This window comes from Hippoglossus hippoglossus, chromosome 3, assembly GCF_009819705.1.
Source record: "Hippoglossus hippoglossus isolate fHipHip1 chromosome 3, fHipHip1.pri, whole genome shotgun sequence".
NCBI lineage: Eukaryota > Metazoa > Chordata > Actinopteri > Pleuronectiformes > Pleuronectidae > Hippoglossus > Hippoglossus hippoglossus.
In genome coordinates, this window is record NC_047153.1 from 3,517,497 (window position 1) to 3,661,675 (window position 144,179).

Below are 144,179 nucleotides of genomic sequence, written 5' to 3' on the forward strand. Positions count from 1 at the left end.
CTCTCCCACTTTCCTTCAATCTGTCCCTTGGGAGACGGATTTTGAATTGAAGTTGAATTTACTGTTTATATATCAACTTCCTGACTTGAGGACGGAAGCTAAAAACCACGACGACACCACATCGAGACGGGAAAGATGGGTAAAGTTCAACCAACTGGAGTTAGACACAAATACAATAACCCACAAACTACAGAACGGATTTCTGTGAAACTTGAAAGGTGGGAAATGGGCCAAAAAATAAGCCGAGTACATCTGGGCTAAAAATCTGACATATTTAGGGGACTGATATGTGAGTGTGTGCAATTTTGTGCTGCTTGATTGAATTTGACTGTTGGGCCTTGGCAGAGTGTGTGTGCTACTGAGTGTCCTTCCAGTTTGTGATGGTTTTTTATTTGAGTGTATGATGGCTGAGATTTGTCCTCTGGTGACTTTTGCAAAATTGACCATCTTGAATTAATTTCCTCAGTGAATTCTTCATGAATCCATCAAATAAAGAAGGAAGAAATGAATAATTTTGCAGCCTTTGTAAATATATATTCGTTTCCCCTTATTTGTTTAAAGTAATGGTTGCAACGCTGTTTAGCAGCAGATTTGGTCGTTACAGATTTTGGACTAAAGATCAAAAATCTTTAAATAAAATGCAAGAAATCTGAATTTCAGATCTGTGCCCGAAATCGAATCAGCTGATAATCAAGTTAACGACGATCTGTCCATCATATTTCGGCTAAATCTAATCATTCCATTTGTGAACGGAAAAACCCGACGTACAGATCTGTCTCTTCAGCCTCTACGAGAAAGGGGTCAAACGCTTCTGTACAAGTTAGTAGTGACACGTCCTATTAGCCAGGACCTGTTCCTCCATGTTCCCTGTGCCGAGCTGCTTTGCCTATCAAAGCCCCTTTTAGCCTGAGGAAGCCTGGGCCAGTTTGACACCCATATTCCCCCAGGGCCCCCTCAGATCTCCACCAAAGCACCCATTACTGGATCATAAGCTGCAGAGTCAGTCGACGCTGGACAGGAATCCCCAGTAGAGTCCCGTGGATCAGGCTGATTTGAAGCATAAGTCGCCCTGTGATTGCCCATTAGCTCCCGTCCCTACTGACACCGGCTAGCAGGGTAGCATGTGTAGCTCCCACCAGCGACCGCGCACCGCCATTGAAGGTTTGCGGCCATTACTTCCCCTAATTGGCTGTGAGGGGCATTAGGGGAGGTTGCGGGCTTCGGGGAATTGAAAGTGACATCTGATCTGATGTCCACTTAAAATGAAGACGATGTTGAGTCACAGCGTTCTGACAGAGGAGAATTCCCCTGGGACACGGCTTAAGATCTGATGATTGACGGGTTATTATAATACAAGATCCCTCTGTCAAGACCAATTTTACTTTGGACCCATTTTTCTGTGGTGCACAAGTTGAGATTTTCACAATTTTATGTTTGTTCGGACTAATTCAAATTGATGCCAGGGAACTGTAACGAATCGGGACCGATTCAGAATGAAGCGATGTGTTTGACAGCGTTTCTGGAAACCTGTCATCCTGTCACAATAGAGACAACAAATCTGATTCCAGCTCGTCCAGAAGAATAAAGGGTTAAAAGATGAGCTTTAGTCTGGACTATAATAATAATAATAATAATGTGTACGCTCGAAATATTATAAATATAAGAAAAACTTGAAATTTCATACATTTTTAATAACGTTTCTACTTTTAAATTGGATAATAAACTTTTAAAACTACACTTGAAGTCTCAGGATCTATCGCTCCAGCTTAAATATCACCGTTTTGTTCTTTCCCGACCAAATAAATCAAATGAAGAGAAGCAACACAATTATACTTTCACTTATGTGTCACTTTAACTTTGGCTCTAAAAGCAGACTGTCCGTTAACTCTTGACACATGTCATGTTATCCCTTGTTGCCTCCCATCATGCACAGTGGAGCTCTCTCGTACAGTGGCTACAGAAGGTGGTGACATGTCTCCTCTTCGATCAGTCTGAAAGGGCACATGTCACTCCAGCGCTCATCGACCCCCAACGGCTACACAATGGTGCCTGAATCAAACCAAAAAATCAATTCAATCCGATGCTCGCCTCCGCAGCGACTTCTGAGTCTTCACCCGTCCACTTGAACTCAATTGTTCGGGGCTTGTTCTCCATCGCTGTGTCGAGGGAGTCGAGCTCCCGAATGCTACAGGAGCAAAGAGCGTCACTCTCTCCATCTTCAAGAACCTCTCTAAGGGCGAGTTCACACCACAAAGTCCAGTTCCTGGTTCCTGGAACCAATTTGTTCACATCTGCAGAGCCACCACTTCGTTTTACCTTCACGCTGTTCAACAGTTCGCTGGGATCCAACTCTCCCTCATTTTCTCGCTAAATATTTTAAATACCTTTTTGTACCTTGTGCACATTCTGTAGTAATTGAGATATGTTCTCTTCAGCCCAAAGACGCAGGAGGCATCTCACTTCATCTTGTGTCCACGTTTGTCCCATCGCAGTTGAAATTTTGATCGCAAACGGTGCGGTAGCTCAACGGTCATCGAAACAGGAAGGGAAAACTTCTTTTAAACCAATGAAATGACAGTTATACTGGTAAGTGTCCTGTCGTTGGTTGGATAGGGGGTTCAGACCCGAAATGAACCGCTCCAGAGTTCACTCGACAGCGGTCAGAGAATCTGACTTTCTGCTTTGGAGGTTCTCACTCGGACATTTGCGTTCACACGTACACGTCCTCCGGAGAAACTGTGGAGGATCTCTGGAGAACCGTGCATGTCTGACAGGAGCTGGACAGACAAGAATAAAGTACATAAAGTCAAGGAGGAAGGATGCTTGTATCATGGGGCAGTAACTCTGCAGCACAAACCTTACTTCACTGTTGTGTGCAGTACTTTCTTAGACATGATGTAAACTGGGATGTTGACAGAAAGCTCAATGGTAATCATCTCTTTACGTGAACAAAGATTCACGAGAGACAAGCTGGTCACTTCTTTCGTCAATGTTTCGTTCAGTTTCATCCCAGAAGAGTCTCTGAAATTGACATGAAATTGATTTTATCAATCAAGAATTTGAAGTTGAAAATGTCATTTTCTGGTGTTTTTCTTTCCATTCCTGCATTTTCCACTAACTACTTTAACTCATCATAACTGCTTTGTTACAACCAGCCCTTTTGAGACTCAGAGAAAGAGAGACCCCTGATTTATCTTGTTTAAAACATTTTAGATCCACCAGAGACCACAACAGATCCAGTCAAAGCCTCTCCAACCGCCCACAATCAGCCGCGACACAGCAACGAATGAGCCAAGCTGCTCCCAAGTTGTCTGCATGTGGTCCGCAGATCAGAGAGCGCAGACACCGAGTGTGGTCCGTCAGCAGCTCTTCCTAATCAACCCCGGAGACCCCGGCCTTTTAGCCGTCAGCCCTCGACGCGTCTTGCGGTGTTTACACACGCTGATTAGTTTGGTAAGTGTACAGAATGTCCCAAGGACGGTGATCTCCGAATCAATGTGCCCCTCAGTCCCGTCCTTTATCTTCTCATCCCTCCGTCACAAAAGCCAGAGATCCTCTTGGAAGCGGTGAGAGAAATTAGGGGATCAGAGTCGGCCATCCTGAGCAAACAGACTGAGCTAATGGACCAGCCGCTGTCTCCTCCCCTCAAATTATAAGCAGAGCGAGGGAATGTAGCCAGTCCGGTCATAATGTTAATGCTAAAGCTCGCTAATCCCTTGTACACACACACTGGCCTCGCACTTGCCTTGATACGCACACGGCTGCTGGGTAATCACTGCACCACCCAGGCAGTGGGAGAGGATGGGAGAGCAAAGGAATGAGACTGAAAGTGAACACATGCACATGGCAGCGGTTCCCAGGGGCCTGGAGAGAGGACGCACGTTTTCTGCGAAAAAAGGACGAAAAAAGGTTCCAGGATATTAACACAAACACAATTTAACATTTGTCGAACACGTGTTGTCAGTTTGTGAGGAAGGTTTAAAACTGTTATTCCTCTTTCCATCACACCTGTTCTTTGCAATAACTTCTGTAAAGACACTAACACGATGAATTCCTTTTACATAAATAACCTCCGAGCTTTTGGGGGAGTCTGCAGACACACAGTCGACGTGCAGGTGACACAAACACAAAAGCAATACAATCTTCCTCATCCTCTCCATCACCGTGGAGTCCTGTATCCTCTGCTTTTAGGTGGGCAACAGCTGGCTTAAAGCAGAATATGCAAATGCCAGTTCTTGGGAGGAGTACTTTCAGCTTATGAGGGATTAGCACTTGTTGGCCAACCCTGATTCCCTGCTGAGCGAGCACGCTAATACAGGTGTTAGTAAACTGGCATTAGACTCCAGCTAATTAGCCTCCATTCACCCGGTGATTGTCCGGCCGGCTCTGCCATTTGTAGCGGTGTTTGCTTATCGGCAGGGAGGTCTCTGTGCTGTGGTGGGTCCGTCATGATCCGACATGATCTCCCTTCTCCCTCCTTTCACTCTCCTCGTCGGGCTGTGGACAGCCGGGCCCGTCGGAGGGACTCCACAGCCGAGACGGAGGAACAGAGGAGAGACAGTTTCCACCGAGAGGGTCCGTGATAAAGTACATGACAATGCATCTTTATTCTTATCAGTTTATTCCACTCACACTAAGCCAACACTTATAAAACAGCCGTGCATCTGATTATCATGTGATAAAACTTTCAAAAGGCAACTTTCACTCGCAGACGACCTCTGGGACGATCAACTTTGTGTGTCATTACAGACGATCACAAAAAAACGTTGTTGTCAATAAAGGACGATTCTGGTTTATTACAATATGGATCTTATTTTTTGCGGTTTTGTCTAACAATCAGTTAGACAAGCAAACACATTGTAAACGACCAACAGATTATGTTAACTACTATATAAAGATAAAAAGTTACCAAATCTAACACAAGAACATTTGATTGCTGAGTTGTTAATTGGGAATGGAATTATAATATATATATATATATTTATATAATACGGGAATGAGAATTGTTTACAGAGGAAAGTTTAGTTGATTATTTCTCTGTTTGCTTTTCTTGTCTTTTCCAAATACGTTAATTTAAACTGGAGGTTTGTTTACAATCTGTCTCACTCCACATGTTGCTACGTTCATGTTCACATTCACAGAGATCAGTGATTAACATGAATGAATATAAATCTCATAAATACAATATTTAAATCCAAGATTTGTTGAAAACTGCAGTGACTAAAAAGTAGAGGTAGACGTTACCACGATACACAGTTTTACCCTCATAAAACATTTAATATAGATATGCTCAGATATGGAAAATTACTTAAAATAATACATTACAATTCGGTCGGAAATAAATAGGATTTTTTTCAACCCTTATGTTATATCAGTCAAAATTCTATTTCTTGGTAACTTTTATTATTATTACTGAAAAAACTGTTTGACCCAACTCTTGCCTATAAGAGACCACTTGGGGTGTTCTCAGAGAATAAAGAGAATATTTAAAGCTATTTTTCTGTGATGAGAAAATATAATTGTATGCAAGAAAAGCATATGCAATTAGATTTTCTGGCAAATATTGTGTATTTTGGCAATCTGCACTGTTTTTCTTAAACGATTAAAAAGGACGTTTGAAACACGACCACTGTGATTTTTTAGTCGTTCTGAAGGTGTTTGCAAAAACTAAAAGAAGATCACTCCTACACTTACATGAAAAGTATAATAACTGTAGGTTATTATGAAATTCTCTTTTCGTCTTCTGGAGCTGCAAAGTTCTTTTATCGGCTTTGATTGATGCTAAGTTTTATGCTGCTCCTTGTTTGCATGTGCGATGGACGAAATGATTATGGATAACGGATAACGGATAATGGGCAGGACTTGAAAGATGTGTATTACTCGCCCTTAACCGTTGTTGGATGTGGGAAAGAGACTAAAGGTTAGTTGGTTGACATTCCCGAAGCCATTCTGCTGGAGATGACGGCGGTTCAAAGGAGTCATTAAGCTTCAGCCAGCCGACCACAAAGGGGAGATTTAAGACAGCAAATAGATCTGATAGTGAAAAACTCAAAGCCAAACACAAATATCTACTAAGAGGCTTTGGTGTATTATGCCATTATTACCACGTATAAGACCAAACAGATTTAACTGTCTCAAGTTTGATTTTCTCTTGGGAAAATGTCCTCGTCGCTGATCACTTGGTCTTTTCGGGCAGAGACAAATACAGAATAAAAACTGGTACACGACACGTGCATTTCTTCGGCAGCAATGTCTAAAATCCTGCAGAACAACGGTGATTACGTGGAATCAAAGATCATAGCAACTGAATAAACTTGTGAAATGTATTTAAAAACAGAGGAAAGGCCTTGGAAACCCGGGATAATATTAGCAACTCTAACTTCCAGCCCGGGAGAATAAAGAATCTCCTGTCACTCCGCTGATTGACTCCAACAAAGCCGTGTTGATAAGGACACACAGGCCAACATGCATCCGTTTGGACACGGGCTCGCAGCGGGACAAAGGCTCACTTGGTTCGGGAAAACAACTTTCAGCAGATGTGACACAAGGACATATCTGTGAGAAGAAAAAAAAAAAGCGTGACTTTGGTTTTCAGAGTTGCTGATCAAAGTACATGATGGCGTAGTCTGTAATAAGAGTCAGCAGACGCACACAGACGCACGGACAAACACACACAACAACATATTTGTCAATAAATTAAGCCTGAGATTAGTTTCAGTCCAGACGAGCTGGTCGTAGTACCTGATGGAGTGACGGACGGACATGTGGCTCCATGGGATCCACTCTCATGACATGTGAACGGTTCACAAGCTCAATTTGCTAAACTTGCTTGATGATTTATTTTCCTTACGTGAACCAACATCAAACACACAGCTTACACAACCGCCCGTCTTTTTCCGACTTTTTGAGCCACTCTCTATATTTACTCATCCTCTATCTTACCCAGGAAGCTCCCATTGGAATATAATAGATCTTATATCAGGGAGTCCTGGTGAAGATGAAATGAAAATTCAAAAATATTCTTATACAAATACAAACAGGGACAGACACCATGAGAAAATAAAAATAATAATAGACTGAACCCCAGCTCACATCTGGGGAATCAAAAGGAAAAAGAAAATATTCTAGAAAAAATAAAAGGCACATATTAAAAGTGATGATATTGTTCTACGAAAAACTGTAAAAGATTTAAAAATAAATGTCTTGTATAAGTATAAAATGTCTTGCAGCTCATTCCAATCATGTAGTGCATGAAAGCAAAAAAGGCAGATTCACGCAGCTCTGCTCAGGTTGTTTAGACTCTAAACTCTAAAAGTTAAAGTTTTGTGGTTTCTCTTTTGCGAATGTCTGCATTTCTTCTTTCTCTCAGATTCTTCCTCCTGAAGGTTACGTCAGAATGTAGGAAGTCGGACAACGGGGCAACAGTTCTGCTTCTAGTTCTCGGAGCGATTAAAGCTGCTGGAGTGAAACGCTGGCTGTCAGAGAGAGAGAGGGGGGGGGGGGGGGGGTACAGTGTCATCTATAACGGAGGGATAATAGCAGCAATTCTTTTCATGGTGTCTCGGAGATAACGTCCACGCGTGAAGTTGGTGTGAATGCCGCATTTGTCAGTTTTCATAATGTTACAGGAATCATCAGACAAACAGCGGTTGTTTCCTCTGTTTCTTGAGTCTCGCTCGGTTCTGCTCTCCATATCTCTCACAACTATCAATAATAATAATAAACTCTATTTATAAAGCGCTTTTTGGAAATCAAGTTCACAAAAGTGAGATGTATGAGAAATGACGGCTGGTCGGAAAAACAGGGTGGTGTTCAAATCGAATGAATAAAGAACGAGAATTCAATCCTTCAAAACATCTGCGTGTACAGATAACTGGAGCCGGACTGGAGCCAATTCCCATATTGATGTTAGAGATTAAAAAAAAAATGTTGAATACAGATATATCGCCCAATATATATACATAAATATAAATTAAAAAGGTTGCCTGATAAATGGGTATATAAGGCTCTGCAGCTTACAGTCAAAGAATGATTTGAATTTTTGCAGTATTGAAGAACTGATCCTTAATTGGTTATGGCAAAGTAATCAACCACATAAGTACAGCTGAGCTCTCAGAGCGGGGGGGGGGTTATGGGTCAGATGTTCTTCAACTGACATAAGCATAGACAGCAGATCTACTCATGATTAATCAACATTCACACATTTGTAAGCACAGATGGAGAAAGTGGAACTAAACATCCTAACTGCTTTAAGAACCCTTTTCGTCACTGACCTCAGGACAGTGACGGTTTAGCCGACTTGTCCAGCTTCCTCCAGCGTTGGCACGGTGCTCACATGTTGTGGCACCGGCAGCGCAGGACCACTGCACTTCAACACTCCCTCCTTTCTTCACTTGCCGGCGCAGATGCATAATATGTATTGAAGGCTTGGATTCCTACAAAACAAAAATACAAATGTTATTGTAGCTTCTGAAAAACCCATCACATCAAACATAAATCTGAATTATGACTGGTTGTCGATGTCCCCACAGGAGAATAATATTTAAAAAACGTGTCTCCTCACGAGCTTCTGTCACTTTGTTTACATCTTGAAGAGCAGTTTATTCTTGTGTTTTCCAAGTTGGGATAAATGTCGTAATGTGTATTATTTAAATCCCCAAATGAAGCATAACTCAATTGAGCACAGATTTGAGTTAAAGGAAGAGCAGTTACCAGCAGGTCGGCCAGATGTGCGAGTGTCAGTCTTATGTGGACCTGCTGGGAGCTGCCGGGTCTCCCAGACTCTCCTCAGGAGCCTCCATTGAAACACAGTGATAATCTGTTTGCTCCTTTAATGAGCGCATTGTTCCTCAGAGGAGGAGAAGCAGGTCTCATAGCTGCTGAGCTGCTGCTCTTTGAGCGCGAAAAGCTCCTCTGAGCACAGATGATACTCTGCTGCAAACATATTGTTTAGAGTCTGAGCCTCGAGTCTGAGCCTGGGACAAAGCCGAGTCGAGGGAAGAACCTCTGAACCTCCGTCCTACTGTGGAGCAACTTTATTCCACTGCTGTTTTCACAGCTCATAAGAGGATCTGGCAGCTGCTATGTTCTTTTGAACCCCTCAAACTTTTCATTTCCTCTTTTAATTTCTATGCTTCATTTAAATTGGGGAAAAACTGCATCCCCACTTTATATTATGTGCTGTATACATGGCAGCTGTTTGGCCACTGCACTTTATTCATGTACTTTCTCAACCATTATATCTGTCTGTAGTGAAATGTGTTTATTGTGTACATATCTGCATTTTTATATATTATTATTATTTTATTGCATTTAATTTAAATTTTGTTCTTGTTTGTCTTCATTTTGTCTTCAAGTGACATAACCTGGCATGGGATTAATTACGTTTATTAACCAGGACTTGATTTTATTATATCCAACTGTATAAGAAAAAGTGTGTTTAAATAGATAATATATATTTAAAAATAATAGAAAATCTACTTTAAAGAAAATAATAGAAATATTGGCTGAAAACATAAAGATAGAAAATGACTTAATTAAACTAAATTATCTATTTAGAGGGACTTTATTTACTTTCTAAGAACAGCAAATTCAATTAAATAGGATGTTGAGAACTTAATTCTTCAATTAATTTAATTAACAAATTAGTGAAAAGCAAGTTCAAGCCTCCACAGAACATTAATCTAGTTTTAACCCTAACAGCATATGAATATGTCGTCAATCTGCTGAAAACTCAAACCCATCTTTCGAAAAAAAAAAGGTCAAAATCAGTTTTGTGCCGTGCAAAATAAATCAAGAGATCCCGCTCATGAGAATTACCATCAAATCTTGACTTGGGTCACACTGAAAAATTCATGGATCTGTTATCATTTGAGCCATAAAACACATCCGAGTTTAATCACCATTGAAATGCATGACAAACAAATGGATATCTGAGCAGAAGGTCACGGGGAAGCAAAAGGTATCATCATTGACGTATTGTTCACACCAGCTGCATCAGCAGACACAGCAACAAATACTGGCAACAGTCGACTCTAATGATGTATAGACCCACACACACACACACACACGAATACACATACATCATAGGTACCATCGAACCCTGCATCTTGATCAGACAGTGCCTCCCTAATTGAGCTAATCCCCACTTCAGGATCAGTGCTGTCCCCCGAGGTCCGACCCTCCACCCAGCCGGTCTCCTGCTCTCAGCGCCTCGGCTTAAACCTCCCGGCCCCTCTGTGGCTCATGTGGACTGTAAAGCTGTTTATTGGGAGACAATGGGCAGCAGATTGTGCTGTCAGGCTCCATTAATTACCATCATTAGCATCACACTCAATGGTCTGTGGGACCGGGGTCCTAAACCTTAAGCTGTGTTTGTGCGTGTGGGTGTAGCCTGTGTGTGTTTATGTGTATGTGTGAGCAAATATGTACAAGCTTGTGTTTCATTCATGGAATATGCTTCCATTCAAAAGTGTTTTTTTCATTCTATTCACACAATATTGTTTTTACAGATTTCCAGCATTTGCTTCAAGGTAATAAAAATGTTTTCAGATATAATTTAGTTCAAACAATACAAAAATGTACCATAGAAATCAGAGATAAGTGATATAAATACCATCTGATTAGATAAATGTGTTTTATTTTTAATTACCAGAAGGTGCCATCAAATATCAGAGCTCTCCACTGCAAGTGAATCTAAGATTAAGATTAATATTAATCTAAATTTAAGATGATTGAATTTCACGTCCTGGCAAACTGAGGAGTTTTTGACTCTTCAGTTTAGTTCATGTAAAACCTGCTTCATCTGTTACACCTTTGATTTTGGTCACTTTAAAACCTTTGAGACAAATAATGATTACGACACATCTCAACCGTGGCTCAGCCGTGACTCCTCCTGGTATTCGGTTCAAATACGAATATCCTCAACTGCAGCAGATGCATGTGACATGTTTGACACAATGACACAGTCATACCATGTGATTTTAGAAATGAATACCAAGTCATGCAAACTCTCCATTAACACTAACAAATGACATAATACACAGATTTAGACCTGACATTAGCCAGGACCAACTTATTTTCCACCAGGTTTCATGAAAATCTGTTGAATAGTTATTTTGCGTGATCCTGCAAACGGACAAAACAAACAGCAATGAAAACATAACCTCCTTAGTGGGAGGTATAAATATTTCCCATCCACTGCTTGAACAGCTGATTATGTTATGATTATGAGTTTGGTGCGAATACAGTGAACAAATTGTGCCATGTTGAGTAAATGCAGGAAGGACTGTGACTGAACTATACAGAATCCGAACACGCCGATGAAAAACCAACTCTTTAGGATCCATTTGTCCTTTAGTGCAAGGCAATCAATGGTCAACCGTAATTGACCACTGGCCACCATTGGTATTTCCACCTCCAGCAGCGGAGCTCTAAAAGGAAATTGAACCACGTTTCTGCCACGCACCCACCGAGGCATAAGCCTTCTTACTCCGACTTCCTGCCTGATCAATGCGAGAGACAATGACTCAACAGGTGCGACAGACAGGAGCCCAGCGGCAGCTTCCCTCCCCGCCGCTAGGCCCAATTAGCACCCGTGGCTACAGAACAAAGAGGCGACATTTCATTTCAGCAGAGTGCCAGTTTAAGGCCTCTTCTCTCCACCTCAGCCTCTTTTCTTTCTGTCTTTTACTGCTGACATCTTTAAAGGATCATCCGTGGCTCCATCATATTCTATTAGATTGGGTCGATGCCTTGTGTTGGAAGTGGCAGGGGTGTTAAAAACATGGGGTGTTGATGAATTCATTGCATGTGACTGGACTTGCTGTCTTTGTGTGCAGGGTTTGGCTAATGAAAACCCCTGAAGGGCTGACAAAAGGGAACGACATTTTTCAGGGTTGGCTCGCACTCCGCAGGTCCAGGCTGGATCTTTCTTGACGACACTGCACACGAGTGCTGGCACAACTTTTATACTTATTTGGAGAGAAGAGATCCTATGTGTTTTCCAAATGTCTTTAAAAGCTTTTCATTGTTGTTTTTTTTACAAAGTGCCCGATGTGCAAATACTTTTCATGGTTGTAAGAATGTTATGTGAAGAACCTTTCTTTACCCGTCATGACTGTAACACCCTGTTTTCTGTGCAAGCTCTTCACTTTGCCATTTTAGCACGATATTCTATTCATCTGCTTTTCAGCCTCTTCATTTCTGATTTCAAACATCTATCACACGCACATACTTGAAAGTATAGTGCTCATCTTACAGAGGCTAGTTTTTTTTTTTTTTTTTTTTTTTGTATTACTGAGAGCACGGCTTGTTCAGTTGGCTTGTAACCACACTGGCTGAACAGCAGGTAGTCTACAGCTCAATTAGTATTTTAAACTAGTCGGATCAAACACAGGTCTGCTGGGTTGGGATCAGTCTAATGAGGCTGATGCAAATGGTGCGATGTCAAAACGACCAGTCTTTAAAAAGGCCGCGCATTAATAACCTTACAGTTTATACAACATACACCAAGTGGGTCAGTGGGTTAGTTGGATTCCCTTAGTTTAACTTTAGTTAGTAAACTGTAATTAGAAAAATGAAAAGTGTATTCCCATAATCAATCCCAACACTACAACTAAAGTTTTTTTTTGTAAACTTTGACTCAGGCAGGTTTATCTTTGTGTTTTAAGGCGATAAAGAGAGTTGGGGTGAAATGTCCTGTAGCTCTGTCTTTCTAATCTGGAATACATTTGATACATACTGTACATTGCTGAACTTCAATATTGAACATTTAATCTAGGTGTGACAGATAATTGGCATTACTACTTATGGATTATGAGATAATGACGGTGGGTATAAAACTCACAAATTACAACGTGAGTTACACATCACAATTATAATTATAATCACTTGACACTAATGAGGAATTAGTTTGATGTGATAAACGTATTAAAACTTTATTGTAGAAGCATATTCCTGATACACCAGGAAAACAGCAACTGATCAGTAGCACATTTTAACTTGTTGTGTTTTTCCGTATTGTAACAACATATTTTATACAATAACAAGATCTCCACATTATAAACAGGTAAATATTTCCTACACCAATTACAACACCAATGTCCACTGTGTTGCCAGGTTGAAGAAAATCTATCATGAGGCCTTGCGAGTCTTTTCAGTGCTTCAATTTATCAGGGTTATTATTAACAGTCAATTTCTTCTAATGGCCTGTTTGATCTGATCATCGTGTGTCGTGTAGAAAAGAGCTGCAGGGCACCTGGGCCAACAACCGATCACTTATTAACATTTACAACTGTAGACTTATTGTGGTATAACCTTTTATTAATTCATACATAGACTTTGACTGCTTGTTGATATGTGTCCAGAACTTAAAGTGGTACACGTGTGCTGAGACAAATACAGTAAATGTGACACGCTGGTACTAGATACTTTTGATAAGGTTAGAAAGCTCCCATTTTGTAGTTTTAATAAATGAACACTAATGAATCAGTGTAACCTGTTCGAATAAAATGTTTTATGAATAGCGTGACTGTTAATGCAGCTTGAAATGATGGTTAAGAAAAAGAAATTAATAAGAACTTTGGGTTTCATACTCTTTAATAAGGTTTGAGGTTCTTAATGTTAACAAAAGTTACTGGGAAAAATATTCAAGAAGATTATCGGGGTCGACGCTGCCTCCGGCACTTTGTTATTTGTGGTGTAAATATACCAGAAAAAGACTGAAGCTACTTATTGGAGAATTTCCTTACAAAGAAAATATTGAGTCCTCTTGTGAAAGGCGTCACCTCTGAGATTTAGAAAATACAGAGAGAGGGTTAAGATGGTGAATATGACGGAGAGAATCAGAGCAAGGCTTCAACTAAAGATGGAGATCGACACTTCTCGTGCAGGTTGTTTACCAGAACTATGGTATTTAAGATAATCATTTCATATCCTCATATTTATATCTATCACGATAAATGTCACATTATTATTTCCTTTAAGTTTAAAGACTGATTTGGGCCCCGAGTGGAGGCTTGGTTTAACCTCCTCACCGCTGACACGATGCAAAACAAACATTGATGTAACGTTGATATGCAGCTCTGCAAACAATTAACAGACTACTGCAAGATTATGGGTTTCTCTGGTTTTACTATTGACAATTATTTGTTAAATAAAAAGAAAATGTTTGTTCTATTCTCTAAACCACTGACAACAGACAATGGAATGAATTGGGGACCATGTGGGGATTCAGACGTGGATTTTAGACAAATCTGCTGTTGTCCCCTCCAGATCTCCAGATGTATATTTGACTTTTGCTATATTGCTATTGATGAAACTGATAATAACTTTGGGTTTCATACTCTTTAACAAGTCAGGTTTGAGGTTCTAAATTTAGATTAGTTCTTAATTTATGAATTTAGAGCAAATCAATCAACTAATCAATGATAATTGACGTCTAAAAGTCAACTTTATTGTCAATTCTGCTATGTACAGGGCATTGAGATGCTGTTTCTCTCTGATCCACGATGGGAACATATAAGTAGACAGAACATATAAGTATGCAACATGTTAACTACTCAAAAAATAGTACAAAGTGCAACACGGTAAGCAGTCAAAAGGCTGGAGTTCAAAAGTACTTAATCAAAAGTAATAATAACAACTTTACTTGTATAGCACTTATCTAAACAAGGTTAGAAAGGGCATCAAAAAATCCAGAGCAAAAAACCTATGAACTAAAATAAAAGGTGTTCGAATCAGTTCAATTCTAAGACCCAAATCATAACATATTAAGGTTGAGACCTTCAAATGTATAGAGAAACACCCGAGGGTACGCTGAGGCTGAAGGTAAATCCGACTGGCTCGTATGGCAGCACTGTGAAAGTAAAAAACATGGCGGCCTCCGTACAGAGGACCCGCTCCAGATGTATTTAAATATAAAGAGCTCATTCTACGGTAAAGAAAACAACAGTTCGTACAATTTAGATCTAACACACTATAGTGAAAACATCAGTAGGATTATGTTATATTCTATTTCTGCCGATAGATCCCTTTCACCTAAATCGTACACCCCGGACCTTTAGGAAACTACATGAAATATGGCTGCAATAAAAGAAAGATAAAAAGGAATAAGTCATAAGAAATGTAGTAAATAGCAGCAGCTGTAGAATCTAAACATATGTAAATCAGTTAAAATCATATTATACATCTTTTATGTAAAAATGTGGGTGAAGTTTTATGGGTAAATGTTTTAAGTAAATAATAAGAAGGGATATTGTGAGGGTCTCATTCAAAATGCGCATGCGCAGTCCACAGATAGTTATCAGTTTCCCGGAAGTGAGGATAAGGAAGTGTCTCTTCCTCCTTTTTCTGACAGTTTCAGGGTTCACCTCCGAACAAGCATCACACATCAAACACACAAAAATGAACCGACAAACTACTTTGTGACACTGTTGTGTTTGTGGCGCCTCGCGTGACCAATAGCGCCGATTTCCGTTTCCTCCGCCCCGGGCAGAGAGTCAGGAAGGCACGTGGAGCAACCAGGAAGTGATCCAGCTGTTTCCCACTCTGAGCGATGCGTGTCGGGGAACATCTGGTCTCCAGCCTGGGAAAAGCCGCCGGCCTCTTGTCAGTCTCTGTGCTCGTCCTCGCGGTGGTTCTCGGGTATTTCTTCCAAGACCCGGATCCGGTTCAGTTCTTCAGGTAAATGAAGGGGTGGGGGGGGGGGTTTCTGCGTGTAACGTGGGTTTCTGCGTGTAACGTGAATGGGGATTAAAACAAAGCTAATGTGTTTATATGATGGGAGTTATTGCTGATCCCAGACCCGCAGATCAACACTGTAAACACCGCAGAGAGGAGGGGATTTCACCGAGGAGCCGTCAAACCAGACTGCGTCAAACCGGACTCCGTTAAGAAATCCAGCAATTTAAAACTTCCTCTCTTATTGACAAACATATCCGACATTTAAAACACAATTGAGTCTGATTTCCTATTTGTCTGCATCGTCTTATTAATTCGTCTCAAACTGCAAACATCTACATACTAGTTTTCTTACTGGCTTTATTATTGATTTTTTTAATTACAAATATTTTAAATATTAGAAAAGTATATGTAAATACAACAAAACATTAAATATAATTAAGAAAACCTTGATTAATAAATGTATGCGTGCTTCACAAATTCCATGGCAAAAAAACAAATGAACTGAATTAAAAAGGTATTAAGTATAATCACCAAATCATAAAATATTATGGTCGACACCTTAACATTTATAGAGAAATAACAAAATACGTATTCATATATATATATATATATATATATTTATATATATTTGTTGGTGTTTGTTTGGTTATTGCACTTCATTGTTGTCTTCCACCCTGTTGGTAAATGTTTACAGAGCATATTTCACATATGCACACACTGCTCAGATTGAAACAACGGTTTGATTTTAGTATATAACCTACAGTGCTAACAGAGGAGTTGTATGTGTTGTGGTGCACAGTATGGCCGAGGACATGAAGACCCTGGAGGAGACCTTCCGGCAGCAGAACAGAAGCTGTTTCGTCCTCGGTGCGTCCGGGGAAACGGGCGGTTTGCTGCTTCGAGAGCTGCTGGAGCGAAACGTCTTCTCCAAGATCACGCTCATCGGCCGGAGGCAGCTCACCTTCGAGGGCAAAGCCTACGAGAACCTGGTCGGTCGGCTTCTCCTCTGGTCAGCTGACCGCTTCTCTTTTGAAATCGGAGACTCCCATCACCTGAGATCCCTCGTGTTGACGGTGGACATTTTGCTTCTTTGCCTCCAGGTACAAGAGGTGGTGGACTTTGAGAAGCTTGATGACTATGCCGCTGCCTTCCAGGGCCATGATGTGGGCTACTGCTGTCTGGGAACAACCCGGGCCAAAGCAGGGGCTGTGAGTTAGACTTCCTTAACCTCTACAAACAGATTCTGCGTAATCTTTGGGGCGTGGGACAAGACTTTGCACTCGGAGGCCTACTGGTTGCTTATCTAGTTTGACCAGTCATGTCTGAGCAGGCTTTGGTTGCCTTAAATCCACGTGTAGAGCAAAAGAGGTGGAACACGTTGATGCAAATTAATCGGCTGTCAGCGCTTTCACCCGTCTGCATTCATATAGTGTCGTCTGCACCTGGAACACTGACAAACAGTGTCACCGCTTGTGTTTTGTGCGGAGAAACCATTTGACCCGTGTGATAAAAGAAACTAGTTGTGTATCGTAAACAGTTTACGCCCTGGAATATTCGCAGCTGCCCCCCAGAGGCTAATCCCTGGTGAGTACTTCACACGTGAATTCATCGGGATTTTACAGTCGCACTTTTCTACTTCTTGGAATTTGATGGATTCATTCAGTCAGTAGGAATGACTTGGCAATTTCCAAGTAACTAATATTTCCACAAAAGCACCACAAAAATATATGTACGATCAAGTATATCAGAGTATTAGTGTATATGAAGTAACAAGAAATTGCTGGACAGAATACTTTGAAGTAATCTTGAAAACAACAAGGTAATTATTAAGTTTGTTCATGAGAGCACTAACAACTGTAAAATGTCCTGCTCCGGTCAGAGTCCTTCAAAAACAAACTTCATCTATCTTGTGTGTTTATGTGAAATTAATTTTTAAAAATAATGATCCCTCAAATATCAATATTGGTTTTACCCTCTAAACTCCGCTGGTCAGGCTGTAATCTCCTTCTTACATGACTCACTTACTCTGAGTCACGCACAGTTGTTTCATAAAAAGAAAAAATGTGCCTCGCAATGAACGAGCAAACTTTATTCTCAATCCATCAAAACAAAAGTACCAGTGTTTGGCTCTCAACTTTAGATTTGCAGATAAATATAGTAATAGCTTACTCTTTGTATACTTTGTAAAGCGTATACCGCTTTCAAGGCAAAGCGGGCAACTCCCTTTTAATACAATCAACCTGCACCGGACTGCACACACACCATAAATGTGCCTGATTTATCAAAACAAGATATTACAATATGATCGTTTTATTAAAATATTTGGAAATATAGTAAATAATACATCTGAATTACTGTCCGGCCATAATTATGACACATTTCTCACTCAAACGATGATTTAATTTGTACTTTCTTCTAATTAATTACTTTACTAATTATAATTTCAATTTGTGCTGTTGTCAAAATGCTGACAAAGTAAGATTTCTTTTCTTTCAGGACGGATTCATCCGTGTTGATCACGACTATGTTCTAAAATCAGCCGAGCTCGCCAAGGCAGGCGGCTGCTCCCAGTTCCACCTGGAGTCGTCCAGAGGAGCCGATAAAAACAGCAACTTCCTCTACCTCAAAGTCAAGGTATTTTATTTCCCCTTCTCTCCGCAGCATCGAACACAATGCAAGTCTTTTTAGTCGGCTTTAGTTTCCTGGTTTGAACAGAGATCGACATGAATGGATTCTTCTTTCAGGGCCAAGTGGAAGCAGATATTGAGGCGCTGGGTTTTGAGAGATGTGCCATTTACAGACCAGGGTGAGTGATTGCATTGACACAACACAGACTCACACTTTCATCATAATATACACAACAGAGGTATTGTGTAAGCAGACTTTTTTTCCACAGGGCCGATACCAAATATTTGCGCAGATATATGCATCCCTTATTTATTTTTTTTTACATATGAACATGATCTCGTCAGGAGGCGTACGGGTGGTTTTCAACGCACTGAGGAGTTTAAGAGATAAAGATAAAAGTAAACAGGCCACTTGTGACCCCATGTGACTTTTGTTTAAAATCACGGATGGACCATAATAGTGCGGTATGAAATTTTTAATGTACCAAATTCAAAAGGATAACAAAGTCAACTTTTTCAACGTGGTGCTGACCATACAAAACATGTGATCGCACCCTTTTGCGTCATACAAAGTGTTGATTGTACTTGATCGTACTCCTCTTCTCAAGTCGCCCTGTTCTAATATAACATCTGGTCTGTGAACGGGTTTGTTTACGATTAACGACCCGCTACGAATCTCGAAAATCATCAATACCTTTTGTGTGTTTTCGTCCTCCATCAGGGTTTTGTTGGTCGACAGGCAGGAGAGTCGGCCGAGCGAGTGGCTGGCCAGGAAGTTCTTCAGTGCCGTCTCTGCCGTGCTCTCTACGCCCATGTCCATCCCGATCCAAGAGGTGGCAAAAGCGATGGTATCGAACACTCTGCGTCAACCCGAGCAGAAGACGGAGATCCTGGAGAACAAAGCCATCGGCGAACTGGGAAAGAGTGCGGAAAAATAGGAGAGGAGCAGGGAAACCACACAGGTGAGAAAGATTTTTACCTATTTACACTGATCATTGCGTTTAGGCGTCAAGCTTCCTGACACGAGACGACTTGATGACACCAAATCTCATGACTGGGTCTTTGTTGAGCTGTTTACACTTGACACAAGACACTAGTGAGGCAGCGCATCACGCAAACCTCTCCACACAGAAAAAGTACTGTTTTTATAACCATTAAAGTACATTCATGTATTATTTTAGCCACGTTGAGGTTCGGGCACAAGTTCTTTCCGTCTATTAATGTTACTTTCTCTTTTCAGATCATTGCAGCAGATGTACGGGGACGACAACTGCTCAGAAAACACCATCAGGATTTTCTTTAGTTATATTGGATTGTAAATTGATTCATCTGTGAGTTCTGCCGCTCTCAGAAAAACCAAAAGATGTTCCTGCGAATGTACTCGGGTGTTTATCTATTTATCTGCTTCTTTATGGAGGAAACAACCTGTGAAGGTAGTAAATTATTTCATCGTGACAAATTGTATATGGGTTTCTTTTATCTTTATTAATACTGTAATGTTTTCATCAGGGAACTGTCGTCAGGCTTTTTGATGTCCTCCACTCGCGCTGTGGGACGACAGCTTGAATCACTGCCTTAACATAATCATCGTGTTTCTTCAACACCAGAGTAAAATTACACTAACATAAGGGAAATGTTTTCATAAAAGCTTCAGTATATCAATATAAACAGTATGTGATGTCTTAGATATTATATGTACCGTATATAAACAATATCTTGGCAATACTTCATTAAAGATAATATTACCACACAAATGCCATCCACTGAGTTTCTGTGATTCCAGCAATAGAACAAGTTTTGGATAGACTTTGCTTGTATTGAATTGTGTCTCCATGTTTGTGAAGCCAAATAACTTAACTGGTAAATAGCATGTTTTATTTTTGATGACGATAAACAACAATTTATGGGAAGGTAGGATTCCTTAATCTTTGTTGTTTTTCTTGTTCGTCTTTTTTAAAACAAAATCATCCCGGAATTTAGAAAGCTTTTCTTTAACCCTTTATTTAAAAGTCTTAAATGTTCTGTTTTTATTACATATATTTCTCTTTGCTTTTTATTTCTGTTAAATGTGATTATTTGAGACTGATTTCCTACTTAACATCGTTTTAAATGAGGGCAAACTCAGCAAACCTCAAGTATAAATAAAGACCTGAATGAATGTATTCCCCTACTTTAATTTAATTGTCCCATTACTGTGTTTTGCAGTTTCTCATTACTCCATTTAAAAGCACTTCACGTTGCTTTTGTGCTTGAGAGATAATATTCAAATAATTGGTTTGTTCTAGCAGCGCCCCCTTGTGGCTAAATGCGGCTAAACACGTTGTGCATGGATTCTTTCTCTTATCAGGTTCTCAAGAAACTGAGCAAAATAATAATAAAAAAAAAATTCTACGTACTTTATTTGCTGCAAAATGGAAAGAAAATATAATTCTGTAAATAAAGGACAATCTTTTTCTAAGTAAATGGAAAATAAAGCACGTGTATTGGTTGGTGACATCATGTCTGAGGTTAAATTCATTTAAAACAGATGATGGTTCTCTGGTAAAGTATGAAAACATGTTTAGAATTATAAAAATAAAGAACATTAAAGTTATTATTACTTACATTCTCATTCATTCTACTTAGTAATATATAGTATTTTTGTTTATAATTCATATTGTAGTTGTTTATTATTTAGTTTTATTTTATATATATTATTTTAGTTTTTATATTCTTTTTCTTTTTTTTGCTTGTGTGGTTTTCAAATATTTTTGAGCATGGCTAGAAATGAGCTATTAGTTATTAGTGATACCTGTACATTAACATAAAAGAATCAACAAAGTTTAAATTATCGTTAATGTAAAATTATGTATAAACTTTTCTAGTAGTTACTCTGGATATTAATTATCTTAAAAAAAACCTGAACTTTGAATCACAGAATAATGCAAAGTTCTACTAAGAAATTATTACAAAGAAATTATTACAAAAAATGGTAAACTACACAAAATGTATTATTTCTTCTTATTAATCTTTAACTGTATTTCCCAGATTGACCAGAGCTCCAGAGCAGAAAGTAGAACAAATATAAAATCCCCATAAAGTGACCGTGAGCAGGGTCGTTTACCTCCAACAGAATTAGTTTGCAGCTTCCTGTGGAGTTAAGGTAGTTCGCTACACGGGAAGCTAATTTACTACTGTTCTACCTTAGCTACACAGTTAGCTTGGGCTAATTAAGCTAGCTAATTTACCACAGTTAGCTTCATGTGTAGCTACCTGTGTAGCAGACATTTCCCGTAAACACGGAGCAACATCTGGGTGAATGATGTTTCTGGTGTCATGGTGAATCTCTCCACCTGCTCCTGGTAGAAAGGTCTGGTCACCTGGTTGCCTGGTTACCTGGTCGCCTGGTTGCCTGGTCACCTGGTCACCTGGTTGCCTGGTCGCCTGGTTGCCTGGTCACCTGGTTGCCTGGTCGCCTGGTTGCCTGGTCACCTGGTCGCCTGGTTGCCTGGTCGCCTGGTTGCCTGGTCACCTGGTCGCCTGGTTGCCTGGTCACCTGGTCACCTGGTCACCTGGTTGCCTGGTCACCTGATTGCCTGGTCACCTGATTGCCTGGTTGCCTGGTCACCTGGTTGCCTGGTCACCTGATTGCCTGGTCACCTGATTGCCTGGTTGCCTGGTCGCCTGGTCACCTGGTTGCCTGGTTGCCTGGTTGCCTGGTTGCCTGGTTGCCTGGTCACCTGATTGCCTGGTCACCTGATTGCCTGGTTGCCTGGTCGCCTGGTCACCTGGTTACCTGGTCACCTGGTTGCCTGGCCACCTGGTCACCTGGTTACCTGGTCACCTGGTTTTTAACTACTCAGTGAAACCTTCTCCGTCTGGACCATAGATCTGAACAATATCACACGTGTGTAGCTTAAAAAAGACTCATTAACACAACTGGACATGATGAGACTTCTGTCAATGAAATGATAGAAAATTGCAATTTCATGGATTTTCTTTATTATTATTATTATTTATTTTTTTAATTAACTACATACCACATGTAACCAGATCTATGACGTGAACCACCTTGGCCAAATTAACCAAGGAAAGATTTACTGTTTAAAATATTTTTTCCATTTGTGAAACGTTTAATAAATAATTAATTTGTGAAAACACAAACAATTGACCACTCAAATTAAATACCAATTTATGTTAATGTATTTTTGAATTGTTGTATTGTTACTTTTATCATTTACTATTTGTATGCCTTAATTTATTAATATATTTTAAATATATATATTTTTAATTGTTTTCTCTTATACATGTTTTGACTTATAAGCCATAATTTTAATAACCTGCGGTCGACTTGTCTTATATTTTTTGTTCAATACAGCTCAAACTAAATAAAACTGAATAAATAAATATATAAAATTAAAATAAATAATCTGGCGACATCTCGTGGCGTGTATGCGGAAGTGACTGTTTGATGAAGCCACTCCCACTTACCGTGTCACTCCTCTACGTCACCCGGCGTCACCAGGAAGTGCGCTGAATCCACGCAGGCAACATGGCGGAGTCCACAGACGCACGTGAGTGTTGTAAATATTAAACATAAACCTGTTCAGAAATGACATTGTTTCTGTGCAGCGACGCGTTTCTCGTGCGCGTGTGTTTTGCGGTTTGTTGCGTTTGCACGATGCGTCCGCGGCTTTTGCCTCAGACGTCATTCATCAGAGGAAACTGCTGCAGAGTCTGAGGTGTGAGTTTCCAGCTTCGTGACTTCCACAGGTTTTTATTCCCACAGGCGACGAAGAGATGCCTGAGCTCTCTGACGAAGAGGAGGATGAAGAACAGTGGCTGGAGGAGGAAGAGGAGGAGGAGGAGTCGGCGGTCAGCTGTCTGTTCTGTGACAGGTGAGGGGGATGCTGCACATCTGGAGGAGACACTGCAGATAACACAACTCACTACAGTTGTACACAAGTTTGTATACTGTATATTAAGTTGATTTTTGAAAGAAGAAGAAGCAACCAGACGTTATACGTAATAATGATAATAATGCATTTTTATTTATGGGCCCCGTCAAGATTCTCACGACTTACGACTTATCTTCTATGGTGGCCCTGAAGTGCAAATCCCAATTTCAAATCCCAAACCCCAACACAAAATAATAATAATTATAAACTTCTAACGGTAAAGCACCTTTCATACAGGACATGCAGCTCAAAGTGCTTCACATACAATACGGGTGAAAATAAAAAAACATGTTCAAGTGTAATTCAAATAAGAAGAGAACAGATTCTATAGAAACATAAGAACTTGTTAAAATATCATTTAACGAAAAAGGAAACATAAAAAGCAGAAAAGACAGTGATAGAAACGATGTGGGCAAGTGCAAGATCTAGTTAAAGGCTGAAGTGAAGAGAAACGTTTTCTTCTCCGATAACTAATACATTTTTGGTTTCAGCAGATAAATCAGCTGCTAATTATTGCTCTAATAGTTCAGACGTCGCAGCTTTCAAACGCTTGTTTCGTCGGTTTCCTCATCTTGACTGATGACCTTTGAACCATTGTTCCCTCAGATCAGAAGTTACATGTTTACACACCCACCTGCCCTCAGAGTGTCAGTGTTGTTCAGGTCAGTGGTGCTGGTGGTCGTACATGTTGGAGGTTTGTGTTCCTGCCTCAGTCCGTGCAGCGTTTCCTGTGCCGCTGCCCAAACAATAACATCTCCACCCCCGTGCTTAACAGCTGGCAAAGAGGGGCGGGCGGGGGGGGGCTTCATAAATCATCAGAATATGTAATTTAAGACCTGCTGCAGTGATTCTCTTTCCTGAGGTGAAACTGAACTGAAGAAATCCACAGGAAGTGTTTTCCAAGCTTGTTTTGTATTTTGCTAAATACACTTTCATTCATTCACGTCAGTCTCCTCAAGACATCGGAACTTTGACCCTGTTGTTACTTCATAGACCAAAAAAAAAAGTTTTTCACTTTTAGTTTCGATTTAAAAACTCAAAATCTTTCCAGGGAATATTTTAGTTTAATCTCGAGGGGAAAAAACAATTCAGACCTTGTTTCCGTTCTTCAAAAATACCACAGTGACATAAATCAGATATAAAATCTGCGAGTGTGGACTCAAGAAGAGTTTGTTATAATTTAATATATCATTACATATTCATTTGTTATTACCATGTATTCATACTGAGTATTCAGATTTTATTACTGCATATTTATCTTATGTCTTTTATCACTTCTCTACTTTTATATATGAACTTCTTTGTTATTCATCTTATGTGCTCTTATAACCGGTTTGATAAAAACATCTGGAAACTTGTAGTATTCTCAAACTTCAAGGTTTGATTTTATTAATGTTACATATACATGTGTAATAAATACAGGTATAATGCTTTAGACGCAGTTGTTTTACAGACCTTTTCCCTGCCGTGTCTTTGTCGTTCAGGTCTCTGAGCTCGGTCCCTGCCACCTTGCAGCACTGCACAGCCGAGCATCACATCAACCTTGTGGACGTGATCAGAAAACACAGTAAGTACACACTGACGCTCTGAGCCTCACTCGGGAATCAGGACGACACTTTTATGTTAAAATGACTCAAACCCCTTTTTTGTGCTCATCAGGTTTAGACGACTACGGATACATCAAGATGATCAACTTCATCCGGTCAAAAGTAAGTAACTTTAATCTCTCTGGTCTCTGATGTGATTCAACGACACGGTCCAGAGTTTAATGTCACTCCCTTCACATCGTATTAGATCAGAAAATAACTGCATAAAGATAGTTAAGTAAAAAAAAAAAATCGCTGTGTTTCTAGAAATGTGATGCATCCTGTTTGACGGGGCTGTCGGACGGCCCCTTGCCCTGGGAGAGTGAAGACTTCCTGCGGCCTGTCCTCCAGGACGACCCCCTGCTGCAGACAGGTACAGTGGCCTCTTCAAACTAAAACGATCTCCGTATCGTACTGTACACTTGGCATGTGCATGTTGGTGTAAACAGGAAGCAGCTTGCAGTTGCCTACTGTTGTCTGCCCCCTGTCTGTCTTTCTGCCAGATCCTGAGGAGCTCTGTGACAGTCAGGGGTCAGGTGTGTCGGCGTGCCCGTCGTCCGGGGCTGGGTCCCATGATGCACTGCTGCAGAGGGCCCAGGCCGCCGAGGAGAGAGCCCGTCAGTCGGAGGAGGCGTTGTCCCGCGCCATGGACGACCTGCACAAACTCAAGTCAGTGACGTTTCTGCAGATTCTTGTCTAACCACCGTGTCACCGTGTGAGAGGAGCAGGTTTTGCTTTTAGTTTATCCCCAGCATGTTGCTTCCCCATATGCACCACCCTGCGAGCGCCAGCAGGGGGCCACAGTGAACCCAGTATTGCAGGAACACCAGCTTGAATACCTTGTGGAAGAAGTTTGGAGGAAGGGGAAAGATAAAAAAAAAAAGGGTAGGGGAAAATTCCACTGCAGCATAGAGGTGAAAGTGAAGAGGGGAGGTAGGGAGGGAGGGGGGGGGGCAATAAGGGAAAATTACAGAAAGAGTGAGGTTGTGTGGTGGGGGGAGGGAGGGGGGAAGCTTTGGAAGGCAGTTAGAAAGATGAATGCCTCCCATCTCCTCCATCTACTGCTACGTCCTGCATGAAGGTTGTGTGTGTGCTCTCTGCTTCTGTGCCACGTTCCGATACGAGAAGTCAAATGCAGGATGTGCGCCGGGTTCTTTCAGGCTTCTGGCTCAGGGGCTGGTGCTGAATGCAGCAACGGGCCGAGCCGGTAACCTGGGCACCGTGGCCGAGCTCCGGGAGGACGAGGACGAGGCCTACTTCGGCTCCTACGGCCATTATGGCATCCACGAGGAGATGCTGAAGGTCTGAGTTCTGCAAACACACACACACACACAAACACACACATATAAAACGAGCAAAGCGACCGGGCCTGCAGGTCTTTTTACTGTCGAGTCGCGCAGCAGGATTTGCAGAAAAGAAAGTGGGCTCATCAGCGTACGTCTTGGCTGAAGGATTCCCATGTAGCGCTGAAATGGGAGATGATCATCATTTATGCAAACATTGATACTGAGGACGGGACATTTTTTCTCAAAAGTGACACATCAGCAATAAGCGCTCTGTGCCCCCATGTGAGACGCTGGCGTCGCTGCTGCACAGGAATACTCCAGATGTGGAAACGAATTTGTACACTGCATAAGTGTCAGCAAGCTCTGTGTGTGTGTGTGTGTGTGTGTGTGTGTGTGTGTGTGTGTGTGTGTGTGTGTGTGTGTGTGTGTGTGTGTGTGTGTGTGTGTGTGTGTGTGTGTGTGTGTGTGTGTGTGTGTGTGTGTGTGTGTGTCTACTTACCGCAGTGCTTAGATATATTCCCCCTGGCCGTCCTGATTGGTGCTAAGCGCTGTTAAGTTTTGCGTCGTGTGTGTGCGTCAGTCTCCAACGTAACCTCAGGAGGGGTCAGGGACACGTGATGTGAGGACGCTGCAGGAGACTGTGGTCAACTTCTCTACAATGTGGCGTCAAGTGCATCACCTATGACGCACTCTGAGAGAGAGAGAGAGAGAGAGAGAGAGAGAGAGAGAGAGAGGATTTTCCACCCCTGCTTTTAAATGCACATTTGGTGGATTTAAGGATTTTAAAAACTCACCTTGTCCTTAAAGATTTAATATGAAACAATTCTTCATTAAAAAATAAGTTTTTGTTGACTTGTACAGTGCTTATAGTGATTATTTTGGGCCCGGGACAAAGGTGATTGATTACTAAAAATGAATTGCGTAACTTCTGCATGCACCTCTCACACACACACACACAGACTCAGCTGACGTCTCTGAACACTAAGCGGACTCCCTGATCACTGTAACCAAATTTGTAGGGGAACAAATTCTGTCCCAAGCTTTTTGATCCATATAAACAGCTGATCACTATATGAGGTTTCCACTGTACTTACAATATCCAAAATGTTTCCAACATTGTTCAAATCCAGAGAAATCCCCCCAATTTTATACGAGGTAAGAGGACGTTTTATTTTTGTCGCCTTTTTACCCACGTAAAAAAATCTGCTTCATCCGTGGCTTTGTACGTCTCTAACTTCCGAACTACGCTCTCCTCGTAGGCCGTGATTATTTATTTTATTTATTGCTGCGTAACGTGAACAAACACCTCGTCCGTGATTATGATTTGTGCCCGAGTCACATCAGGTACGGAGTATGGAGGTGAAGACAACTACTCCCACGATCCCACGCTCACTACAAGCTCCTAAACCCAGTCATGTATTGAGCCCGGATTAGTTTGAAACCACGTATTGAATCGTTTCCTCGATCCCACTGTATCTCGCACTCAGGCATGTTCCTGTCATTTCAACTGACTGTGTAGCGTTTCCACCAGAGAGGCGGCGGCGCCGGGGCTTTCGTGGGGTCGATTTTGATTGGCAGGTTAATTAGCGAGCGCTGACCTGACCTGCTCTGGGAGAAAAAATCTCTTCCAGTTGCATTTATCAGATTGAATTTTCTCTTAAATGTCCCAGAACCCCACATAGTCTGTTTATGATCTGCACTTATCTGAGCCTTTGCATATGAAAGCCTTACATAGCATGCTTTTCCCTGAGGGGGGGGGGGGGCGATAAGGTCGGTGTGGATCCAGGCTTATATCTCAACATAAACACATGTACAACTTGTAAAAAAGCAAATGGTTTTCAAAAGGTCTGATTTATGGCCCTTTTCCTTTATTCCACCAGTGTGTGGAGTTTTTTTTATTTACGTGTTCTTATTTTTTTTCCAACATTTTCTCTCCACAGGACAAAGTGCGCACGGAGAGTTACCGAGACTTCATGTACCGCAACCCTGATGTGTTCAGAGACAAGGTGAGCTGGCTAAACAAATGCAAACAGATCTGTGTGTGTCTGTGTATGTGTGTGTGTATGTGTGTGTGTGTTAGCTGGCGGGACGTGCAGCAAAGCTCGCCAACAGCAATGACCGTGTGCATTTTGCAGGAAAGACATTAATAAGGCCGGTGATGGTGTCGGATTTAAAACACTGCGCGACTTTATTAGCACCTCGAACGTCAGCTGCAGAGAACTGATAACAGACACATGCAATACACCAGCAAACCCATAACACCCCCCCCCCCCCCCCCCCCCCCCACCGTCCAACTCACCCCCACCCACCCATCCTCCACCCTCCTCTTATCCATTGGCGTTAGTTGCAGGAAGCAGTGGCCTGTATCGTGGCCATCCATTATGTGGGCGGCTGCTGGTTAGTGCGGGGATGAGGCTGTGGAGGAGGGAGGCAGGTTGCGTTGATGGGAACGTACATTATCCCTGTCAGAGCGGGAAGGGAAGTGTCACCTACAGGACGCGGCAGATGAAGAACAAAACGGGAGGTTCGTGTTTCGGTGCTGTTGGGACGGGGGGGCGGGGGGGGGGGGGGGAGCAGAACGGGAGGGTGGAGAAAGGAGGGAGGAGTTGAGTGTTGTGTTTTGTCAGCAGTGTGTTGGTAAACCTCTGTGAACCCATAAAGGCAGCGGGGATGTTTACAGGGGAGTTAAAGCTGCCTCAAATAGAGACGCAGAGAGAAAGTGTTGCGTATAAATGGGTGTACAGTCACTGCAGCTGTGCAGCGGCCGTTTAACACCAGTCAGGGGCGAATATGAACAAATCGACTGTGACCTATGGGAACATGAAACGGAGGTGGTTAAAAAACTTCAGTGGCAGGAGTTGAAAAGTTTCCTGGGGGAACCACAGAGATTTGATTTGTTGAAGCGTTAACGTGGACGTCCTGACCTTGTGGAAACCAAAGCAAGCGAGACGTGCTAATCGAAGTATAAGTACAATCCTTCAAAAGAAACTTCCAACGTGCCGCGTCAGCTTCGGAAACACTTTTCTTCTTGTTTCGATTTTTTTCCCACGTTCATGTATATGATGTTATGATGAGTCCTGCATCATATGTCAACTTTCCAAACAGTGTGTGAATGCAGCCGAATGTTAAAGCACCAGAATTTAAAAGTAATAAAGACAGAGTTCATGTGCCTTTTTATATCTGAAGGTGTAAATGTTTTTGAAGTTATAAAACCATGCACAGTATTCTGTGGGTATACGTTTCCTTTTCTACAGAGCAAGCGTTGCAGCTCCTCTTAGATATAATATATATGAGAAAATATAAAAACTGCGAATCAACCTGAATCTGAATAACTTGGCCTTTTCAGTCAAAAGCCAATTTCCCAACACTTTTTAGCACAACCTGCTTTTAAAACTTTCTTTACCACCTGCCATTAAGTTATTCTTTAAATAATCCAATTTAACTTTTTTCACTTTCTGAAAATGCTGAACTATTGTCCCCCAGAAGGCTCCTTCTTTGTGTCATCATATCATTCACTCTTACTCCTAATTCTTCCGACATCAGACTGTGTGTTTATGTTTTATTGGACGTAATTGGTTCCATTCTCTCCCCCCTGCACACCACTGTCCAATCACAGACACCCTTCACTTAACTGTCCCACCCCCTCCCGTCCTGCAGGTGGTGCTAGACGTGGGCTGTGGCACTGGCATACTGGCCATGTTCGCTGCCAGAGCCGGGGCCAAGATGGTTATTGCAGTCGACCAATCAGAAATCATCTATCAAGCCATGGACATAGTGAGGTGAGACACCACAGATTCACTTACTCTCCGTCGCCCGCACCTGTCCGTCACGTGACCCTCGTCGCACACGTCATAGAAGTGTGGGGGGGGGTTGTCTTCCTCCCTTTGTGTGCAGCAGAGGATTGTGGGAGTAGAGGTCTGTGTGACCTCGAGGCACCTTTTATTTGTTGCAGCTGGTTGACTTCAATAGAGCTGCTGTCAGCTGCATGGCCATAACGCACGTAATTTACACCTGCGGTCGGACCGACTCATTCCCCCCCCCCCCTCGCCTCGTCTCCCTCCTGCAGGAGCTACAGTCCCAGGCCGGGCTCGCTCGCTCACTCGGGCGCCATCCACACTGCTACGTGTTCGTTGCATCAACTCCGCTACAGATTCCCCCCCCCCCCGGGCGTCCACACTTCTCCGGGGTTTTAGAGCCGCTGAGATGGAGAAGTTTGGAAACGCTGCTGGCTCCGCTTCTAACTCCCGGAAACGTAGACACTCACGACCTCTTGCTGACTGCGTCTTTTTCGGCCACGACGTAGCCTTCGCTGATTCGTCAGGCTGCGATCACATGACACATTTCCAACAACTGGCATCAGCTGCCAACAGTTTTTCAGTTAAATTCGGTATTTTACAGCGATACAACTGTTTACACGTGAAGGAGATTAAAATTGATCTGCGGCCAAAACACTTGTGAGGACAGAGATTGTTTAAAAAACGTCAAACACTCACCGACGACCCCCCTTTGCTGCTTTTTAATACATCTGTCGATTCCATTAGAGGTCCCGTGTGTTTCTGATTTTCCAGCAGCCGGTTCTCCACAGTGGCGTCCATTTACCTCCACCAGGGTCTCCACCGTCCCCACGTCTACCTGCAGCCACCTCCTCCATCCCTCCCCGGCCTCTATAATGCATTTTTGAGTTAGGAGCCATTATGACTGCCATTATTACCGTTATGTAAGAGTGTCGTATAAGCAAAACAACAGGGTTTGCTGAAGGAAAGGGACGTTTTAATTTTACAGCCCACTGACTCACTGTTGGGGTGTGTGTTGGCATGCAGGCAGCGTCGCAGGTTCGCCGGCGGTGAAGATTCAGCTAAAGAGAAGTGATGGTTGTAACCTCCTCGTCCTCCTCCTCGTCCTCCTCTTCCTCCCTGTCCTCCTCGTCCTCCTCTTCCTCCCTGTCCTCCTGGCGCCTTCACACTCCCACACACATGTAGACAAACACATAAAATGGAAATCGACTCTCCAGATCTAATGTTGTCTTGGGTTGTGATTTCAAAGCTTGTATTTCTTTGTGCGTGTGTGTGTGTTTGTGTTTTTGTGTGTGTGTGTGTGTTTGTGCGAGAGCCAGATCTTAATATCAGGATTGTAATTAAAGTGACTCCTGTTGGTTGGGCAGGAGCATCCATCTCCTGTCTCCACTCCGTCGCCGAAGTTTAAATGAAACGCTGAACGTGACTTTCTTCCTTCACAGTCACTTCCTTAATGGATAATGTCCAAATACTTTTCTTTTTTTTTTTCCCAAACGGCTGCGATTGATGGATTATCCGCTGAAATTCTGCGAATCGTGACAACGGAGCGGGAAAAAAACAGGCAATATTTTATGTGGATGAGTGAAATTTAACTTTTAATGGTGAAACGAAGTGAAGATTGACAGATCATCAGTCTGAGGATGTTTGTTTACTGTCGTTGGGCTTTTGTCATAGAATTCTGATCGTCCACCAGCCGGTCACAGTCGAGATAAAAACACGTAATACACGAGCAAAATAATGTTTTAAACAATAGAAGCAAGTTAAGATAATAAAAAGAACTATCAACACCTACATTTTAGGGAAATAGAATAGGATAAATGATAATAAAAATAAAATAGATATGAATAATTACTACATAAAAGCTGGACTCAATAGATGGTTTTTTTAATTTACATTTAAAAATATCAACATTCAACAATATCAACAAAGGATCTTTTATATTTTGGTGATTTCTTAGAAATTCTTAGAAATTAATTTACCTAGATTTTTAAACCTTGTTTTTTTTTAGTCCTTAACCAGAAAGAGAGAAAGTCAGTAAAATCTTAATAGACAATGGAAAAGTTATATCTTCATTATCTTTAGTAAGAATACAAATATCGAATGGGAAAGGCTTAAATCTACCATCAAATGACTGAGATGTTTTACAAAGACTCGTTTCCTATGATGAGCCTTATACACACACACACACACACACACACACACACACACACACACACACACACACACACACACACACACACACACACACACACACACACACACACACACACACACAAAGCCGCACAGATACTGACTCTCTCCCCAGAGTCCTGACATTGTCCTCTAAATTACCCCAATAATGAGATTACAGTGTTTCCCTCTCGTGAAAGGTGGAGGAGGTGGAGGGGTTGTGAGTGAGGGGTGTGTGTGCGTGTGCTTTTGTGTGTGTGTGTGTGTGTGTGGTGTGGGGTGGGGGGTGTTGGGTACTGGTAGAAGGTGATAGCAGCCATAGCGCTGCAGCAGGGGAGAGGGTAGAGACAGTTCAAGATAAGGATCGCTGCTACAGAAATGCACTCTGGGCCGCGGTGAGTAATTGTTCTGTCCTCAGTAACATTAGCTGTCATGATAATGGAATATTCACAGAGATTGATACCCGGACCGGCCGCTCTGAGAGGAAGGATCATTTAAACAGCAGCACTGCTCTTACTGTTCCTACCTGGGACTGACACCCCCGGCAGGCCCCACAGTTACAGCCCCCTCTCCTTCACACCGTCTGCACAGCTCAGGAAAGACGCGGAGCAAGAAATGTGCTGATTTACACATTTCAGTCGCTCTGAAGTCTGGACGGTTTTTCTGAGATTTACCAGAGTGGCTGTATGTGAGAAAGCAAACGTCCTGAGTCAGTCGCTGCGGATATTTTCCGGGTCTTCTCACACCGGCGGCAAATGTCTGAGTGAGTCCACGTGAGAATGCAGCCGGACGATGTCTAGACAATTCACAGCTAACAAGGGAGCGTGTTGAAGATGTTTCTCACAGAAGATGTTAACGAAGATGTCACCAGAAATGAAACCTCTTTTCCAGCCTCCTGCTGCTCCGGCTCTCACCTGAATGTTCTGGACGTTTTTTCTGTTGTGAACGTCAATCTCCTGCTTTATTCAAAGTTCGTGAACAGGCAAACTCCAGAAAATGGCCCAACCTAATTTTCCGGACATTTTCCAGAGTTTATGTCTGAACCGCTTCTGCCCGTGCTGTTCTTATACAGATTTTCAAACTTTTTGAACAGTGATTGTCAACCACAGCTGGAAAACTGGAAAGCACACTTTTGATCCGTTGGTTTGTTGGACGCTGATGGTTCTGTACGGCGGTGATGGAGAAGGTTGAATTCAGACACGATGATTCTCAGTTGAGGAACTTTAACACTGCTCAGCATCAATGTTTGTTCTCATCGTGCATTTGAGAAGAAATCGGTCCAATGAAATGCAGAGTTCATAGCTCTCTGACACAAACAACACCTAAGACACAGGGAAAGTGTTTGTGTCATTCTCACGTATGAATGTCCAGTGTCTGTCTCTTAACATGTCCCCTTATCTTCTCCCCTGGGGCAGAGCATGTCCGTATACATGTGTGTTTGACATATGGACACGACCAAGAAAATGTGCACACACACAGTCAATGCAAAGTCTCAATGATTTGTTGCTACATGATGTAAAACTGGTTTGACTCCTGCATGTTTCCCACAGGGCCAACCAGTTGGAGGACAAGATCACTCTGATTAAAGGACGCATAGAAGACATCAGCCTCCCAGTGGAGAAGGTGGACATCATCATCTCGGAGTGGATGGTCAGTCCTTGTTTACAGACGCACGCACATAAACATAATGTTGCAGTTTTGGGGAGGGGGGGGGGGGGGGTGCATGAGAGCCAATCAGGTTGAAGCCTCCTACTTCTAAAACGCCAAAAGTTGAGAGTTGAATGTTGAGTCAGGATGTTTAAATTTCAGGAGTTTGTCTCTTTTGCCCAAATTCTCCTGTTTTCACGAATTCAAACAAAAGGGGAGAAAACTTATGCTCGTTAAGTTTCTCTTCCTTTCTACGAGTATATAGCAGCTTAATGTTTAACCGAAGCTCAAAGCTGCAGCCGGAAAAAACCAAGGATCAGCAAATCATCACTTTAGAGACTCTTCAGTCGAAAGTTGAGCATTTTCTTCTGCAGAGTGAGTGCTCCTCACTTTCAATCTGCACACCTTATAAAATCCCTTTGACTCTATCACCCTGAACATCCCATTGAGCCACATTCCAATATCCAGCTGTTAAATGTTGCTCTATTGTTGGATCTTAAAATATATTTAAACATCGATGTACCTTTCGGCTTATTCTTAAGCCAAGAAGGGAAAAACACCCTGGAAACTTATTTTCCAGCCAACTTGAGAACATACTGTTTCTATGCACACACGACTGGAGCTCTGATGGCTCGTGAGTGGGCAGAATCCAAGGTTCCAGCAGCACTGATGCATGTTTGGAACACGGCTTAAAGAGGCCTAAACTCGACCATGAACTCCTCTGAATACCAAACCATTGAAGAGCAGTCTTCCTTCCCCTTGATGCCCATTTATCAGGGAGATCCTCTGTGGCGATACAGGCGGGACGGCCAAAGTTGAACGCACCGCTGAAGTCATCCCTAATTCATGAGCATCCCGTATCTGTCCCCCCTCCACCTCCCCCATCCATCGTGGAACCCCAGGGTCACGAGCAGGGGTCGCCAGCCAGAGCCTTCCCATCCTCTCGCCGGGGGAAATTGAAATTCGGTGGGTGACGTGCCGGTGGAACGGTGAAGGATAGGGGGCGTAATCTCTGATGACACTGGCTCACAGAGCGCTAATAAATCTAAGAATCCTCCAGTCACTTCTCATCACGGCAGAGATGGCAGACATTTCTCAGAGCGGCCGGGGCTTCAGAAGCTGCCCTCCGATCTGCCTGTGTAAAATGGAAAAATGACAGTTGTCAACAGGAGTGCACTTTCTCTCCGGTGTAAATGGCTTCCGAATGCATTCAACTTTAATGGCTTCGTCTTACAGCCAGGTAGCGTCTTATTATCTCGGGGAGAAACTGGAGATGTCATCGCTCCGGGATGTGATTTTCTTTTTTCGAGCATCAGATCTATTTTTCAGAGTTCGTCGCATGTTGTGGATCCAGGGTGTGTTTTCAGGGTTTGTTTAAAAGTTGTAATACTGATGTAATGTTAGTTAGCAAAACTCCATTTAGGCAGACTGAGCCCTAATTAACCATTAATTCATATTCATTATCCAATTTTGAACGTATCTTGCACAATATAATTTAACCTCTCTTGTTGATGCATTTTCAACTTAAATGTTTCCAAACATTAATTGGAATATTCCAATTTAACATTTCTACCAATAAAACCAACCATTAAATAGTTTAAAACAAGCAAAAGACATAATTTGACTTTCAAAACATTCAGCCATTCAATGCATTTCAATTTTGTAATGATCTTTCTCTTGGGTGATTTAAAAAAAAACACCAATAAAGCAAAATCACAGGAACCAGTGCTTGTGTATATAGACTTAAAATTGTATCTCATTCATATCTTATAGCTGCTTTAGATGCTGTGATATTCGTACAACTACATCTAGTCGTTTTTATATATTTTAATGAAGTACTACTACATAAGTCACTGCAGGTGCATGCATGTGAAACAGGCTCCTCCAGCTCTGCGCCCAGTCGCAGGAAACCCGATGTATTCGTCACTGAGACTGTGGCAGTAGATTACTGTGCGCTGCTGTTTGTTGGGTGGTGTCGTTATTTCTCACGACATGATGCTAAAAGGACCAATTCATTGTGAGTTTCTTTGGCTGCGCCGTTGTAATAAGGTACAGGAGTTTCTCCTCTGTTGCGTTTCTGACAGAATCACTGCGCAAAAAGAGTTTCCTGTCCCAAATTTAGTATAAAACCTAGAATGGAAACGTGAAGGATTATAACTTTTAGGTCACTTGTTTTACTCTTGGTTTAGTTGCTCTGTTCCCTTCCTGCATTATGACCAAACATCTTTGTCACTTGAATCTGTATAATTGTCAAATCACAGAAGTGAAACAGCATCAAAATGCTTTGTGACTTTCACTAATACCTTGGCCTGACTCTTCCCAAAATACACTCACACACACACACTCACTCACTCACACACACACACACACACACACACACACACACACACACACACACACACACACACACACACACACACACACACACACACACACACACACACACAGCAGGAGGCTTTGCAGAGAAAGGCCTAATTGGGTCAATGCAACGTAAGGGGTGTGCAGTGGGAGTAACTAAGAATAGATGAACATCTTCTGTGCATCGGAGTCCAAGTACATTTCTAGGAATACGGGATCGATTCGGTGATAAAAGAAACGGACAGAAGAGGAAAAACTCAATGGGAAGAGCAGAATGAGAAGCTTTTCAAACAGCTGCACGCAAATGAGTTGGTAGTTTAGAGTAGTAAGTAAAGTATGACAGACTCGTCAGTTATAAATCTGATATTTGTTCAAATGAATACCTACAAATCAATGCCTGGAGACGGAGAGGCCCTGGTTTTACTGGCAGAAGGAAAGAAAAACCAGAACGACATTCATCATCCATCATCGCATGTACAGTACAGTGATTGAACGTGTTGTGAAGAGGCACTCTGTGAAAAATGTTCAGGACTTTGAAGACGCATTCATTCTAGAGAGACAGTAAATCCCCCCCCCCCCCCCCCCCCCCCCCCCAAAAAAAAACCCAAACAGAAAATAGCTGAGGAACAGGATGGAAAATTTGTTGCTTCAACTTCGAAGTGTCAAGTTAAGCAATGTACACGATGTTGGTGTATTTTACTGAGCAGCTGTTTTACACAGTGAACGCAGCATTTTTGAAAATCCTGTCCTCGCTGGCGCAGATCCGGACGAGCGGGCGGATCCAGGAATGGCCCGAGATTTTATGATAATTGCACATTTTGATAATAAGGCGGGGCGGCACGGTGGGGCAGTGTTCAGCTGCACTAAACAGAACCCAGAACGTCATGGGTTCGAACCTGAAGGCCACTCGGTTTACTCTGGCTTCCTCCCGCAGTCCAAACACCAGCGGTGGAGGAAGTACTCAAACATTTTTTTAAAAGTACAAGTAAGAAGAAGTAAGTAAGTAAGTACTTGCTTTTAAATATACTTTAAGCACTAAAAGTAAAAGTACACATGTAGCCTATTCCCTTAATGCAATAGTCTACTACATCTTAATGGCCGAGTCTTAGCGAGTGGCCTCTTCTCTGACCCTTCAAGGATCAACAGTACAGATAATGGATGAATAGATGAGAACTAATTTGGTTGCAAGTAGCCGTATTATTCTTGTACTTTTAAACTACCCCCCCCCCCTCGACCTTAAGCGAGGCTGATGCCACAGAGCTGGTGTTACCCCCCCCTGGGCTCTTTGCATGGAGATGTGAACTCCAGCAATCAAGACGTTGATCTGCAGAACACGTATTGAACAGATGAGAAGCTTAACTGTCCGACACATTTAGTGGATTGATTGATTGATAATTCATCTTCCACCTCGTAATACAGGAAATAAGATAAAGTATTCCTTTAATTACATTTTAATCAATTTAACAGCCATTTTTTTTTTCAGATGCTGTTTTCCACTCGACGTTTTGTATGATTGTGCAATTATGGACAAGTGTTGACATCTGTATAATCAAGTGGAATGGTATCATAAACAGCAAATGTTCGAAATAATGAATATGAAGACTAAATACCAGCATGCTGTAGTTTTATAGCGATAACCTTAAAAGTATATTAGTTAACTGATGAGTTACTTACCTGATAATTAAAGGCTTTTTATGGTTCACAAACAAAGGATGATACGGCTGATGTTCAGCTGTCAGACTTGTTGGATTGAGCAGACACACGGTGGTTATGGCGCCGATAGACAGAGACGGGTGATGAATGTGGTGCATCTGTGGTGGTGGTGGTGGTGGAGGAGGAGCAGGGGGCAAATGAGTGTCTGCTGTGTGTTTGAGAGACTGCCTTCAGCTGAACCCCTGTCATTTCATAACTCACTGCATTGATCGGTCCGAAAAAACAAACAGTCCAGAGCAGATAAGAGAGAGTCTGGGGGCGCTGAGGAGGAGGAAGAGGAAGAGGAAGAGGAGGAGGAGGAGGAGGAGGAGGAGGAGAGCCGCGTTCTCCAAAGACTAAATAAAGATTGGCAGTCCAAGATCAATCACAGGTGGATGGGCCTGCTGGCTTGATGGTGTTTAATGGCACCGTCATACAAACATGAGGAGAGACGGTCACGGGAGAGTTGGTTCTTTACCAAACTATCGTTTCTTAAACTGGAGTCAGCACCCGACAAATGGATCCAACCACCAATCCCATCCCACGAGAAAATGTAGGGAACTTGATTTAAAAAAAGGAAAGCTTTAAATTAAGCTCTGAAAATTGCATGTTTGAGTGGATATTTACTTCTGTTTCATAAAAATGTTAAAAGGCACCATGAACATGCAAAACTCTGCTGCCCAGATGTTTTAAATTGAGTTGAATGTAGTTTGATCACAAAGCAAGTGTCACTGGCGCACAGAATATAGACGGGACAGACACACACACACACACACACACACACACACACACACACACACACACACACACACACACACACACACACACACACACACACACACACACACACACACACACACACACACACACACACACACACACACACACACACACACACACACTGTCAGAGTAGTGTGTGTGTGGTAGCGGTTTGAAGTCAAATTAATGGCAGCCCTTCCTCTTTAGCCTCATTATCAGTACTCGGAGCTTCACCTGCCCCAGAAGAAGGTGGTAGTCATCAGTCATTCTGTCCTTCGGTCTGACTGACTGTCACTCTCACTCTCACTCTCTCACACACACACACACACACACACACACACACACACACACACACTTTCAGATAGAGCCACACTGAAAGACAGAATGGAGCAGAAATTAAGCAAAAGAGATTCGTACGGGGGTTCACCCAGATTTTATACGTTCAGGCACCTAAATAAGTTTCGCCTTTGCTAGATTGAAGATTCCTCCATATTTCTATTCGTTTCATCCGTCATTCAGCTCACATCCAATATCCATATATTGTACACGTGCAAAATGCGTTGTTGCGTTTCTCCGACATGCTCAAAAAACAACCAGAGTAAACTTGTCTCTGGTTTGAAACGCGGAGCCTGACGACCTAATGTATTCCTCCGACTTCCTCGTAAAACCCAAACCAATAATCCTGCATCGCTCAGTCGACATTGTTCTTGTGGGGAGAACGATAACCTCCTCGTTCCCTCAAAATGATAAATTTAATAATGGCCTGTGAACAAGTACACCGGCAAATGTGTTTTGGGATTTTTTATAGTTTGTGTGAATTTACAGCTATAACTTTTTTTTTATTTCAAAGGCAAACAAAGGCAGGCATTGTTTTATTTTTATGCAGCTGTCTTTAGACTTTGACCTGAAAGCGGAATGAGTTTTCACGTGAAGGTGACATTTCCAACATCCAAACAGTAAATTCATGCTTTGGGGAAAAGATGTGTGCCTGTATTAAATATCCGGTTATCTGCTGGTGACATCTACTGCCATCTACCAGCTGCCTGTGAAACTATGTTGTCCTTTAATATATGTGTTCAATAGTATTCGGGTGAAAACCTTATGGATCAGAAAATGAGACGCTGAAGATGAAGAGTCACTTTCACGTCTACAAGCGGCAGAAATTAGTTTTTTCTCGAGGGTGGCTGGGCTCAGCCTTCCAGATAGGTTGAGGAGTTAGGACTAAATCCACCGCTCCTCCACATCCCAAGGGTCTACTCGAGGTTGTTTGGGCATCTTACCATCATGCATACTGGGCACCTTCCATTGGAGGGTTCCCAGTAGGGCTCAACTGGGAGGAGACCCCAGAGTAAACTCAGAACTCGCTGGAGGGACTACACATCCCATTTGGCCTGGGAACGCCTTGAGATCCCCCTGGAGGAGGCGAGCACGCTGACATTAGCTGTGGCTGCTGTGTTTCTTCGGGTTAGATGTGTTGTCCTTGCCTAAAAAATTGCAGCATCAACGTTTAAAAAGTTTATCCAACGTTCTCAGCTCGCCTTGATTCACTGTGTGGCCACGTCAGGTCTCACGGCCGTGCGGCGAACGTCTGTTTAGGACCATGCAATTAAAACAAAAGATGAAAATAATGGATACATGCACATATTTCAGTCCACAAAAATAATTGAATGTGTTAAATCCACTTTACCCAAAGAACAATTGTGCAATTATCATTAAAATCTTCCAAGTGTAAAGATCGTTAACATGAACACATACATACGAACATGCATTAATTGGATGATCTTTCACAGGTCATGGTTATCTCCAAAAATACACATGACATACTTATTGATTTCAAGAGAGCCACAGTTTTTAATAGCCTTGTGGCTATCGTGCAAATGACCTCACCGTTGCAATATCTTTTCCTGTTATCTTTTATTTGCATGGATTTAAATGGAAATTGAAACCTACGCCATGTTCACCCACCAAGCATTAACACTCTAAAATCTATCACAGGGTTCTGCATGATATGTTTATGCTAATTTGGTGTAATCTGACCATAGACTAATATAGAGGAGGCTTGTTGACGTAGCGGTGCTGCCTACAGCAGTCAGCCAAGCGTGGACGTACGCCCACACACACACATGATCATGCATGCACACCCTCCTTTATTTTGCCTTGGCCCCTTCCAGAACTGGAAGGGATGATGATCTGCAGTAATTGAGGAAGACGTGTGTTGAATGCAGAAGGAGAGAGGAGGTGCTGGAGGACGGAGGAAAGTGCTGATGCAGATTTTGTACCCAGAAGCCTCTTGGAGCTCGATGGACATGTGGTCATCATCAAACTCTTTTTCCTCCTGCTGCCTCTAAAACGTGCAGTAGTAATTACTTCTTAGAAGTTCTGTGTGTAGAGTTTTGTAAAAATACTCCCGTGCTAACACAGAAAGTCGCACAGCTGCAAAAGTACGTTTGCCATTTTTTTCCTTTGAGTGTGTTCTCGTGTGCGTTGTTGTATACGTGGCTGTGTCTGCGGGAGCCGACTCAGGGGAATGTGTTTTATATGCTAATTCTGTTAATGTGCATAAGCTGCTCCAGCCCATTCTCATTAGGTTTTCATTAGTCTCTTTTATGGAAATGCACAGTGACTATACTGCAGAGCCTCGGCCGCATCCAGCCCTCGCTGCCTGACAGTAAACTGTTCCTCACAGTTACACCTCCGCCTGTCTGTGTCGCTGACAGGCGGATCGATCGGCGGAAATGGTACAAAAGGAATTTTTTTTGTAAGTAAGTCTGGTGTGGAGATTAAATCTTGTTTTTCTTTGCACAAATCAATAAAGATAAGGTGACGTGAGATAAAAGGAGAAAGAGAAATCTTGGTACAGATTTCGGCCGACGAGCTTCAACAACTAACGTCTTAAACAGCTGCATCACTTCTTTGATTCACTGGTATTGATTAACCAACGTGTCAGCAGATACATTGAGGAGGTTCAGTGCAGTAAAACTGCCCTAACCTGTAAAGAACTACTTAAAATACTTTAGAAGTACGAGGAAAGCAACGTTAGCTGAGTCTTAGCTAAGCTGTGAAGGTGTATTATTTTGGTGTTTCAACAAATGGCGGTTTCCTCCCTGCTACAGTTTAAGCTCGGCTAAATATGTTTCTATCTAATCCTCTGTCCCTCTTTCTTATCTGTATCTTTCAGCATTTTGAACATTGTACAGTCTGAGTTTATGTCTGAGCTTCGACTAGAGTCCAAAGTCCAAGATAATGAACTTGAATACAAACTTAGTAATGCAAGTCTTTTAATTAAAAGTTTGGAAACAAAGAGGTATTGTTGATAAAGGTGTCGGGGATACAGATCAATACTAACTGCTTCTGCCATCAATAGTTCTTCTGCCTTGCAACACCATCCTGGTTGTGACTGAAACAACAGAACCTCCACATCAGCCTCAGTCCAGCTTTAGTTGTGGTCTTGGTTGTGGAACCAGGTCTTGGTTCTCCTCACATGCCAGAAGAACGTCTCAGGTTTGCTAATTAATACCGTAGAAGTATTATTTCTGCAGAAGCGTGGTCCGTGCTGCTGGTCAGGACACGGGAGGCAGTAACGATGTTGATGATGAAAGTTCGGTGGGACTCTGCTTTCGAGGGTCTCTCTCTCCACGCTCATATCTCCTTTTACTTCAAGTGAATCAGTGTCCTGTGAAATTGGGCTCTAAATTACTCAGTGTGAGGATTTTAAAAAACGACCTTCTCTGCCGCTTTAAGGACACGAACTGACCACGGCAGCAGTAGACGATCCGCCAGTCTGACTTTGGTTCTCAACCGGTCCAGGCGCCGATAGACGGAGAACGTTTCCCTTTATGGCCCCGTGGAGGGTGAGGTGGTCATATCGGCCTCATCGCTGTCATTATTATCAGCTGCAGGCGTATGACAGAGATGGTGACGATTTTGGAGCTGGAGTTATAAATCAGGGCTGTTCCCCCCCCGTTTGTCTGCCGCTCGCTCTCCTCTCCGCGCTCGCCGATAAAATGTTGTCATTATTTGAATAATAAGGCTCTTATCTCATTGAATTACTATTCAGCCGACCACTGCGTTCTCTCTACATCACTCTGCGCTCTCCGACTCCTCCTCTCCACCTCTAACTTCATCACACGCTCATTCACGCTTTATCTTCTGTCCTGGCCCTCACCTCTCCTTGTCCCTCGTTCCCCTCACTGAAGTGGAATCAGACCAATTCGATTGTTTTTTTTAAAACGCAACCCAGGTCATTGTGTTACCTCCACCAATGTTTGTCTGTTTGCAGAATGACACAGTAACTACTCAACTGACCGTCTTGAAACTTGGTGGAAGGGTCGGATATGGGCCAAGGACGGACACATTCACTTTTGGAGCAGATTCTACGAAGGGGGATGATCCAGGATTTTCTTTTACATCGCGACACAGGGTGTTTTTGGAACAAAATATATGCAGCGATCTTGATGGAAAAAAAGCAGGCATATGTAGAGCGCTAATTTCTAATCGGCCTTGGTGGTGATATATTCTTGTTTCTTGTTTTCTTATTTTTCCATCACACTCGGCACATTTCACCTGCTGCGTCGCTGTACAGCTGCATACATGCATACTTGGATACATCCACGTTTCCAAATGTAGGGCTGGAGAGACATTTCCCAAATATTCCCAATTTTAAAACAACCCAAAATGTTAGATACGCTCTTTGTTATCACATCCATTGCTCTTTCATTGCACTTATTGGAGTAATGCACGAATGAATTCATTTATTAGGAGGGAAAATGAGCTCCAGACTGAAAACTGAAAGTGTCACTCTTGCTTTGCTTCTAAAACACAGAACTGAAAGCATTGATTTTTTTTTCCCCCCCCTGAAGGAGCCAGTCAGTGTTAAAGCTGTGAAACGACTGATGTGGGTCAGAAGTTACAGTGAAATATCCATGTACTGGTTTTGCTCCTCCCTGTCCCTGATGGGGAATGTGCCCTCCCATAAATTTCAACCGGCCCCAAATGTTGTGCTCACAAATAACATATTGCTGCAGCTCAAGCTTCCCCCGGATTGGTGGAGGACCCAGCAGGTAGAAAAAGCCATTTGTCAGCAGTATCTGCCACTCAGGTCGAAGCCAACAAGATGTGGACAAAACTCAATTTCAGCATTAATGAAATAATACCACGGTTAATGTGCTGTCCACTGGAGCAGGACACGAGGTCAGCTCAGGGTCACACCTCTGGATGCTGGGCGGCAGACCACTCACGCACATCACTCCGTTCACAGTCATTGCAAATTTGGAATTTTTCCCAGTAGTGATGTTGGATTAAAAAATAATTTAATTATGTGGCAGATCTGCAGCCGTCTCCTGGCGCGCATTCATTACATGCTTTGAACTGTCAGATACCAGATGGTACTGAATGAAAGCTGTCCCCCCCCCCCCTTGTGTTTAATAAACTCTTTTCCATAAGATTTTGGAGTAATGGTGTTTATATCCTCTCTTCCAGGGTTACTTCTTGCTGTTTGAATCCATGCTGGACTCTGTGCTGTACGCCAGGGACCTCTACTTAGCTGACGGCGGCTCAGGTTGGTCTCTCAAGTTTTCTTTCTCTTTTTTATAACACACAAACAGCGTCAGACACATTATAGACTGATAAATACATTTCACATGGTATATAAGAGAAGATTAAAATGGAAAAGGTCCATTAATAATCCCAAATGCTTAATTATCAGTGGATAGCAATTCAACCTGAGACCTGCCACCTCATGTGTTGACTATACTTCATTTAAAGTGGCAGATCTGAAAGCTTTTCTTTTCAGCAGCCATTTCCAAAGTAGGAAAATTGTTTAATATTAGTTTTATACGCCAAAAGTAGCATTTTTGGATTGTTTTCGTTTTTACAAATTCCAAATTGTTTCCGCAGAGATTATAAAGTTGGAATAACTGAATAATAATGAGTGAGTACAGTAGTTTTTCTGTATTTCTTACCTGCTCGGTCAAATTCAACACAAGCAAGCTGCAGACCTTGACTCTTACATTTTGTAGAATCCAACAAAAGCCAGAAATTAATTCGAAGGTCACTCCACCAAGGCCCAACAGGCCCTTTAAATTCAATCGAGCCTAAAAAAAAATCTGAGATATTATTCCCCTTAATATGCCTGTTTAGTTTTCATCAATAATGAATTATTCCCAGGCCCATGTCCCATCCTTCCACCAGGTTTTTAAAAAATATGTAAAATCAGCTTTTTTGCTGGATCCTGCAGAAACAGAACCTCTTTGGCGAAGGTACTGAGTTTATATTTGTTACAAATGACTTGACAGTGGGAAGGACGGTTCCTCCTTCTATTCAGAGCGATGCTCCGAGGTGCTGTAACAAACAGCTGAGTGGGGACGGTCCAGCCTGTGGGGAGGCTCAGCAGCTCATCTTCAACTGACGCGCAGCTGTTGTAAAGACAACACGTCTCCTGTGTGGCTGGCCTGAAGGATGGGAGGAGAAACATGCGTGCACTCGTGACTTTTACATTTTGCCTCAGTAGCAGCTTGGCGATGACGGTTTAGCCTCATATCCTGCTTCTTTTTAACCATAAAAGAAATGGATAAGAGGCAAAGTATTACCAGCAACACAAAAAAGATGAATATCTGACATTTCAAAACCCTGTGGTGCAGTAAGAATACCGTTTAGGTGCATGTTTGTGTCTTTGAATGTGCATCTCAGTCTCCTGGGTCGTTCCATCTCTGCCACTGACCATATTTAATGGCTTGTGCCAAATGCAACCCAACTACGGAGCGGTTCCACCGCGCTGCCTTTAGTGGCTCCTGGGGACTCGTGAGAAAGGTCACCCTCACCTACAGAGACAGGTCTGTTAGCGAGGAAGACTGGACGAGCGAAGGTGCGACCCGAGCGAATGAGAAAGTGACAGGTCAGAGGACAACGTGTGGTTCGTCGTGAGCCTTTAACCCCGACGCCCCCGACCCGGGCTGCTCTCACTGGATCCAGTGGGAAACACTTGAAACCAGAAAGCACCGTCGACCTCTGCAAGTGGAACACTGGTGCAATACTTAGCTCGTTTATTTTTACTGAACCTTTTCACAATAAAAGTTCACAACTAACTTCCTCTCTATCAATCCAGCCAGTGTTTGTTTTGCTTTCACAACAAAACAAACGGAAAAGGCGCTTACACTTCTTATCACACTGACGTTTGTTAACGTGTTTGTGTTTCTGGTAAGTTTGGTTTTAATAAGTTATTTAGTGTTGTAAGAAAACGTCATGATTGACAGCGGAGATTGACTTGCGATTGGTCGAGTGCATATATGGGCGGGAACTTGACACCGTGGCTCCAGAGGTAAACACGCCCCCAGGCTGTGTTCCTGTGAGCGAATCCGTGAAGCAGATATTCCTGGATTTCAGCACAAAAACCAGGGTACACACCCCTTCACTTGTGTCACTCTACACACACTTCTACATTTATTCAGCGGTTGTGTGTGTCTGTGTGTGTTTGTGTGGACGTGGCTGCGCTGAGTTATTCGTCCGGCCCCGCAGCACTGCAGCTGTATGTGTGTTTAAGCTACATTAGAAGAGAGTTACAGCAGCTCCCTCATTCTCCGCACTACATTAACCTCCCCTTCATCCTTAAATGTGTCCCTGCATGCCTGGCACGGCACGGCACGGCACAGCACAGCATCCAGGGGAAAGGGATCTGTTTTGTCCCATGCAACCCCCCCCCCCTCTTTCACAGCCGACCAATGGGGGAGATAGAGAGAGCAAGGGTGGTAGTGGAGTGGAGTGGAGGGGGGGGGGATGACAAACAGGCTGTGACCAGCGAGTCGAGAAGGACGCAGATGTCAAAGCCATGAATCTGGGGACGCCCATGTACCCCCCCCTCCCCCCTCCTCTTCCCCTTTCTCCCCCTCCATCCTCACCACTGCCCCCCCCCCCCCCCCCCCCCCCCCCCTCCCATTCCTCTCTCTGTCTCTACTTCTTCTCCAGTGTGTCTCGCAGACGGGCCTGTCCAGATTCTGCCCAATCAGCAGCTTCCCCCTCCCTCCCTGCTCTCACCTGGCCCTCATAATTACTCGCTCGCTTCAGTAATCAGAGTAGAATGAAGTGACAAATCGGCTGTTTGCGTGCGTGTGTGTGTGTGTGTGTGTGTTTCTCTGTTTGTGTGTGTGTGTGTGTGTGTGCGTGTAAATATGTGTGTGTCACTCACAGGGTCACAAGCAGGCTTTGGCTAATAATGAGAGGCCGTGAGTTGCCCATCACTGAGCCGTCACCATCCATTCACATATTTTATGGCCCCGGCGTGTCGAAGGTTATTTGTGACTGTGCACATCAACACACACACATGCTGAGTCAAATATATTTAAAACAGTAGTGATTGGCAGGCTTGAGTAATAGTAAGAGTAATAAGTGGTTGTAAAAAAAAACAAAAAAACAAGTTAGTGGTTTGCTCCTTAATGGAGAATAAGGTCTGGTGCCACTTTGGTTTCACCGCAGTTACAATGATTGCAATTTTCTGGACCTTTTGTTTTCGCTTCTTCGTTCGTCCTCGATTTTGTTTTGAAAAGTCTGATAAAAGTGATGTTAGTTTAAAGGTTTTTATGAGGAATGCCTGCTGCTGAGAACATGGTAAGAACGGAGCCTGTTCATTGGTTCGCTGTTTGCTTGAAGAAGGTTTTCAGCCAGTTGTGTCTTTAGGAAATTTGAGACAGTAGAAAGAGTGACGATAAAGTAGAGTTTGTGGTGGATGACGGGTTCAAACATGGACTTTCTATTATTATGTTCAGTTTTCATTTACAGTTCGGTAGCTTTAGCCAACACAACGTTTTGGTTCGGATTCGCAAAAAAGGAAATCGGATGTGTCCCTCGATTATCAAGCAGGAAACAGAAACGTGGATGTAACGTGTGTCCAACAAATCACATTGTGATGGTAATTAGACTTAACGTGTTCTCGCCCTGATGCTCACATCTCAGGCCTCATTTCCTAACCTTAATTTTTGCTCTCTTAATTGTTCGGTAGATTATTTTTGCATTTTGTGTTAAAACATATTAGCTTTCGTCGCTATCTGCTGTTGTTGCTGCTGCAATTCCAGTGGTCGGTGTAGCTGTGGACTTTTACTCTCACTAGCAGCTGCCACTCATCTAATATACTGACCTTATATTCCAGTATTTGAACTATCTGATTTTTTTACTATGTGTCTGGATGGCCTGCGCTGGAAGTTATAATATTGCCACGGTAATATAATATCAAACTATAATGGGACTCAGTAAAGCACAGACCTCCACCAAGGCCTAATAGAAATTCATTCGAGCTGCACCAAATATCACAGTCTCGTAGATATCAGTGCTCTAAATATACCATTCATTATTCCATAGGAAAATTGGTAGAATAAAACGTGTCCTCCTCTTGAACCGGATCTGTGCCTAAAGGTCTTTGGTTCTTCCTCTGCCCACGTCCCATAGTTCAAACAAGTTTAGTGGAAATATGTTTGGTAGTTTATGCGCAGTTCCTGCCGACTGACATACAAACAAACCAGGTAACAAATGGACTCAGCAAAAACATACGTTGCTACTATCTGTGGTAAGTTGCATGTTAAAATACAAAGTTTGCCATATCTGTATGTGCAGTTTAAGCCTCAGGCCTCTATGCTGGCTAATGTTACTTCACAGTAGGAATAACCGAGGCTTCAAGCATCTCAGCTCTGGCTTAATCACCAAGCATATTAACCATACAAAGAAATGTATTCAGATGTGAAAACACAATGACAAGACATTAAGGCTCATGTTTAATGCTCATTTTAAGACGTGGATAATGTTCATTCAACAGACAGTGTCATATAATATGAGCAGCTGCCTCTGCTCAGTCCACAAAGATCCACCGTGACATCTTCCATCTTCTAAAAAATATTGGTTTTTCTGAGGTCACAGCCTCCGGTCAGGTCTAAAGAAATGTATGACCAAGATATAGCGGGTTGGGGGTGGGGGGGTGATGTCCAGCAGCAGTCATTTCTCTGAGGTGATAAAGATGATGTTGTCTGTTGTAAAACTCTGTGTTTCACTGTTCTGGCCACTGGCACAAGCTTCACAGTCCTCAAACTATTCCCAGGTCACACGAATCCCCAGCAATTCATACACGATTCCTCTTTCTGCACAGTAACGTGTGGTTGTCAGTGTTTCCAGATACAAGCAGGATGACAGTGTCATTGACGCTGTGCAGGTTCAATCGGCACAAGCACTTTAACTGATGAAGGGAATAATGGACAGAAGGACGCTGGTGGTTGTTTTTGTCTTCGTGTCAGTTTGAGGATGGAAATAAGGACTTTCCCTTCTTCTGTTAAAATGTAATCTGTGCGGCAGAGAAAAGCTTTTCTCTTTCAACTTCAGGCTCATAGTGTGCGTCCCATTAAAATGCACTAACGAGTTCTCACTGATCACAACCTCCGGAGGAAAGGAACAGTCGCTGCGCATATCTCCACCAAATATTACACTTATCGTATTTGGGGACATTTGAGTGCGACCAGTTGATTTCTGTCAACTTTGTACTTTATGGTGTTATCTACTGTATGGACAAAAGAGTGTGGACACATACTCCTGTGTACTTTGGTCCGCTTCAAACTATGTGGCAATGCTTTGGTTTTTATCTTGGAGATGCACAGGTACAACACAAGCTCTGTCACCTATGGTTTGAATCAAAGACTATTTACAAAGACGGATGACAAAAAAAAGTGAAGCCAAAATATCCTGCTAGCCTCCTGGTGGCTGGCTGCAGTATAGGTCGTAAATGATGAACCGAACTAAAAGTTTCCTTAAAAATGGTTTCCTTTCATTTTAGGTGGTTCTTATCACACTGACGTATGATCGTGTTCATGTTTCTGATAAGTTTGGTTTCAGTTACTTATTTGATGATATAAAAACGGGTTGAAACGTGATTGACAGCTGAGAGTGACGCATTGGTTTGTCAAGCATTTGCATCGAATGATGTCACCGGTGCAAGATGGTTCACCGGCATTCGAGAGATTTTGGCTTCATTTTCGCGTAGTGGACGTCCATCTTTATTTCCAGTCAACGGTTTGCATATTCACATCGAGTAACGTCGGGAATGTGGAGCAGCTTTTTTCCAGGTGTCCACATTTTCCAGCCATTTAGTGAACAAAGTGTGAAACTAGGACAAAATGGTCATCAGGCCCTGATTTGTGCGCACGTGATGGATACAGTCATTACAGCAGCCTCAGGAAATTGATGCCAGGCTCCACACCCACAAGGCCTCGTGATTAAAGTTGTTGTAAATGGTTTTTACAACATTAGTGGACATTAAGCGCGTCTCAGCACTGAGAATAGAAGTTTGTCCGCCGTTTCCTTTAGTTGTGATTGATGGTCTTTTGTTTGAGCACAATAACTTCCTGAATGGAATCACTCACAGGTGACCAGGCAGCCGTGTACTAGTTTATCACACTGACGCTGCATTTTGAGATGCAGTGACCTCCAAAATTATCCACTGTGACGCGTTTGTTTCAGTGCTTTTCATTCTTTCAGTTGTGGAGTGAATTGATCGGAGCTTTAAGCAACTTTCAGGTTCAGTGTAAGTCCCTCGTCAACAGATCAGTGGTCAAACGACAGACCGAAACGTTTCCTGCTCGGGGACCTGGTGTGTGTTTGGCACGCGAAAGAAGATCAAGTTGAAAAAGTTGACTCCCGTTTCCCCCCCCCCCCCTCTTGTTTCTCCACAGTCTATCCAGACCTTTGTAACATCAGCCTGGCAGCAGTGGGCGACACGCAGAGGCACCAAGACCGCATTGCATTCTGGGACGACGTGTACGGCTTCAACATGGCGTGCATGAAGAAAGCGGTGGTGCCCGAGGCCGTGGTCGAGGTGGTGAAAGCAGACTCCCTCATCTCTGAACCTGCAGTCATACAGGTATGAATGCAGGTGAAATTAAGTCCTGTAACAACACAGATATTTTAAAGTAGCTAATAAGGTTTGTAAAAATGAATTGTTTCTTAAATAATAATACAAATTCAAGAGGGTGTCTTCACTGGTTGCATTTCCAGGAAATAAAAGGAATAATCTAAATTATATTTCTGTAATTTTATAAGAATAAAATAAGTTAAACTTGCGTAACCAGGGATGTGTCGTGAATTTCAAATGTGCAATAAATAATGTTTAAATAATTCCCAGTTACTGCGTAATAGATTTTTTGCTTTAAATCCCCCTCCCTACTAAAAAGCTGGATTAGGAAATAAAAGGGATCAAAATGTAGCTGCGCAAAAATATTTATTTAGATGTTGGTTCTTTACAGAATATTGTGTACTTCAGGCTTTAAAATGTATTTAAATCATAAAGTCAAAGACATCAATAATTAATCAGAGACATGTAATTTCTTTTGGCTTTTTATTTTACTGGTGTAAAAGAATTGGAAAATGTTATAATTACCAATTTATACTGAGCAAATTTAGAAATCTACGAGAATCTTTTTTTTTTTTTACTTTTAAGCAGATAAAGCCGATCGTCTCCAAAGTAAAAACATGAGCCTCTTCTTAGTTCAAGCTCATATATGAATGCAATCGGCTCTTATGATAAACAATAGATAGTTTAGTATAGTTTAAAACTCATTTAATTAAGTTATTATCAGTTATTTCGTTGTGAATGACACAAACAACACAATATCTGATCATTTACACACGTATCAGACGTACATGTTGGTAAACCACCGTGTCAGTCAAATTCTCTGTGTGTGTGTGTGCGTGTGCGTGTGTGTGTGTGTGTGTGGTGCAGCAACAACACACAACACAAGAAGGAGGAATAGAGTTTGTGAGGGCCAAGCAGTTAGGACTTAGACAGAAAAGGAGAGGAGTCAGCTGTAGAGAGAGATAGGGCCCTAAGGGTTGTGTGTGTGTGTCCGTGCGTGCGTATGTGTGTGTGTGTGTGTGTGTGTGTTGCCGTAGCACTGGGTGATTGATCTATCTAATCCTTGTTTAAGTTCCTCTTAAGGAAACTTCATTACTCTCAGCCTCCTGTGGATTGAGCAGTTTTCACTGAGCTGATGGGAGTGCACACACATTACGCAAAGATAAAGCAAACACACACACACACACGCGCGCACACACACACACACACACACACATCTGAGAACGTGGACACCTCTGAATCTTTCTGTACAGCGATTCCCGTCCCCTCTCGTCTCTCGTTCCATTGCGTTACCACTTCTCTGGCCCTTTTTCCCGCTAAGCAGCATGTCCTCCACCCATGCGTGGAAGTGATGAATGAGGGGAGAACTTGATATAATGGAATTTGAATCTTGTAATCGATAGTTTCTCCCCTCCAGTGACAAATAGACAGCCCCTCTGCCCAAATTACATGGACTCTCATCTATTGCCTCCCGCTGATACGATCCAATAACATTCCATTAAGGCTGGCTGCTATTCCGTAAAATTGAGAGCCCTTTCGTGGAATTATAAATTCCTGCATAACAGATAGGGCTGTTTGGCTGCGTGCATCTTTTAACTGGCAACCAAGTGAAGCTGCCTTATTTAAAGTTCAGTCATAAATTAAACACTTTTGGGAGTAATTTTTCACGAGCGTTGCTTTCAATCAGTGGTGAGGAGCGTTTTTTTACCATCAATTACCATTTCAGTTTTTATCCTAAACTTCTTTCTGCCGAGTCATTCTTCACTGACCATATAAATTACTGCACATTTATATCTAATGCGATGGGGGTGGGACTGCTTCTCTCCGGTGAGGCGTCTGATGGCAGATGATAGTGTTGATGGTGGTGATTCTCAACAACTGGTTTCCGGGCTTAAGAACTTGCTCAACCATTCTCGGCTTAAATCTATGGCAGTCGCTGCTCAACTGACAGAAGCTGTTAGCCCACTGGATCTGAAGACAATTGCTTAGCCGTCCCATTTCAATGCCGCCTCAGAGAAATGTCCTTCCATTCCCGAACAACAAAGGATCCAATGGCTGTGTCCCTCTTGGACCAACTTGGCGGCTCAAAATAGTTAACGATGCAACGGTAAAGGCAGAACAAGTTAGCGATCCTCCATCGACCAGATCGGTCTTTTCTCGGTTCGACCTTTAAAGGACGCAGCCCCTGAACTATGCCACAGCCGGTTTTACCTCCCATCAGATGTGTGAGCTTACAAATATTGACAGACATATTTCATCTGGCCTTGTCGTAGCATTATCCTGTAGCTCCTCTTTTATCGCAGCTATTTTGTGATTGTCAATTTGGGATTTTAGCAGAATTTAGTTTTCCTTCGATTAGCTTGTTGCGAACCAAACTAGCTACGTAGTTGTCTGGAGCTAATCTGTTGCTAATGCAACATTAAGTAAATGGTAAATTACTTTTCGGATAGCTGTTGTCTATTTAACTGTTATTGCCTTTACTCTTGTGAAAGCTTGTGTTTGTGAGATTAATTACTGCGCCGCTGTAACTCCTCTCAGGGCTTAATGCTGATGTTTCTCTGGGGAAACTCACTCTCATCCTGCCATAAAGCACGACCTGCCTAATTTGACAGCAGCTCTGTTCTTTAGTGAATCCTATTGTCTTGTTACTGTACGGATCAATTTTTACAACACCCTCAGTCCGAGTAATGTTCGTGGAATCTCGTTGTTTTCAGATTTGCAATCACTGCCACTGAATTCTTTGTCCAGTAATGTTTCCACAGCTTCTTTCTCTGAAGGCACTTCGCAGCCTTGCACCTTTTTAGTGGAATTATGTTTAACTCGCTGCAAATCTGTGGACCTGAGGGCAAAAAGGAGACATGAATCTGCAGTGTGTCCTTTTTATGGTAAAGGGTAAAAGGAGCCTTTAAATAAACTGATCTTTTTTTATCTTGTTGATGTCAACCTGACACAATGTTTACCCTCGTCAGGTTAAGTAAATATTCTTAACAGAAGGTTGGAGAAGGTCGATTTCAGATGATACCAAAGTGAGAACAAACCACTTATAAGCTTATTTGGAAGAGGAAACAAAGATGAGCAGTTATCCTTCTTAATCCAGTGCTCAGTGTTGCTATGCTCCCTCTATTCAGGAACCATCAGTGTAAGTACAGGTGTACTCCCTGTTTGTATAATTATCTGACTGACTCAAACTTGTGTTCTTGATTCTTCCTCATGCATGTCTGTGCTCATTGTTCTGAAATTTATCACAATGTGTAGTTTGATCCGTGTTTTTGACTTTTGACTTTCAACAGACGCTTGACTGTAACAGAGTTTGCCTGTCTGAGCTGGAGTTTGCATCGGACTTCTGCTTAAAGATAACAAACACTACAGAATGCACTGTAAGTAACACACACACACACACGCGCACACACGCACACACACACACACACACACACACACACATACACACACACACACACACACTGAGTGGGTAGTGTAGGACCACAATATCCACATTGCTATGCAAAATTCAAAGACCATGTTAAGTTAATACATTTGTTCTTGGGCATCAAAATTCTAATAAAATATATTTCTGAGTATTTTAGCTTATAGCATTTAATATGTATGGTGCTAAATTGCATTTAGACATTTTCCAGACATCAATAAGATTTTTATTTTTGTACCTGAAACAAACATTTTAACATCCACTGTGTCCATCTGTCATTTATTCATCAACCTGTCATTTATGAGAGATATTTTGAGGAAGATAATGATCTAAAGACGTCAGTCGGGTCACGTTGATAGATCACGTCTCTGTATTCGAGAGGACGTCCGTCAGTTGAGTATTTAATGGAGTTTCAAATTGAATCAGAGCAGCCGGGGCTAATGTGACTTTGAATTACATGTCATACAACATGGTGGATGGTGACCGTCCTGTCGTTCTCTCACACACACCTGTTTACAGAGGGTTACCCAACACTTTGTCTGTTCATACAGAGCAGTTTGTTGAGTCGATTCATATCTAATCAACCATCTCACTGATGAGGTTAGAAATCGCTCCCATCAGATTATATATCTTTACTTTGCATGATTACATTTTTTGTAGTATTTAAAACATTAATACAAGCACTTCCACACATTTGTATTTTAATCATATTGTTAGTCTTGCAAATTATTGCATTCTGTTGTTATTTTCGTTTTAAACAGCATCCACATTTTTATTTAGAATTGAGGGTGTAAAACCAGCAGACTCATTTCATAATTAAAACTAAAGGGGAACCAGAGAGTGCTTTCCTCCGCCAAGGCCCAACAGCGCCTTTATGAAACCACATTTAAATTCATTAGATCCAGATCTTTCTGCACCAAATCTCACACATTTCTTTCATCAAGATTCCCTCAAGATTGAATGGGTTCTTCCCTGATTCCTACAGCATCATTCCACCAAGTTTCGGGTTAATCCCTCCGGTAGTTTTTGCGTAATCCTGCTATCAGACAAACAAATGTTGATAACTTACTACTTCACAACATAATTCCCCCCCCCCCCCCCCCCCCCCCCCAAGATCCCATGGACGAAGTCCCCTGACTCGTCTGAAACCCGGCTGAGCCTCCGAGTCGTGGTGTGTAGGTGCGCTTGTCCAATGACAACACAATTTTCTGTGGCATAAAATGGAAGTGGGTGTCCTCGGTAAGGGTCAGCTACAGGCAGCAAAGCATGGAGCATGGTTTATGAGTTTATTAGAGGTGATAGCAGCCACCATCAACCCCCACCACCCCCCCACCCAAAACTCTTCCCCACCAACCTCCCCTGAACTTGCTCCAGCGTCTCGGCCACATTTCTCTTTCTCCCAGTAGCGAGCTGCCGGCTTCACAGCGGCTGCAAGCGCCGACTCTCTGCGGCGTGAGAAGTGATGTGTCTGTACGAAAGGCCTTTGTGTTGTGGAGCAGCTTTGTGCTGCAGTGTTACTGCACTGTCTGGTGTATCGGTTTAATGGATAATCAATAGGTGGTTATTATCTGGCCTGTGCTCCCTGGGTAAGGCCGGTGGATTTAATGGGATTTGTAAACATCCTCTCATTTTTCCTGTCTTCTCTTTCGCCAGTAATTGAAAGCGACTACTTTCTATTTCTGGGATGTAAGTCCAGTCGTGAGCTCGGCTGCAGCGTAACAGATGATGGGGTCGTGCTCGTGTGGTACAGAGGTGTATTTCTTCAGGGTTTTTAAAAAAAAATCCATTTTTAGTTCCTGTCATATCAGCCTCAGTTAGCATAATTCAAATATGTAAAGGATTTATTCCTCAGTCTTTGCTATTACACAGATATCCTGTGGTTAAGGCATCACATACAGCATCCAGCCCGTTTGTCCCAGAATGTACAGATGGATCGTTGACGTGCAGGAGTCGGCCGAAGTTACCATAAAGATACTGATCTGTAGTCAGCATCGGCTACAGCTCCTCAGTAGTAGTTAAGGTTAGGATGTGTGAAGGGTAAATCGCTCCTGGACCAGTACTTTGGGGATCGGTGAGCGGCTGCTTCTCCCGTCTCGTGATGGAGCGCCTGCTTTTGTTCTCTCGCCGACAGTCCATTCATCAGCTCAGCCTGCCTAACCTTGCATTAAATGAACAGCACAACCCCTGCGTCTGCGCCGATCACGCACAAGACAAATCCTCTTGCTCCTGCTTTGTTTTATCCCTCCTCTCCTCGCCTCCCTTTTTACGTCTCACACGCCCGCTGCCTTGTTTACATCACGTCTGCCTGTGAAGCCAAACGCAGGACACCGTGCATTGGAAAGTGAAAACAGAATTTTTGGAAATGCTTGCAAATGCATTGAAAAAGGGAAAAACTGAAAAATCTAATTGACACAGATGTTTCTACACCTTGATTCGAGTCAAAGTGGTACATGATTTGGAAACACACACACACACTTGTCTATTTACACGTTTTCACAGCTGACGGAGCATAACGGAGCCAAAACCAAGCCACCAAACTGTCGGCAGAGCTCAATTGAGTCACGACACAGATTTGTGGAAGGTTGGGGGAAAAAGATCTGCTGCATCCAAGGTTCCCAGGAGCCACTGTGGCCCCAGTGGTTCTTAAATGTGAGAAGCTCGGAACAACCAGGACTCTTCCCAGTGCTGGCCTTCCAGCATAACTGAGCAATCAGCGCAGAAGGTCCTTGGTAACAGACACGGTCGATATAAAAGATGGACGACACATCTCCACTTCCACAAATTGTAACAAAAATGAAGCCAACGTTCGTGGATAAGGGTTCTGGCGTCTGGGGGCTTCTGGGGCCACGCTAATCAAGATGGAGAAACATCTCAAAGATGATCACGAGACATTGGAGGCACTTCAGTAAAACGTCATCGTAAAAATAACTGAATACTCAATGTTACTCAGATTTTTCCCTGTAAAAAAAGTTTGGAAATCCTGTTTTCACTCTATTATTATGGGGTATTTTGTGTAGATTGAAGATTTAAAACTTTCCTCATGAGGCTGCAACAAAACAAAATGTGAAAAAAGGGTGAAGGGGTGAGGTTACTTTCCAAATTCAAGGTTTTTCTTGCTGAAACTTTCCTTAAAACTTGGATCAGAACTTCTCTCTGTTCATCTGTATCCTTTGCTCTGTTCTTACCTGAACTGTAAAGCAGGAAGCACACAAGTGCCTCATCCCCCTCCTGGAGGCTGAAAATGATGTATGCTGATGGCGTGGCAGGAGAGAAGAAGTTTCTGTCTGTAATTAATTTTAACACCTCTGTCTCAGCTGCTGCTGACGTAGCTACTGTAGCGCTACAGAGAAAAAATGTCTCTGCAATCCATCTCCAAGCTACTTTCCATCAAATTTAAATTGTGTGTGGGGGGGGGGGGGGGGCGGCGGCCTTCTGGACTGACAGGGTAGGCACTCGTCAACTTCAAGGACAAGTTCAGCACATTAGGGAGGGAATTGTTAATGGAAAAGTACTCTCTCTGTATATCCTTACATAGGATTCAGAGGTGTGGTATCAGCCGACTGTCAATAAGAAATGCTTCTCTGGCTTTTTCCAGTTCACCGTATTAGTTCATTTCTGGTTTACTCCATCAGTTTAGTTTCACATCAGGTTTGCTCCCAAGTCTCTGCAACAAAGGTGCTGAGGAAAAGGTTGTCATGACAGAATAGAACAGGAAACTCGAATAGAGTGAACACCAAGGCCCAGCTGTCGGTGGCAGAGAGAGCTCAGCGAGCTGCAAATTAAGAAAACAACTTCATCAATTTGACGACGCGTGCGCTGCAAAATGTCACAACACGTGCGAATACAGGAACCCGAAGAAGAGCAGATCCTTTTAAATTGAATGGGTACTTCCTTCCACCGAGTTTCATGGTAATCTGCCGCGTCAAAGCAGCGTTTCCCATTAATTGTGGCATTCCGCCATTTTCCGCCATGAACGTTTTTTTAATTATTATTATTGTGCAGCTATATTTGCCACGTGTGTCCATAAAGTTGTTACTGTCCACGTGGTCAGACCTCATAGTGTCAGCTGAAGTTGTGCACATACCCATAATGCAGTTCTCTCATCAGTGAGACCTTGTCTTTCACTCTTTAGTCCGTGGACATGAAATCTGTACATGCACTTGCACCCCTGTTATCACCATAGATTGAATGATCTCCATGGGAATCTGCAGAGAAATCCTGCCAACTAACAGTCAAACAAAAACAAGAGAAACGGAAGCACCCAGGTGGATAAAATATGGAATTCCCCAGAAAGTTGTGAGCAAATGTTGTTTCAGTTTAGTATTATTCTTCATCCATCTCCCGACCTGAACTCCAGTGTGTTCAGTTTCTCTTTTCTCTCTATTACCTTGAACAAAGCTCAGCGATGCGGCTGATCTCAGGTAAGGTTTGACTCTGGACCTCTGGACCTTCTCCGACGGTTATTTGTCTGAGAGGCATCACCAGTGAGGAACACCGACGGGAGGTGGGCTGCAGCTGAGGTGGATTCGTGCTCCAGGGAGGAGTGATGCAGGAGATGGGGAGGGGGGGAGGGGGGGTGGATTCACACCAACCTTCCCGTGATGTGGTCGTGCTTGAAGCCTCCACGCCTGGATAAACCCCATCAAAAGTGCATTAGCCCTCTTTTCCCCCTGCCCCCACCCTCCCTTCCCCTCAGTGCCCCTCCCAAATTCCCTCCCCTTAACCACCCCCCCTCCTCCTCCTCCTCCTCCCCCCCCCCACACAGTCGTATAATAGTATCTGGCCCGGCCACGCGGCTCGCTGACACACAGCCAGGCAAAAGGGGAGCGATGATGAATTGCTCCCTGTTGGTGTTATCCATGATGATAATTATTAATTTTCCCGGCGCTCTTCCCGGAGAACGGGGGCCGGAGAGCGGCAGCGTTGCGGAGCCTCCTCCGTGGGCCGTCGAGAAGCCCACCGTCATCACTTATCACAGACAGAGCCGGGGCCCAAGGCTAAACGCTGATGAAAATGAAAAACGCTCACTCTAATTTGTCCTGTTTCTGGTTGTGTGGGTGTGTGTACGTGTCTCTGTGCGTTAAGTTTCCCCTTTCTTCTCCTTGTCCATGTCTCTCTATCTGTCTCTCTAACCCCCCCCCCCCACACGGGAACATACATTTTAAACATGACACATTCTTTAATTTGAGTTTTCTGATTATTCTAAAGTGAAAAAACAAGATTTAAATCAAGACTGCATTCCATAATACTTTTTGCAATCCACATTAAATCAAGACAAATGAGGAAATTATCAGCTCAGCAGCTTTTGTTTTTGGCCTGTTGTGGCTCATTTTTTTTGTTTTATAGCACATTTACTGTTGAGTTCAGCCTGTGTAAGAACTGTTATCAGCCTTATTTCAAAGAAGACAGGCAGCTGGGTGCTAGAAATGAGCCAATTAGCTTCTGAGAGTCACTACTTGGCAGCGAGATGGTGAAGGAAATACAACATGTAGCAGCTAACGAGAGGTTATGTTTCCCTCTGCGTTTGTTAGGTTGCAGGATTACACAAGAACCACTGGACCACGTAACTTGGTGGAAGGATATTTTATGGGTCAGAGAAGAGCCCATCAAATGTTGGTGTGTTTTTCCAACATTTTCGTTGATTTCTCAGAGAATAAATCATGGATCTTGTTGGGGAAAAAAACCCACAAATGTTTATTACTATATATAATAATATTCTGGATCTGGTGAATTTAAATGTGATTTCTTTGAGGGGACTATTGGGCCTTGGTGGTGGTCAACACTCGTTAGTAGTGCTGTGTGCTGTGGGACCCGAGGAATTAGCTTCATTGGTGGATCCAGGATTTGTATTTATTCATTTTTCGTAAATTTGGCGCGAGAGGGCGTCAGCCTTGGCGGAGGTGTCCTCTCTCCAAGGCGCTCTTCTACTTTAACGGTGTTTTAATCCTTAATGATCTGAGGATGAAACCTCCTTCACTGTTGAATAACAGTTTTCAATCCCCATCTGGACTGAAAGGTTCAGTCGTGCTGTGTCGTTTTATTCGAGTGAGTTAAAAAGTTTGACAAACTCTGCCCAGTTCCAACCATAAAAACCCTGTGGTCCACTATATATCATGTGTGAAGCATCAAGGTCTTTATTGTTTATCTGATCACTTTCACATCTTTTGTGTTTTATGTGTGAGGCCGTTACTTATTTTTTTCCTTTTTAAATGAGATTTTAATGGGGCAGCGAGGTGCTGAGCTTCTCCGCTGGTTTTTCTATTTGCAAGTTTCACTCTGTGGCCTAAATTTTAATTGCCCGTCTCACTGCGCCGTGAAAGTTGCACGACGCAAGAAGTGACAATCAATCTCGCTTACGAGGCGTTGTCATCGGCGGCGCGGGATGAGGGTGATCTCTGCCTCGCTGGCTGAGAGAGGTGAGTCCGCTCTTCCTGACGAGTAATTACGGCTAATTTCCTAATTACCTCGGCACCGAGCGTCTCTGTAACGTTCATTAAAAGCCATAATTGCATTGGGGTGACATGCTCTTTTATCCTCTTTGGGTTCTTTTCTGGTGGTTTAGCTGTGAGCTAGCGGTGCCGCCCCTGCCTGTCTGAGTCAATAAAGGTTGATTGAAGCCTCTGTGCGGGGGAGTGTGTTGAACACAGCTTCCTGATTCTACCAAGTCTGCATGTGTGTGTGTCTTTGTGTGTGAAGTGTGTGTGTGCAGATGCATCACGAAGACAAATATCTCTCTTAGGATAAAATATTAAAAGGCAATGTGGGACTTTTACAGAGGAACTGATTGTTTTTGTGTTTTTACTTCTCCAAGTGATACAAACCAATAACCCCCCCCCCCCCCCCCCCCCCTCAGCCCACCACCATCACCACCTTGGAGCCGCTAACCCTCCCCTGCCCCCTTCCATCCCTCCCTTTCAATTTCCTATGTTTTCATGTTTTTACTTCTCTTTCTCCTCCTCTCCTCTGTCCTTCTCTCTCTCTCTCTCTCTCTCTCTCTCTCTCTCTCTCTCCCCTGCATTGATTCGGCTCTTCTTTGTCTTGGAGAGCTGGCCTCCAAGTTGTCAGCTGCGTCAGGATTAAAAGCTATTAGTTCTGCATCATTGCCACTACAAGTGCGCTCCTGAGATTGATAGAGTGCCTCTCTTCCTCCAGTGGGGGGAGAGACGGGAGGAAAACAAGCCTGGGGGGTGGGTTTTATACCGGTCACCTACAGGCGCTCTGGCCCGAGACTCTCCCTCCGTTTGGTTTTTAGATGCGTGAATTGGTTTTCACTCACATGTGTTCACACCTCTGCAAATCCTTAAGAAAGAGCACATTTCCATGCACATTTTTTTAACCTGCATGAAGGAGAAGAAGCCCTGGTGTTAAAATCCGTTATTCGGGATCCTATCACACATCAGCACTAAGTTCAGGTCTGAACACGACCAAATGTGTCCTGAACGCGTCTTGAGATCACATTCAAGACGCATGAAGCCACATTCTCTTTGCTGTGTGAACGCAAAATCTGTCCTGGGACACGGAACGTATCCTTACGCTTCTCAGGGTCAATGTGTTAGTTTGTTTGTGGCCACGACTCTAACGCTAACCAACACATAATTTTTGATACTTTGCTTAGATGAGTAAAATCTTTCTTCAAAAGCTGCATGAGATTCATTCAGCAGCTCCTGACTGCTCTCTCTCTCTCTCTACCTCTCTCTCTCTCTACCTCTCTACCTCTCTCTCTCTCTACCTCTCTACCTCTCTCTCTCTCTAACTCTAACTCTCTACCTCTCTCTCTCTCTACCTCTCTACCTCTCTACCTCTCTCTCTCTCTAACTCTCCACCTCTCTCACTAACAAACAAATCCTTCAGAATACCTGCTTGTGTTTTCTTATTGTCCTGGTGTGTATTAGTCAGATGCCGGCAAATTCATATCCATTGGGATAAAACCACATTGTTTGTTTTCCTTTACTGACTCCTCTTGCAACACTGTCACCAGAAAAGCCAGCTTTGCTAATTTCATGTCCCAAGCTCCAAGATATATATATATATATATAAATATATATATTTATTATTAGTAGTATTGTCAGCAGAATTGCTTCAACGTTGTAGGCGGCTGCCTCATCATTTATTTCTTCTGTGTCCCAGATGAGGGGAGAGGGAGCACATGAGACACCGAGCTGGTTTTGAGAAGGAGGAGGAGGTTTGAAGGAGACAACAGTTTTTATACGAGTCGTATCGATACACATCTGTTCCAGGATGTTCTCCTACACTTCTCCTGACCACACACACACACAGTCTGAATTCTCCTGTGTCTCCTCTTGCACAATAGAGAAGCAGTTCTTATTTACTCCCTTGTTCCTAAACCCAGCAGCTCATTTAGCTCATTAACCCCCCCCCCCCCCCCCAGTCTGGTTCTGCCCTCTGCTTCTCTCCCAGCTCTGCATGTCACAGTTGCAGTGTAGCCAAACAAATCCAGGGGTTTATTGTGCTGTCACATTCTAACACACCCCTCATATTTCATTGCAGGCAGTTGTCGGCTACTTTGACATTTTCTTCGACAAAGGCTGCGGCAACAAGGTAAGCAGCGGCGGCAACAGCCCAAGCCATTTAACGGAAACTCAATTATGTTCACGCTTTAGCATGTTCCTCCTCCCCGAGGCGTTCGCTGGCAATCGACAGGCGTCCTAGCCGACTGCTGATATAAGCACTTACCCAGCAGAGCCAGCCGCCTGGAACAGCCGATGCCAAGCTCCGTGAGCAGCACAGACACCTGCCTTTTGATTGCACTTCCTCTTGTACCTGAGACTCGGGCTGCATGCTACGGATGATGCAGTAAATTACCATCTCCACCGGGAGCTAAGGAGGGAACAATGTAACAATGTAAATACAGTGGAGATAAGTGTTATTTATGATATAGACCCGAACTAATAATGATTCTATGAGCGCAGACGTGCAGCTTTATTTAAATCCTAACAAGACTCTGTCAGGTCCTTGAACTTTTAACTCTGGGCTCATTGCTTTGGGTTTTCAAATGTTTTCATTCCAAACCTTCCAAAGAAAATCATTTCAAACAGATCTTGTGTCCTTGAACATCCAGAAGTTGTGAATTTTGTTCTTTCTGCTCCAGGTGACGTTCTCCACGGGTCCTCAAGACACAAAGACGCACTGGAAACAGACTGTGTTCCTGCTGGAGAGGCCCATTTCTGTCCAAGCAGGTCAGTAACCACACAGATCCCCGTGAAGACAAGTTCAGTTCTGTGCTTAGATTTGTGTTTTCACATGATTTTATTAGGCCCCATTGGTTTGTCATAGCGAGCTGCGGCCTGGTAATCTGTCTGTGGGGGGAGACGCAGTCAGGCTGGCTGACGCCCGTTATCTGTCACCCGCAGAGACAGAGGGAGATCACAACCAATCACGCGCAGCCATCAGGGGACAGCATGTAAAACTCTATCTGATAGGCGGTGGCAGGCGTCTGAATCATGACACGTTACACGCCGAGCGCTTTGTAAATGACCGGCGAAAAAATATTTATAGAAAAGCTGTATCAGCAGATTAAAGTGTTATTAAGCGCCGCAGGTTACCGTGAGGCGCCGCTCTACGGATGTTCTCGGAAATAAGTTTCTGTCGCTTTCAAACTCGACATTCGCTTTTTGTGAAGTTCACCTCACCCGGTGTTGGTCGATAATTAAAATGTCATCATCAGCAGAATGTGAACATGTGGTAGGTTTTTTTTTTTTTAAACCGTAGTGATCAGAATATAAAGAACATCTCTCTCCTTAATGTGCATTTTTTTTATGCTTACACCACAATTCCAACTACAAGTGGTTATAATCTCTCTTATGTTTGATAATGAGATATCTGCACTGGTGTTTATTTGTTTGTGTTGATGTTTGTTGCTAAATGTTCAGTTTTAAGTAAAAGCAACATGTTACAAGCACTAAAGCTAAACTGTGCACGTACCAAAAATGTGAACACCACAATCCTGTTTAAATAAAAACACACAATATATCAACTTGTAAATTTGACTTATATTAAATGCAATTAGGCAAATCGCTGAGAACGCTCCTTCAGAGATGGCGAATACCAAAAAAAAGGAAACCCAACTGGCCTACCCTGAAAACATATGGGAAATAAATAACCTACGTGGATCATATCCTACTTTCTCCAGAGAGGAAAGGATAAAAACACGGGCATGGCTTCGCAGAAGAAACAACCATAACACAACATCAAGCTGTATCCGTTATAAACTGTGTTCTCCCAACCTATATCTCGTTTGAAACTATACTGGTTGAACTCATTCAGCAAAAGTTTCTGCCTCTTCATCGCAGACTAGTTTTCTCTTCTTCGTCTCTCGAGCTCCTTCACGTGTGCCGGAGTGTTTATCGCACAAAGCGACTTTTCATCAGCTTGCAAATGACCCTGATGTGGGACTGATACAGGATTGTTTTATCTCATCCGGCTTTGATGAACTAAATAAAGACAAATCTCCGTCGTTATTATATTTGTTGTGTGAAAGATCCTGTCCCTGCTGTAAGCACCGGCCGCTTGTTGGTGTTATCATAATAATCGTGGATGCTGATGTGGGGATGGATGATCCTCGCGGCCGCCTGTCCCCTCACTGACCACATATCAGATGGAGGCCACTGTAATAAACGACCTGCACGGGAACGAAGGCGCTTGATGTGAAGCCAAAGCTCCTGCTCAGCTCGCTGCCACGACAACCAGGACGATAAGAACCTCAAATCCTGTGACTCTGCTCAAACGCTATCTCAGGTTTTCGAGCTCCGCTGAGTCAGATAAACGCAGCAGGGTCTGAAAGCCCCAGGGCGACATTATGCTAACAGCGTGCGTAGGTACAAGAGACTGCGAAGCGGGGCAGAGATGGATTTGATTGGACGATCAGGTGCAGAATTTCACTTTGCATGCACATACAGGCTGCGTCTTCCTGGTCTTTAGTTCATGTTTATCCCTGGAAGTTTTGCAAAGAGGGAACCCGCTCTTCCTCGCTGTTGATGACGGGAAGCGTCGGATTCAGTTTCAGCGCAATCTCACGTCACGCGATTAAATCCCAAAACAAAACATTCAAACAATTTTACAATCGCACATTTCTAAAAATCACATTTACTCAAATTTAATGAAAACACAAATTACCGCATTGGCCTTTTTGTGTCGTTTGTGGTCATCCATCGTCGTTGATTGGTCAAGGGATGGCACACAGATACTGGAGAGAGGGATGGATTAGTATTAACTGGTATGTTCTTATTTCCTAACGTAATAAACACACACACACACACACACACACATTCACAGTCTGAGCTCATGAGCCACGTTTATCTAAAAGCTAATATCAAGTGTGTAAAGATCCATCACTCTGGCTCTGGGTACTGTATTTTTGAACCAAGCAGATTGAGCAGAGGAAGAGTTAAAAGAAGAAGAAGAAGAAGAAGAAGAATAAAAGGCAGCAGAGAGAGAGAGAGAGAGAGAGAGAGAGAGAGAGAGAGAGAGAGAGCAGTAGGTTATTGATGTGCTCGCTCTACCCCGGCACCCTGACGGTCCCCTGCCTCCTCCAGGGGCCGTAAACCAAAAATGGACTTTTTAAGAGCATTCACCGGCTGCCTGCTATGCTCCTATGGTGCACTTTACAACACACACACACACACACACACACACACACACACACACACACACACACACACCACTCCTTCACACACAAGAGCTCCTGCATACTTCAGTACTAAAAAACTTCCTAAAGTCACCTTGAAGATGACAAAACTCTCTCAAACACACACTCTTAAAGCGGCCTCCCCCCCCCCCCCCCCCCCCCCCCCGGGCGTGGACTGAGAACTACCTGCAGCTGTGATTGGCTGCAGACACGGGCCCCTGTATTAAACATCCAGCGGTTTGTTTTAATACAGACTCTGTCCGCGGTGATTTATCGTGGCGGAGAGCGAATCGTATTTGATGTGTTTGTACGAGTGCAGCAGTAATTAACTCTGTGGCTGTGCTTCTGTGGGAGGTGCCGGGGGAAGAGGGAGAGCGCACGCAGCAGGCTGGAACAAAACATCCCTGCGAATCCTCCTGCCTGGCAGCGTAATAAATTAAACAGCGAATCATTTGTCATGCTCCGGTGTGTTTGTGTAGCTCCAGTATTGTAGAGGAGGGTCCTCTTCCACAGTTCTACCTGCCTAATGTTCATCCCAGAAAGGAGGTCACACTTTCTTTTTTTTGTGTCCCCTGCTCCTCGGAGTGAGGCGGCGCCCTGGTTCTACCTGCGCAGAGCAGCTGCAACACGGGTTGTGCGTCCTTGTCGGGGCCGTCATTGGTCGGTCAGGTGGCCTTCCTCCCGCCCACTTTCGTGACTCGCCAACTCTTTTCCAGGCGGCGCTGTACACCTCTTCTTAAATCTTCCTCCTGCCCTCGTCTGTCCCGGCTCAGTTTAAACAGCTCCTCCCCCTCGTTTCTCCTCCTCCCCCCCCCACCCCCGGCTCATTTGAACTCCGAAGGTCCTTGAACTGTCGAACAGCAGCGGCGGAGCCAAGCTTCAAGTTTTTCAGGGCTATAATTCAACCCGTGGGTTGGTTATGTGCTTGCGGACCGTTGCCCGGAATATACAGCCCATCAGCTCGACTTCCTGGTTCTGCACTGAGCAGGAAAAGGCCTGGGGAGTAAAAACAGATTAAATGGAGGCAGATTGGAAAAAGAGGGAGGACGTCAAAGCGATGAGGCTGAAATGTGGCCACAAGCTTCACTGCAGCGTCGGGGAGGAGGTCAAATATGAATGTCTGCTGTTTTATATGAGAATAATCCACTTGTGTGGGGTCATTACCTCTGAGGTCGTCGGCTCAGCCCGGTCTGTCGGCTGGTTCGATTGTCAGCAGGATTACAATAAAAAAACAAATGAGTGGATTCCAACGAAATTTGGTGGAAGGATGTGACGTTGGCCGAGAAAAGAACTTGGCGTGGATCTGCTTAAGTGGGGAGAAGGGAGAAATGAAACATTTAGCCAAACCCTTGGGTCCTTTGTCAATTCAGGTGACAATTTTGTTTTCTAAAGACGTTCAGAATCTAGGCCAGTAAGGCTCAACCCCAAAGACACACTCTAAGTAGAATGGGCCATAGGTCAAGAAGGAACCAGGGTCCGTGACTTCATCGCTTTCTTTAACATTATGAGATATTTTCCCTGGAAAGACTGTGTGGATCTTGCTTTAGGGAACAGACATCTATTGTTGGGATGTGTGCGCACTACTTTCCATTGTAGTCATTCACTATATTTATGCCAATGATTAAGCATTAATATCTAAACTTCCACTAGTTCCTCTTTCTACGTCAAAGTAAATTTAAACCCAGATCTGATTTTTGGGGCGTTTTCTTGAAATGGAAAAGTGAAAACGAAAGAGAACTGCCGCTTGGTCTCTGTGTCACTGTGTGGAAATGCAGATATGTGGAGTATGAGCCAAACGGCTGCAATGTAGATGAAAACGCTTTAAACGAAATCGCTATAATGTGCGTATTCCCAGTGTAATTTCATGGAGTGAGACTGTGTTCGGCTGAGAGAGGCTGTTTCTGTGGGCCTGGTTGGGCTTAATGACACTGGCATGTTGATGTACGACGTCGTGGTGAAAGCTCCGCTCCATTCCCCGACTCATTTCCACACATGGTTAACTCTTTCTCCCAGCAACTGAGTGGCCAGTTTACTGAAGGCGCCGAGGACCCTCTCCCACGGGGAGTCTGGTCTGACTGATTACAGCAGAGCATCTACAGTCGCACCACGACTCAACACGCCAGAGGTTTCCATACTTTAATCGGAAGCTTCGGGGATCAGACGGACAGTTCGCTGCAAAGTTATTTAGCTCTTTTTGTCCCAATCCTCTTTCTTTCCGTCAGATTTGTTTTAACGAAATGTTACCAAAGGTCAAGCAATTATTCCTTTGACCTTTTTTGAGTCCTTTGCCAGCTTTGAGTTCGACTGCAGCCGCCCGCTGCCTCCCATGAGCACCGGGACCTACCAGTCTGCAGCTGACACCGGACTGAGGCCACCTAGTGTCACCTCCTTCAAAATAAGAGAAAGCAAAGCAAAGACAGTTGTGTTTTTGAGTTTTTTAATTCACTAGATGTGGATCAGACGCTCCTCATCCAGTCAGACAAAGGATCTGCCAGCAAAAATAGGACGAATGGCTGAAATCCACGTGTGCAAAAGCTTGTAGAGTTTCCCCAGGAAAACCCGAGGCTTCACTACTACAAAGTGTTGAGTTAAGCTTCTGAAATAATTACGTGTTATTGAGTGTAGACCACCGGTTAAATATGTCAAGTTGATCAATGAGTGAGGATCTGCGTGAAGTTAAAGACCTGAAAGGAGGAAAGAGGAGCTTTGTTCAGGATCACACGTTAACTCTGATACTGACACCAGCAGTGTTAGAAACCAGACGTGTGTTGCTCCAGTTCACTCGCCCTGCGTCCACGGTGTTGACCACTCGCCCGGTTCATTAAGTTTGTGATGGAGTGAGGACAGTGTCTTACTGTCTTACAACAGGACGCATCTTTTTCCAACCGGGCAACATTTATTCCCGTTAACTACGGTGAAACGCGGCAGGTCGAGAGAGAGACATCTGAATGTTGTGTTTGACGAGGTCGATAACTCCTGAAAGCGTCGTCCATCTTTACGTACTTCAAACGAGGAAGTGTATCAAACTTTTTAACATTACTTTGACGTCAACGTTATGAATTTTAAAGTTTAATATGCTCTTTGTAAAGTTTCCTCATATTCTTTGTTTTGCAGCAAACTCACCAACACAGAGACTTTATATTTATTAGTTTTTTATCCATATTAGGTTTGTTTTGCACAGCACAATGACAATGAAGGCTTTCTCTTCTATTCAATTCTATTCTATAGAGACTTCATATCGAGCAATCAGATCTGAAATCTGCTCCATTAAGATCTGAGCTCTTGTTCATTTCTTTCTACTCTTGAAAAAGCTTGCGTGGCGTAAACGCCTCAGCCGTGTTCTGCCCACTCTGCAGCGGAGCGCGGCGCCAGCCGTCGGACTCTGTGACAGCGGCGTTGCCATGGTAACGAGTGAGATGTGACAAGCGGCGGTGATGGCGGACGTTTTTTTCCCCCGAGTAAAGCGCCACAGTCAGCATTTTTTTTCCCCTCCTCGTCCTCCTCTAACCTCCAGCAACGGGGAGCGCGTGGCACACAGAGGGGGGGGAGGTGTGGGGGGGGGGGGGGGGGGGGGGGGGGGGGGGGGGGGGGTGAGAGGATGCTTGTTTGCCGTTTGGATAAACATTCATTTACCTCCAGCAGTCAAACGTGAAGATAATCAGAGTGATTATGCATCATAATCATCGGCGTCTTCTCCCGGCCTCCCGTTCGCCCGTCGTACTGTAACCGCTCTCCCCTCCTCTCAACGCCATCTGGAGGTTGTGGCGGATGTGTTCGCACACGCACACATCCTTGCTTATTAACATACATTAAACCACATTCCCTTTACACACATCATCATTTCTATAAGCGCCGGTGCGTCTCGGTTCATGCTGCAGAGGCCTGAGCTCAGCAGCACTGTACTGCTGCAGGGTGTCAGGAAGAGTTCTCTCTATGTGCAGTTATTCGTTTCCCCTTTTTCTTTATGAACACGCTAATCGAGTTCTGACTCGGGGAAACTGCTCGGTGCCTTTTCGTGCTTTGGATATAAAGACACAGTTTGGGTGGTTTTCAGGTGGAAGTCCAATTGACAGTTGCATTTACTTACACTTCCTTCAAGGGGAATGAAAACAAAAGAAAAGTGTGCGAATCACCTCACGTGCTTGGATCCTTTTTATTTGTTATGGGTGACATGTATATGGACACTGGTTTTATTTTGAGTCAAGCTGACATGAACCAAATATGGATTAATCCGCTGCTGAAAATAGTTCCCCAACAAATTCTCTACTCATTTGAGTAAAATTTTCGTTTGCAGTTATTTTAGTAAATTACTGATGTTTTTAAAATCTTTTCAGAAGTGGACAAAGTATTGGGACCTGAAGTATCACAGTAGAAACTTAGCTTCGCCTTTTTAACCGGTTTTGTGTTTGTCTTTGTTGTTGCTTTCTTTATTTTATTGTGCTCTCGATATTTATTCTTTAATTTCATTATTTGTCCATTTGTCGTATGGTTTTATTGTGCCAGAGATCTGACGTGTCTCCGTCTCTCTGTCCCTGCTGTTTTCATCAGGGGAGGAGCTCCAGGGAAAGATCAACGTGCGTAAGAACAAGAAGGATCCTCGCGCGCTGCTCGTCACCCTTGAACTCGGAGACAGGAAGCAGACCTACAGCCTTCAGTGACATCGACCTTCACGTAGCTCAGCTAATATAGACCTTTTTTTTAAATTGACCCTTCACAACATATGACAGTAGGGGAGTAAAATACTCTATTCTTATGTTTTAAATGTAAGAAATGTTTCTGTACCTTAATAACAATAAAAAACATGAGATTTCCTCCTTGTGAGTGTATTTTATTTCACATAACATGATTGGACCGCTTATTTAAATTATTGAATGATATAATTAAATATTTTTGATTTATGAATCCTTGTTTCAAAGGTGTCGAACTTTAAATTCCAGTTTAACCTTAGATGCCTTTCGACGTGCTCAGAGAAGCTGAGACCACTCTCATCATGCACCATTACTCACGTGTCCCCCTCCTGATTAAAATGTCGTATAAAATTAAAACTAAAACACACTAACACAAACTGGCTTTCAGCTCTTTTGTTAGAGAGATTTTGTGTTTTCCTCGTGTTTCTCTTCATTTCCCACCACGTTTTCCTCCTTCCTGTGCGACTGGGAGCTGCCTGGGATCGCACCGCCGGCCTCATCCATCTTCCGTGAGTTTACTGGGACGGTGCAAAATGAATTTAAGTCTTTAAAAGGCTCTGACTGAAGCCTCTTTACATACTTCATTGAGCAACTCTGCTTACAATTAAAGATTTGTCCCTTCTTCCTCCGCCTGAGATGATGAATCCTGGACTGTGTGAACGTGTAGTTGTCTGTGAGGAAGAGGAGGAGGAGGAGGAGGAGCTGGTCGTCTCGCTTACAGGGGATTTGATTTGTCTCCTTGTGATGTATTTCTACGGCTCCTGTGAACATCAATACATCGCCTCAGCTACAGTCCACTGGAATTTTCACTGTTCATTTTCTGCCTGAGATGAATCACGGACCTTTTATAAAAACCCAACATGCTGAATTCCTTCAGCTCCAGGTGACATTTTCTCATTTATTCCTAAACAAACCAGCAAATAGCAAGAAACTGAGTGAGTTTGTCGTGTTGAATATGAATTGTCTCTCCATGTTTTCAGTTCTCAGGTGATATTCATTAGGAAAACTAAACTGGCTCAATATAGAAAACGTACTGTACGTCCACCAAGGCCCAAAGGTTCCTCAAATTCTGCACCAAATCCATCACGTTTGTTCAGACATATTTCTAAAACTATTTAAGATACATCTGATCTGTTGATTCCCAACTAAACCCACAGTATCTCAGCTCGCATTAGTGGTATTACTGGTTTGCAGCCATATTTATTACCACATCTAAATCCACTAGACCCACTCCTGATCCCCATCCCCTTAATGTACCTGATCGAACTTACCAGTGTCATTAAGCAGAACCAGGCCCTGCACAGAAACAGCCTAACACAGTTCACTCTCTGTGAAATTAAACAGGAAACACTCGGCTCACATTAAAGTTTCATTTAAACTGGAGCCATCTGCGTTTTAACCAGGTGGTTCTCGTACCTGCAGCTTTACCCAGACTCCACAGTCCCGTGGAAGAGGACGTTATGAAATTAATAAAGAGTTTTAATAATCAGCATAAATACAGATACACTGATAAAAGGTTTGAAGCTAGATTAACTAGAATAGCACTTGGATCTCAAACCAAGGCCCAACCTTGGATTCAACCAAGCTGCACTCACACACGCCAGATTTGTTTTTATTAAGATTCTTAAATTGTTCTCTGCAATGTCACAAAAAAACGTCCAATCTCACAATATTCAAGAGCGGGATTCTTTCTTGGCCCATTTTCCATCCTTCCACAAATATAGTTATTTGGTCCCTGCATCCTGAACACCTTTAGAAAACCACATGGTTGCCTGAATTATGAAAAAAGATTTAGAAAAATGTCCTTTTTTGGAATTAAAATAGAATTGCTGTGGTAAGTAAAACACAAGAGCCAGGTTTTTGCTGCTTTTTCTGAGGCAGCGCGAAGCCTCTGACAGACAGAACTGATGAAGATGATGGTGATGATGATGATGATGATGATGATGATGACGATGAAGGGGGAGCCCAGGGCCTCTGGTTGACCTCCTCCGCTGAATCGCTGCTCTCCAGGCGGCTGAAGCCTCAGATGGATGCGGCTTCTTATCGCTCAGGCGACAGTGGGAGTGAACGATCAATTAATTACACGCGCTCGCGTAATTAACGAGCGCGAGGAGACACCCGGAAAAGTCCCTCCTGCGCGTGCGTGCCGTGCGTCGGCCCTGCTCCTCCATCAGGACTTCAGTCTGGGCCAGAAATTAAAAAAAGAAAGAGATGATGGAGCTGAATCCAACACAGGCCGTTGTGACGGTGGTTCCCTGATGTGTGGATGTTATTGGGAGATGAAAACCAGGAACCATGTGGGAAATCTGCCTCGACCGGTTGGGGTTGGGAGGAGGGAAATGGGGGAGAGAGGAGAGGTGGGTGGAAAAGAGAGAGGGAGAGAGAGAGAGAAAGACCCGGAACAGAAAATAACGAGTGATATTTATAGATGTAATGATGTTATTAATGAGAGCAGCACCAATTACAATCATAATAATAATGATAATTGATAATTGCTGCTGAGATCTGGATCCTTCAGAATGAGAGAGAGAGAGAGAGAGAGAGAGGAGATAGTTCTGGTTTGACTGAAACATTTAAAAAACGCCTGATGAGAATCAAAACTACACGTGTTGGCATGATTATAGTCCTGGTCGCGTGTGTGTGTGCGCGCGTGTGCGTGTGGGAGGAAGAGGAGCAGAAATCAATTACAATTATTCTCTGTTGACAATGTAATTAAAGTCGAGGCGGCGGCTCGTGCACACGCGCTGCAGCCGCTTATCTGGAGCGCATGCACGGACGCACACGCACAATGAGGAGAGAGAGAGAGAGAGAGAGAGAGAGAGAGAGAGAGAGAGAGAGAGAGCACGCGCAGCCTCAAACCTGCTCACAGCTGTCGTGAAATCATCATCCATCACAAAAAGTGTTTTGTTCATTTAAAGCAAATAGTTTTAGTTTATAACAAACAGACACGTGTACTTTTTATTTTTATGGTTTGGAAAAAATAGGTTCAAACAGGATGTTGACTCGTTCTCTAATGTTTTTAAAAATGTAAAAGATCTAAAACGATCCCTAATGATTTTATCAACGTCAATTAAACAGCCCATTCATTATTATCAGCCTATATACAACATAAATACCATATATATTGCCCTGCTTGCAATTTAATATCATTATTTCCACTATATATTCTATAGGCAGCTAAACTTTGCTGCTTATTTTTCATTTGTAATAATTTGCAGAGTCAGGTCTGAGACGAGCCACGTTCACAGTCAGATTCCGTCAATGAGAGGAGAGGCCCGGATGTCTCGCTTCATTAAGCAAAATCACCTCAAACTGTCAGAATTAAACATTTTACACGAAACCAATTTATTTCCCCTGTATCGGCCCGGTGTGTGTTTATGTATGTGTGTGTGTGTGTTGTGTGTTGTGTGTGTTGTGTGTGTTGTGTGTCTCCTGCAGCTCTTACTGTGATGATCCACCGCATCGAGGCCTAAAGATTTGTTCAACGATCAAAAAAATCAAATCAACCAATTTCTCCTCAATTGAACGAAAGGTCGCTTTTTGGATAAATCCCCACGCGACTCGCCTGTGCGCGATCTGATGGGACTGGAGACTTGGCCTCTGGTACATATGCGCAATGCAGTGTTTCAGAATCTACAGCGTGTGTCACCTTTTCTTTTTTACACCCTGCGCTGTCACTGCTTTGAGTCCAGGCTCCAGCGGTTGGCTCTTGGCTCCGGTTCCATCCTGACACACGTGGTTTCGGGAAAAGCGGCCTCCTTCCTTCCTTCCTCCCTTCCTCCACTCCTTCCTCCCTTCCTCCCTTCCTTCCTTCCTTCTTGCGTAAGAACCTGAACAAATGAGTAGCTGCTCAAAGACCTCGCCTACTTTTTTTTTTTTTTTTGTATTTGACCAACTTGATCATTTGCTCCTATCGATGACGCACGGAGGAACGTAACCTATAGATCCTGGAGCGCGCCGTGCGTAAAACAAGCCAAGTGAAAAAACTATTTATAGTTCAGACCATTTTTAGCACATGATCTTTAACCCTCGATTTTACTTGTAATAATGACTAATAGTGGATTTTTCATAAGCTTAGTCACAGTATGTGTGTTTATAATAATATTTATAAAAATGTCAGCCTCCTTTTTGATATACAACAACTTAAATACACACGTAGAGGCAAGTTTCTGCATTTCCAGGCCTAAGATTTGCGTTAGATTAAGAAGAAAGATTTCTTTAAAACACCAAATGCCTCCTTCCCAACGAGTGGCTACTGTAACTGTGACTGTACCAGAGAAACACGACTCAGCACAGTGCAGATGTTATTTAGACCCACGTGCACTCTGGTGCTGCTCGTTGCATCCTGTCAATACGAGCCTGAACCTGGGAATCTTCATCCCTCCGGGTCTGTGTGTTGTGGGATGCGCTCGTGTGTCCGTGTGTGTGTCCGTGTGTGTGTGTGTGTGTGTGTGTGTGTGTGTGTGTGTGTGTGTGTGTGTGTGTGTGTGTGTGTGTGTGTGTGTGTGTGTGTGTGTGTGTGAGCACCCTACACATCCCTGGAGACAAGTGTATTAATCAGCCGTCCAGCACTCACGCAGGCATCTTGCGTAACCGGAACGCACACAAATCCACGCACGCACAACCGCGCCCCCCCCTCCTCTCTGTCGTCTTGGCTCCGGTTGTCCCTTTAAAAATCCGAATCCAAGGCCAATGATTTATCAAACTCCTATTATCAAGAAAATGTCACGCGAAGGGCACCTTGCTCCGCACTGACGCAAACTCTTTCCCACGGACCTATAGAAAAGCTTTGGCACTTGGCTGTTTGCGCGGCTACAGGCACGAGCTCCCAGTCCTCTCCTCGTCTTTTCTACAGCGGTTTCCAGTCTGCCAGAAGAGCTTTGGAGAAGACCCAGAACATGGTGAGTGTCCGGACACACTTTTCTTTACGTTTCACCTCTTTTATTAAACTTGTTCTCACTTTGTTTCTTGATGATTTGGCACTTTTTTGTTTTTTTCCCCGCTGCGGTCGGGGGCAGTTTCGCTGTCCGTGGTGCTGAAATGCAAACTGTCTTTACATTTAAAAAAAAAAAAAAAACTTTTCTCACTTTCTTCTGTCAGAAATCAAACCTGTTTCTGCTTTTATAGAAATGTGTCATCTGTGTCTGTACAACTTCAAATAGAGGAGGAAGTTTACTCTCCTCCATCGAACCTCTTTTCCTTATTTATCCATTTTCTCTGTAACCAGAAGCCAATTACACCCAGGTGCTATTTACCCGAGTCTAGTTATTTCCCCGCTAATTAACAACAGAACTGAGCGTTAATCAATCAGGAGGAAATTTCACCCCCCCCCCCCCCCCCCCCCTTTTTTTTTTGTCTCAAATAACCCCACTTTCCATTTTTAGAATCTGGAGGCTTTTCCCGGGGTCTTTCCCGCCTCCTCCAAGCTAAACCTCAGCGAGTCATTTGTAATTCCTCCGCCCCGGGTCCGCTCGCTGCTGGGACGCCGGTGATCTCGCATGCCTGCCGGGGAGAGCGGAGCCGCCGAGAGACCCGCAGCAGCTTGTCTATTGCCCATAAAAACCAGTGGATGTGTGTGGCTGAATGACATGAGGGGGAAATGGGGCGTAAAATTAAAGAATCTTGCAGAAAGCGAGAACTGGAGAAGCACAGCAACCCCCCCCCCCCCTCACCCCCGCTCCCCCTCCCCACCTCCCCTGCAACGCACACATGCATGCACGCACACGCACGCACACACACGCATACACCGGTAGATTGTGAGCCGAAACTATAGAGCAGCCAGAGTCGGGACATGCTGCAGAAAAACGTTGCAGAATTGAGCATTTTTATTCCCGCAGCGGAGATGAGCGGCAGCAGCCTCCTGGTTCCACGGGTTCTGTTGTTCTGTCTGTGCTGATCTGTCTCCTCCATGTTCCAGGATTCTTCAGACCAGAGAGACATGGCCAAACAACCGGCCCCCGGCTACATCCCGGCGCAGCAGCCCGACGGAGCTGCGGGACTTACAACAAACAAACCGGACAACACTGCTGCGTGCGCGCCGCCCTCCCCGCACCATCACCCGGCGCCTCAGCCTCCGAGCAGCGAGAACAAAACTTTTTGTCCCACGGAAAATAAACCGGGAGACGCGGACAGCAATAAAGCGTATGGGACGTTTAAAAACACCCCGCCGGCCGTGCCCGGATCCGTGGCCGTCAACTCGGCCTTCAGGGAGGATTCCGCCGGTTCGGCCCGCGGGGGGTCCGCCCAGTGCGGCGACCCGCTGCGGGCCACCGCGGAGCAGAACAACACCGTGGGCAACTGGACGGCTATGAGCCAGACCACCATCATCCTGGGGACAGATGGGAACACGTCTGTTCAGCCCGGCGCCGTGGCGGGGGTAAGTCAGCCATAACCGAACCGTGTCTGTACCGGGGAGCTGCTGGCGTGGGAGCGGTGCGCGTGTTTTGTACGAGTGTCGCTGATAAGAAAGCATGAATGAATGAGAGGCTGGTGCGCGCCCCCGGGAGCTCCTCCACCGCCATGCAGAGGTTCAGGCTGATGTGTGACGAGGTGACGGAGGATAATCCCGCGTGTGATGCTGATCTGTGACGTGTGGCGCTTCAGGTTTCCACCGTGGATCTGTGCGTAAAATGTTGAACGTGTGGAGCTTCGATTTACTGCGTAAAAACCAGCGATCACTACGAGGCCATAACGTAAATCAATCATATCGGGATGTGTAGAAAGAAGATGCTGCTGTTTAATGTGGAAATACTGCGGCCTGGGATTCAATAATCCACGTTGTATCGAAGTTTCCACAAATCCACATGTCAGAGGTTTATTTCCCTTATACGCGCAAACTGTTAAATGAATAAACTAATCAATAAAAAGCAGATAGAACTGATGTGTACGCTCCACAGACTTGGTGCTGGTTCATGTGGTGTGGGGATGAGCAGGTTTGGGGTGGACCCTGGTCTTTGTGGCGTCCCCGCGCTGCGCAGCCTCTTTGTCCTGATGCCTCTGCACCAATCTGATGCAGCCTCACAGCGAAACTTTCAAACCCGCTTGTGTCAGCGGAACATCTGGGAGAAGAAGAACCGAGGCGTCGTTTGGACGAAGCGATGAATGATCTGATCAGAACGAATCAAATCTATTTGCGCTTTTTTTTTTTTTAAGACGCAGCCTCAAGAAATGTCTCGTTATTTATTTTTTGCTTTATATCTTTTCGTTTATTTACATTTACAACATGAGCTGTGAGATGAGACAGGGCTGAGTCGCTTCCCTGCTCCCGGCGCACGCACATGGTTTCTGGCCCAGAAGCTCAGGTGTTCTCCGGCTGATGGGGAGCTGCACTCGGGATGCTGCACGAGACTGCGGATTGTGTGCAACTCCCACGAGGGCACCCCCCTCACACACACACACACACACACACACACACACACACACACACACACACACACACCCTCCACATCCAACACACACACACATTCCCATGCATGGTGCTGTGTATTTATCTGAAGTCTTTTCTTTTTTTGTGAGTCCACTCAGATCCTGCGGTGCAGCTGAAATTACGCATTTATCTGTTGTTTTCCACTTTTAATATATTATTATTTTTTATTATTGAGCCACTGGCAAGAAGTTTTTATTCATGTATAATCTTCGCATGTGATGAATCTGTCTGTGACATTAACGGAGCTGTAAAGATTCAGGCTTGTCAATGAAAATCTGCTGCTGTTTAAAAAAAAAAGAAAAAAAAGTGTTTATTAACCTGAATTATCCTGAAGGAGAAATCCAGTAATAATTAATGAGCCGCATAACTGCAGCTCAAAACTCCCTCTTCTCATGTGTTCGTGTTTAGGAGCTTTTTGTTGGTGGCTGTTGACTGAAGGATTATTTTTTATTGGCTTGTTATTTCTACGATGATCGAGTTTCTTGTCATGAAACTTTTTGGTTTCAGTTTTTTTGTTTTTTTTGGGTGTATGAATGGATGTTCTTCTCCCTCCACCTCATTCAGGCTGTCGATGGCGAAGAGGATGATGATGAAGGTGGAGATGAGAATAAGGCCAGAGGAAACTGGACCAATAAAATGGATTTTATTCTGTCCATGGTTGGGTATGCGGTGGGACTGGGGAACGTGTGGAGGTTCCCTTACCTTGCCTTTCAAAACGGTGGAGGTAAGAAAAAACTAAACAAAAAGTAAAATAATACAAATAATAATAATAAAGAAAAGAAAGAAAGAAAAACTACTTTTAAAATCCCATTAAATTCAGGATTTAAATGACTTTTTATTGTTGTTTTCCATTCATCCTCATGGGCCTTTGACCAGGCAAAAAAAATGAAATACTAACAATATGATTACACTCTAGAAATGAGATTATTTTAATAAAAAAAAATTAAAGAAGGCAAAGAAAAAAATCTCTATAAAAAGATGTATTATTATTATTATTATTATTATTTTGTATGATTATGATGATGTCAGCCATTTACAGATAACTGAGTACTTCTGCCCATTAATCAGTGTAATGGTCCGTACTGTCAGCAGATGGGACGTGTGCAGGCTACATGCATGTCTTTTTATTTGTATTTAATTCATCTCACAGTCAGTATTAGACCTGTCCCTGTAGTCTGACTCCCCCCCCCCCCCTCTCCCTGCAGGAGCTTTTCTCATCCCCTACCTGACAATGTTGGGCATCGCCGGGATCCCAATCTTTCTACTGGAGGTGTCCCTGGGCCAGTTTGCCAGCCAGGGCCCCGTGTCCGTGTGGAAGTGCGTCCCGGCCCTACAAGGTAAACTGCCACAGCATAAAAAACAAAAATAATAAAAAAAACACTTTCTTATATATTTTATAAATCTTCTTTCTCACGAGTTCTCTACTTTTCCTTAAGAGTAATTTATATATTTCGTCTCATTTATTTATTTTAGGTTGCGGGATTGCCATGTTGATAATATCTGTCTTGATAGCCATATACTATAATATTATAATGTGCTGGACACTGTACTACCTGTTCGCTTCGTTGAAGGGCTCACTGCCATGGGCTCACTGTAGGAATGAGTGGAACACGGTGGATTGTAAGGACAAAGACATGCTGCTGTTAGGTGAGACACACACACACACTCACACACACTCACACACACACACACAGACACACGCACACACACCTCTCCTCACAATGCGCAATGCGTCAGCGGAGGTGTCCTGCAGTATAATGAATCCTGACCTGTGATCTCTGCGCGGTTTCCTCTCCAACACTTTTCAGTTCCCCCCAAAAAACACATCCACCCTCCTGCTCCATGTTAATGATGTGGACCTGTCACATGTCATCAAGGCCCCAGTGCCACAGATCAGACAGACAAACAAACATTTGATATATATTTTTTGGGGGGGATCCTTGTTTTTTGGCAGATTGCAGCAGCGTTTTTTTTAATTTTTTTATCCTTTAAATCTGCAGGGGACACGTGAAACCCTGTGAAATTACCATAATGAGCTAAAATCCAGTTTTTATCGAGAGGGAAATACTCGTGAGTTGTTTCAGTGTCGATCTGCGTCGAGTAAATATCGAAATTTCCGCTCATTTAACGTCAAATTTGCCAGAAACGTTTCTGTGAATTCAGCATAAAAACTGCTTGCTTGACAAATTTACTGTACAGAGCTGCTGCAGTGCTGCGGTGAGCCCGAGACTGACCCCTGCAGGCGGCCACACGAACCGCACCTCTGTTGATAATCCACATGTTTTGCAGATGTAGTGAAAATTCTATTCGATTCTATTCTACTTAATCCCAAAGGTAACACTCCAATATTACAGTATTATAATATATAATGGAGTATAGTGAATAAAACAATATATAAATCTATTCTTTTCCATTCTATTCTATTAAGATAAAAGATAAGACTTTATTAATCCCAAAGGAGGATTTCCTTTGTGCCAGCTTGCTCCAGTATCACAGTACAACAGTATATAATAAAGTAGAGCGACTTAAACAATAAAGTATTTAGTGTAAACATATTAGTGAGAGTAAAGAAGAAAGTATAAAGTGTATTATAAGTCAAAGAGAAAATATACTGTGTATACGCAGTAATGCAGAACTAGTGTCGAATAGAAATAACTAGAAATGCAAATAAAGAAGTAAGTTAAGTAATAATAATAAACTTAAGTGGAAGTAAGTAGTAATGATAATATGGAATATTTCACATTCTATTCTATTCTATTCCTGAATCACTTTGTATTTCGATGCACAGGCCCAGTAAATATATATTTTGTGCATCATATAATATTGCAATTATATTTAAAAAATAACTTTATCTTTGTGGTAATTTAGTTTGCTTGTTTTGAGGCATTGTCTTACGAGTTTTACATGTTTTTTCCGCCTTGTTCAGCTGCAGAAACATCTGTCTTGCATTATTGTTTATGTTTAATTGTCAGTATTTTGTCTTAAATGTAGAACTGACATTAATTAACTGCATCTTCTATGTATTCAAAGCACAGTTCAACAAATGTTCAACACACAAAACACATTTTAGCTGATTTGTGCAGTTAAAAGCAAAACCAGTTCTGAGCATCATTTTTGCTTTTGCACATCTGGCTGTGCAAGAACAAAAAGAAAAAGCCTGAGTGTAATAAAACTGTGCAGGTTCCCTCTGCACTCTCGGATGCAGCAGCCTCCCGTCACTCCTCATTTCTACAAACCACATCCATCTGTTCACTTTACTCTGGGAGTGAAAAGCTGAGTGGACGTTAAACCGAGTCCCACAGCTGCACGGCCCTGTCGCTCGCTCCCTGGCTGACGTGTGTTGCTTTCTGATTGGAACAGACTCGTGCATCCTGCGGGACAGAAACATCTCGTCCATCAAGAACTCCTCCTTCTGTCTGTCCGCAAACACTGTGGGAAACCTGACCAAGCTGCTGAACATGACAGTGGACGGCAACAAGACCGATGTCAGCCCCAGTGAGGAGTACTTCAAGTGAGTGAGGCCTCGGGCTGATGGAGCAGCAGCAGGAGTCGGAAGGAGAATTTAAAAAGTGGATCTTTGCAGTTTGGTTTCACAGATTCTCTGAGTTAATGTTAAATCTGATATAATTACCTCTCTGACAGATGTTTGGCTCTGTAGCTCCGTCAAAACAATGTCAACTGGCTGTGGCAAAGGTTTTGGTATAATTTTGTTTTCTAGATAATAGGATTTACTGTTTTAAATGTCCATGGCTGCTATCGGAGTTTCACAGATTCAGTCTTTGGTCCAGAAAAGAGCCAAAACATCTTTGACTTTAATACACACACGCACACACACACACACACACACACACACACACACACACACACACACACACACACACACACACACACACACACACACACACACACACACACACACACACACAAAAAGTCCCCCAGAACCAAAGTTTTCAACTGTTTCATTAAATCTTCTTTTCTGGAAATAAGTGTAAAAGTTTTGCTGTTAAGTTCAAGTGAAAAGGACAAATACAACAACTCCTATACAAAAACAAACATGCAACCTGTTTATGTAACATAGTACAAATAAGTTTTTTATTTAACGACAGAATCTCTGCAGTAGATTCAAGAAAAATTTGAAAACAAATTGCGGAAGTGCGATCACATTTAAATCCTTTTACAAAGTGTGTGATTCAATAATACACATAAATGCTTTCCTCAAAACGTCATGTTTTTTTCCTGTGTATCGTGTGAGTAGTTCTGAGTCTGAGTTTTGCCGTTTGACGCCTGCAGGTACAATGTGTTGCACATCTCTAAAGGGATTGAATTCCCAGGAGACATTCGCTGGCCTCTGGCAGGATGTCTCTGCCTGGCCTGGCTCATCGTCTACGCCTCTTTAGCCAAAGGAATCAAGTCATCGGGGAAGGTAACGAAACACAACAACTCAGCAAACACAACAACTCGGCAAACACAACAACTCGGCAAACACAACAACTCGGCAAACACAACAACTCAAACATGAGCCTCTGATCTGGAAACTGATTTCCCATTAGCATCCCCCCCCCCCCTCTGTGATCAAAGTGCCACCTAGTGATGAAGCATGAGAAGCTCTGCTCCTCAGTGAGGGAACAACTCATGTTTCAATCAAACTCACAGACACTTCAAGATGATGGAGGTTTCCTGATTCAGATTCAAGTTAAACGAACAAATTAAATCTTAAACCTTAACTATTAATCACATTGAAAAAGTAGTATTAACTATTCAACCTTTTTATTTGAAATAGTTCAAACTTATTTTGATACGTATCTGAGAGCAATAAAAACTGTTGACATTCATTCTGAAAAATGATTTTATAGGATTTAGATCATTAATGTTTTCACTTTAAAAACCTAAATTTTCATTATAACAAATATAAAACAACTTATAGTCAGAGTGTAAATGAAAATGAAGTGAAAACAGATGATTCTTACATTTTATTGTCACATTTAACTTGATGTTTTCATGCATCTATTTAAACACTAAGAATATAAACCGGGTTCTTTGCTTCTGCACAAATGCTGCACAGAAAATATCATTTTATTCTCTTGTAGGAAGGAAAAAGATTCTGAGAAAAAGGGAGAAGATTGTTTCAGTGAACATTACAAAAGGATTTCGCGAAATTCAGAAACTGACATTTTGGAGATTCTCATGTTAACTGAAGTCAAGATGCAGAAAGTTTCTTCTTCGTGGAAGTGAATCCATCCAGGAGAAAGACGTTATTCTGGTGTCATGCTGCCCTCTGCTGGCTGTAGTGATGACGTGCAGCCCACCTGAGACAAACTGACCCTCAGGTCTCAGTGGTTATGTTGAATATGTTCATCAGACCAGGAAGAGATGATTATTATGAGAGTGACACTGGAATATTTGAGAATTTCTTGTAGTTAATAAATTCAGCTAAAGTAATTCAGATGGACCCTGCAACTAATACACTTCCTAAGAAATGTTAAATTTAATATATATGACGTAGAAATGGTGAATCATTGGTAGAAGTAGAATTATCCTCTACAATAAACAAAAAAAATAGACATTTATGAATAAAGATAAGACTTATTTTGTGTCACCCCCTGATTCCTCATGTTTCTCTTCAGTTCACTTGTTAGTCATCACCCTATTTGCATCCTCTCTCTCTCTAACCTCCCTCTCTCTCGTCCCCTCTCTGCTCAGGTGGTTTATTTCACCGCCACGTTTCCCTACGTGGTGCTGGTCATCCTGCTCATCAGAGGAGTGACCCTCCCCGGTGCGGGCGACGGCATCCTCTACTTCATCACCCCCAAGTGGGAGAAACTGATGGATGCCAAGGTGACGTGACGTTTGTTCATATTTCCCAAACGCCACAGAGGTTTTCTGCTGTTGTTTCCTGCTCGTTACCTGCAGCTCTCTCCCTCCTCTCCCTCCTCTCCCTCCTCTTCCTCCTCTCTCAGGTGTGGAAAGACGCCGCCACTCAGATCTTCTTCTCCCTGTCGGCCGCCTGGGGAGGCCTCATCACTCTCTCCTCCTACAACAAGTTCCACAACAACTGCTACAGGTAAACACACAGCAGGTGAAACAGGCTTCTGATTCAAATCGTCACTGTAGACACACGACGGTGAATCTATGAGTAATAAACGTTGCTCTTCACGGCCGGCAGCTCAGTGTTTCTTTATTTCCTCTCACCGATGTTACAGCCACAGTTTACACCAGATTTAACACTGGGACACGAAAGATTTCCATTTTGAAACAGTGATTTATTACTGTTTTCAGATTTGAAAGACTTTTATTATTTTTGTTGATGTATTATCAGATATTCTCTGATTTGAGACCAACTCATAACCTATGAATATATATTTGGATTATCACATTACAGAGTAGTATAATATTTAAAGTAAACAGTAATTTGTTTATTATAAATTCTGGAGTTTATGCTCATGTTGTAAGTGTCATTACTTCTTTGTTGATTTATCGTTTAACCTCCGGCCTTATTATCAAATCAGATCAGACGACAGTATTGATTTTCTCTTGTGAAAACACACAACTCAAGTGTATTTTCTATAAACACCCGATTAGAACATTGTTTCAGGACGTGGAAGCTTGAACAAAAACAAAAAGTCCTCTCTCACTTCATATTTATTTATAGGAATGTAGGCCAAGATAAAAAAACAAAACTAAATACCCTCAAAAGAGCAGCAGGATATTAATAGAAAGTCACAATTTATCACCAATAACAACAACAGCAGCCGTACGTGAACATAAAATAAAACTAAATAATATTATAAAACACTATTAAGAGCCTTTTATTAACTGTAACGTTTTTATTCTCAACCTCAAAGGGAACTGTCAGATCCCTTATCTGTGTTCAAATGAGGCCGAGACGTCCTGGATCAAAGGAATAATATAAACAAAGCCTCAGCGGATATTTGCTCATTCATCATCGTTTCCTGTCTTTCTTTCTTTCCACCTGCAGGGACACCATCATTGTGACGTGCACGAACAGTGCCACCAGTATATTTGCCGGGTTTGTCATCTTCTCGGTCATTGGTTTCATGGCGCATGAGTTGAAGGTGCCGATAGAGAAGGTGGCGGATGAAGGTGAGATACCAAACCTGCAGTCGACAGCTGCAGCAGCGAGAGGCCGGAGAGAGTTTCATCCTATTTACCCGGAGACAATGTGTGTGGATTTTATATTCAGGCCTGTATTTAAATGCGTGTGTGTGTGTGTGTGTGTGTGTGTGTGTGTGTGTGTGTGTGTGTGTGTGTGTGTGTGTGTGTGTGTTCCAGGTCCAGGCATAGCGTTCGTGGTGTATCCAGAGGCTCTGACCAGACTTCCCCTGTCTCCGTTTTGGGCGATCATCTTCTTCCTCATGCTGCTGACTCTTGGCCTGGATACCATGGTAACCGCCGCTTGTGCCAGGTTTCAGAACTGTAACGGCGCCCAGAGGAGCACACGGGCCCGACTGTCCCCTTCGGTTCAATCAGGCTGCACACGATCACACACACACTCCTGGAAACCGGATAGCTAGTTGGTTCTTTACTGACCCACACCTGTTATCCATCCAGTAGTTTTTGATGTAGTGTTGTTAGTTGCTGATATGATGCAGCGGGTGTTCGGTGCAGGAGAAGGAAGTGCTCAGAGGGTTTATCAGGACGGTTCTGCTGACAGCAGCTGGAGGAAGTGAGGATAATGAGGCTGAGACAAACTTCAATATAATATAAAATAAAACCAAAACAAAGGACGCTAACAGAGGCTCAAATATACTCAACCATAATAACCATATGTTCATACTGGAGGATGTCAGGAGCTCTATTTATTAGTTTGTGTTTAAAGCGTTGAACTCGTAGTTCAGAGTAAACTGACCTCACACAGATTGTTAATGTCTGTTTGAACTTCTCAAATCATCTGTAAAGAGTTTTCAGACGTTGTTTCCCTCAAAGTAAAGTAGATGAAGTTTGTCGGTGACACTCAGCTGCGTTTAAATTCTCCACACATCGACCCAATTAACATAACAACTCGTTCGTACCACCGACTGGGAGGTGTGATTTCAGCTCAAGTGTTGAACTCCCCAGGCCCTCGAGCAGAGAGGGGGGGGGGCCGAGTGACACCGAGTGACACCGAGTGACACAGTGACACTGAGTCTCAGAACAACAACACAGGAAGTTTCTCTAAGTTCAAGTACACTGAAATAGTATCTGAGTATAGTAATATATACTTTATTTATAGATCACTTTTCAAAATCTAAGTTGCAAAGCAGCAAAATAAAACAGACAGGTCATAAAATCACGAGCACAGCGGAATTAAGGAATAAAGGAATAAAGGAATCACAAATATTATTATTATTATTTTATTCACTTTTAAGGCTGTAATCCATATTTTTATACAAACCAATTCCCCTGAGCTCTTGGAGGGATTTAAGTGTAGAGAAACCAAAGTGGAGATACATTTCTTTTATATTTTTATGCAAACATAATCCTGAATGAGAGATATTTCTCTGTTTGCTGGAAATACACATAAGAAAGAAGCTGTTTTCCATCGTGACCTCAAGTCAGTATTTTATTTCCAGCTTGTTCTGTGGCCCTCGAGCAGCTGATGCAGCTTTCAAGTGGCTCCTCCTGAGTCCAGCCCACGCACAGAGTCACAAATCTCACCCGGTGACAGTCGCTCTCACCGACTCAGTCCTGATGTGACTTCACTGATGCTGTAAGAGTCGAGAGCTCAAACGATTCTGTACGAGACGCCAACTCCTGCAGGTCCTCGGGGCCCCTGCAGCCGATCAGGGGCCACGGCGGTGCATTAAGACACAAGTCAACAGCTGCAGTAAATGATGATGTTACTCCGACTTGGCAGCGGCGGCTCCGAGGAGCCAGTCGGTGGCCTACGTCGTGGAAAGCAGCTCGGCAGTAATAAGCTTGGGATGTTGACGGGAAATTAGTTTTGGGAGCTCAGGAGGAGGTGGAGGTGCAGAGAAGTGGCAGATAGTGTGTGTGTGTGTGTGGGGGGGGGGGGGGGGGGGGGGGGTCAGTGGGTTTCTGCTGCACACACACACACACACACACACACACACACACACACACACACACACACACACACACACACACACACACACACCAGCCTCAATCTGCCTGTTTACATGTTCATCCTCTGTCCTCTGGGCTCTGAGCCCCTTTTACCGTCATGTTACATCAGTTGGTCTCCAGACAGACTCGTCCTCCTCTCATCCTGATCTAAAAGTCTTAACACTAATTTGTTTTAAAATCTTATCTCGCTCGGCGTCAGAATAACTTTCTCCATTTGTTCCTGGAAACAAATGTTGAGGGAAACAGCCAATCAGGATCTGCTGTGACAGGTCATTGCATTTACCAACTAACATTTCATGTGGAGTTGTTTGATAAACCCAAATCTAGAGGACTTTAATGGTATTCTACTACTTTTTCAATGTGATTAAACAGAAAATAATTGACTTTTCCCTCCTTTACTCTCACCTCTCTTCCCTCCCGTCTACTCGTTCTTCACCTTTTTCCCTCCTGTTCATCTCCGTCCCAGTTTGCCACCATCGAGACCATCGTCACCTCCGTGTCGGACGAGTTCCCCAAAACCCTGAGGAAAAACAAACCGCTGTTCACCCTGATCTGCTGCGCCTGCTTCTTCGTCCTGGGATTCCCGATGATCACAGAGGTACGTCATGGATCCACTCTGGGTGGGAAGATGAAGCAGGGAGGAAGATGAAGCAGTGATGAAGATGAAGCAGTGACACACTTCTCTTACTAACGTTTGTGTGTGTGTGATTGTGGCAGAGCGGGATGTACATGCTGCAGCTGGTGGACACGTTCGCAGCCTCCTACTCTCTGGTCATCATCGCTATCTTCGAGCTGGTGGGGATTTCCTACCTCTATGGTGAGTTCGTGTTAGTTCCACATCCCACAGAAGGAAACAGAGCAACGAGGCCTAGTCACAGTTTGGTTCCTGCAGGAGAGGGAAAAGTCACGAGGCCACAAGATCAACACTGAGCAACTTTTTTTTGCTTTAAAATAGCAGCTTCATTAAAACCAATTTTCTCCTATGTGAGAAGTGTGGAAGTGACTGAGAGTCACAGCTTCGACTGTGAGAATCAGCTCCAGCAAGTTGAAGAGTGGAGCTGAACTGTGGATCAGTCAAAAAGACTCAGAGGTTATTAAAAACCAGAGTTTATCTCCAACGTTCAGCAGGAAACTTAGAAAATATGAAGACGTTTTTCAACCGTCTCTTACCTTTGATTACTCGCAGCATCATGATGAGTGTTTACTTTCTTTTGCCTGTAACCACATCCGACCGGGGACAGTGGAAATCAGTCAGAGTTGATGGTTGCTTATATGAACATGATATAATATCTATGTAATAATAACTATTTGTATAGCACTTATCTAAACAAGGTTACAAAGTGCTTCACAGAGATTCATGGCAAAAGGAAGAATGAAGTCAAATAAAAGGTGTTCAATTCAATTTTAAGAGCCAAATCATAACATAATAAGGTCAAGACCAGTTTGGGCGACATCTGTTTGTTTTTTTTAATGATTTCTGTATTAATTTTCATGGCCAACAACATTTTAAAAACTTTGTACACTCCATCAGTCTGTCTCATCAGACAGGCTTCAGAGGAAATACTTTTAATGTTCTGAACTGAAATCAAACAGTACAAAAAGTGATTCAATTAAGAATTTGACTCTCTTTAATACGTTTCTCTCAAACTGTTACTCTGGGAAATCACATGTACGTTATTTAAAAACTTGTTTAGTAATATTTTGTTTTGCAGTTACAGCCTCTCGCCAGTAGTCGGTGCTGCTGCACCCCCCTCCGCACACCTACGTCCAGCTGACTGACATTTAACAGTGAAATCAATTGAATTAAAGTAGAAATCCAAAAGAAATAATATTACAGGAGCCTTTATATATTTACAGGTTCAGGCAGGAATGGAAAAATGCAAACACACTCTGCATTCAGATGAAATAATGATATTTTGAGATTTTCTTTTGTTGTAGATTGATTATTTGATTTTATTAAAACCAATTATCTTCACCTTCTCCACAGTTTTCTTCCAGTTCAAGGTGGGGAGGCATCAGAATTTTTTTAATTTATTTTATAACTTTATAAATATATAGCAGCACAAATATGATCGTCACGTGTAAAGATAATTAATTTGCTCGTTAAACCACTTACAGCACTTTTGTACACATCAGTCACAGTGACCTCCCACAATCACTTAAAGGGATAGTTCACCCAAAAATGAAACTTCACTCATTATCCACTCACCACTGTGCCGATGGGGGGGGGGGGGGGGGGGGTGAAGTGTTTGAGTCCACAAAACACGGCTGGAGTTTCAGGGGTAAACAGCGTTGCAGCCAAATCCAAAACTATTGAAGTAACTGGTGCCCGAGACGTCAGACGTAACAAAACAACAGATAAACATAACATGATGAGTAGATGATGAGTGAATTATAATTTTTCAGTGAACTATCCCTTTAACTGTGTGTAAGAGCAGCTTCATCCAGGAGTCGTCCTCTGTGGTGAAGGTGTTTTCCCGTCTCCGAGCACTGGGTGTCTCTGTTGTAACGTCTCTCTCTCTCTCTCTCTCTCTCTCTCTCTCTCTCTCTCTCTCCCTCTCTCTCTCTCTCTCTCTCTCTCTCTCTCTCTCTCTCTCTCTCACGCCCAGCAGAGAGCTCAGGTGTTGAGTGTCAGGAGGCTGTTACCATGGGGGGGGGGGGGGGGGGGGTGCGAGCGGGCGGCTCTGCCTCGCTTTGTCACAGCATCCGTGCCGGTGACATATTGAAATGATTTTGTGACTCTGCCTCTTCATGTCACTCACTGTTATCCGTCAATAAAGGCAGAGGAATGAAGCCATCTGCTCCCTCGCCTCCTCTCAGGGACGACAGAGACTGATACTCTCTCTCTCTCTCTCTCTCTCTCTCTCTCTCTCTCTCTCTCTCTCTCTCTCACACTCACACACTCATATGGATGTATTGAGTTTCCTCACCCTCCCTCTTTTTGTTTTTTAAAGGACCTTATTAAACCCAGGTCACTCTCTGTGCCTCCTCTCTCTCCTCGACTTCCTCCCTCTGCCTCACCTTTGATTTCAGTCCTCTGTCTTCTGTCTGTTTTTCTTCGCAGGTCTGCAGAGGTTCTGCGAGGACATTGAAATGATGATTGGTTTCCAGCCAAACCGATTCTGGAGAGTCTGCTGGGCCTTTGTGACTCCAACCATCCTGACGGTGTGTTTGTTTTTGCCCATCTCGTGCACACACACAACACACGCACACAGACACACATGGACACGTGCAGCTTCCATTTTCACTGTCGCCTTTCAAGTCCATTGATTCGCCAGTGGAAAGGAACAGGGGGAAGAAATTGCTCCTGTTTTCACTCGAATAGAAAATTATATTTCTTTCCTTCCAATTCCCGTCGTGTCATCAAGTCTCAAGTTGTTTTTCACAACAGTCGCTGCCAAATCGTCCTCGTGTCGTCGGTTCGGCTGCTGCGAACACATGCACCCATTTCCCCAGAGAGAGAGAATAGTGTTTATCTGTAAAAACGACCACTTCTCTGTCCCCTGCTGAGACGCCGGAGCTGTGAAATCCACTGCACCTTGTTTAGCAGCGTGTCGGCGTCGGAGGCCCTGGCAGACATTAATGTTGGTAATTGTAATGGAATCCACTGTAGCTCCAGAAGCAGAGGTGACACTGACAAATGGAGAATCCTGCTGCTCTCCAGGGACGTCAGATTTCCTCATTCAGAGCTCATTGATGCACGACGCCGGGCTAATCTATTTCTGTCTGCCTCCCTTTTTTTTCTGTTTGTTTTCCCTTTTCTTCCTCTTATATTCTCGGTCCCTCTCAAACAGATTTGCTGCAAAAGTGGGAATGTATTTTCGGCTCGGCACCTTTTTAGTGCCTTTGTTGAGCGCGTGGTGAAGAAAAGGAGAGAGTCTCATTTTCTTCTTCAGCAGCTTGAGCCACGTGTGCTGAGATCAGTGCAGCGAATTTGGAATAAATGTGCTGCACAGTCCTCGTTCGGTGCAGAGAATCATTACAATGCAGCAGCACTGGGCTGCAGCATTATTTCACTGGCATTTGTATTCATACTGGTGAGGGTTTGCATCTGAAGGGGAAACGGAAATCGCAAAAGAGAAATCCTCGTCAAGTATTTTATTTATTTTATCGTTAAAAATCTGTTTTGGATGATTCTCCAAATGAGGGATTGTGGATTTTCCTTTCAAGACTTGTATTAAACTCCCCAGTTGCAGAGCGAGTAAGTTTTAGACAGTACAGAAATAATAACCCTCCAGTACTTCATAAAAAGTACTGCGATGAAGTGCCAAAAACACCCAAGGTTTTGTTTTTCTCATACCTGTGGGAATAAAAACTTGGCACACGTACATGTACTTGTTGTGTAAGGTGCGTGAAGCTGCAACTTGCGGACTTTTGAAACAAAAAAAATCAATCTGCAAAGTGAAATAAAGTTGGCTTCCTGAACGCGAGGTCATCTGATTCTCTGCAGCTTCACTGTGACCTTCTGACACAAAACCTACAAGATGTTCTTTGTTTGAAGAAACTTCCAGAAGAGGCTGCACATGTTTTTAGTCTGTACAGTTGCACTGTGGATACAGAGATGTAGCTTTCTTTAGCTGTGCACGTGTTTCACACATTACAAGTCGTTGTGTTAACGTGCACGAGGACCTTGTTTACTCCAAACTGCAGCGAGACACAAATCCTGCAGGTGATAAATTAGCTTTCTATGAAAAATTGGAATATATTTCAAAATATATTAATACCTTTGGTGCAAAGCAGCAAAATCACAGCCCTTTATACCTGTGGCCACTGAGGAGAAGCTGCAGTGACTTGCTCAAGGATACTGCGGCAGTAGGCATCTCCTTTTAAAGTCCATTTCTTTTCATCCCCTGGCCTGTGCAGGGCATCCTGGTGCTGAGTCTGTACCAGTGGAAGGGGATGACGTATGAGGAATACACCTACCCCACCTGGTCCATGGTCATGGGCTGGCTCATGGTGATCTGCTCCGTCATCTGGATCCCCATCATGTTTTTCATCAAGATGTACCTCGCCCCCGGCACCTTCTCCGAGGTAATAACTGAGCCGCAGCCGTGACGAGATGCTTTTTGTTTTTTGTCTCCGTAAACACACACACACACACACACAGACACACACACACAGACACACACACGCACTCACACGCTATCAGAGAAATCAATAGCCTCGTCCCTCGCTCATTAGCAGGGAGAGGCCGGCTGCTGGGTGAGGACTCATTTGGACATTTGTCTGCGAGTCTGACGGCTCTGTTTTAAATAGCCTACTCAGATTAATGGGTGATGAAGATCGTGGCTTTGTGTCTCAGTCACCGACCATCCTCCTACTTTGCTCTTTCATTGATGCTCTCGTGCTCGATGTGATAAATGCATAATTACCACAGTGTTGACTTTTAAATGCAGGAAGGATTTTACGGCGTCCACCTTGATTGAGTACAAGTGGAGGGAGTAGAGCAATAACTTCCGCTGCTTTCTTCAATAGAGGCTTTTTTTTATTGATTTTTTGGAAAAAGGCATCAAATTAGTCTTGACCTCATCTCAGGGTCACCGGAGTCGACGTTGCACATTATGAGGAACGAGCTTGACCGTAAAATAAAGAGTGGACCACGAACCGTGAGCGAAATACAAGCAGGGAAATCAACAAGACGTACCTGCAAGTTTTATATAAAGGGTAAATTATTGCAGTTAAGCACCAAGAGTGTAGAAAACCAAACCGTCCAGCAAACAGGAGGAGGGTGAGTTCAGTTCTTCCAATTTTAGGCTCTGATGCCTCCCAGTGGTGATTTGGAAAAAGGCACTGCAGCAGAAATCAGTGCACGCCACTAAAAACGAAGGTTTAAAGCAACGTGAGGCAACTTTTTAACCTTAAATTATCAGTTTTAGTGACTGTGAATACGGAGAATGTTTCCTCTCTCATTCCCTGGAGAGTAAAGCTGAACTGTAGATGAGTTAAAAAGACTCAGACGTGTTTAAAAACCACAGTTTATCTCCAATATTCAGAGAGCGGGACGACGCAGTCTTCACGTGGATGGACTTTTGTGTCTTAACGTAAAAAAAACACTTCATCGCTCGGAGCCCAACAGAGTTATTTCCCATGTGTGGCTGCAGGGGGCGCTGTTGCTCAGTGACAGCTACATAGTGTTGCTTTAGCGCTCAAATACAAAATTAGTTTCTCTGGTTAAAGGTTTAAAGTCTTTTTAACCTTTGATTACATCCAGCATCTGGAGCACAATACTTTTGATTTCATAATACTTTTCAATGGTCAACAACATTTTATTCCACTTTAAGAACATTTTACACCGTAACAGGCAGAAACTTGGGTTTGGAGCCATTCGAGAAATCAGAGATAACATTTTAGACATACTATTCTAACTATTACCACTATTACCTGGTATTAGATGTCTTCTACCATGATGTGTAGCTGCAGGGGGCGCTGTCGCTCAGTATACATTAGACAGTGTTCCTTTAACACCCATGATACTGTTGGAATCTGCTGTGGTTGTGTAAACCCGCCGTGTGTTGCCTCTCCTCTTGCAGCGCCTGAAGCTGGTCTGCTCCCCGCAGCCGGACTGGGGTCCGTTCCTGATGAAGCACCGTGGAGAACGCTACAAGAACATGACCGACCCTCTGGGAACCAACTCCCTGGGCCTCAAACTGCCCCCAAAGGACTTCCAGCTCGGCACCTACCAGTAGCAGCACTGGCACCACAACTCACCACTTCCAACTTCTCCTCCTCCTCCTCCTCCTCCCTCTTCCTCTCTCTCTCTTTTCCCCATCCGTACATCACCCTCTGCTTCCTGTCCTCCTCCCTCAGACGTGGCAGTGGAGACAGGCTCCTTTTTCCTCCTCTTCCTCTTCTCCTTCGTCACTGCCTCTCTTGGTTCAGAGAGGAGTGGCTGCCCAGGTGGAGTCTGCTCCTCCGCTGCTGCTTCCTACTCAATTAATGGGCGATCATTGCCTCCCACACATGACCACTGATTACTCCAGAGCCCGTCCCAGGGATCTTTATTCCAAGAGAAAAATTGTGTCATAAAACGGCACAGCTCAGACTGCACTTGCAATATTAGACTCACCATAGCTGCTCCCTATGGAGGTGTGTGTGTGTGTGTGTGTGTGTGCGTGTGTGTGTGTGTGTGTGTCTGTGTGTGTGATCGCCATCACATTTGTGTGTAGAGATAATGAATCATCTCGCTGAAAGCAGACGCAGGAAAAGCAAAAAGAGAATTGAGGGAGAGAGAAGCGGTTTAACGAGCTTGGGCGTGGGATCTGTATTTTCTTCCATCTGTGTACAAAGTTCCATCACCAATACAAATAATATCAACTGCCTTGGAAATATAAAAAACAAAAACAAAAACAAAAACAAAACAAAAATAAAAAACCCAGCGTGCACTGTTATCACATTTTGTTAGCATCCTGCGGCACCAAGGCTACAGATGTGTTCACGCTCGCTGCTGCTCAGTCGCTCTCGGTTTGTCAGAAAAAAATTACAACATCTGCAATCTGTGCCTCCTCCTGTGTCGCGGCTCGGGGTCTATTTTTCCTCCCCGAAACCCGAGGGGAACCATTTTGCGACACCCCCCCCCCTCTCTTTCTCTACTTAGTGACTCCTGCTGTATTATCCTCGAATATAACGTTCCCTGACTAAATGTAGAATAGCTTTCCTTTAGTAGATGAGTGTGGCCCTTTAACCTCTTCAGTTATATACGTAAACATTCATATATATAATATATATATACACAGAATATATGATAACATATGTATTGCTTCCAGCAGAGGAGAGAGCTAGCAAGATAGATACTGAGAGAGTGTGTGTGTGTGTGTGTGTGTGTGTGTGTGTGTGCTTAACGTCTCTCTAACCCCCACGTTTCTCCTGCTCGCTGTGTTAATATCTTGTGCACCTCTCAGATACAAGCTCTCCTCAAGTAGTCAGTGTGTGCGTGTTGTTGCCTTCTCGCGATATTCGGAGCAGCTGCGTGTGCGTGCGAGTAGACGACGATTAGACTTAGAGAACGGCCGGCTCCTTCCCTGGAAGTGTACTTCGTCTCTTGTTGTTTGTGGTAGAGCTGCGGAGACCTCTCGTTGCCATTTCAGACTCTTTGCCTCTCGCTTCTCTGTGTGTCCTCGTGAGAAAAAAAGAAACAAAAAAAATAATAAAACAGGGTCTCAGGTATATTTGATTCCAGTCCGACTACTCCTCCGGTAGTTGCAGGAATAATAAAGCATTCAGTGCATAGGAAACAGAGAGTATAGAGCCATCCTCACCCTATAACGTGTAAGGGGGAGTAGTGTGTTTTTAAGAAGATCAGAATCAAAGCGCTGCTTCCTGATCACCTCAGTGCGGCGTCACCTCGCTGTTTGCTTGCTGTTGCTTCAATGCACCTTGTAGTTATCACACAGGACGAACGAGTGACAGACTGTGTGCAGCGCTAAGTCGCATATCTTGCTTTTAAATATGTTTATTACATTATTAGAACCAAAACTAAAAAATCTAAATCAGAATGCCTGGAAATTTAAAGGTTTAATTGCATATATGCAGAAATTTAAAGGCTTTTCATCCAATCCTCCGGTCGCCTTGCAGACATGTGATCCTACGTTGGTTCAGGCCGCTCTTTGTAGGGGTCACCACGGTGGATCAACATCTGGACGCCCCCCCCTCCTGACATGACCATCGTCTCTATCTAACTGGTTTGTGCTAGGTTCTAAGAGCCGGGGAGATCGATAGAACACATTTCCCTTTAAGTCGTGCTGTTGAGTCAAATAACTCTACGAGTGTGTGTCAGGCAACGTCCAGATGTGACACCACAGGAGCCTGAAGGAACTCAACCCTGAAGCAGCTCGGCCGAGGGTCCGACCGGCACACGCCACATGTCGGGCGTCCAGCCTTCACTTTGTGGGCGAAGCTTCGACCAGTCGGAGACGCATCTTCACGTTGACTAAAAGCTCCGATTGGCTTCAATATGCTTTTAACACTGCAGGTTTTTAATTGTTGAGCGTTTTAATGGCGGCTGCAGGTCTGGATGCAATAACATTTGAGTTTAAGGGTCTCTAAACCATGTCCTTTCATAATCTAGACATGAGTCGTAGCACGGATGTGATTTTAGACGTCGTAGCGTTCGGAAAGAAAACATTAATCAATTAATGAGCACAAATGCCCTGTTATTAAATATCCTGCTTGCTCCACAGTGTGGCTTTTGTTAAGTCTTTAGCGCATTTAGCTCTATTCGCTCGAATATGATAATACTGTATGTCTGCGCGTGCTTGTGTGTGTGTGCGTGTGTGTGCGTGTGTGTGTGTGTGTGCGTGTGTGTGTGTGTGCGTGCGCGTCGTCTCTGTCTTAGTTTTACTGAACTCCACGTGTTCTGTCAGTCGGATGTTTGCATGGCCAGTCCCGGAGTAGATTGTGTGAAAGAAGCAGAGGAGATTTACAGGAGTTTTTCTTTTTTTCTCCAGGACGCCTCGGCCCCCGATGCTCCTCTCTGTGTTTTCACGTGGACACGAGGACCTTTGTCCACCACTCGTGAGCTCGAGCCCGGTGAAACACAACTTTTAACACTGGCGAGCTCCGAAAAAGATTCAAATCCCTCGTGGGACGCTGTGGAACCTCAACTCTTTGTAGTGAGACTTGAATGATAAAATCCTTTGACACCCTGAGTTTGAATCTAACTATTTCCTTTAGGGATTATTTCCATTTCTACTGGGCTTCTCTGCTTTTGCTTTGAGGGGGAGAAAAAAAGAATTAGGGTTCAGTTAAAACCACACTGCTTCATAGAATATAACACTGACAAGCTTGCATGTGCAGTTTGTGTTGCCGTAACTCAATGTCCATGTATAGTAATCCTTGTCCTTTCTCTCTCGACAGTATAAGTCCGTGCATGTTTGCTTTAGGGAGCTTTTCGTTCGTCATAAAGTTAAGAAAACCCGAGCGTCGCTGTCGTCCTCCTCCTCATCACAGGAAAAGGAGGAAAAAAAATAAATAAAGAAGTAACTGTTCAATTCGCTTTGCCTGCAAGTCAACTTTGGGCAGTATAGGTAACCAAAGAGAGACTACTTTAAAACTAGGGGGTTTTAGTGAAAACAGAAAAAAAAACTTTACAAGAAAAAAGGAATGTGTGATCTTCGTCTAGGAGGTTGAGATACTGCCATCCATGTCCCACGTAGTGTTCCTCGATGTTTCGCCAATACGTTACAAAACATCTTCAGGTGACCATTGGCCTTATAGATGTCCTCTGATGGTAGAATATTGTATGTATTTCAAGAATAACACCACAGAATAGCTAATCGTCTGTCTCATATAGTACCAGTATTCCTATTGTTCTGTCTGTTGTGTCTTTTTTGGCACTTTACTGTGTGACCTATGAATGCATAGGTTAAATTTCTAATTACTTGAGTAATGTCATATATTTCTGTGTGTTCTATGTGAGGTACTGCTGCCTATGGATATAGATATGTGCCTCTGACCGCCCATGCCATCCTTTGATTTGGAAATAGAGAGTAGATACTGTATATAACAAATATGTTTTAAAAATACGTGTGAGATTGAAAAAAAAAAACCAAGATATATATATCATATATGTGAAATGCATTTATTTTCAATGTCATCAATCTTTGAGGCCCTACCTCAGATTTTGTATTCATGTATAGAAATGCAATTGGATTATAGTATCTTTGCCAATAACAATATATCGCTATTATATCATGAAATGTATAACCTATGAATCAATAAATAAATGTTATTGTTTTCTTCGGTGTCACTTTCTGTGAACGTGGCGCCGCTACAAACAACAGCGACAAGGGAAATTAGGTTAAGACAATACCCCCCCCCCCCCCCCCCCCCCCCCCCCCCCCCCCCCCCCCCTGTGATCCAACCTGTCAGTCAACTCTCACATTCCCACGCTGAACAACTGAAGGCGTCGCGGCTGCGTGGAAGCTTTACACACTGTCTGTTGTTTGCTGGGTAATCGTGATCAAAGAGGGGGAGATTAGAGAGAGGCAGACGACGTGCACGCCGCTGCAGGCCCGTGTGTGTGGTTTGTTGGTACGTTACCGTGCGCCGCGCACTGTGGCAGGGCTTGCATTTTTCATGTCAAACCAATTTGCAATTTAAATGCGTCTGCATGTAGCACTCGGGCTGTAACATTATATCATACACAGCAGAAGCCCTTAACGACGCCGGGAAGCAAAGTGACTGTGGAGGTTTATTGAATTAAATGCCTCAATGGCATCGAGGCTTATTGATTTGTTGTGGAAAAGGCAGGAAACTATACTGGAAAATAACCGTTTGTAAGATTAATTCTACCATTTAAATTAAATGGTAGAATTCAATATTGTTATCACAGCAGCATTAGGAGCAAATGCAACCGTAGCTTTTGTGCAAAGATGTAAATGATGTTTCAGCTTGAGCAAAACATCTGCATGACATCATCAGGACACAATGGATTGACAAGCTCATTGTCGCCATCTGTTGGCACCTGTACGGTACAACCACAGATTGTAAATAAAGACGTACGATGCTTCTCATCTTCCTCCCACTGTTCAAGAATGAAGCCCAATTATCCAGAATATGTTCGCTGCCATCTTACGCTCATCTGGAGCCAGAGTGTCGAGGTCCCGCCGAAATACACACTTGACCAATTGGAAGGCAGTGTCAGCTGTCAATCATAACGTGTCCCCCTGTTTTTACAGCATCGAATAACTAAAAATAATAAACACGTGAACAAACATCAGTTTGATAATACGGGAAAATGACAATTAATTACATTCTTTAGTTTAGTCCACTAACATGGAGGAGGCAGTAGAAGTGATGTTACGATCTTAGCGGCCTGACAGTTTATTTACAGCATAACTTCTGAGATATTAAAGTGCTGCTTAGTGAAGCCACCTGGTCTGAGGTTCAGATAGAAACTTGCAGACTCTCATCCCACCATGACGCGTCCCTCTGTGTGAACCAGCAATCAAATCTCACAGGACTTTAAAAAACAAGTGTCCCACAGCGACGGCTCCTTTGTTTCTTCTTCACAGCTCATGAGCAGCATGAAAGCTCCATCAAATGAATCTCTGATGCCGGACTTTGACCAACATGAAGCTGCAAATCTTCAATGTTTACTTCATTATCCTCGGCTTTAGTCCTTTGTTTCAGAACCCCCCCGACAGGCACCTCACAGGAGCCCAGAGACTCCTCAGAGCAGGAAGAAAAACCCTCCCAATTAGAGAGGTGAATGTTGCACCTCTGCAGCCACACTGGATTTGTTCTTCGCCGACACTAAACACTTTCATTTCCCTGCGTCTGTATACGATCCATCTCATTATCGGTTGATAATTTGGTGGCTTTTTTGATTGATTACAGCTATTATAACTTCAAGGGAATTCTGGGTAGTGAGATGAATTCACGGAATTTACCCCCAAAGGGCCTCAAGCTGCAATTATTATCAACTGTCTGCTGAGACAAAGAACAATTAAAGTCTGGAGGATTTATTTTTCGTTGCTATAAAGTAAAAAAAAAAAAGATATCACACAGATTTCTTTTATTGACACAGTTTGCTCAGATGAACGTGGGACTGAAAATCGTCAGATGGTAATTTGCAGTAAAACTATAACTTTGAGTCTCCAAGGAGATGAACAGACGACCTGCACAATTATTATAAACCAGAGGGGAAATCTCCTGTGTTTGTTGTGAGGTAGAATCATGAGACCTGAAAGTTTCTTTGACTTAAAACCATCTGTACCGTCCGTCTCTTCACAAACCTGTTAATGTGCGATCAAAACCGTTTATCGCTCTGATCGTGGCAGCGTCGCTCGCTCGCTCGGCCCGACAGCCTGTTTGTTCAGGTTGAACTTTCCTGACTCAAAGAAAATCCTCCATGATTAATCTAATTAGCTGATGGCAGCTAAAGACAGGAAGTGAGCCGACCTTAACGATCAAAAGAAAAACGTTAAAACACGATCACATGTTTTTAAATCACCCAACAATGTGACAATAGAATGCTGTCCACATTAATATAATGACATGACATGAAATATAGGCTTACTGTCAAAACACATTATGATAAAGTAAAAAAGAATATTTGATTATCAAGACCTCACAATTACCTAAAACAGTGATTCAATTTTGGCATTTACCCTTACATATTTACTGTTCCATCACATTATCTCTGCAGGAAAGATTATCTATTACCACCCCCCCCCCACATAAACATCAGCTATTTTACACCACAGGGCTTTAAAGTGCTGCTATAACATTATTTCTATAACAGAAAGAAGCGTTCTCACAGGATTTTAGAGTCAGGCTGCAGATGTTCTAGCCACAGGTCATGGATTGGAAACGAGCCATCGTCCAAATTATGATTTAAAGCTTTTGTTTTATGAAGATGAGTCCAAACTGAGATGAACCCAATGGAACAAAACTGCACAAATGTTGCATTCAAGTACACGTGGGAAAATCCCCAGTGGAAGCAGAAGTAGACAGAGTAGATTGAGGGAAAGTGGGTAGAAGAGGAGTAACTGGAACTCTCACAAAATAACAAAATAACCCCTGGAATCCAGTAAACGACACAAACGGAACAGGGTAACAGCATCTGACAGGCAATTCTTCTTCTAATATCTGTGAATTGACACAGGGGATATTCAAGTTCGAACACTAGGGGGGTTATACACTGTCGGAGCCGGAGTACAAAACAAATGCAAATCAATTCACAACATTTACTTTCAGAAAGAGTCTTGGTCTCCACCTAGGATTTTGTAGGTTTTTGACCATAAACAGATATCACTGTTGATGCTTCATTTTCTAAGTGTATCCTCACACTGCAGGGGAACAAATGAAATGAATGTGGTGAAGTTTGCATGAACTTTTACTGTCTTTGGCTCCACAGAAAAAGAGCAACAAAGGTAAAACAGTCAAACTGGAGAGCTCGGAGTTCAATCACAGACAAATACAGGTCAACAACTTTGTTATTTGCACTTGGGAGAGAAAAGATTTCTTGTGGACATGTTTGGTGACTCGCGGCAGATTAAAACTCCTTCCTGAGGCAAAAAGCAGGAGCAATTTGTGTTTGTGTTAAATTTAAATTGCATTAACAGTCAAACGAGATCAATAAAGAAGCTGCTCTTCAATTCCACTCGTACTAAAGAGCATGATTGAAGGAGGATTTAATTATTCTGTCTCTGAATGAGCTTTAATTTGTTTCTATACAGATACAGAATTTGTTTTTCTATTTAATTATTACCTTTAATTTAGGTATTAAAGGTGGAAACATCTTGCTGTGAACTTTTATTTTGAAATGTCCCTGTTAGGGGGGTGGAGCGTTCTTCACATGCAGGTCACATGGTTGCTCAGGTGTCCTCCATCTTGTTTCGGTGCAGCCACATGTCCAGGAGATCACCTGTGAAAGGCCGTGGTCTGAATTGTGTTCTGACTCTTTGTGTCATTCAGTTTGTTATTTGTGTTATTTTATCGGTGAAGTTGTGCGAGTAGATTCTCTCTCCGTGGTTTTTTCGTCTCCTCGTGTCCGACCTGCATCGTTCAGAGGTAACGTAAAGTTTTTACCGTCGAAGTGAAGCACGGAGCTGAACTGGTTACATCTGAATCTGTGGGACTGAAGCTGGAGCGGTGACTTCACCAGTCAGAGGAACGAGTGCTTTTCCAGCATCGTGTTAATGTTGAGCTCCGGTTCACAATGACAACACAACTTCTTCTGTCGCTGAATCAAGATCAAATGACTTCTGTGAACTCAAACATTTTACTGGAATGAATAGAGATTCAGACGAGAGGGTTTGAAAGAGAAGGGAACCGAACACGTGTCCTTGTACTTTGACTTCTTAGTTTGGTTCTATTCATTTTGAACGTTTTTTAAAAGGTAAAATAAAATGAATTTGCAGGAAAAACATAACTAAATAAATATCGGCAACAAAAACAACATAAATATTCAGTGACATAAATTGATAAAGTTGAACATAGATTCATATTTAATTTTCTGCATAGAAAGAAACATAAAATGACAAGAACAAATAAGACAGAAATAGATAAATAAGCAATTTAAATAAATAATTAAAAGAAGAAGTTGAAGATTGTAGTTCACCTCTTTACATATTTACAATTTATAAAAACTCCTTATGCCAACAATCTGGAGTATTTCTGTTTTCTTTTTTAACAAAGCACATGATGCATAATGCATTTTCTCTGTTTGTGTCTCAGTTTTCTTATTCACATTTTCCAAAAACCTTTCAACTTCTTTTCACTGCACTCGATTACTCCAGGATTAAACTCTCCGTTTCAACCGTGATGCGTATTTTTCCTGAGTCTGATGAAATTCATGAGATGATAATTTCTCCCTGCGTTCGTTATTGACAAGATCACTCAACGTGACAGTTGTGGAAGAGGAGGATTGTGCCCGACGCCGAGCTGCACAGATTGAAAACAGTGCGACGGAACCGCTTCGTCGCTACAAAACCCTTTTATTGAAGTTAACTTCCATCATCTGTGTTTTGTTCCGCCTGTGAAGCGACTCAAAGAAAGCGCAGCGCGTCACATAGCTAAAAATACGCCTTTGCCACTGATTCAACTACCCAGACGAGACACCACAGACGTCTGAGGTCTGTGCGTAACGTCGCCCTTCAACTGTCTGCACCTGCTCTGCTGACGAGAGGATATTAAACCTCAAATAGACTTTTTAGTAACAAGAACAGAGGCGGCAGATGTGCCCGTTTCACAGCGTGGCGTCGTGTTGGAGTTGTTCTGGAGGTCAGAGCTGTCTCTCCGAGCTGTTGCTGTTCCCTGAACCCCGCACAGAGACGGGCGGCCTCTCGTGTCTTAATGTGCGGCAGCTACAGGGAACGTCAGACGAGAGACGACTCATTTCCCAGCGATATCTTAAAAAATTGAAGGTGTCCTTAATGAAAATGCAAATGAAGAGATTGCTCCACCAAGCAAAACCAAATTAACGGATCTGAGGCGTCCTTCCAACATGAGATCCAGCTCCGATCGTTGGCAATGACAGTGAATGACAAGTTTTAAATTTACTCAGGCTGTTTTTGTTTTTTTTTATCGTAGGTTTCATAGAAGTGAATACTAATTACCTTCGGAAGCCGCCCACATTCTTCCCTGAGGGCTTTTCATAAGAATGACGTTTTTAAGGGCAGACGGTGAATACTTTAAAATACTTTAACGTTTGAATGACGATTTTAGGTTTTATATATTTGGTTGTAATACATTTTAAATTGATTTTTATTGCTGACTGTTCTGGACTCGCCCAACCCACAGGACCAGCACAGGACCAGAGGGGACCGGGCCGTTTCTCTGAGGACCCCCAGCTCTCTGGAACAATGTCCCTCTCAAAGACACATTTTTATAGGTCTGCTTCCTCCCAGTTCTGATCTCGTCTATTTTAATCACGTTATAATGTTTTATTTGATCTCGTTTTTTCCTCTTTCGCTCACTTTTAACATTTTCAATTTCTCTATCTGCTAAATTCTTTCATGTTCGCTTTCAAATTTTAAGTTTTTACTTGTAGAGCACCTGAGCTCTGAAAGTTTCCTACGTATATAAGGTTTATTATTTGAATGGTTTCGTGCCGGCCTCTGGAACATCGTTAACACGTCTGTGATCTCGGTGACAGGATCACGTCTGAAACGCTGCACAACTGTGAAAACATGTCACATATAGAACGTGTGTGTTAACTGGATGAAAATGACATGAGCCTGATAACCACATGGTATCTGCCTTTTAGTTATTTAGTCCTACGTCGTGTTCTCGTCAGGATTTCTTTGGTTCGGGAGTGGAGGTTCATTAGCCCTGACCAATTAGTCGGTAAGGTCAATTTAATACATTCATCCTAAGAGCTCGATCGTAGAAGCAACATTTGCTCACATCGCCTCAAGTAGTGTTGTTATTTATCTATAGTTGCTAATACATCTCTGTTACAGAGCTTCATCTGAATCTGTTTTATAAAAATGGACGTAGACTCCAGGTCTCAAAAGTGAAGCCGGTGTTGACGTGCCTGTATTCTCTTGAATAACCAGCAGAGGGTGAATCCACTGGTTTTTAAAAGGAGCCAGTTTCTATAGAAGTTCAATGAGGAAATAATTCTACTTCTCACTAGAGGAATCTGCAGAAATGAAGCTGCTAAATATAAAAACCCTCTACTTTCCCTTTTTGTAGGAAGCTTTATTTCTAATTACAATAATAATAGTCTGAGTGCTTGATACAATAACCGCTCGTGCAGCACACTGTCACTTACGAGCTTTGCTTATTCAGTGTTTTGTTTAAATGATTGTTTTCATTTTCTTAACTGCACAATAAATCATTTGACATTGACATATTTCAAAAGCCTTTATTGCATTTTCAAGTACAAACATAAAAAAAAAAAAAAAAAATCCTTATCCTCGACTATCCTTCAAATTTTGTTGTCTGCTTAATAACAGTTTTTATCCTGGAAATCCGTGTTGCTGTTTCCCAAGGAATGATGATTTGTAGTTGCTCCGCTCAGCCAGAGGTGTTTGGTAAAAATAACAATGTTATCCCTTTTAATGAGTCTTTCAAAAATAAATTGCCTTGGCAAAACAAGAGTGCTCCCTCTCTGGAACTGGCAATATTTGTCAGTACTTGAAAAAGCCCTGGCAGCGCGCTATACTGAGCACTTGTACTTGAACGTAAACAACAGCTAATTAATACACAGTGGTCTGGATGGTTGGTGGGAAGTGACACAGCCGTGACACCGTCTAGACGGGTTTCGGCCTGTGGAAAAACTCGAGGCTTGAGGCAAACAAATCAGTTAAAGGCTTTGATTTTACCCAGCAGGTTGAAGTTAAAATACAGTGGTAAGAAAAAAAATCTAACTTTTAATGATCTTTACTGGCTATAAGTTGACCCCCAGAGTCTTAAACACAATGGTTGTAGCTCTGACGGTCAAGTGGAATGTGGATTAGTAGCAGGTCCATAAGAAAGCAAACTGACCTATGTAGATTAAAATGTTTGATTTTTAATCTACTTTAAATGTGCTTTAATTGTTTGCTTTTAATGCAAAGCCGTATTGACCGGAGGTAAAAACGTCTCTTGGGTTTTAAAGAATAAATTCTGCTTGGTCACGTGCTCTGAATAAGTTGAACAATTCTATTAAATCCAGTTTTATAAAGAAAAATCCAATGATACAAATGTTTTGCTTGTTAGATTTTTCTAAAAAGATTTCCTTCCTCTGCCCATAACGGAAAAAAAACGACATATTAAACTCTATTATAATAATAAGTATCTCCATTTACCGCTGTCTGTTCACACTGGTGTCTAACTAATTCTAGTTAATGTTCTTTAGTCGTCAGATGGTTCAACTGATCATCCATTAAAGTAGAAGTTTGATTTCCTGTTGGTAGCTCGGTCATGTGATCATTTCCAGTCTGTGCTCCCAGCGCTGTGTTTGCTGGTGGGAAGCCAGAGTGGGATCATGTTTCACGTTGCTGCTCCAGTGACTGTGATGTTCTGGGGAAGTGAAAGGAAGCATCTGGAGACGTTGTGTATCACAGAGGTGTTTGTGTTCAGTCCTCCACAGAACAACCGCAGACACGACGGTGCGGAGGGACGTGAACGTTACATGTTGGGAAGGAGAGAACAATGAAAAGCATCGAGGACATGATGCACACGCTGCATGAAATCAGGAAGTGCAACCTTCATATTGTTTTAAAGTTGCATTGCATCATCTTCCGACTTCTCCGTGACATCGCTTCTCGTGTTTTCTGAACAAGCTTCGGATTGTCTCTCTATTATTTGCAGATAAATTGGACAATGTGGTTTTTGGATCTTATTTTTTTTATTCTTCTACTTTTATCAGCTTCAAAGTTTTGATGAAAATCTGCTTTTGAAGTTATTTTCTATAGCCTACACAGAAACAAGGGAGAAATCAGTAATGGGACGGAAGGTACCAATCTACAGTTACACTGTTTTCATGTCTATTTCTATTTCAGACTGTCTCTGATTATATATCTCTGTGTTGCCTTTACTTAATTGACATTTTCTACATTATGATAACTGCTGTAAACATGTTATTTAGATTTTTTAGGCTCCACACAAAGCAAATCTACTCTTTACATTTGATGTTTCTTTTTTATTTCGCTCCCTTTCCACAGTTTCACACTGGTATCGGAGGGAAATGTGTTGATTTGCTGTTTAATAATAACCTGAAGGTGAGACGAGAGCGAGCGCATCCATATGTTGACGTCTGCGCGGCGCCGTGCACACCCTGCGTGTCTCTGCAGCGTCAGTGAGATGATCCGCTGACAGATGAGCTGAAGAACTGTTCGGAAGCCACGTACGGGACTAATTAGCCCCGGCGAGATCATTACTTCACTTTGTGCCATACGCCATTAACCCCCATGCGAGAAAATCACTTGGAAACAAAGTTGTTTTCTGTTTGTATCAGCTTTTCCTCCCTTGTTTTTTTTTTTTTTTTTGATTCTTCTCTAATTTCCCAGCATCCTCACACGTCCCAGCAGGAAAAAAAAAAAAAACGTCGTCCTCCACCTATAAAACTGATGCTCGGCTGGATTAAGAAATAATTAACAGCGCACGTTTCACTATTTCGCGAGGGATGCCACAGCTAAAACTATTTTTACTGCTGTTCATTATTGGGGGGGAAATAGCTGCAGACGTGTATGAACGAAGGATTTTTTGCAGGCAATATGTCTTAAGTGGTGTCTTAAGGCAATAAGTCTTGATTGGAGCCATAGAGCCCTTTGCTTTATGGTTACAGCAGAATGAAAGGCTTCCTCTGTCACAGTGGGCTCCAGGACGGAGGGAGATAACATCCAATATCCAATTCCCTCAGGCCTGGGGCTTTACTGAAGTGTGTGTGTGTGTGTGTGTGTGTGTGTGTGTGTGTGTGTGTGTGTGTGTGTGTGTGTGTGTGTGTGTGTGTGTGTGTGTGTGTGTGTGTGTGTGTGTGTGTGTGTGTGTGTGTGTGTGTGTGTGTTTCCTTTGAATTTGCACCCGTGTATTATGGCAGCAGCAACAACAGAAATCGATGACCCTGTCCTCGTGGAAGAAGTGGGTGCGGGGGAGCGAGGGCATTCATCAGATCGCAGCAGGTCGATCAGGTGGAATTTCAAGCTGGAGATGTGGTTGTTGTGTTGTGGACCTTTTTTTTCCCATATGGTCTATAATTTGTCTCACACTCATGCTCACAGTCCAGGAATATACTTTTCAAATAGTCAGGATTCGTAGTTTTAACACGGACCAGTTGTATTTTCTTTTTTTACATTTACACTGACACACGTGGAACCTTTGCTTGCAAATTTCAGTCTGTCAATAAAAATGGACTATTCCACATTTTCATTAATCCTCATGACACCAAGTTTGGTTTGGGGAGACAATCCCAATAATGATCGACGAGGCCTTTGTGCCGCCTCCAGCGTTTTTGTTCTCAGTTCTCCAGGTTCCATAGGAGGCTTGACGTGGACGTATGGTGAAGAAACATCAGTAAATCAATTCAGTCTGAAGAAGATGCTTTCAAGTACCTCCGGGCCTGTGCTTGAGGAAGTTAAATGTCATTTAGCCTAAGGAACGTGGAGGAGGCAGTATCTATGACCTATACTGGAGCCGGTCACTGTTGAAAAGGTTTTACGGTTCGGGAAAAACTCGTAATAGTTATATTGTCACGAGCTGGAGATCGATAATCGATGTGTCTAACTCTCATATCTCGGTAAATATCAAACATACCACCGGCAGCTGGCTAATTTAGCACAATGAGCGGAAACGTGGTGAAAACAGAAAACCTGAGCAGCTTGTATCTCATTTGTTGTGTTGTGTATTTCAATTTGCAAAAAAGACAAACTGCTGTAAACTGTTTATTTCTTCCCATTTGCTAAATAACCCTGCATGGAAGGAGGATTTGTAATTTGCGTGGACATATGTATTATAGCACATTCAGTTTAGACATGCCGGTTGGGGGATTTAAAGTTTGGACGGCGCTACGCTAGCCGTTTCCCCCTGCTTCCAGTGTTTGTGCTAAGCTAAGTCAGCGGGCTAACTGCCGCTGCCCGCCAGCTGGCAACTTGATTGTTGTATCCCTGAAGGAAAATTGCAGAAACCCACACTGTGGGTTCTGAGTGTTCTGTGTGAAAACCTGCTAATTACACTGTAATTTGTAACCTTGTCTGGGAACATTACTCCTTGCCACCGCACACGGGATGTGTGTGAATGGAATCAAATATTTGTCAGCGTCAGCACAGGACGGCATGTGGGCGAGCAGAGGACAACATCTGTCTGCTGCATTACGGCCTCTTTTGATTTGTGCCCGGTCCAGATGGGCCGTCGCGCCTCGTGGTTTCACGCGGCAAACGCTACGGTAACAAATGACTCGGGCTGGGATCCAACGACGGGGACTTTCACTAGGACGAACAAAAGGCCAGATGAATGGGCGTCGCTGCAGCAGCAGAGTCTCCCTCCTCTCCTGTGAAGGAAGACTTCAGATGACAAAGCATGACTCATTAAAAAGATGATGGTATTAAATTACAGAGTGATTATTGATACCCCCCCCCTGAGTTGTTTATTTCCTAAATGATAATTAGAATTTATAAAGAAGGAAATCAGATATGCTAGTTTATGGTTCTACCCAGATAGTGATATGGGCAAAACAAGTCTCTACAGTCTTTTCACTATCAAACCAAGATGATAATCTTTCTCTAACCTTAATTAACCAAGTCCTGTGAGGGAGAGCCAATATGACCACGTTAAAACATGATGGTGTAATTGTTTCAAGTCCATTTTGTATTTCAAGATAAGATATATTTCAGGGGGGAAAATATTAAATCTATTATCCACTATCATCTTACCTATATATCAATGGTTGAGACTCGGATACATTAACATCTCATTAGGTTTGATTAAAACAAACCCATAATCTACACAGCAACATCTGTACAGTAATAACTGCTGCATTTTAATCCACAGTCTTTGTTCTGCTTTTTAAGTTATAACTGTTTGTTAAGTGTCGTAGTTCCACGAGTGTTTTTCCCTCAACACCAAACATGTATTTTACCCCGTTAGTAACTCAGTACAGTGACTGTTGCTCTTCTACCCACAGAAACTGAACTGCTATTTACATTTACATTTGTATGAATCGTCCTTTCATATGTTTTTCAGATTTTATGTTGTTCTGGTGAGCCGAAGGCAATTTTCCAATAAACAATAAAGTTCTATTCATTCATTGTGTTGTTGAGTTGTAGTTACAAGTTTGTAAGAGATGGTTAAAGCAACAATGGGAAACATTCGGGGTGAAGGTCAGAGGCACTGGAGCAGAGAGCTGTTGGTTGTCTGGTGAAAATGCACAAATGTTTTACAGTGTTTAAAAAGCCATATCATCTTGATCGCCCCCTGGAGGCTGTTCACACACCCTGCCTCCTCCATGTTAGCGGATAGGACATGCACCCAATTTAAAAAGTGTAGTATTCATGAAATACATTTATCTCAAAAGTGGTTTCTGTCATTTCAGGTATAGTTCTTATAACACTGATGTGTGTTCATGTTTCTGATATGTTCGATTTTGGCTATTTGATGCTACAACGATTGGGACTGACTCACGATTGGCTCTTACACCACGTACACCTTCGCATCGACTTTGGCTACAACTGACGTCAAAAGTTCAAGATGGCAGCACTCGCATCCTGGATATTTTGGCTTAATTTCTGTACAATGGGAGGAAGTTGAGACACATCGTCCATCTGTGCACAGTTTCTAGCTTGGATCTGTGTATTAGATTTGCAGTATCTCTTGTGTTGGTCTGTATCTGTACATCCTCTTAGTACATTGGAAAAATAATAAACTTTGCATTGTTTTTTCTCCACATTTTGATTCCAGTCCCTTGTACTTTCATTGAAATGGCTCCTGTAGTGAGTGTAATTGTTGCTGAGTGGGTTGTTGCTGCAGCCGGCGTCCAGGTCCGGCGCTGGGATCGGCTGTGTTCAACCCACCAGTGGCGACGCATCCCCGGCTCGATGGTAGCAGGAGCAGGCCTGGAGGAGTTCATCAGAACCGAGACTCTCCTCCTCCTCCTCCTCCTCCTCCATCTGTTCCTGATGCTCATGCAAGAGAGAGCATCTGATAAAATCTTATATTATTTTAATTATACAAGCTACAATGGTGTTAGATGGAAAGCAATTTCATCAATGTCACATTGTGTACAAGATTACATTTTTGCAAAAAAAACCACTGGGAGGGGTTCAGCTGCTTTACGGAGGCAGAGCATGTTGCCATTTGGAATTAATTCACTCATAAATGCAGGCGGCTCCGTCATCGCACCAAAATCTATCTTTCCCTCGTGTTCAGTAGATGATTCTGTCAGAGGAAATAAGTAATTATCAGCATAATCTGGTGTTATGTGTATACAAGGCACTTGCAGCGTGCAGGGCAACACTCAATATTCTGATATCCGTGTGCATGATCCTCTGCATCCATCCTGTTCTGGGACTTTATTATTTTATTCATGAGATCTGCTGATACTTTATCAGCCTTGGATGGAGATGTGAATCCATTCGGTGTCTCTTCCTCTGCTCGCGGTTGATCAGTGCCGTTCTGCATGTGGGCCACTGTCGTGATTCAAACCGCCTGTTGTGGCTTCGCTCCAGCGGCGCTCTTCATTTCCCTTTTCACTTGTGTCACTTGTTTCTGATGCTTGTCTCCTGTTTGATGACTTTTCGCTTCCTGACTCTGGAATATTCATCACTTTCTACTTCTGCCGCAACTTTTGTTTCCTCGTTTCATTTTCGGCAGCTGAGTGAGAAGCGTTTCCTGTGATGCTGCTTGATTTTTTTTGGGGATACATTTTTTTCCACTGTACATTTGTTTTCCTCTTCTCTAATTGAGGTTTACGGGGACACAGCATAACGCACCACATTTCATACAAGCAGCTCGTCAATTAGAGACTTTGTGCGTTAGGATCACACCAGCAGTGAGACGTCACCATTTTGACTTTCTGACCCGTACTCGCAGTCATTACTCCAATACTACATCAGAACAGTGGCCGTTCCACATCTATGAATACATAGCTATAAAGTTTTATATAATAAATCTTATCTTACATCTTCAAATATGCAATGAGGTGCCAAACAAACCCAGATGCATGATTTGCCTTTTTGATACAACGGTTTCAATGTTAGATTTGAGGAAAACATTTCTCTCTTAGCTGAAAACCTTCTAGGTGTTTGCAATGACATGTTGATGTAATCGATTACATTTGTCAGCGTGGAATACGTCGAGTTGCACTGTTTACATTCATCTCCAATGATTCCTGCTTCTGGTCATGCAGAGGGCGAGAGTTTATCCCACAGGAAGTGGTCCTGCAGTGGGATTTTTAAAAAATGGTTTCAAGACAAATCCCTGAATATACGAATATGGCAGAAACGCTACTAAATGAATCTGTAAATGTACAGATGTAACTATGTTGATGCAGGTGATTAAAGTGGGATTTCCAGCGTTAACCTCCATGAGCTCTAGTTTCTAATGTGTCTTTTTGTTGTTGCTTGTAAATTACTCCTGCCTGCAGCTGTGGTGAAAACAACTTCCATGACCACGTCTCCAAACACTGTATTTTGTTGTTTTTTTTTTGACTGAGAGACACAAATTACATATCGTGTGTCCGAAAATGGAGGATAATACGTTTTTCCTGTGAGGCTTCACCGGAGAGTGTTCATCCGAAGGTTTCTCATCTTTTCCTTCACTCTCTGTCTCATTACACCCAACTCCTCTGAATTATTTCTCCAAAATCAAATTCGCTGTGCAGTGATTGAACAGGAAAACAAGTGGGGGAAAACAAGAAATCAGGCCTCTGTTGCGTCGCTGTTCTCTTGAGTCATCAATGCAAAGGCACACAGAGGAGGGAGATGATTACGGGCCGGCGCCTTTCCTCCGCTCAAACGCTGGCTGCGTGAAAGCATTACTGCCACCTCAAAACCCACGAAAATGAACTCTCAGTGCCGCGTGGGCCCCAAAGCAGTGAACGTGAAATTGAGTTAGATTACCGTCCTAATTGGAAGGGGGCGGCATCTTCGCGGGGGTTTCCACGGCTGAGAGCCGGGGCTGAGAGCCGGGGCTGAGAGCCAGGGCTGAGAGGTGCAGCGGTGAGGAAGGGAGGGAACACCGGACGGAGGATTTCACCTGGAGGTCAGACGTACGAGGCTGAATAACCGTGTTGCTCCGTGTTCGCTGGATACAGGCAGTGTTTGGATCACTCTTCAGGGCTGAGTGCGTGTCGGCTCGTTGTGGAGTTGTTGTGACGCAGGTCGACAATGGTCAGATAATTACCCCTCTGCTGGAGATTATATATTATTTTTCAGTGATTTCAAACTCTCCATTAACACCCACTTGTCTTGTGGAGAACAGGTCATCGTCTCTGACCTTCTGATCAACAGAATCATCAGTGACATCACCCCTCTGGTGCTTTACTCATCTGATTGGAAGTAATTATGAGTTTTGGTGGAAACATCAGACGTTTGAAATCACTTGTCTTGTTTCTTTTTTAAAGCTATTTTCCGATCTGCTCAAGCCACAGATCAGTTTATCAATCACTGAAGCTGTATCACAAATCCATTCTACAATTTGATTTGTCACAGCAAGTTAAACTTCACAATCAGGAAGCAAAATGTCTTTTTTTTTTTCAAGCACAATTATTTAGATTTGTTTTCCAGCTGTGAGCAGATTCTCTCACTTGCCTTCTGCATTGCATTGTGGGAAAACAGAATCCCTCAACACTTACCACATGTAGCGTGCACGCCGTCTGATTTGAGGATCCTTCATTTCGTCCCTTTTCCAGTTGAGCCTGGATTGAATTGGTTTGGATTTGGGACACATGGAAAGTTTAGGTGATATTAAGTTAACGATGTTGGTGTAACAACAGATCAACATGAAGACATCGAGCACAACGAGCACGGAAAAATATAACTGAGGGTGATTTCTTTGGCAGGTTTTGGGTGCAGAATAATAAATGTAAACTTTAACCTGATGGTGGCACTAAATCACAAAGTTAATGGATGAGTTGGTAAATGAACGATTGTTCTAAAATGATGAATTATAATGACGTCCCTGTTCCCATCCGTTTATTAAATAGACAGATCCCAGTTGTTATGGTCGGAGCAGGAGATGAAGAGCAGGACTCGGACAACGAGCATCCACATGATAAAAACTTTATTTAACTGGTTTAAAAACTGGTTTACGATGGATTGTTCTGGTCCAGGTAAATTAATGATCTACTGTAAACCCTCCTTGCCAAATTTGTCGACTGCCGGGCTGTTCACTGTGTTGTTTGCATCAGGCGAAGATGCACAAATACGACAACAACGATGTGTCGACTGCAGCAACAGCATTCCTACATGTATTGTTCTGCACCGTGGCAAGAACGTGGGGCAGTGGGAGGCTCGCAGTGCTGATCCAGACTCTACAGCTCAAGGCAGAGCTCCTGCAGCGAGCAACAGGAGGAGAGATGAGAAAGCACAAAACTACGGGAGATGGAGAGAGAGAACAGGAGGGAGAGAGAGAACAGGAGGGAGAGAGAGGACAGGAGGGAGAGAGAGGGAGGCACACATCGTGTTGAGCCAACTGAGATCGGGTGGTGCAGTGTTTTTCAGGATGTTAACAATAATCTCTTCTGCAGGACAGACTATGTAATGATTCTTTTGGACATTATAATTAAATAATGGGCAAAATAGAGCTGTTTTCTTTCTTTGTCTCCCAGGTCTTTATACAAGGGCCCAGTAAAACGGTGATCTAGTGGCCAAGTGCGGTAAAAAATCTTATGTTGGAAGCTTGTTTCTACATCTTTAAGAGCCTCACAACACAAACTCTTATAAAACAAAGTCTTAACACTGATTTAGTGGCCGTAGTACACACCAAATAAACTCGGTGTATAAGCTGGATACGCTGATCTGTGGAGCGAATATGATAGATTTGCACTTTGAGACATGGAAATGGAGCAGAAGCGTCTCCTTCTATTTATTAATGCTTGTCTTGGTTTTTTTTTCCTTCACGCATGTCATTACCTGGCGCTGAGTGCTGCCAGTAAGGTTCACTAAAAAAAGCTCAGAGACATTTTTAGGGGTTTCCTTCCAAGCTAGAAATGGAAATGAATGTCAGTCTGGAAACGGCGAGTGAGCACAAAACACACAAATATAGCGTCCACCGACACGGAAACTAAACCAGCTGATAAACGAAAGAGTCTGAGAAACCCAGCTGTTCCGTGATGATTGACAGGGTCACTGAAAGGGGGGGGGGGGGGGGGGATTTGAAATGAAAAGATGATGCAGGCCACATGGCCGAGTAGACACAGCAACTTCAACAACAGCATACACAAATATGTGTCATCGTTAATTGTCGTACGTCCAGCGACTGCAGAGGAACGGTCAAAGCTGAACAAACCAAAATCACAAGTTATTGATTTGCAACTTCATCCTTTACGTGTTGTTCTTTTTCTAATTTCCTACATATTCCTCCTTGGAAGTTGCTTTGCATTTGTCTAACAGTAAAATAAATTCCTATTTGGGCGGAATTGAATATTTGCTTCTATTGTTTCTTCACAATCTTTATTTTTAAACCATTTTCTACATTTTTTAAAAGTAAAATCCAGTGGAGCTCTTCTCTTCTTCTAATATTTAGAAGCTAATACATTATATTAGCCCCCATTCTTTTCCCAGTCTGAGACTATAGCATGCTCCTTTTTGATATATTAGCTCTGACACCTGGGTCATATTTTCATTAATTAAACATGTCTTTGTAATAATTTCATACTGATAGAGACCAATTTCACCACAGACTTTGGCCACTCAAGATCTGCTTTTGCCACATAACTTAATTAGAAAATGATAAATGCCTCGGTGGCGTGTCCATACATTTCTTAAAGGTCACGGCCAACTCCGGCTTTTACTCATTTTAATTCATCACACATTTCGGACGAGTTGTTGAGGTTCTTGCCTCTAACTCAACTTTTACCTTTCAGGTCCACTACATCTTAGACATAATAGCCCTCAGTGTTTGTGCCTGTGTTTTTTTAAACTTGAGAAAGGCCGACCACAAATCTTGTAAAGCTAAATATCGCTGCTGAGACTATCAATGTGCGAAGGTAACCTCAGGTCAGCGTTCATTCCAGACTACAAGAGCTTTGTGTCGCCGGTACAAGACCCTGTGCAGTGACACGCCCGCAGACGGTGCTTGTTTTGTGCAAATTAGTTTTTACAGATTTTCAAGGGCTCCTTTTAATTTCCTACAGAACGGTGGGTGATGCCCTGTTCACCTCCGACACGTCCTAATTTCCTGCTGATAAAGAAAAACATCGCTAGAAAAATTTCAGATGTTAGTCTCGTCCCTTTATCAGCAGATTAGGATCCGTAGAGTCGAAACAGCTTGGCCAGAAATGGACTCATTCTAAAGCCACAGAAACTGGAATTGGGCTTAACTCCTGCTGATCCAAAATCAGACCACACCATCAAATCAAAACCACATTTGGCAGTTATGTATTTGCGAGAACACGCTGTCACAAATTTGCTTTAGAACAATCAGTACCTTTTTCTTGGCTTCTCACACGCACACGTGTTCCCTGATACGACTGGTTTGTGTATCCTAAAGACCCATTGGCCCAACAGACCTTAAACGTCTGGAAGACTTCAGCACCATCACACCAAAACTACCTGATGGTCGAGAAAGATCCCGTTACATCAGGACAATCTTTGCCCTGTCCGGCACACATTGTGAGATTTTTCATATTTCTATATTTTCACCGTTTTGTCAGGGAACACTTCGGGGACCTCGATGAAATCAATCATTATTCTGCAATGGACATGATGACTTCACGATCTGCATCACTTTATTGGCTGAGCTATACGACTTTGATTGATTTTTTAAAAGGGACTCTTGGGTCTTGGGGGGGGCATTCTGCTTTTTAAAGCACCTTTACCTTTATTTGATATAAAGTGTAGGGGACTAGGAAAATGTCCTCAAGAGGAAAACAACATCAATGTCCATTTGTTCAGTACCTTTTTAAAATGACCTTTATATACATTTTATTGGCATTGAAACCTCTAATGGTGTGTGTGAATAACGACTCCTGTCTGAGACAGAGGCGAAAGAAGTTTGATGCTGCTGCTGTTTACAGTGGAAATACCTCCCTGGGAAGATGTGGCGAAGGCACAGGGAGCTGCTGTCTGCAGATCAGACAACACAGATTCCTTTTTAATCATATTGCAGATCTTAACCATGTTGGAGTCAGATGAGAAAAACGGGTCAGTCTTTATTTACGCTTTTCAAAACGATGGTATTGATGATGTCCATCTGAGCGTGGCATCAGATCAGAAAACGCTGATATGGGTAATTTATGAAGATGTTTAATGTAAGAGCACTTGTAGCTTAGAGAGACAGGAAGGAAGTGGAACCAGGAGCAGTGATGAGCATGGACCAAAGGACCTCGTTGGAAATTAGCCTAGAACATCGCAGAATGAGTAATGGACCATTTCACTAAGTGGGGGGGGGGGGTCACGGTCTGGCTATTTGAAACAGATTTACTTTGCTGCCGTGAGCGAGTCCACTGATAACAGGAGAACGATTCTCTCACAGTATGATGCCGACAGTAAAACCACAATGCGTGAGCTCAATGGCGACGTATGAGAACTAGAAATCTTTGCGGTTATTCCCACATTCGCTGGACGCGTCTCAAGAAAAATTTTAATCGCCGAAATCAAGATAAAGCTGCAGATATAAAGCAGAGCCGCTGCCAGTGGATCCTGCTGTTACATTTATTAACCATCACCACAGTGTTTGCCATCGAGCCAGGGACCGGACCCACAAACCTCTCTCTCTCTCTCTCTCTCTCTCTCTCTCTCTCTCTCTCTCTCTCTCTCTCTCTCTGTGAATTGTTAATATCCCTCTGCCCTTCATTCTTCATCCTCCCCGGTGAACATCACATCCCTGAGACAGAGCAGAGAGAGAGAGAGAGCACCCTGCCACATGCATAATTACAATCTCTCACTTTCATGCACCCGGCAAAGAAGAAGCCATGTCTTTCTACCAAAGGCCTAATTTCCAATTTCTTTAATATTAATGCCAAACTTCACAGACCACGGAAGTTCTGGAAAACTTCCATGCAGATTTCTCAATACTGTTACTCTTTTTGAAATCAATTCCCAAGTTGACGTGATGTTTGCTCGTCTTGCAGCAATGCCACATTGAGACAAACTGTTATTTTACATCCTCAAAGGACAAGTGGTACAGATAATGAACGGATGGACGAACCCTTTCTACAGATACAACACAGAAACCTCATGAAGACATAATCTGAACCTGCCTTGGAACCAGTGTCAGCTCGTATCCTGCAACGAGTCACAACAATAGACCCAATGCACCAATAGAACAAAAACTAGAATAACAACAATTTTACTCCGATTCTGACAAATCTGAGTGAAGAATTAATGATGTCGTTTTCAGTCTTGTTCATTAATTTCAGTTTTATCTTTTGCACATTAGTGAGATAAGCCAGCTCTAGTTCGGAAGCACACACGAGGAAATGGAGAATCAGGCGGAATGGAGTTCTGACTGGATTTTGATGACCAATAACTACATAAAATGACCACTTCCCAGCCACTACGAGTGTTAATAACGCATCAAAAAAGGTGAAACTATCAATTTCCCACAGTGAATGTATATTGTATGAATTTAAAACCTGTGTCTGAGGAAAATACGTGTATATAGAATAACAACTGAACTCCGTGTCATTCTGAAAAGGGGCTTTCTGTGTGGGCGGGTCATCTTTTTGAAAACAGCCAAACATCTGTTCATGAAACCGGCGCGCGACATTTTACAAAGAAGTGTGAAGCGTGGTGCGAGCGCGAGGTGGAGTCGAACCTTTGTGTTCTGAGCGGGGCACCGACTCCAGCCCATCCATCACTGTAAGGGATTGCTGTGCGCGTTGACATTTTATACGCTGTGAGGGGAGCAAAGTGGGCTGCGCTTGGCTGTGATTCATTTGTTGTTGTTTTTCGTGGGGATCCTGCAGGGGAGCGGAGGAGCCAGTGCTTTGTTTGAATGTCAGCAGTCGAGATGGAAAGAGACCGCTGTGCCCACTGAGCTATGTACAGTATGCATCCATGATTGTGATGGATGGTCCACTGCGAGTGCACATTTGTGAATGTTAAAGGCACCTTTTATTCTTGGTGCGTGTTCTGAGAGTCGGGCTGTGGCGAAGCACGCTGAGACGCTGAAGAACTCCAGTCGCCTTCATAAGGAGGAGACGGATGAGAATTCACTACATACAAATGTTTCTGCAACAAGAACACAACACAACAATCATAAAAATTCTGCTCTCACATGAAAAATGGAATTGAAACCTTCCGCTCACGTCCTCATCATTTCACATCTTGACCAGAGAGCACTTTCACAATATATTACAAATTAAATAAATAACTAATTCTGCCTGTGATTGGTAGTATTTACTATTTACGTGTCTTTTCACCCAATAGATTTGAAATGCACTGTGGTCCATCAACTCCAACAACATGGTCTCTTCCATGTTTGAAGGTCTTCTGCTCGAGCTTGATGTTAAGGAGCAGATATCAGAGATCACCAGTAGATGTTGGGGACGTATCATCAGTTGTTTACAGTCGTGTCATCGGGTGTTTCACCCTTTTAATCACGAGACGCCCTCTTCTAGAGCTCGGCCCACCACAGGCTCATCGGACCTGGGCGTGTGTCCCGAACATCTCGGGGCCCAGTTTAGGTTTTTCCTCCCGTTGGCGGCAGCGTTCTGCAGTTTGCCATGTTTCCCTCTGGCATGGAGCTTGTCCCTCTTTGAGCAGCCTGATTGTGAACGATTCAATAAAACCCCTTTAGCCAACTTCCACTGGGCGGAGTGTCTCTCTCCGTCCGGGTGGTCGTGCCTCAGAAGACCTCTCCTCACCCTGCAGCCTCCTCCTCTCAAGACGCTGTCGATTCTACAAACTAGACGACAAGCGGGTGTTGGACCAGAGTCTGGTCGTAGGGTGGATTCCTGCTGCACCAATGCATTGCTTTTAAGGTGTCATGTGTTTGGGAGGAAAAACCTGAGAGAACAATCTTATTTCAGCGCATAAAGTAAAGATGATGTGAGCTGTCCACATACCTCCTCTGCAGCAGCCGCAGGTTCGGCATGCCCACCCCCCTCTGCCCCTCTCCCCCCACTTTCACAGTTGACCTCACCTGTCAATAAAGGAGTACAGAAAGAGAAAATATTATTTATATGCATCATGCATCTCGGTCAGAAAGTCAATTCTTCTGCTTCCTGCGCAGGAGGGAGCTCTGTAGGTGTTCAGCAGATCAACAGAGTGAAGTTTGAACCTGCAGCAACAGCAACTCAAACAAGTATTATTTCATTGTTGCCTCCACAGCTTTGTGTAGATATGAACTATTAGAGAGCATCTTGGCATCAGTGAACATAGAGACAACAGAAAACAGCCCCCTGGGTTGTTTGCGTATCCTAATTACTGTTTTTCTCTTTATGACAATTTACTGTGTACATTTTCCGTTGACTGATTTCTCCCGACGGTTCCTGCTGTCGAAGCTCCTCTGGCAGGAAGAATCAGAATTGCCAGAAGGACACAAACCTGTGTGTCCTTCCAGTCGATGAGGAGCTGCCCTCTGTGTTCACCTTTACACCACAGACTGTGCCGTTAGAGAGACGTTGACAACAGGAAGTCAGTGGCTGCTATTGATTGGTCTTGTCGAGGCTCAGCATCCCAGAGGCCTCTGACGGGGTTAGTTCCACGCTGCTGACTCAGCCTGGACTCGGCCTGGACTCGGCCTGGACTCGGCCTGGACTCGGCCTGGACTCAGCCTGGACTCAGCCTGGACTCAACCTGGACTCAGCCTGGACTCGGCCTGGACTCAGTCTGGACTCAGCCTGGACTCAGTCTGGACTCAGCCTGGACTCGGCCTGGACTCAGCCTGGACTCAGCCTGGACTCAGCCTGGACTCAGCCTGGACTCAACCTGGACTCAGCCTGGACTCAGCCTGGACTCAGCCTGGACTCAACCTGGACTCAGCCTGGACTCGGCCTGGACACATGAAGCACGGATGTAAAGGCTGCAGTCCAGAATCCTCGATGCAGTATTGTTTAAACCTTTTAATACGCATGTTTGAACTTTCTCTCTCTATCCGATCATAATCATTCTCCGACATTATGTGCTGTGATTTACCAAAGTGATTTAAGCTTCTGATGCAGCCACTGAGTTTTAAACCTGAAGATGTGTCACAGCATTTATGCCCCAAAACCAGGAAGATGAATTGAGATATTTATTATGTAATTTGGAGTCGGGAGTCGGTGTTTTTTGCGATCCTGGGAACGGACCAATCACGAGTCAGTCTCAACTGTCAATCGTAACGTTTCCCCCCATTTTTATAGCATCAAATAACCGGAAAAAAAACAATATTCCTGGAAAAGTTACGATCAGTGTTGCTAAGAATTAACTAAAATGTGTTATTATATATCTGTGATCTCACATAACTCATGTTTTAATGTGGTTAAAAACTCCTCAGGTACATTCAGCATCTCCTGTCTTACCTCCGTGCTCTTTGATTAAATAAACATTGGCCAGTTATCAGTAATCTGTTTAATACCTCGGCTCAAATTATTGATACAGAACTGAAACACTGATAAAATTGAGGCGACTATCTGCATCGATCAGAAGTTATTGATGGAAAACTTAATTAAACCTCACCCTGGTTTTTTCATTCACATCTGATGTGTTCCTATCTCACATTTAGGGAAACCACGAGCAGTTGATTAGCAGATCTTTCTTAATGAGAAAAACATAGTGATTATTAGACATGAACTCAGGACGTCCGCTCAATTAGGTCTGGACTTTCCGCCGAGGTTGATTTTCACATATGCACAACGCAGCAGGAGATTCTCATGAACAACTATGTGACATATTTATTCGACCCTTATGACCAGAAAATCCCTTGATATCATCATCTTTTGTCTTCAATGAGTTTCATGCGGAGATATGTTTTCGTTTTTGCGTCCGCTGCGTGTTAGATTTGTCCACAGCACCCCCACTTGCTCGAGGTGAATCCTTTGGACATTCTCCGTTTTTACTCGAAGGTTGACGGGAGAAAGTCTCTGTCTCAGAAAGTCTCATGTCTGCAAGCAGCTTCTGAGTTGTATACGTTACCGGTTTCCTTTCACATAATGATGAAGCCTGGCCGTCTTCTGCAGGTGGCTCATAATTAAGATAAGTGTCCTGTTGTTTGTGTTACAAACACCGTAGTGAACGTGTAGATTATATATATATATATTTTTTTTTTTCAATCCTCGGGGGATGAATCTGTGCCATTTTGCCGCCGGCCTCCTTCCACTGCCTCTATTGTTAGTGTGGCCATTTTGCTTTGCCTGGTGGAGTCAAAGCACATAAACACCGTTATCAGAGGAGCGGTCGGAGGGGGTGTGCCGCTGTCAAACAAACAATGGCCCCTGTGGAATTACCTGCCGTGACTCATACATGTCAGGGAGCCACCGCCATCACTCTCATTCAGCTGCAGTGTGGGAGCCCTCAAGTTTGTGTTGTGGTTCTAAGTGATTGAGGTTAATTGAGAACCTTGATTGTTATAATTTGTAATCGTTCTTCTTATAATCTGCAGCAGTGCACAGCAGGAGGTTCATGATCGGCAACAACGTGCTGATGGTTTTCTTTTGTTTGACTTTTATTTATTTACACACGTTTAAATTACACAAATTCTGATGGAGAGGTGGAAAAAAACCCTCAGAGGGGCTTGAACTGGGCACTTTCCGCTGTACACCATAACCAAACAAAGAAAAATGAATATATATGAGTAAACATAACAGATTTAAGATGGAAAAGAAAGATATGGGCAATAAAAGCTTAAATAAATAAATACAAATACTTAAAATAACTGGATAAAAGAGCTCGTTTCCACATAGAAGTGTTTTTGTTGTTCAGGAATATCCTTAAAAACTTCCATGGTGAGAAAATCTTCATTGCAGGAGGAATTCTTCGTGTTGCTGCCGTGATTCGTGGTCCCGTCGCAGCCCAGTGGTTAAGATTCAAGCCTCTTCACTCTCTCCAGCTGTTCATGCTGCACAGCCAGCTCTCACCTTCCACTTTGGGCACAGTCACACTAATGCAAATACGAAGCCAATCTCGCAGGTCAAAAATTAAACCCAAGTTGAACTCCACACGATTTGCCTCGCCGCAGGAAGCAAATATTAAATTGGACTCCTCGCTCGTGTACTTTGGAAGTGAACGGGAGGAGAAGGTTCACCACGGATTCATCCCCGTGGGATCGGGCCCTTTGTGTGGATTACCCAATCACAGCCGGGTCCTGACAGGTCGAGCTGGACCACGTCCTGTACTTGGTGAAAACGTCGGGCTTTGACACAGAAAACCGAATGCCTGTCGGGTTGGGTTAGTTTTCTCTCGGGCTCGCTGGGTTTGGACAGGAAGTCGCGGCCTCAGAGAGCTGCACTCGATTTCTGACGTCTGCTCCCACTTGAATCACTGCAGCATAACCAGATGTTACCAGATGTCTGATAATACTCTAATTTTGCATGGATTTTGCCCTTTGTATGTATTCAAAATGATCATTTAGTGACAGCATTGAATTTATAATAACCAGTATAGTACAATATGGATCCTACGTCTTTGTTTACACATTTAAATATATTTTTATTTGCCCATTTCTTCTCACACGACGTCTTTCCAACCAGTCAGGCTTGTAGGAGACAGACAATGATTTGTAGGTGGTATCAAATACTTATATGAAAGTATTGTTTATGTGTAAACATTTTATTTATTGTGTAAGTATTGTCCCACTTGGTGTGAGCAGCAAAATGATGATTATCCAGGTGGATCAAGGACCAGACCCTGAAACCGTCTGACTCTTTGATTATAATTACAATTTGTTTAATTATACAGATTAATAATTAGTAGTGAGACGTGAGGGGTTTTAAAAATCCCATTAACGTAACGGTGAGATAATTGCATCAAATGAAAAATACTGCAATCGGCTTATTGGTAGTGTTTTTTTTTTTTTTTTTTCCCGCTGCTGCTTTAATGCTCAGCTGTTAACTGTGAAAAAGTTCAGAGCCGAAGACTTTCACTCACGTCGTAAACTGCAGCAGATCATCTGTGGATGTTGTGTTTAATCAGGAGCCCCAGCTGCCAGGTTGCATGAGGCTATTACCCATTCAGCCGGCCGCGCTCAATGGCTAGTTTTATACTGCGCTCACTCAAGGTTGTGCCGAACCTGATTTGTGCTGTCATTACATGGGCTCTGTTGACATTTCAAGTACTTTCAAGCTGAATCATGGCCTTTAGCATGCTTTATGAAATTGCCCTCGGGTGTACACAAACTGAAACAATAACCTGAGTGAAGATTGCTCTGAGATATCATCTTTGTGTGTCATGGTGAGAGCTGCACGAGGAGCTCCTCAGAAATATTCAGAACCGCAGCGTTTTTTAATCAGATCTTGGATATTTTCACTCTTTCGTCGAATTAGTTCAACAGCTGCTTCATTTTCTGGAGTTTCCAGGTAAACAACTCATTTTCTTTGATTTCTCAGAGAATGAATCACAGAGCTCGATGAAAAACAATCTGACATGTTTCGGGAACGGATATATTTTTGTGCAATTTTTGGAACGGAACCAAATAAAAGATCCAGATCTAGTGAAGTTAAACTTTTGGGCCTCGGCGAAGGTTCCGTGATCTGTTACTTGATCTGCTCAGTATTTACATTGATTCTTCCTGCAGCAAAACTTTGGACAGAAACCGTGGAGGTGACGTTACTGCGGCGCTCAGTTAACGGGCCAATGATGTTGTCAGAGAGATTGGGTTACGTCACGTCCTGCCTCTGCCTGCTGCTCCAGCCCTTACCTGAGATGGTGGCTCTGTTGTGAACGCATCTAATCGGAGAATCTCCCAGAACTGTGCCTCTTTCTGTGCGGAAGCATGTTGGGATAAACCACTCATCCCAGACTTGTGTGTGTGTGTGTGTTCAGTGTAAATAAAGGTAACTTGAATGATTTTGTTCTAACAATAAGAATCAATTGCATCTGACGTTACAATGATCACATCCCAAAGCGACGATCGAACCGACGGTCTGATTGTTCACCTACCGGCTCCTACACCTGCCCCCTTATTGATCTCTATGTTCTCCCATACCGTTGGTTGCTGCTTGTTCTAACTTCCACCTACACATGGATGAGCTCAAACACTGGAGGCGAAACATAAAGCAATTCACTTTGAATGGAAGCTATAAAAAAAAAAAATAATAACCACCCACTGTGACGCTAACACTCTGCCAGCAGTGTGATTATAGGAAAAACCGAGTTTCAACTTTATGTAGACTTGAGATTTCTTCATGGACCTTCAAACAAATTAGAGGAAGTGTTGATAGTCTAAGTCAGTGGCTGCTCACAATCTCACTTCAACCAGGGCTCGGATGAGAAAGAGAAAAATGATGGATGGGAACTTGCCGCTTGGAAAATTTGCAGTCGGAGACAAGTATGTAAATGAGTCCATTCAAACAGGCCTGCGAGTTCCAGACTGATAAAAGGCAAAAGAAAGACTGGCACTCTGAATTTAGAGTCATTGGAAAAAGTCCTTTACTCTTTTTTTAACATTAATTACTTTGAATATGTTGGAAAAATACTTTTTTATTTTAAACTTAAACACACGTGTACAATTGCAGCAAATCAAAAAACCGACCACAGGAATACATGGAACATTTTGTTCTCCGTTGACTTTCAAAGAGTTTCACCTTGTTGCACACGGCCCTGAAACTTTCCAGCATTAGCACACATCCAGTCAATCGAACGCACAAGGAAAAAGTAGAACTGGAGTCAAGGAGCAACCAGGCGATTCACGGAGCCGAGCGGCGCTGGAGCTGAGATTCCTCGTAGCCAAAGGCTGAAGAAATGTTCGCTTAGTGTGTGGGTTGTTGACGAGCTCCGAGGGAAATGTGTTTCTTTGTGTATTTTTGGCAGCAGTTGGAGGTGAATCTGTTTGTTTGTGCAACTGAGTGTGTGTGTGTGTGTGTGTGTGTGTGTGTGTGTGTGTGTGTGTGTGTGTGTGTGTGGAGCGGATGCTGTTCTTCCTCTCGCTCTGAGATTGAAGCTCCCATCCAGGGCCAGCTTGAACTCCCAGCGTTGCCGCGCTGAATGAGAAGCACCGGCAGCCGCTCGCTGTGAGGTGCAGACCCGACACGCCTGCGTCAGCAGATAAGGGCCGAGCAGCTTCGGTCAACAACTGAGCCGCACAATGCAAATGCTAATATCCAACTGTCGGCTTGTACCGAGATGTTCACTGCGGAGATTTGATTGAATGCCGCCTCGAGATCCGACATGGCCAAATCAGATCCCCGCCGCTTATCTGAAGGAGCCTTGCTGATGGCTAAAATAGGAAATGGTAATCACTGTCCTTTTTCAGCAGGGGGGGGGGGGGGGGGGGGGGGGGGGGGGGTTTCAAGTGTAAAGACGTCCTTCTGGGTCCATTCGGAGGAAGTCGCTGGACGTCCTTTCTCTGGTTCAAATGCATCTTTTGTGTGCGCTGATGAGAAATGTCATTCCTTTAAACTCTATCCGCTCCTTCTCTGTCCGACTTTTCAAACAGTCTGAAGGTCGATGAACTGCAGGTTTCTGTGCTTGTGCCGAGAAGGTTCCTACAAAGAGCTGCTGCTAACTGGACACTGTTGATCCCATTGGAGCGAGGGCCTGTGAGGAGGACTGGCTGCCGTCTTTCTTTTCAAATTCAAGGTAACAAGGTTTGACATCCTCTGTCCCTCAGGAAAAACTACCCCCCGAAAAATGCCAACGCTATCAAAGGGATAAATTTACTCATCTACTCACCACTATGCCGATGGGGGGGTGGGTGAAGTGTTTGAGTCCACAGAACTCTCCTGGAGTTTCAGGGGGTAAACTTTGTTGCAGCAGAATCAAATACAACTTAATTCAATGGTGAGTCCTCCTTCAGACGTAGAAAAAAAACACAACATGCCTCCATACTTTCATGTTTCGGTGAACTATCCCTTTAACAGGGCCACATGTGAGGGGGCGGACAGAAGTGGAAAAGATGTCACTTGTACCGGAGCACGTCAACAAGATAACAATATTTGATTTCCTCTCAAACAGGGAGAACATGGCCCCCGTGCGCGACACTATGAAAAGTAATTTCAAGTGTGTAATATGTCCGACAGTTTCTGTTTTGAAACCCCCTGATGGCTGCTGTCATATTTACTCCTCAACACGGCTGCAGGTTGAACTTTTAAAGAAACGTCTAATACAAATTGTTCCCTACAAGCAATGACACCAGCAACAGTACAGTAGTTGTGGGTATTATTACAACACAAGTATCATATTTGGTATCACGTGTGTTTTTATCTTCCCGACGCTCCTACCTCGTCATCTACTACAAATGAGACATCACATCACTTATCACAGTTTCTCGGTAAGATAGAAACTCGCTGCATAATTCCGAGCTGTGATCAGAGAGGTGTTAATGACTTGTAATCACTTGTATTGATTTCCACATGGTAGCAGGGTGTGAGTGCTGCTCCGGGCGGTAAAATGTGACCAAGAGTTTGTCGACTCGACTTCTTGCATCTGCAATAAACTCACGCTCTACTTACCCGCAACACTTGCTAATGGATTTAAAGTTTGTTTTGGTGAAGTGTGATATGTGTTGTCTGTTTCAACAAAGTTTAATTAAATCACACGAGGTCGGTTTGTCGATACTAATTTGAAAGACTATTTAAAGCCGTGGAGGCAAGATGTTTGCTTTTGGATTTGTTTGGTCTTGGTGTGAGGCCGTCTTTACTGTAGAGTTTCAGGAAGTGCTGTCAAACAAACGATGAGAGACATCCCCTCTTGGGTTTTGTCGTGGGTTTGTGTGTCTCTCTAGTTCAGCGCAGAGTGAGAGAGAGGACACGGTACGTCACAGATGATCTAAAGTATATATTTACATAAACAACGGTCGCCCTTCTTACTTTTATTCCCGGTAAGATACTAGATCATCCTCACATCATCCCTGCACCTACGGGATCACCACCTGAATCCACCGATCACATCCCACCGCTCCTCATCCGGCTCCACTGGCCTCGGGTTCAACACAGGATGCGTTACACAATCCCACTGCTCACCTTTAAAGTCCGTCATGACCTGGTTCCCCCCGGACCTGTGAGACCCTTCTTCATCCCTACATCCCTCCCTGAGCCCCACGCTCTTCCTCAGCTGCTCCTCTCTCCGTCCCCTCATTCAAACTACAAACTACAGCTCTGGTTCGCTCTGCCCCCGCACATCCGTCAGCTGGATTCTAATGTTCAAATCAAATCACACGACTTTAGATCATAGACTCTTTATGAAGATGGAAGACATGTCTGTCCTACCACCGTCCAGAAATAGATCCTCGATACTGAAACTTCCATCATGTGCCAATGACGTCATTCGTCAGTCGTTTATCTATAGAATATCTAATATAAATCTTAGCTTGTCTCTGTCTCTCTAATCGTGTTCCTGATTATTCTCCATAATTATTCTTAATTGCTCTTGTGTTTATATATCATTTGTTGGTTATTATTATAATTATGTGATGGGAAATTACTTTACTAGTGATTAAACCACAGGGAATCATCCACAGATTCTTCAGTACTCATCACACATTTGAAGCATTTTTCCAGCGTTGCAGAGACGATGATAAACGTTCAGGTAGTGGGAGCAGTTGTATTATTAATAGATATCAACAGAAGAAGAATTCTATTGAAATCTGATGTGAAACTCGGTTTGTTTTCACCTGAAAATAACTGTAAAATAATGGCTGAAAATGAAATGACTGTGTTTTACAATACAAGTGATATGATTAAAATGATTTATTTTTTACTAGATGTTATCACAGTGTAATACACGTATACTTTTTGCCCATAGAGTCGTTGCAGCTTGTTGTTTTGTTCACAATTACCGCAGACAGCCTTTGTTTGGGCTCCGCTCAGTGGGGACCCTCGGGGTCGGTGGGTTTGAAACCCAACTTTACCCTCTACGGATAATTATCCTCTCTGCTTGTTATGCCTCGAGTCTCAATCACACAGGCAACTGAAACGGAACAGAGCGCAAACATTTAGCTGCACAACGTCAACATCGAGCCTCCTGTGTACCGGTTCATCTCAAGCAGAGGTTCTACTGAGCCGGAACAATTGGCCCAGCGAATAGATTCCTCTACTGTCACTGTGCGAGGAAATTGAGTTGCAATCCAGACGATGCATTCACACACTGCAAACAATTAAAAATAGAAAAGATCCCCAAACTAAACTAAAGAACGAAATGCATGAATATAATAGAAAATGTATTTGCTGTAGCATATATATGTGAAATAATAGGATATACAAAAAAAGCCGGTATCGCACTTGAGGATATTGCGCGTTTTCTGAGTGACAGTAGTATAGTGCGCTAAAGTATATATACACAGAAAGGTGCAGCTGTAATGTAAACACCTGCTGTTTTTTAACACGTATAAGTAAAGTTGTGTAATTGTACTAGTGCAGAAACCAGAGTCTCAAACCATCCAGGTCGGTGTTTGCCGGTGTTCTGTCACCGTCTGGCTCTGTGGTCGAAGCTGTTTGTCTGTGATGTAATGGACCTGAAGCATCGACCCGGGGCCAGCGGGTCAAAAAAAGGCTGGTGTCCAGGGCGGGGGTTGGCTCCGTCAGTGTCTGCCGGTCGCTCTGCTGCGGCGCTGGGAGCTGGATAAGTCGTCTAAAGATGGCAGTGAGCAGCCGGTGATCTTCTAGGCGGCGTTAACGACCCTCTGAAGGGCCCTCCTGTCCGCGCCCTGGGCAGACAGGCGCTACGTTAGCACACTGCCGATGGAGCGGGCGGCTGCAGGACACGTAGAGGTACCAAAACAATAGTTAGTATTCCTCCGGCAGTGGGGGGGGGAGAGAAAGAAGTTAAGCTTTTGCTTAGTGCTGCTTGATCAAGTTTGACTCAAGTTTAAAATGTATATTATACAGTGAGCTCACGTCGCCATGTCGTACATTCAGTGAACAAGTCCCTGAACGTGCATCATCCCCCCAGCTGTGATTTAAGATAAGATAAGTTAATCCGTTATTAGTCCCACAATGGGGGTATTTGCATTATTACAGCAGCAGGAGTCGAAATAGGCATCAGTAAGTAATAAGTAACATGAAATACTTACGTGTAAGGAGAAATTAAACGTGTATATAAACAGTTTTAAGGCAGGAAACATATGTGCAGTGTGAGAATATGTACAGTGAACGGATTGCACACGAACCGTTGGTATTGCACAGACGGATGAATATAGCACAGTTTGGTTTATGAGTTATGGTTTATCTCTGATTTTCAGCCAGGAAGCTTTTAAAAATATCAATAATTTGCCGCGTTCATCTTCTGTCCCCGAGGCGGGGAGGTCACATCGCTCAGCTGTGGTTGAATCTGTGTGAGCAGCGCGATGCAGTCGGACCTCAGGTCGAGCGCTGAATGATTTTTAATGAACTGATTCTGGTGATTCACGCTTTTCATGTCCTCTGCTTTTGGTCAGATCCTCTGGAAGTAAAGTTTAAAATTTAACAGTCTGAATTTTAAGCCGTAAAAAGTACAAGGTCTTAAATACTTTAAGGCAGGTCTTAATTATGGTAACAGTTATCGTAGTAGTACTTTTTCAACTGCACAAATATTGGCAAGCTGTGATAATATAACAAAGAAGACCAATGTGGAAACTACGACTACGAAGCTATAGCTGATATTTCTTAGTATCTGTCAACCTCAACAAAGGATTTGAATGAAGTGGTCTAAGAAAGGTTTTAAATTGAACTTGTTGAAACCTTCAGAAACTTCAATTCTTAAATAAAAAATTCCTCTTGACGTTTATTTTGGTCTAAAAAAAAAAACACTGAGGTACTTTTTGTCGAAACACTGAAATATATGACTCGTCAAATATTGACATAAAACTGCTTTTCCGTTTTTTTTAGCCATACCGCCGCTGCCCTCTGCCCACCTGCCAGCCCCCGTGAATCAGCGCCCCCCTCAGATCTAAAATCCCAACAGACCCTTGGGAACGCGGATGTTTTTTATTGCCCTGAACACAATATGAGCACAATACATCAGCAGAAGTTGAAAGGATGTTTGATCAGTCGCAGTGAATCAAAGCTCGCTTCCTTTGTGGAGAAGCTTTCTTCTTTGTTTTGCTCTGTGAAAGAAAAAGCTTCGAGTCAGCAACTAGGAGACACTTCCAGGAGTTGGTGAGCTGCAGATCGATTTTTGTTCTCAAGCCTTAAAAGAACACCTGCGTTTTATTTGAATGAAAACAGACGATAGAGACAGAGACATGTCTATAACCAGAGAGGCAGGACAAACACCTAGTTGCATTAGGAACAAGTATATGTTTTTGGTGCAACTGAATATAAGAAAGTGAATCACAGTATGTGGAGCGATACAAACACTTTGTGGACAGACGGTTCAAGCTTTTCATCAAAAGTGTTTATAAGAAAAAACGTTTCTGAAGCCGAAGGAATAAACCTCTTGGTGTTTTGCTGCTGGTCAGGTTGTCCATTGTGTAGTCCATCAGAAGCTGTTGTCGAACGAGAGCACGGAGACTGAAAGGTACAGTGAATGTGCGGTTATGTGATTGCTAAGAGGCTAAAAAGCTCCCTAGAGCTACAGAGACGGTGCTTTTACTGTTGGACCCGACGAGCGGCCGTCAGAACGAGGTGGAAAGGGCAGAAAAAAATATATCGTTGTCTCTGTTGGTGGGTTAGGCCGTCAGGAAGAAACAGGAAATACAGACTCAGGCAGAGAAAAGAGGCCACAACTCAGAAACCAGGACAAATGAGTAAAGTGAAGCATTAGGCAACATGAACAGGAACAAACACAGAGAAGACTGTGGAGACTGAATCCACGAGGGAAACTGGAATGATTAGGAACAGGGACAGAAAGTAAAACAAGCAAAAGACACAAAAGAGCTGTGTCCCACTTCGAAGGACGTAGTTAAACCGAAACGAGACGGTCCGGTCCCCCGAGGATTTGATTGAGTTGAATTCTAAGATTTATGCCCATATCTGTTTTTCGAAAAAACTGCTTCGTCACTGGCGTGCACTGAATCCTGGGAGAAGTTGGCCTGAGGAGGATCCACCCACAGGAAATAAGAAGTTTGACGTCCAAACTACTGAAAGACAAGCTTAAGTTTCAGATGTTATTTAGGTGTCCCCTCAGACGGTTCCATTTCCCGAGTTGGGAGGTTGTTCCCCCCGACTTCGGCGTGTTTTATGAACTTCAAATTCATAATGTAGAAATAATATAGATGCTACAAAGAAGATGTGTTGTGTTTTTTGTTGCCTTCCCCGGAGAAATTGGGCAGAATGAAGGTCAAGTCAACTACCAGCTAAAAGAAATATGTGAATATTGTAAAAGTCATCTATTCTGCTGCAATCAGCTCCTTCGCCGATTTCGATCGTATCCGAAAATCTAATTCCCATAAGTTCTATCAGACCGAGAGGACAAACTTTTGATTTTCAACCCGCGCCTTTGTTTTTATGATGAATATTTGTTGATAAACCCGTCGAGCTGCCTCCCACAAAATGCTGACAACACAACAGAGCGCCGCGCCATCAATAACCGCAGCGATTGTATCTGCTTCCTTTTCTTTTTTATCTCTTCCTTATTTTGTCCTCAGTCGGAGCAATCTGATCCAGGACATCTCCTCAAGAAACGTTGACACAAACGTTATCTCCATCAGGTCATTATGGAACTGGGAGGACAAACGGTGTGTGTGTGTTATTATATTGTGTGTTTTGCTGATGCTAATGTGTTTAATGCTTGCAGAAGTCTTTGAAACGTGTGTTTGCGAGAGAAGCCGATTGTTTTTAACTTCAGGAGGACTTTTGTGATCAATAATGTGACCTAATGTGAATGTGTGGTTGATTTGGGGGGAGATTTAACTTTTTGTGCACTTTTGGTCTGTGGTCATGCCTCTTTAGTTCCAGTCGAAGAACATTTAAATGCTGCAGCACTGCTATTCTCCGATAAGATTGTACTTGCACTGTTTAGAAAAGGCCTTTTTCTTTTTTTGTGCTTTTACAACGTGACTCGTGCACAAAGCAAAATCCATGTAAAAGAATTGATCCCTACAGTTCTGTGTGGAGGAACTTGGATGACCCGCTCAGTGCTCTGACCTCAGCCACCTCCAACACCTCAGGAGTGAGTGTGAGTCGGGTCTTATCGCCCGGCGTCAGCGTCCGACCCGACCAACGCTGCTGGGACCGAGTGGGAGCAAGTCCCCGCAGCCGGGATACAACATCCTGTGAAACGGCTTTTTCAGAGGAGTGGAAGCAGAACTAACACGACACACATATTTTTTTAGTGAATGCTGCAATGTTTGCATGTTTATGGCCAATTCTTTAGTTTTTCATTTCACTTCTCTTTACCTCGTGCATTCACCGTGGTATTGGCCGACCAGTCGATTTGGGTAAGATTTAAATCTGGAGTGGGTGGAAGGATTGTATTGGTTTTTTCAATTTTGGTGCCTTTTGCGTTGCCCACTTTCCACAGCACATGCAGAGGAGTTTGGTAGCATCCTCCCCCTCGAGTGTTCGCTGGCAGACCTTCTCTTCCTGCGCTCTCACGGGGGAAACACCGAGCCAAACCGACTGTGAGGTTCAGGCCAGGAGGGAGTCGCGATGCCAATCTGGGCACCTGCCATTCCATCCCTTATCTCTCTCTCGCTCTCTCTCTCGCTCAGTTTTCCTCTCAAAGCTCTCTGACTCTTCTCTGAAGCTCTCTGACTCTTCTCTGAAGCTCTCTGACTCTTCTGTCGAGGGTTAGGATGGTATGTGGTGATTGGAAAAGTTAGACAGCTGCAAAATTTGGTAGAATTTTCCCCCGGTCATGAAGATGTTTTGCACATTTGCTCGACACACTGAATGTAGTGTTTGCTTGCTAAACAACTTGTGGGATAAAAAGCAATTTTAATGAATTCCTTCAGTAATTGATGGAGGCTGGATATGATGCGTATGCGGCACATTGAAGAGTTTTTATTTCACACCAAAGTGACTTCAGAAGGTTTGACGTGTTGTCACTGGACCAGAAGCTTCACGCCTGCTGTTCCAAAGTGTGTCGCCGGTTTATGTCCAACAGTAGAAACCATAATTGAGTCTGGTTTGGTTTTGGTTCTGGTTTTGGATTTGCCATTCTATCTTTGAAGAGCTTCCTTCATTACATTACATTTGATATTTCAGGTCCAGTTGATAAAACAAATGGTGTCTAACTTCACCAGCCTTCAATAAACCTAACAAGCTGTCAAATCACCTGGTTACTTGATGATAGTTTCAGAGACTTCAACTGCGTCGGTGCAAAAACCTGATGCCCATGAAAGGATGATGACGTTTACATCAAGTTTACAGCTATGCAGATGCCAATGTTGATATTTTGACTCCATAGAAAGGAACCAGAGCTTCTTAAAATGGAGGAGGAGTTCTCGCATTTGTAAATATTTGATTAAAAAGAGCAGTATTTGTCAAAATGGAGGTTTACAGACTGGAAGTGGTTGATGAGTCCAGCACTTTGTATCTCATCTCTTAGGTTCGAGCTTGATCCTCTGGACTGATTTCACCCATGATGGAAGGAGGGGGATAATAAGGTTGCATTCAAATTCCAACGTACGTCCTCTGGAGGAAGTCTCACACCAGCGTTTTGAAATATTCATTAGTTGAAAATTAATCTAACAGATATTGAGCTGTTAATCACAGCAGCTCCAGATTTCCAATCTCTCACAGTTAAGAGGCTTCTCCCCCCGGTGTTCCCCAGAGAGAAGAGCAGCTTCTCACAATGGGCCTCGCTCGCCAATATCTTCTCAAGAATTCTACTTAAATTTGTTATTAAGAGGTTTTCTAAGAAAACTTAAGACACGTTCTTAACAAAACAAAAACCGACACAGTTACACATTCAGTGAAAGCTGTTTCTGCAGAAAGTCTGGTTGGTTTGATCTCAGATTGGAAATCAAAATAAATATTGTCAAACACTGAAGAGGGGGGTGGGGGGGTGCGCAGAGTTATCTGAGCTGCAGCAGTGCATCATTGGAAACGCAGCACTGCAGGTGAATCTTCAGCTGAGCATCCGTGGATCCTCGACCTGAGTCTGACGGGAACCATCGGCAGCGGACCTGCTGGGTTCGGACAAAATGTTTAGAATAATCTTCTGGTTCAGGTCCTGCTCGGTGCTCACACAGGGAGCTCTGCACCCACAGACCTGGGAGCATCCACAGACCTGGGAGCATCCACAGACCTGGGAGCATCCACAGACCTGGGTGCATCCACAGACCTGGGTGCATCCACAGACTAACAGACCTGGGAGCATCCACAGAGTAACAGACCTGGGAGCAGTGCGCACTGTGTGGTGAGGTGGAATCTCCTGCAGCCGCCTCTTGTGTCGTATCAGAACACAAATAAACTCGGTTTTCAGAATCAACAGGCAAAACTGGGACCGAACATTTTAACCAAAAGCTGGAGCAGTAAAACTAAGGAACACGTTTAATATGTAAACACCAGCGTGTAAAACCTAAAGATCAGCGACTATTACTGTGACTAAATATTCTCCTCTTAAACATGTTTGTGTGGTTAAAAAGTTTTTTCAGTATAAACTAAATATTCTGTGTGTGTGTTATCTGTTTTTAGATAAATATAATAACATTTTATGGTAATTTAAATCTTACAATACAACTGTGGAATTACAAGTAAAAAAACACAATAACTGATTATCTCACACGAGCCTTTTCACTTGTCGTTTCAGTTGTGCGTTCGAGTGATAGATAAGAAGAAGGATAAGAAAACATTGGTGAACGTCAGAATCTTAAAGTACAAACTGCACAAGTGGGTTTTGAGAAGACATTTCGGTTTGTGAACGAGGCCCATTCACCTTCTCAGCTGCAGGTGAGCTGCTCTTTCTCTGTCCTCTGAATATAAAAATCTAACTTTTCTCTTAATCTTAATTCCTGAAGGAAATGCATCTCACAAGCGGCCATGTTTCCTTTGTGCTTTGCCTCTCCGTGGAGATAACAAGGCAGAATATATCTGCCGCGAGTGACAGTTGATGTTCTGGTGTGATCGGGGTCTCATCAGGAAGCTGCCGTTCCCAACGAGGAAGCGGCGCTGCATTTAATTACGCTTAATTCGGCGAAACTGTAGCCGGTCGTATCGCGCTTCACGCCGGGCAACCGACCGCGGTCGTCCTTTTTGGCAGTAAAAACACTTTGAGTTCATGTTGGAAAAACCAAGGTTATGTTTGTTTTCAAACCACTCGGCTGTCACTGTGTTTACCGGAGTGGGATTCAATGCAGATGGAGAGAGGGGGGGGGGGGGCAAAAGCACATTTTCTAACACCTGGGTGGAAAGGATGGAAAGAGGGGAGGCAATGAACGTGGGAGAGAAAAGGCAAATTGATCTCCTAATGGCATTGGCAGCAGTGAGGGATGCACCATTGAGTGGGTAATGGTAGAGAGGTGATATAACTCAGGCTATGAAAAAGTCTATAAGGGAATTATGGAAAGAAGAGAAATGATCATTCGAGTCCCACAATGACAAAGAGAAGGTGGATAAATAGACTGACCTTTATTTTTTTTGTTGTTGTTGCAAGGTTAAAGGATAATTCTGGTTCATAAAACCTTTTATTCTTCGTAAAAAAAGATATGAGCAGTCACATGATGAGACCGGTCGTAAAGAGACCAAAGTTATGGAAAGACAAGAGAGTTACAGATGTTTTCAATCGTTTTTGTTACGACACTCTGAACATCAGGAAATCCAGCTGCTGAAGAAAGCCTTGTTGAAAGAGAAGTTTGGTTCGTGGGCTTTGAATTTTAATATTCTTTCTGTCCTTTAAGTATATTTGGCTATGCTGGGAATTTGGAATTTCTTCAGCAGCTCTTAAATGAAGTTATCATCACTAATATGATAGAAGTATCGAATATTAGTATAGAATATATATCAAGTAGTAGTATAGAGACTATAAATAGAAAATCAACTTGTATTAAACTGGAGTTTTACTTCCAGAAATCAACATTAAATCAAATGTACTTATTTGTGGATGTTTTTGTTCAGATATCTAACACATTAGCATTAACTTAAAATCCTTTGAATACATTTCACTGAAACGTCCGTGGTAACGTGTAAAATACTTCCAAGAACAAATCTATTCATTGTCTGTACTGAAACTTTCCCATTATTCTATTCTGTGTTATTTGTATAGCATCAAATCATGATGTATATTATCTTAAGGCACGATACTGAGTAAGGTCAAGACATGATAATACTATAAAGAGAATATTCAAAGACACAAGACGGAGGAGAAATAAATACAGGTTTTTAGCAGTGACTCCTGGAAACTACAGAATAGCTGCCTTTTGTACAATGCTCACAGGATAAACATCAACATACATGCATTCAAATGAGCAAGGAAGCAAACAAACAAATCAATCAGCTGCGGGATGAATTCATTTCCGCGCTGACACGTAGCGCAGGTTGTATTTCAGGCTGTCGCAGCTTTCCAAAGTCACAGTTTGCTTCCCATGTGAAACAGTTTTTATCTCAAAGTTGGCTTTGACCTGTATTTGCCGTGCCCTTGCCTCGTAGCAAAGAGATTGTACAGTATGAATTATGCACAGTCCTTTGGAAGCCTTTATATCTCAGTGTCCACAGCCTTTAGCCGGGAAAATAAAGTCTGAGCTAAACCTTGACACTGACAATTTCAATTCTTACACCCTGCAGCACGAGACGGGCGCATTTCATGCTGATTCTATTCAGGGATTTATTTTTAAAATATCGTATTTTTCAATCCCGAATCAACATCGACGACGTCTGCTGATGTTTGGGCGGCGGCGGCAAATCAGCACCTTGACAGGTAGTGATGAATGCGTCCGTCACAGATCAAGACACGAAGGGGCTTTGCTCTTCTGTCTCTGGATGTCATGGCAACGCAGACAAAAGAGTATATATATATATGTGTGTGTGTGTGTGTGTGTGTGACCTGACCACCTTTCAAACACACACCAGTTTGTATTCCACGTTCTGTCGCTGCATCGCCAGTTTGCTCCCGTTCCCTCGACCAGTGGAAAGACTTTGATCTGCTCACAGTAAATGACCAGCATCACGTATGCAGTTGGACGGAGGCTTTTAAATCACCAGTGTTCGGGCTTTTTCCCCGGCTTTGAAATCAGCAGGCGTCCAGCTTGAGCGCAATGTTTTGCAAAAATCCTTCACAAACACTGACAAATAATAAAAAAAAAGCAGATCCCAAAGTACAGAATATATCTTTAAAGCTTCCCCCCCGCAAGTGGTCTTTAAACTCTTCACTAATCTCCACAATCTTCTGGTAAACGCAGACATCTCTGTCCCTCGTCTATCCTCACAGATAACCACTCCCCCAGGCAGGAATATAGACGACTGTGCCCCCCGGAGCCTTCACCCATATCAGGGAGTCTTTATGATAAACTCACACAGGCCGTATAGACCTGCAAATGGGGTGATCATCTGCAGTAACACTCACCTAATTTATCTTATTTGCTGCCTGTGGTCTGGCGGAATAAAGACGAGAGGGACGAGGGACGAGGGACCTTTTACTAAAGCCCCTCGGTTGAATAATGAACGTCCAGTGGCAGCAGACGTGGATTTGTCCTTGTCTTTGCCTTGAGTTGTGTGCATGAGGCTGCAGTAACAAACTTTAACTAAAACCCTTTGTTGTTGGTGGGCCGTATTGATCGCCGCTAATTATTTCCCCAGAGATCCAGAAGCCAACCGCTATTCTAGAGCAGAAATTATTCAGGGATTCATTGATTTGTTGGCTGTGAAAGAGGGTTAAGTAAAAAAAACAAAACAACTGAGGTAATTTGGGATATTCGGATAATATTACACCTCAGTGGGGAAAATTTTCAACCAATTTGCCTTTTGTTGTCGATGTTAAAGCAACAGCAGGTAGTTTTTTATTCCTCAAAATAAGAGCTTCCAAACCAATTTGATGGAAGACAAACTAAAAGACGCCCGGAACACACGTGTGGAACTCCGTACTGGAACATGACGACCAGCTTTTCAGCACATGCGTCACACGCCAACGACCAGACTCGGCTATGAGACACAACTAGCTCGCCATCCTGGTGTGGACATCATGGCAGAACCGCCTCACAAACCAGAGAGGAGGAGACGAGTGAGTGACCGAGTAAGAAACCAAACCGGAGTGAATATTAAAGTATATTTCACTCTTTGGAGAGAAGAGGCCAAAGCAGGACAGGTGCCGACCTGGTGCTGTTGTCATTGGACAAGTTTAAGTTTCTTTAGTCCTGTGTTGTTCTGCTTGCGTTGAGGTTTATCTGGAAAGTTGGCCTCACAACTCAATGTGATTTTAACGCTCAGACATCGAGAACTGCGTCGGCCACTTAGTTTGCTGGGTTGGACTGTTGAGTGGACTTGAGGTTCAGTGAACGTGCAAACTGTAGCTGACTCAGTATCCCTGTCAGTCGACATCGTTCTTTGACTTCTGCCCGTTTCTACTCCGTCGGCTTGTTAGCAACTTATATTCACCTCAGTGAATTACACATCCAACCTGCAGGGGGAGCCGGAGCACAGCTGAGAGCGAATCTTGTCGCACCGTGTCGCTTTAAAGCCTCGGAGCTTCAGCATAATATCCCAAGCAGTCGTTAAGTACAGTACAGGGTTCTAAAAATAATTCTAATGTGTTTTGCTATCGGGGGGTTGGAGGACGAGGGAAGATAGAAGAAAGGTACAAAGGGATGAAAAGATGGAGAAGGCGGAAGAGGAAGGAGGAGAAGGGACAAAGACAGAGATGGATGGGGAGAATGAGGGGAGGTGGACAGAGGGAGGAGGCAGTGATCCAGAGAAATGAATTAGCCTGCTGTGAATTGACAGTTCCAGCTCTGGTGCCAGTCCACCACCACAACAACTCTCTCCCTCCCTCACACTCACATAATGAAGAGGAGGCATCGCCAAAAGGAAAATAACATGGAAATTGCAGGTTTAAAAAAATACAAAGAAAGTAAATAGACTTTTCTAAAATCACCGGGGAGGGAATGTGTAAACATTTGGAGTCGGACGGTGATTCTTCCTGTGTTCTCTCTCTCCTCAGCTGAGGCGGCTCGGGTTCATCTATTCACAGTGTGTCATTTTGTCATGCTAAAAACTTCCATGCTGCTCGTCTCCATGCACAGACACATGCTTTACAATTGCATACATTTATTCATAACCTGGGAAATGTGACGGGGAACTTATTATTCCTCGCCAGGCATCTGCATTTTGTGCACTTCAGCACTCGGAGGAAGGACGAGCCTTTGTCAGGCGGTGATGGATAATGAATTGTGTCAGTGTCTGATCACTGCGGCTCTTATTCTGGCTTTTAGCTGTTCGAGCTCTTTTATTTTTATTTTTTAAAAGCTGCCTCTCATCCACTGAATCCCTTTTATTTGTTCTGCGATGGCACAGACTGAACAGTCGTGTGGCGTTCACGGTGCGTCGCATTGATTCGTCAGATCCCTGCTCTGCTCTCAGCCGAGACCTTGAGGATGTCAGAGTAATTTATTCGCACGTGTTCACTTTCACCACATGTTTTTATTACTTCAACCGAGTCCAATGTTCTGAAGGATACATTTACTACACAATATACCTCAAGATAGATCCTCCTCTCATCCTCGTGCAGTAAACGGATATCTGTGAGGAATAGAGAGTATGTGTAAAGCATGAATAAAAAGGTTAGAGATGTGATCTGCTCATTTGATTTGTAAAAGATATTTAACTTTTACTCATGATGAGCTTTGGAATTTCAATAGTTTCCATTGATCAAATAGTGCCTTGTAATAACGTGCCTGCATGTTTTATTCTTACAGTTATGAATTTATGCTATTTTGATTATACCACTTAGGATTATAAATTATGGGAGGAACTCTGAAAATACAATTTATCCCTGTTCTTATAAACATATGTCAACTTAACAAATTAAAACCAAACTCATTAAAAGTTAAAAAATAACACTTGAACAAACATCGATGTGATGTGAACCACCTTAAATAACAGAAACCATCTTTGAGAAACATTTATTCATTGACTACTTTGACTTTTATTTCGATCCATGTCCCATCCGTTAACATGGAGGAGGCAGGGTTTATGAGCTATACAGCAGCCAGCAGCCAGGGGGCGATCTAGATGATTTGGCTCCACCCTCTGGGAGCCGTCTTGTCATCCATCTTTATAAACAGTCCACCGGGAGCTAATCCTCTTTGCAACTTGTAACGTGTGGGAAAAAAAAGTTGTGAAACGCACAAATTAACAAACAATATAAACTTGAATTCTTACTTCTTGACCTTCGTGCTACTCGTCAGCAGCGCTCTCGGTGCTGCCACCGGTGGTCGGAAGCTACATTGCAGCAATAACAGTCACGTCTTTCTCGCACTATTTACTTTTTGAAACGGGGCAAAAGATTAGAGAACAAACCTTTTCAACTTTGTCTTGATTGAGTTCGGTATCAGGTGGCTTTTTCTGGGAGAGAGCTCAGCCTCGAACTTTGAGTGTGTTGCTGACATCAGCTCTTACTTTGTCGCTAATCCTCAGCTGCTGTTGTTGAGATGGAAGCTCTGACACCTTAAGCTGTGGTACAGAAATCCAACGGGTGCTGGGGCAAAATCCTGACTTACTGTAGTTTCCCCTCTGTGCTTAAGTAGCTAAGAAAATTGTTGCTCTTCCGAGAAATCGCTGCAAACAATAGAGCATGAAAATGATATCATGCATTGTTTTAAAATGTACTTGCATAGCCTCCTTTTAAGAATGATTCATTATCGTACAGAGTGACGTCATCACGCGTCACTATTAAGTCTATTAAGTATTTAGCTGAACTAATCATTCATCTTATGATTCATGTCGTGATGATGCTGTTACGAAATGGTTTTCTTATAATACAAAAAGTTAGCTGTGTCTGATTTGAGTAACGATGGCATGAGCAGGGTGTGCATCACCCCCCCTCTAATGCTTTGGTTTAATGGTTTAACATATGACTTTAACTTTAAGGCTTTAAATCTTTAATTATTCCTCTTTTCATTTTCCTCCCCTCCCCGGTTTGTTTCTTCACAAGGAATAATTTCCTTGAAACGAAGCCTCCGCAGAAGTCTGCTCTTCAATTAAATGTCAACACAGCCGTGGCTCAAAGGCCACAAAGCCACGTTTACATTGTAATGAGCCGTTTGCCTAAAGAACACGAGTCGCCATCAATGCAATAACTGTTGGGAAGAGGACATTCATCCGAGGGCTGCGTTAGACAAACAGTCTGCCTCGCGCAGTAAAAGCACTCTGAATGTACACGAGTACTTTGCATTTTTATTACTTCTTCTTAATGTCTTCCTCGTCCTTGTTTTATCCCCCTCATAATCACAAACATGCTAGATATACCGTATATAGTGATTTCTGTAGATGTAACGCTAATGGTCTGGGAATGTAACTCTAACTGGGCACATTAGTGGTATAGATCCTGCCTGAAATCCAGCTGAAAGGCAGATCTTCTTATTTCTATTCCGAGGTGGTGCTGCTGGTTTCTTGGTGCCATAAAGACGGACTAAAACAGACTCTTTTATCTAATGAGCAGGGAGTAGTTAATTCTCCTCGGCTCCACGGCTCCTGGCAGGAGACAGTCTTGGAGGACAATTTGTTTACAAGGCAGGAGGTAATTGCAAGGTTCGACCTCTCGGCTCAGCCAAGGAAATATCAAGAGTGGTTTTTGGAAATCACTGAGGGGAAGCAGACAATTAGCCACTGCTGAAAACACCCCTGGTGAGCGCACCACGCTTTCTGTCTCCTGAGACGCGCAGCACATCCACAGATGCTCGAAGCCGAGTGGTGGGTCGACTCGATGTTTCTGCTTCTTCTTCCTTTTGGACGGAATTATTTAATTAGCAGCTGAGCAGAAACGCCTCTGGACACCTGATCCATTTTCCTCCTGATGAAAGTTTCATGGCTGCTCTGTCACTCAAGTCTCCAAGCAGCAATGTCTCATCCACATAGACTTTAAATAAAGACGGACGTTGTGTCTCCTCGTGGTCCCACTGTGCCGAAATGAAGCTGAAACATCCTGGATGCGGGCGCTGCCATCTTGTCCTTCAGAGTCTTTGCAGGTGTCATCACAGAGTGGAGCCTCCGTATTGTTGATTGTATACAAATACTCGACTCAGCTGTCAATCATGGCGTTTCTCCCAGTTTTTATATCATCAAATCAAACGCATCACAAATATAAACACTTGCAACACTTCCTGCACCTGTTTTACTTTTAAAAACTTGAAGTTACTTTTCCCCCACAAAAAAAACGTCTCTTTCGCTTCGGCTCTATTCCAGAGAAAAACGCCTGCTGCTAATCTCCACATTTCCAGTTCCGATGATATGCAGCAGTGACGCAGACAGAACAGCGAGGGACGTTTTTTGCATTTTATGATGACAAATAAATGTGGATTTCTTTTTTTAAAGGCCGTCTTGTAATTATGACATCACGGTCATTTGCCTTCTGACGTGCTGAAGTGTTTTTGCTGTTGCACTCGCAGCAGATTCTGATCGTGTTGGAATCAGCTGTCTGGCCGAGAGATGTCGAAGATACAGACGCTGCACAGAGTCCCAGGAAATGTCCTCTGAATATTTATGGTCCCACAAGGGTGAAGTCATTTTTTTGCCGGTTCTGCTCGTCCACCTGTATAATGCCACATGCATGACTTTAGAGCCCCATGAATATAAATGAGCTAGTATGCAAACCATTAGTCTTTATTTATTCAATAACACCAAAAGAAATAACTGAATGATGTGGATTTTGGAGATTTGAGGGTCTGCTGCTATTTTACAAATGATCTTACTAAGTAGAGTTGAAATCTTTCTTTTACTTATTATTTCACTGTAACTTTTTCACAATAAGACAAACGGGAGACTGCCCCTTCCCCCAAGAGGCTCAAGGGTATAGAAGAAATGATATTAAGTCATATAAGTCATATAAGTCATCAAACAGGAGAGGTCAACAGTATACAACATGGCAGCAGAGCTCAAGAGTTGTGGCTTCCGCACCTTCTGGAAATAGTTTTGTGAATTAAATTAGCTGAAACAATAAACGGCAAATGAATACGTCTCATCAGAAATGACCTCGTACTGGACAGTGGCAGAAGATATGAGCAAACAAATGCAGCAGCCTTCTTCAAAGTGTGCGTAGGGTTTAAATCCATCTGCCCACTAGAACCTTCCCTCTCTCGCTGCTGGAACAGTAAATGGCTGAAAGGAACTTTATTTATATCGAACTGTTCTCGTCTTAATGATCCACTCCAAGCACTTTCCACTGCAAGTCACATGCAGCCATTCACACACACACACACACACACACACACACACACACACACACACACACACACACACACATTCTTACTGCTCTTATCTGCTTTTCTTTACCCATCACACACATCAAGTGTTGCCCAAGGACACTAAGGCATGCAAAATGGAGGCGCTGGGGATCGAACCAGTGACCTTGCTGCGAGTGGATGACCAGTTGTGCCTCCTGACTGCAGAAGGGCCCATTTAGTGTTAAATTCAATACATTGTTCAAGCCGTTAACATCTTTACGACACTATAAAAGTTTTTTTTTCCTGTTTCTTTTGTTTTCGGGGGTTTGTATGTTTTTGGTTCATCGGTTTGTTTCTTCATTTGCAGCCTTATTTACCACATTTCGGGCGTCTTGCAAGATGTTTTATTCATCTGCATCACGTTTCCATTGTTGTATTTGTTTTTGGTTTTTGTGTGCGGTCTTGACTTTGGCATCGTTTCTGAATTGGCGGCACGTTCCTCCTAATGGAAATGTTTTGGGCCGCCGCAGCGTGTTTGCCCTTGTCAGCCACCGTATATTTGAGCTGTGGTAGCCGTGCATAAAATACGACTTTCGAGCGGTTTCAGCCCACACCTCTGTTTGTTAGAAAAACACAAATGAAACACACAGAAAACATTGTGTCTCTGGTGGCCGTGTGTGTGTATCACCCGGGCAGCTCCACAGCACCCTGAGCTTTTACCTCTTTGTATAAAACATCTCATGATATATGGACGTTTCCCTTTTCAGACAGACCCGAGCTCCCAGCTACTCTTTACACAAATTGTTGAGCGCTTGTTGTTGCTTTGCCACAATGATCTCTGCTCTGTAAGCTAACAACATAACACTTAACTTAACTGGATTACAGTGGAAACAAAGTCAATGTAATTACGAGACAACTGGGATACGCATGTCAAAGGAGAATTGGCCTTTTTTCATTTATTTTTCTTTGCTCCACAACTGATATTTTTTGATGAAATCTCCACAGAAAAGCCGCTCAGGCCTAATTATCTCAGGCTGTTTGAGGAGGAGAATTATGTCTTAACACTTTAATCTCTAAAATATTCAATGCCTCTGTAATCAAACCAAAACAGAATCTGTTTTCATTTAAAACCAACAATTACATATTCAAATCCCCCGACTACGTC

At 43.2% G+C, this 144,179-nt stretch overlaps 3 protein-coding genes across 4 annotated transcripts; all 3 read left to right on the top strand.

Moving 5' to 3' along the window:
- Positions 1-15,329: 15,329 nt before the first annotated feature.
- Positions 15,330-20,473, top strand: htatip2 (HIV-1 Tat interactive protein 2). The gene is made up of 7 exons (XM_034579974.1): positions 15,330-15,684; positions 16,484-16,673; positions 16,785-16,892; positions 18,181-18,318; positions 18,429-18,490; positions 19,033-19,273; positions 19,552-20,473. The coding sequence occupies exons 1-6, from the start codon at positions 15,557-15,559 to the stop codon at positions 19,247-19,249; spliced, it is 843 nt and encodes a 280-aa protein (XP_034435865.1). The 5' UTR covers positions 15,330-15,556; the 3' UTR covers positions 19,250-19,273; positions 19,552-20,473.
- Positions 20,474-22,792: 2,319 nt separating this feature from the next.
- Positions 22,793-70,293, top strand: prmt3 (protein arginine methyltransferase 3). Its single transcript, XM_034579961.1, has 16 exons — positions 22,793-22,864; positions 23,080-23,188; positions 24,733-24,815; positions 24,908-24,957; positions 25,102-25,207; positions 25,338-25,503; positions 25,995-26,136; positions 28,061-28,126; positions 29,778-29,899; positions 33,634-33,733; positions 44,018-44,096; positions 50,236-50,423; positions 53,705-53,791; positions 62,347-62,397; positions 62,948-63,035; positions 70,031-70,293. Exons 1-16 carry the CDS (start codon positions 22,843-22,845, stop codon positions 70,138-70,140), a joined length of 1,569 nt encoding a protein of 522 aa, XP_034435852.1. The 5' UTR covers positions 22,793-22,842; the 3' UTR covers positions 70,141-70,293.
- A 4,374-nt stretch (positions 70,294-74,667) lies between these two features.
- On the top strand, positions 74,668-94,008 carry slc6a5 (solute carrier family 6 member 5). 2 transcript variants are annotated; one of them, XM_034581259.1, is made up of 16 exons: positions 74,668-75,071; positions 75,555-76,546; positions 78,161-78,320; positions 78,802-78,933; positions 79,070-79,243; positions 80,957-81,107; positions 81,887-82,019; positions 83,297-83,431; positions 83,554-83,657; positions 84,573-84,697; positions 84,887-84,999; positions 87,147-87,278; positions 87,398-87,497; positions 89,745-89,845; positions 91,544-91,711; positions 93,211-94,008. In XM_034581259.1, the coding sequence occupies exons 2-16, from the start codon at positions 76,079-76,081 to the stop codon at positions 93,364-93,366; spliced, it is 2,352 nt and encodes a 783-aa protein (XP_034437150.1). In that variant the 5' UTR covers positions 74,668-75,071; positions 75,555-76,078; the 3' UTR covers positions 93,367-94,008. The 2 variants fall into 2 exon arrangements, with proteins under 2 accessions (XP_034437150.1, XP_034437152.1); XM_034581261.1 differs by having other exon boundaries at positions 76,088-76,546; positions 93,211-93,366.
- Positions 94,009-144,179: the final 50,171 nt, after the last annotated feature.

Coding starts and splice junctions, on each gene's coding strand:
- htatip2 (XM_034579974.1), top strand. CDS start 15,557: ATGCGTGTCGGGGAACATCTGGTCTCCAGCCTGGGAAAAGCCGCCGGC. Junction 16,674..16,784: donor GCAAAGCCTACGAGAACCTG/GTCGGTCGGCTT, acceptor CTTTGCCTCCAG/GTACAAGAGGTGGTGGACTT. Junction 16,893..18,180: donor CCCGGGCCAAAGCAGGGGCT/GTGAGTTAGACT, acceptor CTTTTCTTTCAG/GACGGATTCATCCGTGTTGA.
- prmt3 (XM_034579961.1), top strand. CDS start 22,843: ATGGCGGAGTCCACAGACGCAC. Junction 22,865..23,079: donor GGCGGAGTCCACAGACGCAC/GTGAGTGTTGTA, acceptor TTATTCCCACAG/GCGACGAAGAGATGCCTGAG. Junction 44,097..50,235: donor CTTAGCTGACGGCGGCTCAG/GTTGGTCTCTCA, acceptor GTTTCTCCACAG/TCTATCCAGACCTTTGTAAC.
- slc6a5 (XM_034581259.1), top strand. CDS start 76,079: ATGTTCCAGGATTCTTCAGACCAGAGAGACATGGCCAAACAACCGGCC. Junction 78,934..79,069: donor GTGCGTCCCGGCCCTACAAG/GTAAACTGCCAC, acceptor TATTTATTTTAG/GTTGCGGGATTGCCATGTTG. Junction 89,846..91,543: donor TGACTCCAACCATCCTGACG/GTGTGTTTGTTT, acceptor TGGCCTGTGCAG/GGCATCCTGGTGCTGAGTCT.